Source organism: Vigna umbellata, chromosome 11, assembly GCF_029865625.1.
Source record: "Vigna umbellata cultivar VRB3 chromosome 11, Vumbellata_1.0, whole genome shotgun sequence".
Classification (NCBI taxonomy): domain Eukaryota; kingdom Viridiplantae; phylum Streptophyta; class Magnoliopsida; order Fabales; family Fabaceae; genus Vigna; species Vigna umbellata.
Genome location: NC_142175.1, coordinates 28,596,821 through 28,732,220, shown reverse-complemented (window position 1 = coordinate 28,732,220; position 135,400 = coordinate 28,596,821). Strand labels below are relative to the sequence as shown.

Sequence of the window (135,400 nt, the reverse complement as noted above, 5' to 3'; positions counted from 1 at the left end):
GAAGATGAAAGATGGCATTCCAGGAGCAAAAAAGCGTGATTTAATTATTCCCACTTTGCCCTTCAAAAAAGCTGATTACACCTCTATGCATTCAAATTTTTTAATACAAAATTCGTTGGTAATGCCACATGTGATTAATGTATACTCTGACCATGTCACGTAACCAACATTTAAATGGTCGTTAGTCCAATTTGACGGCAGGCCTTTAATTGCTTCAATTTAAAAAAAAAAAGGACCCAATTGAGAAGTCGAAAAGAAAGGGAACCTATTTGAGATTCCAGACCAAAATAGGGATCTACCAAGACATTAAACTAACAATTTTATTAGAAAGGATTAATTAGTAATTTGATAATTTTATTATTTGGATTTTTATTTATTTTATTGTCTTATATTTTTTTAAAATTAAATCAATTTAGTTTAATTCTGTCTGAATATTTGTTAATTAGAGTTAATTTGATTTTTTTCATTAAATTTCTATTAACATTATTGAAAAATGCTATTTATCAAAATTTGATTCCTCTTGTATATTAAGAGTATAAGTGTCACATATTAAAATCTTCAAAAATGAGTTAGATTTTAACATGACACTTCTAAACTATCTTAATGTCAATTTAACATAAAAAATAAAATACTTTAAGAGAAATGGAATATTTTTTAAACTAATTATTAATTTAGTTATATATTTTACTTTCAAACTAAAGAAAATTACTATAAACGTCCTACCAATTTAATAACTATTTGAAAAGTTCCCAATTTTACACTCTTTTTTTCACGAGAGAGCAGAATTAAAAATTACTAATTGAATTTTTATGAAATTTAATTTATATGATCAATATATAAACAAATTAATGAAAAATTTGTAATAAAATAAATTGAAATAAAATTAATTTAAATTTAATATATTATAATTGTGGAAAACGTATCAAACGCGAGGCTAGTGATACACGGAAAAATAAATCAATATATAAAATAAAAAACATTGAAAACTTGAGTTTGTAATTTCTTTTATTATTATGTTTTGCTTCCTTCTCCAAAGAATAAGTGTAAGATGTTGGAACTTCCATGCCCCACTGTTGAGGTCTTCTCATAGTTTACCTCGGACCAGGCAATTTATTACCTTTAATTTATCAGTAAAGACAAAAACAGTAATGGTGGAATCAAAATAATTCTGGTTTGAAAATTGCTGTTTTTTTTTCTACGGTGATTGCGACACTTATTTGACGACATCGCATGGAAGAAGACATATATATATATATATATATATATATATATATATAAAAGTTGGTTTAACTGTATTAAGTTTAAAATTTATTTTTTAATATAGTATTAGAATAATATGTTATAGTCTATTTTAATGAGATTTATGTTTATTGAAAATGTTATTTTACTTTCAACTATTATTTTAGTTCCATTTACAGTATATTTATATATACGTCGGCGGGAGAAAATGTATTACAAATCTAACCTGAAAATAAAATCAATTTAAATTCTTAATAAAAATAAAAGAAAATTAAAAATATTTGGTATCTAGTGACACCTCAAACCTAAGAAATTATACGGTTGCTGTCGACCGGTCCACTTATAAATGATTTAAAAAGGGAGAAGATGAGAACTACTTGGATAATTCCAACCAAACCAATGCATAAACTAAGCTAAATTTCAGCATATTGATGTTTTTGGAATTGAATAATCGCATTCAAAGTCAGTGACATGACTCATTAACCAATCAAAGTCATGATTTGTCAAACTGGAAATTAAATGAGTAATGGAATATATTATTTTTCTTCAACTTGTTCTACTGCAATTGTTTGCAAGATTCCTCCACGTTTTATTCACTTCAATAAATTTGAGAGATAGTGATTCTGGAGATTTGAAATGATTTAAAGATAAATTTTTTGTTGCTTATTTGAGTGGATTTGGAGGTAAGTGAGTGTGAATTTTGAAGTAAAGTTTGTGAGAATTAGTGTAGGATTTGATTGATGTGATAGATTAAAAGAATTTACTTCCAAATCCATTCTCACTTATCTCCAAATTTACTCAAATAAACAACAACAAAATTTACCTTCAAATCCTCTCAATCACTCTTCTCCAAATCTATTCAAAGTGAATAAAACCTTAAATTCAAAATATTTGTGCTTAACAACTACTAAACCTATTAGCTTCTTGCACCTTATGTTTCATAATGCAAAATGGAAGGAATCAAACAGGGGAAGGTCGATGTTAAGCTAATTGAGAATACCAACACAGCTAACAATATGAAATTATGAACCGTAATAAAATCAAATAGGTAGTATGCAAGCAAGTTGCATGCAGATAGATAACAAATAGGCTCATAAAAAATTCTTTCAAAGTCATTGAATTCAGCTTGATGAACTCAATTGCTTTTTCTTATCCTTGTAACCAACCACTACAGATAATTGAGGAAATGAAGCTGTCTTAAAAGTGGATTAGGATATATAAAATGATACAATCTTTTTCGTACACACAGTGCTTGGGATAAAGTATGGTCAGAAGCTTATGGCCATAAAATGAAGCATGATGAAATCTTCAACAGGAAGCTTAAAGATATGATCCTTTCATGCCTACATCATCTCAGCATTTTGCTACCTCTTTCAGTTGCTCCCGAGTATTTCATTGTATGTTTCTTTTACTTTCTGTACCAAATTTTCCCTGGAATTCCATTAAACAGGTTTAAAACTTCTATCCATGATTCACTGCACCAAATTGTAGGAAATTATTCAAGAATAATTATGCTCACCTGTCTGGCTTGAAAACTATGTTCTTATATACGAACCACTGCAAAAGAAAAACAGAGAAAATGAATAACAGATTTTCATGAAAATGGAATCTTCTACTACAATTTACAAGCTTTAATATGTGATTGAGAATAAGTATGAGTTTAAGTTAAATAAACATCATAAAATTAAATACTATATATAAAAAGAAAGACTTATACATTTAATACCTTAAGATTTTAGTTTAAACTAGTGTCAACGCTCATGGAGTGAAGTCATGCATACATAATTTAACCCAAGTCAATTCCCCCCCCCCCCCCCCCCTTCCCCCAATAAGTCTTAAAAATCCTATCAATATGTGTGTGCAATTGTTAAATTTATTTTTTATGTTATACTTACTTATATACTCTAGAGATTGATGGATGGTCTGAGAGCAGTCTGATAGCGCGTGGAACAATATGTCTAACAAATAACAAATCTCACTAGGACAAACTTTAACAATAGTTATGATACCAATGTTAAGAAGTAGACTTTAAACCTAACTCAACCTCACAAAACCGGCTTGTAAGGTTGATGACATATCCCTTAACCATGTAACAATATGTCCAAACACATTCTAAAAGTGTTGGAGTCATCTATGGAAAATGGGCCTAGACTCTATCTCGAGTCATCTTGGACCATCATGAAACTTCTAGTAGAGTAAGAATAATTTTGGATATTGTATTTTGGGCCAAGTAGTCCAAGATTTTTTTGGACTTTGTATTATGGATCTAGAAGTGTAAAATTTATTTTGGACCCTATATTTTGGGCCAAGTAAAATAGGGTTTTGACCACTCAAGTTAACAAAGGGTCAAGGCTCAATGTTGACCAAGGTGGGACATCCAAAACCATGTGTTGACTAAGAGGTCAACATTTTTAGCTAACTTGGTGGGCAAGGAGGGGTGGACGGTCATGCCATGTGTCCTTCTCCCTTTTGTGCGTTTTTCTAGTTAGTGGTCACATGTCACTCTAGGAATGGAGAAAATTCTCTATAGGTAGTGGTCATATGTCACTCTCTCATTGGAGAGAATTTTTCGCTACTTTTCTTCCTCCTAATGGAAAGGGTATTCTTCTTGTTCTTCAAGCTAGCCAAGGTGGATTGTTTAGATCTAGCTTCTACAATTTTGGAGACACACTTAGCCTATAAATAAAGGTGTCTTCCACTCTTGTAAATATCTTTGATTTAGAGTATTATTATGTTGTCAATTTGGAGTCATACTACTCTTATTAGGTCACCCTAGGCTAGATAAACCCAAGTGGCCTTTTCTAGCCACCTTCCTCCAAGAATTGACACAATCTCTCTTAGAGCATCACAAACACCACCTCCGTCATCCATTACACCATCCATAACACCATCAAAATTGGGAGACACTTAGCTCACCTTCCACCATTGTTCCACAAATCACTCGTCCATAACCACCTCTATGGCTTTCCTTCTAGTTTTGGCCAAATCTAACTAGGAGTTTACTATCAAAGGTGAGGTTTGTACTCACATATATACTCTAAATTAGTACTATTTTTAGTCTATGTGAGACTTCCAACATTACATTGTATTTGTTGAATCATTTAAAAATCTCATTAATGTCTTAAGGATTTTGGTTAAAATAATGTCAATATCTTATATTAGTTTAAACCTAATAAACTCTCAAAAAAAATCCCATCAATATGTATGTGCAATTGTTAAAACCCCCTCTGGTTTTTGCTATACTGTATTTGTTGAACCATTTACAAGGAGATAGTGGAAACCAAGGCATTAGAAAGGATTACGTAGCAAGAAACGACACTGAGTTAGGATTAACTTAAGTTACATAAATTTATCTGTGTTCTTTTTTCTTCCATAAGTTCATTCTCATAAGCATTAACAGTGTAACCAAACCAAACCAGAAATCTAAGTATATATCACATACCCCAGTGTAGCCAATGCCTACAATCTCAAGAATCCCAGGAATCAAGGGAAGCCTATCAATTGCCTGTTACAAGTGATACAGTTACTGCTTAGGACAGTCTCAAACACATGATCATAAAGAATTTCCATTTGTAAATACCAGGCAATGATAATCAATCAAAGAATCCAAAACAAACTTTTAGATAACCTACTGAGATCAATCCAATTGAGCCCCATAATGCAATCACACCAACCAGGGCCAGTGAACTCACTGCATACTTATCATCAACTTTGTCCCACTATATGCAACAAACATCAAGTAATTCAAATCAGAAACACAGAAAAAACTCCAGCTCAAAATACACACTAAACAAACTAAAGACTCTTACAGTTTCTTGAAGAGTCTTGACAATCTCTGGCACCTCAGTCGAGGAAGCTTCGGCCGGTGCCTCTCCTGTGGCCATTGCAATAACATTACGAGCAATCTTGCCATCTGAAAAGCAATCATCACTAAAACAAGTTCTGGTACCATCCTGAACTTAAGCTTAAAAGTTATCTACCTTGAATAAACCTTCAATAGTTAATTTCTGACACCATCTTAGAATTTGAATTCCTACTTAACTTCAAAAACTATATCATAAAATGAGGGATATCTCCAACTTATACCAACTACTGTTGCTAAATTACAAACCAAAATGTGGGATCTCTAACATACTATTCACAAGCGTGCAGTGTAGAGTGATTATAACTTACTATAAGCAGTGGTCTTCCATGAACGGTTTTGAGAGTGGAAATGGGGAAGGGGAAGGCTGACACATTGTGGAGAAAGAGGTGGTGAGTGCCTTGGAGCCTTGCCATCAAAAAGTGTGGAAGAAGAGGATACAGTGAGAGCAGAAGAGGTTGAAGCCATTGGTGTGTTTGGAATTTACTGTCCTATGAAAGACTCTTAAGTCCACGACAGAATATGGATCAAGTTCCTTTCCTTTTTCTTTGGTGTCAGAAACTGGCTTTAAGTTATTGATATGTTTCTTCTGTTTCTAATTTTTTTTCTGTCTTAATTTCACTGGCGTTTGATAATTTGCAAAATCAGTGTTGGAGTTGCAGCACAACCACTCGTTTCTTTTCTTATGGATAGTGTGTGCTGACATGGCTGCAAGATAGGCTTTTATGGTATTTCAGAGGATAGGAGGTTCCTGGTTGGGCTTTTTGAACCCAAAATGCTTTAAGATTTTCTGATTTTCTGTTTTCTGCAAGGCCAAGACCTTTTTATTTCCAATATTCAGTATAACACTCAAGTTTTTCGAATGAATCAATTAAACTGAAATAAATCATGAAATTGATATATCTATGAGTATTTATTTTACCTCAAATTATACTTTAATAAACTCTTAGAAAGAGTTACAAACTCAATGTTCATAGCACTACTTTAAAACTAATCTCGGAATCAACATTTAGTTATTAGGATCATATCAAATTTTAAAGTACAAGACCATTCTATCTAATTTTTTGAAAATATATGTAAACAAACTAATATGTTAATAATTAACTATAATATGAAATTAACAACGTTAATATACAAGCAATAATTCTTTTACAAGTAAAGTTGAGTTATTTGCTAATTTAATCATCCTAATTATTTATCTGCAATAGTTTTCATTATACAATCTTATTGTTAGTTAAAATTTGAAACTCCTTACATAGATTCCTTATGTTCTAACAAAATATAACTTGAAGGAGATGATAAATTAAAAATACCAAAGGACTTCTACTTTGAAAATAAAAACCCCTAATCATAAATATTCATCATAAGTTACAAAAAAAATCTCCCAACAATCTCAACAGTCCACCCATGCAAGTTTTTTCTTTTTTTTTTCTTTGTTAAGTTTTGAACAAAGATGTAGAACGAGAACATAGGATGAAAAAGAAAAAAAAAACAAATGTGTGCTTTTATAAGAAATGTTACTCTTTGCACCTTCTACTTCCCAATCTCACCCTCCTTTGATTTCCCTTTTTATTTTAAATTTTAATTTTCCAAGTAATTGTGGCTAAAATATAATAAAAGTTGAACTCTCACTTTCTTTTTGTGATGATATATGACAACTTCCATATTATATCATTACCCAATCTAATTATATATTATTATACAACGATTTGACAACAATATATAGTATTACATAACCCTCTTTTAATAAGAAAATATTATATATAATAAACAATTTTTTGAAATAAAATAATAATATGCATAATGATTGAGTGATTGTATAAAATATAAAAGTTGTTAATATATTACAGTCTTAATTAATTTGTTATTATTATTTTCAATTACATTGAAGTCTAGACAAGCTTAAGTAGGTTTGAAATTCTGTGTTATCTCATCACCCATATAACACATACACTTGTAACACACCATTCATTAATTTAAAGATTAAACATAATATAAATTTAATCGTTGTATTTAAATTACTGCACATTCTTAACTAAGAAAATACTCCTTAAAAGTTTTCTATTACTAATTCGTTAGCGAATATTTTAGGTATTCATTAATAAGATTTTTCAAATATTTATTAAATATTGGTTAAAATTGATTGAGACTCATAAAATTAGGTTGAAAATTCATGAGTCTTAATTAAATATTGACCAAAATAAAGAAATATATCAATAAAATAAGTTGTTAATCGTTCTAACCAAGTATAAAAATCCTTAAAGTAAAATATTTGTTGTCTTCTCCATCATTTTCACTTTTATTTAAAAAATTATTTGTATAAGAATATTTTTTGTTTATTGTCGAGATAATGCCAATATCATAATTTAATCATTAAGTGTAGACTTTTATCATATAAATGAAATGTTGATAACATAGAGAGGGATTGACATAATCAGTATTAGATCTAACACTACATAGTTTCATCAACCTTTTGCCAAACTATAGGATTAAATAAAAAGTTGCACGTTGAATCCCGAAAAGAATTAATTGAAGTTGAAATAGTACATAAATATTTTTTAATCACGATTAGTATTTCAATCTCTCGTATAAATTTTAGTTTACCTATAAACCTTCTTTTATCCTCACCTTCATTACGTATGAAAATATAACACAACAAAACAAGATGATCCTTTTTTGATGTCACCATGATTCTCCGTTGGTGATTTTTTCTACTAAAGAAGAAATAATAATATACCACATAATGATAAAAAAGATTACCCTTTTACCATCCTTTTTATAATTGAATAATAATGATTGCTTTATGTTAAATTATTTTATATTGATCAACATTATTGGACTATTTAATTTTCTCTTGTTGATTTAGATCAACGATAGAGATTATGGTCAGATGATATTAATTCTCTTGTCATTTTAGATCAACGATAAAGATCGTGATCATATGATATTAAGCACCTATTGTTGATTTTGATCAACAATTAATATTATGATCAGACAATATTAATTGTCTCTTGTCTATTTTAATCAATAATTAAGATATTAATCAGACAATATTAATTGCTTATCGATTTCGATGGACACTAAAATATTATAATAAAAAAAATGTGAAATTTTTTAAGATAAAACATTTGGACTCTCCTCTTCCTTTTCATTTTCACCTTTATTTAAAGAATTATTTTGATATAGATATTTCTTCTTTATTATCTATATTCGATACTCTTTTAATTTGTTTACTAATTGTACATTATTATCAAACAAACAAAATATTAATTCATTTGAAATTAGACTTAAAATATTATTTATATATATATATATATATGGGTTTGTTAACACGGATACGCCTATTTTTTAATTGGTACATTTTAGCAATGTGTACCGGGTTTTAGTAGACAAAAATACCCTTATATATCATGGATTCTAAGTTTTAAGGGTAAGGGTATTTTAATAATTTTCATTCTCAAAACTGGAAAAAAAATAAAATTCCAAATCCTTACTCACCTCTCTCATTCCTCTCAACACTTTCTCTTTCATCTCTCTCACTCCAATTTTTTCCTCTATCATCCGTAGTGCAGTCCCAATTCAAAAATAAAAAAATATATAAAGTGAGCAATACAAAAAAAATATTTTCTTGTCATTATATATATGAACATTTTTAGGAGTAAGAATTAAATTTGTTCTTACATATTATACAAAAACAAAGTAGTAACAACATACCTTCCAAAATATAACACACTATTATTAACTAAAATTCATCGGAAATAAATATTTTAACTGGTCTCACTCTACATTTAACTATTTACACGTTAGAATGAGTATGTAGTTTTGAAATAACAAGCGACAGAAATGAATATAACTAGGTCATCAATATTCGATGATTTCACCTAAGTTTAGAAGAAACATATATGACAGCTAACACATTTTTTTGTTGAGTGAGAAGATCTGCAGACCAAAGCAGTTGCAAGGACGAATGCAACTTCAACATCAACGAAGAGTGGCAGTAAATAATTCAAACGTTTGAAAGGTGAGAAGGACATTGCTGTTTTTACTTACATGCATGTAATCTATATACACACACACACAGGACCACGTCTCTCTCTCTCTCTCATGAGTCCCCATTGTACCACTGTGTTTTGTCTTCTGCTCAAACCTGATATCCACCATGGCATCTTTTGCTCATATATGAGCATGCAAATTAAACAGAAATCCCATCATCATTTTCTTCCTTCTCCTCCACAGACTCTCTATGATCTCATCACTCACGCTTGCCCTTCCTTACACGCCTCAACACAATACTTTCAGTACATCTTCTAACCCACCATGTTCTTCCATTCTTCCTCTTTCTCCTCAACCAAACAGTATCTCTGTTTCTACACATCATATTATGTCTGTACCAACGTCAATGTAAAAAGGAGAAACTCAATATACTGCTTCGGATACAAGTTAAGTTTAATTTATTTTAATTATTTAAATCAGTTCTTTCCGATTAACTAAACCAAGCTCTTAGTTGCAGAGCATTTCCATATTTTAAAACTCTCGAACTAAAATTTTATCGTGTATTATTAATGAGTGCACCACATTATCAAAATATTTTTGTTTGTGGGATTCATTACTGTGTAAAATTACGTGATAGTTTCTTCTAAACTGGACATTCATCACTTCTACATTTTCTGTCAGCTAACATATTGTTTCCAAGCAAACAGATGAAAAATGACAACTTTATTTTGGTTTGTTACTTTTAACTGATAAAAATAATTATTTAAAATATCAGAAGAATAATTAAAAAGTGCGGAATTTTAGTGTACCGTTTTTATTTTGTTGAATTAAAATTTATTTATTGTTATATTTTTATTATTTTATATATTAATACATTGAATTTTATTTTGATATATTTCTAATATACATACTTATTATATAATCTTTTATTTCAGGTGGCTTTGTTTAAATATGAGATATTATTTAAGAAAATTAAATTTAAGAGTAAATGATTTTTAGTCACCTATAATAGAAAAGATGGATATGAGAGAAAAAAAAAATTGAAATTTTAAATTTGAAAATAGAGTTAGAAAGATGTGAGGGAGATGATCATTCACTACTTTTATTTGAATAAAGGTACAAGGTAAAACAAAATATGTAAAGGCCAAAACCTTTTGTCCTCTAATTTTTATAAAAAAAAAATTGAATTAGATGTCAAAATTTTATTTGATTCAGTTTAATTTTTTAATTTTTTAAATAATTTAATTAGGTTATTTTCCTTATATTAACGTTATATTTATGTTAAAATTTATATATCAAATTATTTGATTTTAAAAACTTAATTATTTAAATTAATTTTATATTTTTATGAAGTGATTTGATATCTAAATTTTAATAAAATTTAACATAAAACAACTTAATTAAATCAATTTAAAAATTAAATAATTAAATTAAAATCAAGAATTTAATTAATTTTTTTATAAGAATTAACAGAAAGAAAAAAGATTTTAGCCTATATAGAATTATGTAACATATTTTAAGAAATACATTTAAAAATAAATAAATAAATATATATAAGAATTTTGTGCCTAATAATTTTAAAATAAATTTGTAGTCTGAACTTATGCATTTTGACAGACAAAGTAAAGCCTAAAACTACCTTTAATCTGAAGCATGCGTCGGCGCACAATGTTAGTGGACTGAAACCCGTGCTGAAGAAAATATTATTTAGTGTGACGTAATTAGCAATAACTTGATTATCGGAAAATCTTTTCAACTGGAAGTATGATATTAATTTCAATTTTTTAACAAAGTAACGTATACAAATACGAATAATATAATGTAAAATGTTTTTTTAACCATTTTTTTATAACGTTTATGTGATAGTTGTGATTAATCTATTTTAAATATATAAACTAATAAAATAATAACAGATAATTTATTCTAATATAATATCGTACGTAATGAATGAATATTAAATTATTGGAAATATTTATTATAAGGAAGTATTAATATATGCGCATATTGATATATTTTGTGATCCTTATTACAAGTATCTTTGTTAATATATTGGTTAGCTAGTAAAGAAAAGTTAGAATGGAAGAGATAAAAATGTAGTTATGATAGGTTCCTGAAAACCATAGTCCGATGAGTCTGAGAGAGGATCTGTGGTTCTCTGGCAATGATCTGCATACCTCACGATTCGAATCTCTGACCTCTCTCCCCCACACTCACACGTCCTAATACTCTTTATCAAACACACATCACAAACAAACACACAAAACAAAGCCTAATGAGACTTTTATCTTTTCACGTTGATGGAAGAGAGCAAGGTCAGAAAGGTTCTCTTTGGAATTTGAAGCGCCTAAGACAAGTAGCTAGATCTGGCTCTTCTTCTTCCTGCTCGTGCTCCATCGTACCAACACTGTTTACCTGAATTACCAATTTTGCATATCAATCTTAGCTTTGGAACTTATTAAGATTTTGGTGACTCTGTCAAAACACACATCAACCACAATAAGAGCCGCTGCAGATACCTTTGTGTTTCTTTTGTCAGCCTTCTCTCTCATCACTATCTATCTATGTATCCTCCTTCCTACCAAAAACAGTGGCACGCACTACCAAACTCACTAAAAACATTATACAAGTCAACATTTCAGAGACAAGTTATAGACAAATTTTTCCATCAGCCCAATCTATTCAATTATTTTAATCCCTTCCTTTCTGCTATGTGAGTTGCCACAACATGTCAACACTCCACAAAACTCATTTAGCAAGATTGTTCAGATCCTAAACCCTTTCAACCTTGTTAGAACATCTTCTTTTCAGTTTTAAGTTTTGATGATCATAAATAATCTAAATGTCTTATATATTTTAAAATGGTTAAATTATTTTAATATTTGAATATTATTTTTATAACGGCTGAAAACATTTTTCATTGCCAAGGGTCCTGTAAAGAAAAAAAAAATGTGATTATGTTTAATTGTGATGAATGATTATATATATGATGGCAAAATTTATAATAATGTTTAAAATAAATTTATTTAGATTAATGATCATATATTTAAATTTTGTCTGAGTTTTTTCATAACAAAACATTTGCAGACTCATATTATATATTTTCATATTAAGTTTCGATGACGAGATTGAAGATTCTTATTGAGGACAATTTGAAGATCAACCAAAGTCACAATTAATAAATATAGAGTTGGAAAAGTTATTTTTAGAATCGAATAATAATAATAAGTAACTAAAAATTTGGTAACAAATGTTAATGATTAATTTAGATTCTGACACAAATTAATTGTATATTTTTATCAATAATAAAATTATTTTAAATACCAATAATTTTATTTTTAAAATGATGTTTAACTTAGTTAATATAATAATTAATTATTATTTTTCTCTGAGTTAATCATTATTTAATAATTTTCTTATACAGTGTCTAAATTAATTGAATGGGTAAATTTGGTAAATTAGAAGAAAAAAAACCCCTCAGAAATTAACACAAAATAAAACTTAATTAAACAAAATAAATAAATTTAATAAGACCAAATGAGATGAAGACGAAAAGAAATTTGAAAACAAAACAGTAATTAAACCTATAGACTTTATCCAAACTCTTTCTAGAACCAATTGTCTCAACAAAGATGATATTTAACCTAGTAGGCTTAGATTTTTGTTACAAGGAAAAGAATAATTTTTAATACTTGTAATCTAAATAGCTTGAATAAGAAATCTAGTAAGTTAGAAAAATAAATAAATAAATAACCACCAAAGTTCAAATTTAACTTGTTTTTCTCAACTTAAACTTAGGTCAAGCTTAGCTAAAACAGAAGTGATTTGTGAAAGTTCAAAGTTTTAACTACTTATTAGTCTTAATTAGAAACTAATTTAGAATTGGATAATAGTAAGTAATTAAAAAATTGATAACTTATGTTAATATTAGTAATCAATTTAGATTATGACACAATTAATTATATATTTTTATTCATAATAAAGATTATTTTAAATAACAATAATTTTATTTATAAAATAATATTCAATTTAGTTAATATAATAATTAATTTTTACTTTTTTTAATTAATCATCATTCAATAATTTTCTTGTATCGTATCTAAATTAATAGAATGAGCAAATTTAATAAATTAGAAAAAAAAAACAAAGTTCAACTTAAAATGGAATTAATTGAACAAACAAATAAAATGAACCAAAGGGAATATAAAGACAAAAACAAATGACACTAAAATAATAAGTAAGCCTATAAAAATTATCTAAATTCATTCTAAAACCAATTGTTCCAACAGAGATTATTTGTAACTTGATAGGCTTGGATTTTAATTACAAGGAAAATTAGTATAAGTTAGAAAAAAAGAAAAAAAAAACACCAAAGTTTAAATTTGACTTGTTTTTCTCAACTTAAACTTACATCAATCTTAGCTAAAATAGAAGTGATTCGTGATAAAGCAAGATTAAACCAAACATGAAGTTGTACTGTGCCGAACACCTGTCTAAGTTGTCAATGGATCAAAATTAGTTTGAATTTGGTGGTTAAAGGATGGGAATAGAAATTATCCATTGTTGTTTTACAAAAAAAAAATAAAGATAAGAAGGAACGTTAACATCATCATTAATTCTTTTGTCTAGAAGAAAAATGGATTTTGATTTTATGCATTGTCCCATCTCCATCACCAACCTGTGAAGAACGTAGTCTTATACATGCATTATGCACATATATATAGTCACGTAACCAGTGTAACCAGTGCTAACAAAGCACAATAATGAAAAGAAGAAGAACAGTGTTGTGTACGAAGGTCAATAATACACAGATTCTGGTTCTGATAAAATGGTCGTAGTGCGGTCCAGGAGAGGATAACTCATTGCCATGCCTTCTGATTTTGGTCCAAACCATTAGCCATAGTTATAGGTGTTGGAGTTATCATAGCTAAACCAACACCTACCATGGGTTTTAGCTAGTTTATGTAAACCACATAATTAAGTAAAATCCAAATTAGAATCTACCAAATGATGCTCAAAAAGTACTTGGTTGAACTGCAAATCCTACTTCTGTGTGTCTTTTTTTATCCTATGTAGATAGAGATATCAAAGGATGTATATAGTAAAATGTTTCTATATCAAAATGATTGGAAGGGTAAAATTAAAATACCCAAGTTAATTAGATTTGGGCAATCCTAGTTCTTAGCTTTTTGTTTGATAGTTGAACTTGGCATTGGGAAAGTTTTTTTGTTTTCTAATTGATTTATTTCTTGTTAAAATAGTATTAAAAGAAAAGCCCGGAAAGAATGCTTTTCTCCATTGGATATAGCATGTTTAAATTAGAAAAATAAATACTTATAGAAGAATTAAAATTTTGTAGATTTTTATTTAGAAAAAGTTGGCTGCTTATTTTTAACAGCACATTAAAATAGGTCAAAGTTGTGTAAATAATATATTTAATCCTATAAGTTGAATCATACTTTCACTTTCTCATTGATAAAATTATTTAAAAAAAAGTTACTATATGAAAAAATGTGCTCTTCTTCTTGGATATCATATACATTAATCATACTAATGATAGAATGAAAATACGGAGACTAATTAGCGTGAAGTTCGAAGGATGTCTATTCTTTTCCGATAAAAAAAAGTTGCTTAGTCCAAGAACTTCTGACCATTTTTCCTTCTTCTGGGTTCATTAATGTCAAAGTTTGCGTTGCCCGAGGACATTGTGGTACATGCAGAGCAAGATTCCTATAATTTATAAATTATTCTTTGCAATAAAACATTGTCTGAACGAGTTTTTCAGAAAAGTTGTCATGTTTTATATGTAATTCTTGCCTTTGAGAACTGAGTAATGTAATGTCAATGAAATTCTTTATCTCATGGTTGATAATAGGATGGCATAAATACTTCTTTGGGCACATTTGTACACAAAATTTGCAATAGATATTTATTATCTTTAATTAATAGATATTTTAATATCCATTTATTAGTACAATAAAATTATTGGTAAATGCAGATATTTATTATTTATAAAAATTAAAGTTAAAATTTAATTAAAAGTAAAATTAATTTATATTTTATTAATTTAAATTTAATTAAAATTTAAATTTAATTTATATTATATTTTTTATATTTTTAAAATTTTATTTTAAAAAACTATAAAATATATTGTTTATTAAATATTTATAAACATCTACAAATGTTCATATTTCGATAAATAACAAATGTACTTTTACTTTTATTTCAGATCGAATAGGTCCTGTGTCGGAACCATTATCATTTCTAATTGATAATTTGATTGGAGGACATTTAATTAGGGAAGCTACTTCACCCAGAAAAAGAAAAAAAGACATTATGTCTTTCTACAAGTCTCATCACATTTCTTTTTAGTATTTATATTAAAACATTAAATAAATAAAAAATAATTTTTTTACAGAAACAATTGTATAATTACCATGACATTATTATGAAGTGTTAATGCAAGTTAGAGTAGAATAGGGGACTAGGATAGGAAGTATATATAGCCATCCTTATTAGGGATTGTCTTTTATAAAAGCAAATTCTAATGTTTAGATTTAAAGTGAACATATGCCTATGATGTTCAAGGATGGCACCAAATTTAGGTACATCATTCTTTGGTTAAAGAATTCTATCTACTATCATTTTACAATCTATTTCAAAGATCACATTCTACATTCCTATTCCTATGGCTCACAAAAAGGTAAAACATATCCAATGCCTTACAAACATAAAAAGGAATAACATTTAAGGTAAGTAAGATGATTAATAGAAAAATATGATAAGAAGATTTAAAAGTTTGCATTTTTAATCTTAACTTTCTCCTTTGTGTCAATATCACAGAAAAATTAAGGAAAAGTTGTAAAATTGTGTACATAAAACCCGTGATCATTGCCATGTTTGCTTAACGGTTGCAGAGCTCTTATCGATCCGTAATGAATTGGTAATTAATTAGATAAATATAAATAGTTTGGTTATCAAAATTTAAATATATCTATTTTTATCTAAATATGTTATATGCTAAAATTAAATAAATTTAAAATATAAAATAATTTAAATTTTAATATATAATAAATCTAAATTTCAACGTCTAATATTTTTAAATTATATTAATGTCAATTTAACTAAATAAAAAACAAAAGTTAAAAATAAAAAAAAAATACTAATTAAACATTAAGTATAAGTATCGATGATGGTATTCTGAAACTGGACCAGCCAAGAAATTTGTCTTTGTATGCGCGTGGCTTGACTTGGTGAACTCTAATATCTAAACAAGGTAATGGATTATGAAGAACAGTACAGTAGTAGAAGAAGCAAAGGTGGTAATGATGAGTGATGAATGAAGAGAAGAGAGAAAGAAAAAGTTAGTGGCCTGGGAAGGAATGATGATGGGGTTATAGTCTTTAGAGACACAAAGGAAAAGAAGAAAAAAAGAAGAAGAAAAGAAGAGAAAAAGGTAAGGAGAGAAAGACATGAACAATGGGAAAAGAGGTACACCAGTAGGCACCAGCAACCCAAGGACCAAAATTGAATAGGACTGAGGCTGGGGTTGGGCCTGAAAAGGAGAGGGTGGTTTTGTCCTTCTGACACACTTGCACATGGGGATGGCTGCTACTTTTGTTCCTCTCTCTCTCTTTCACACTGCCATTGAGAAAGACAAATGTTTCATTCTCTAATTTTATATTTTAGACACACCAACGTGGATTTTGGTTCATACCATTAACAAAGCTTCTTTACTTTAAACAAGACAACACCCTTTGGTTCATTACAGCTTACACAAGTATTTGAGCTTCAACACTTTGAAACTTATCTGATCCAAATTTAAAAAAGAATGAAACTTTCTTTCTGGGAGAGACAAATATATTATATTATAATGATAAATTGATGAGTGAGAGAGAAAAGACAGAGTTCTGTGATGTGGGGCTGTGAGATAGGGACTGCCCCTTCATCATTATGTTGACTTCACCCTACCCTTCACACACCTTCTCGTCAAACACCTTTCACCGTAGCGAATTTTCCACCACGTCACTCTCTTCTTTTTTTCTTTTCTTTTTTTCTCCTTCCCTTGCCTCCAATGATGCTAATCACCAAAAATGCTCCAACCCTGTCACACCAAAACACCTCATTTTCAAACCTGGAACTGCTCTTAACAAGGCTTCGTGCCATCCTCTGTCTCGCCTGATATGGCTCTCCCCATCTTTACTTCATTCTCAATCTCACTCTTCTCTCATTTCCATCACAATGCAAACACACTATGCCCTTCTTCTGAAACCATCAAAATACTAATGTGCTTTCTCTGTTTGCATCACAAGAAAAAAAAAAAACACAACCATGATGATGGACGTTTGGTTATTTTCCTGTCTCTAACAATTGCATTGCTGTGTTTCTGTTATATGGATAGTGTTGTTTTGATATTATGTTAACCATCATTAATTAGAACAAGGTCTGTGAAGTGGATGAAGGGGTTGTTCACAAATACGACAATAAGTTTGAATTTACGAAATTATAGATTCTGAGAATACCTTATCATCTATATATTATGAATATGTTTGAATATATATATATATATAACCTTTATTTACATATTATGAATATGTCCTTATCATCTATGTCTTAATCATAGGTAACATAAATACCATATTATTTCAATATAACTCCCAAGTGTACATTCTGTCGTTTCAAGGAGAATATCGTGATGGTCTTCAATTATAACTTCTCCAACTACTATCAGAACAAAGTTGATATTTTTTTCTTTCACTTTTCTGTGTTGTTTCTGTATGTAAACATGCTATATAAAAAGTTCAGTCTTTTATACCTGCTTGTTTATTTATATGACAAAACTAAACAAACTTATAAAAAGTTCACTCTTTTTTATCTCTCTTTGGTTGGTTGCAGTATGGTGAATGATTTATTTGGTTAGATAATGGCAAAATGGATGATGCTGGCATGAACTGGAGTAGGCCGAAAAGAAGCCATCAGAAAGTGAGCATTTATATTATGAAACATCTTTTATAGTATAAGGCTATCACGCAAAGTCAATATAAAAAGAGAAGCATCATTCCCCTCCTAGTAATTCGTAATGATGAGAACTCCAAAATTTTCAAAGTGGGTCCTTCCTTCTTCTCATGGACCCTACCCTCTATCCCCCACCACATTCCATATCCAAATTCTCAAAACATGTTAACAAGAATTCACCACAACATTATACAACAAAAGCTAACATTTTAATTAAATCAACACAAGAGAAACCGTTTGAGCAGCAAACAATAATATATATCACATGCCTTAGCCTCCCTGCAGTACCATCATCATCTATTATCTCTCTCAGCTACCACCTAACATTATACACATCATATTGATATGAAGACAAGAAATGAATGCCCTGTGTTCCCCGTTTCCCCATCTTCCTTGCAATGATTCGTCCTTTATTCCTCTGCAACCACTCCCTAAGGCTGGAGAGCTAGTGGTGTCTAGCTACCATTAATGAAGTTGAATATATGATGAACTGCTTCTGCAATGTCACTTGCTGAAAGTAGGCTACAGCCTTCTTCAATCTGCATTATTACCACACCACGCCAAAATCCATTATTTGTCACTCAAAATTAAAGAAAGGAAAAAATTCGAGTGTAGTACAGTCAAAGAATATACTAATGTTAAATGAATAGTGATTTACTAAAGGTCCGAAAATAAATTCTTCCTGTAATTATAATTATAATTGTAGACAATGTTGGAAATAGGGAAGGCAGGTTTTGCTTAGATTGCAAGTCAGAAAATAATAGTACACTGACTTGATTCCTCTTTGTAGAGTTGACCATATTTAAAAATAAAACAATTGAGGTGAAAAGACATAGTAATACCTTGAGATTGAGGGAGTAAAGGACAGAAGTCTCTGAGGAGGTGATGTTGAGGTGCAGAATGGTTAGCCTTAGGTCCTCTAAAGCAACAATGACCTTTATCAATTGCCCTGGTTTCCTTTGGCACTCAATTTTCAAGTTCACATGGGTTTGAATCAAAGTCACTTTTATATCTGCTGCCTCTGACTTGTTTTCTGCTTTCATCTCATCTCCACAGCTCACTTCCTCACTAGTTGATGACCTCATTCCATAGCCATGTGGTGATGAAGATGACGGTGTTGGAGGGAGCTTACACAACACCGAGGAAGAAGAACCACCTCCCTCTTCATTCTTTCTCATCCTTTTTTGTGCCTCAAGGGACTGAAGCAACTGCTCCAACTCCTTCACAAAATCTATTGCACCACCAATTATTGAGGCTTGGTCACCCTGCCCCATGAATAATGATCCAATACATCAGTATCAATAAAAAGGGTAAAAAACAAAGACAATATTTTTCAGCTTCCCACACTGAAAAAGGTTGGATTTTTAGCACGGATAAAGCAAGAAAAGGGACTTGTAAAGGGAAAAAACTTTGGTCAGTATGGATATTGTTTTTCAGTCTGAATTGAAATTTTACCTCAGATTTATGTTGTAAATCTTAAACATAAATTTTTATTATCTAAATTATCAAAATAAAACTCCATTCTCCTGAGTAAACAAACAAAAAATTACTTAGAGAAAATGGGGTTGACAATTGGACTCCACATATCAAAAAGTTGATTGCATACAGTGCATACCCTTTGAATATAGGAAGGAGGCATGAGGGACCTTAGAACACTGAGATGGTCATTCATTTGACGCCGCCGGTTGCGTTCAACAGCAATGTGGGTCATGCGTTGGTTCTCCACATCTTCCGTGTTCTTGCTTGGCCTTGTTCTCTTTCTCTTTCGCCTTTCCCTTGTGGTTGCTGGCTGAGATTTGGGGCATGATTGTGATACTTTGTGTGGTTCCTGGTTGCACTCATAGCTCACTTTCTCAACACAAGAAAATGAAAGTGGGTGTTGGAGCTCATTGCTTTCTGACTTCACCGGTGACTGCATCTCCAACATGTCATGTGTCACACAACTCTCTAGCTCCAATGCTGCTTGAACTTGTGCTTCCATTCTTGGAACATAGGTCATTCCCTCCCATGGTTTCGTAATGTGCTGCAGCCTCAGAAGTGTTTGAAAGTTTGGTTCTTTCAAAGGGAAAAACTGTGGGGATTCCACACTCTGAAGCATCTGAAGAAAAGGCATCTTGTCCTCTAAACTTGATATCAGAAGCTGTTCTTCCTCCTCTAGTCTCAGGGTCTCTTCGTCAACCAGAACTTGGTCCAAACAATTCACTCCCAGGGGGTCTCCAATGAACTGCAAGAGAGAGAATTTAACACACGAAGTGAGAAATAATGGCAAGAGAATGAGGTATGGGTTTTAGTTCACTCTCACACCCAAGTGAATTAAAAAGAATGAAGGAAGGAATATACGGTTCCATTAATGGTGTTGGGGTTGGGTCAGAATGGAGAAGAGAGTAAGTGTATACAGGAAAGTGAGCAATAAAAGAAGAACTAAAGAGGAATGTCAAAGAAGGGAGCAGATACATGTATTTTCAGAAAAATAGTAACACAATGGTGCATTTAATGCAAGCGTTTTGAAGAGTAAATGCAGTACTTTTCTTGTATCCAGAAATGGGGTTGGATGAAAAGAAAAAGGAAAAGGAAGAAGAAAGGAAAGGTGTGGATGGGAGAGTAAGGAAAGTAAGTAGAAATTAGAAAATAGTAGTTTTAGTTAGAAGTATAATATAGTAGTAGTAGTAGCAGTAGAGTAAGCAACACATACACAGGAATTGAGGGGTCCTTGGAGCCTCTCCATCAAAGCTGAGCAGTGATCAAAGTATATGGTCTTAAATGCTGCTGCTACCTTAGGCCTCTACGAGGGTGACCAACATTCCGTATGGTAGTGATACTAACAAAAGAATGCTAATAAATGTAATCCCTAAGGAGAAGCAGAGCGAGACCCCATATGAGTAACTAACACCCCCGCAATATATTCTGATGGCTTTGCTATAGCTTATATATATACATATATATATATATATAGATAGAGAGAGAGAGAGAATAGTAATAATAATTTAATAATAATAGAAACAATAAATAATGTGCTTTGAAGAAGTTTGAGGTCACACAACAGAAGCAGAAGTAGAAAGTAGGGGATGATATGGGAAGAGAGTTAGAGAGGGATGTGGTAAGAAATGAAAGGTGGAAACTTCTCAACTGGGGTTACAAGAGATATGCTTTGCAATGAGATGATGCATTCATTTGAAACAGTGTTGTGAGAAGTTGGTAAGTGAGTGTGTGTGAGAGAGAGTGTGTATGAGGGAAGGAGTTACTTGTCTGGTTTACAAGGTCCCAAGCATTATTGGCGGTGGCAGTTTTGTCCAGCAGCGGGGACAGGCAGTTGTGGGACTCTCTCCCACCTTTCTATGTCTTTCTTCTCTCTCTTTCTCCCTCATGACATATGAGAGAGAGAAAGTACGGCAAAGCCAGGGAGGATTTTAATAATTTAGAAAATAGAAAAAGAAGCAGCTCTGGAAAGGCCTTCTATGGATTGTGTGGTCTGCATGATGATGATGATGGATCATGTCCAATTTCCTATTCAGGCTAATATTAGTTACACATAAGAACAAAATCACATAGCATACATCATATTTTTATTATTTTCTCAATCACGCCATTTTCAATGTGTATTTCACAATTCAAACATACTCCTAATAGCTAAAAAAGTGATGGTCACATTCCAATATTATAGAGTATGACACTCGTAATATGTTGTAACTCGTTTAGTTTCAAGGTATAGCCTGAAATCTTTTCAAATAGTGTGGTTTACAGAAAAGGATTTTAAGGGTTTTCAGAAAGAATATAAAACAAGCATACCAAATATATTAATTATCAATATGACATTACTTTTTACTTTGTTTCTATCACTAAAATTTATACATTATATCTAAAAATTTGGAATGATCATCAGTGTTTGACTTCTACTTATTTGTAGAGAAAGTAAAGGAAAAAAAATTATTATATCTATTACCATTTCTCATTCAAGTCAAACTTATATGATATGTCACGAAAGACATTCTAGTATTGGACAATTGATTGTTTTGCTTTGATTGAACTCATTCATGTGAAAATACTTTCATAAATTGCACAAAATTTTTCTAAAGTTAATATCTGCAAAGCATTATATTCTTTTGCTTTAATAATGTCAAGGCTTGACCAAAGAGTTGTTGCACAAGTTTGAACCCATACGAACATCAATAACATTCTTTGTGTCTATGACAGTGAAGCTTCGGTGTTGAACCTTACTTCCTCTTGTTTCTAGTGTGATGTAGCTTTAGTTGAAGGTTATATATCGAAGCTCCACTATACTACTTGAGCTGGTGATAAAAACTGCCATATTCGACTTTTGTAATTTATAACTTTTTTTATTAATTATGCTATTGGTTGCAAATTTCTATTGTAATTGAAAACATTTTTTTAAATATTTTATTTGTATTGTTAAAATTTTTATTTTTTTATGCTGTGTTTAGTTTCCTATTTTCTCATGTTATATTATGTTGTATAACTTTTATTACATTTATTATATTAATTATTGTTATATACCATGTCTTACTGAACACTAGTTCATAAAGTTATGTTTGGTTGATGAAACAACATGAATAGCTTATTTGATAAACGTAATTACATAAATATTGTTGAACCTTTAGATAGTATAGTTTGATAGACATGATAAAAAAATAATGTAATGAATAAGTAAAGGAATAGGAAGAATAAATGAGATACAATAAGTTATATATATATATTTTGTTTTCTGATATTAGTGGATTTGCATAGAGTAATATTATTAATGGGATTCATTTGTTTATCTTTCTCTATGTTTATGATTATTTAATAAGAATGTCATTGAATGTTTTATTCAAATGGAATTCTCACTGAATTTGATTATCTAACCACTTTAAGGTTGTCAAACTAGTTTAATGAAGTATCATTGAAAAATATAAATATCATTAATGTTAATGGTGTTTAACAATGATAAAGTTAACCAAAATCATCAACAATATCCTAAGGATGAAAGCCCTATAAATAGTGATGAGGGTGTTGGGACACTAGTGCAGCGAGGGGCTTTTACCGCGGTTGATTTTCACTATACGTCGCGGTTCTTGAACCGCGGCATATTCAGCCGCGGTAGTAAGTCAGACACTTTATGCCGCGGTCATAACCGCGGTATATAGTCTGCGCAATATGCCGCGGTTGTCTAGGGAACCGCTGCCTAAATTCATTTTTTTTAAAAAAAAATTCAAAAAAAATAATTAAAAAATGCACTATATGCCGCGGTTCGCGGTTGAACCGCGGCATATAGGCCGACAAATATGCCGCGGTTAGTGTCAAAACCGCGGCCATACGTCTCGTTTTTAAAAAAAAAACGAAGCACTATATGCCGCGGTTGTGGTTAGAACCGCGACATATTCCCCTGCAGTTTTTTAAAATTGCAGGTCTGTTTTTGTGATATCCACTACCACAAAAACAGACCTGCATATAAAAACATTTACAGAAATGCAATTTCAACATAACAAACACATGTTCAAATGTATTTCAACATCAAATAAAGTAGAGAGTCTAAGAAATCAAAAGCTAATCAAATGCATTGTTTAAATCTAAATCTAAGAGCTATTGTATAATCTAACTATATACTTCGCAGCAGCGTTCCTAATGAATAGTAGGGACTTCTCAGGAACTGGTGTAGTAGTCTTGAATCTCTGCAAAAGACAATTCATTTTAATTAGTGTATATGAATTCAACATTTGTTAAAAAATCAAAATTTGTTAAAGTTAAATATTACCGTTTCCCAGCTTCTTGTGATGTGAGAACGAACAATATGGGTCATCCAATACATTACATAGTATCCACACTCATATGACCCATTTTGTCTGTTACACTACAATATATCATCACAGTTGATAATAGTTAGTGAATAACATTTGTTATAAAACAATTATAACAAAGTATGACTTTAGCATATGTCAAACCTTGAGAGAAATCCAAGCAATCTTTCTACTCTTAGCAATTGATCTCCCGTCCATCATCATACTTGCTGGAATAGAACTGTATATAAAAAAATGTTTTAGCATTCAGTTATATAACAAAGAAAGTCCAAACATTGAGGTTCTTACCAATCAATTGCTTGTCTGAGTTGTGTGGGAGGAGGCCTGTGCAATGAGCAGAACCACAAAGCATAGTTGTCTTGCACAGACATAACAAGAAGTTGCAAATACCCCAGGGAACCGCGGCATATACCCCCTGTAACTTTTCAAATTCACTGACCCAGTCAGCACCTGCAATAAATTGGCAGGGTATATGCCGCGGTTGTGCAGAGAACCGCGGCATATACTCTGTTATTTAATTTTTTATTCATACGTGGCGTCAAAGGCAAAGTTTGACTGGGGTATATGCCGCGGTTCTACTGGGAACCGCGGCATATATGTTCGTTTTATTTACAAAACTGCCACCGCGCACCATTATGCTGCGGTTTTCGTTGAACCGTGGCATAATGTGCGCTGTAAAAACCCGATTTTTTACTAGTGGGACTAGGAAACTATAAGGTCAACTTTAATGTTGCATAAAATAAAATTGTCATGATATTCAAGGAGTAGGATAAAGTTTAAATACTTTAAATTTGAATATTCGCTAAAAAATTAATAAAATTCATCAAATAGTTTATTAAATTGAATAGTAATTTGATAAATTTCAAAACATTTTAAAATAAACATAAATATGACTCTCTGTTTTTTTCAATTGTTTGTTTTAATTTGAATTTTTATGATTTAATTTATTTTTATATATTATTTTCATTCTTTTTTTCTTGGATAATTGTAGTGTACTTCTCTTTTTTGTATAAAATTCTTACTAAATTTATTTAATTTATAATTTACATCAATTATTTTCTATGTATGAAAAATTACTTTTATGCTGCTAGTATCTAGTATTACATGACTTTAAGTTAATTATTTAAAGTAGTATAATTATATCAATGTATCCAACATAAAATTAAATAATTTAAATTTCTATACTTGAGTAACACGTTTATTTAATTTGTTCTTCCAAAATATTAATTTTACTTGTACTCAATTTTATTAGAATTTTTTTCTATTTTAATTTAAAAATTATTTCAACTTAAAGTGATATTTTAAATTTTTTTACATGATACTATTTTACAAATAAAAATACTCACAAATATGAAATAATAAACTATTATCCTATTAAAAAACTAGAACAAATTTTTTTAGTCAAAACAAGTTACAAGTTTTTAAACATTTCTTTATATTTAACAAAATATGATTTTCAATATAAGTACCCTTTCATTACTTTATAAATCTTACAATTAATACATATTTTTATTTTATTTTATCGTTCATAACTTTTTTTTTCCATTTTTACTTTTCATTCTTCTTTATTTAATCTAAATAATTTTATTTCTCATTTTGTTTTTCTTTCTTTATTTGTTTTTTCTTTTTTACTATCTCACTTTTAAATTTCTAAATGAACTATTGATTTTGAGACCAAAAGACATGGTTGAGCTGAGTTGTTGAAATCAATTTATCGTACTCATGGATAGCAAAGGGAGCAAGTACAAGGTAAATTATCGTTCTTGTTCATGCTTTTCTATGTAACACTGTATCTATATTCTATATCCATTCTTCCTGCACATTATATTACAATAATCCAACCAGATTCATACTAACCTTCTGCTTATATTAAAACTATGCTAGTGCTCATAATTAGCTAAAAGACTAAGTAATTTTTTTAAATATTTTAAATAATATTCATTCACCTCATGACAGAAGAAACAACAAAGTAATCATATAATATTATTTTTTTCAAAAAAAAAAATAGATTAATTTTAAAATGTTTCTGTCAAGCCAACAAAGAGAAATTAAAATTTTATATTTGAGGAAATCGTCTGGTTTAAAAAGATATCTAATTTATTATCATTAATCCAAAAAATCCTGTAGAAGTTGACTCATGTAAGGGCCCACATCTGTGTATTTTGGTCCAAATAAATTTTGGACTGGGTCCAAGCAGCAACCAGCTTTTAGATATAGCATTCATTATGTCTGAACATGGTTTTGTTTTTTGATAGGATCATTTTTCCAAGAATGTGTTTTTATTTTTTCGTAATCATAAGATTTCAAGCATAAAAAATATAAAAAACACAACTTATTTATATCTCAACAAATGAATATTTACCAATAGTTTACAGTTTAAACTTTTAACTATTCTGCTTTTATCTGATATATATTCACAATTGAAAGTTGTTTTGGCTATAGTTAGTTAATCAATAATACAAAAATAACATTTCATAGCAAACTTGATAAGGTGGACCTAATGGTTGTGGATCGGTGTATGTGTCAAGAAAATACTTAATTTTAAGATTTTAACAAATGAGTCACGATATATAATGTATGAACATGAAATATGATACTTAAAACAATCAAATTAATGGAACAAAATAGAATAATGCTTGATTTTGTTGTGTAAAGAAACCAAATAGTGAATAATAATTGGTATAGGGAGACATGTAGGACTACCTTATCATTTATATATGATGATGCACATCTTGAAGCTATAATCAAGAATATGATTTTAAAAAAAGAAACTTAACTTACTTTTAGATTGATATAGAAGATAAAATTTATATTTATTTATTATATTATAAATTTATTTTATTTTTAATTGATATAAGATTTCCAATATATTTTTTTATGTTTCAATATACACGTTAACTTTAAAATTAAATATTTATAGATAATTTGATTTCATATAATTTAGTATGTTTAAAAAACAATAAATTGAAGTAAGATAAACTTTTTAAATAATCACAATACTAAATTTTAAATTTAACTTAATTTTACAAAATCAACTTAATGAAGTTTAAGATAAGATTATTTATATATTATAAATTTATCTTATTTTTATGAAATCTCATTTAATAATTAAGTTTATTTATTAATTAAGTTTGTAGAAGTGGAAGATGAAAGTTGAAAGATAAGATAGAAAAAGTGTGGAGGGCAGTTGATTTAGCAAGCATATGGTAGAATTGGATAACATGTTATTAACCACGTACGAATGAATGTAGGAATTGTGGAAAATGGGACAACAATAGTTGGCCTCAAATTCTACATACGTTATCTGGTGTTGTGAGTGTTAAGGATATATGAAGATCTTGCAGAAAATCTCCAACTCAGTTATATAGAGTTTCAATTTGAAAAAAAAATCTCAAATAAAGACAAAGCATGTGCATGCAAATCCAATGTCCGTCATAGATGCATGGTTCTTAGCCATTCATGCGGACACTCTTCTACAATGATTTATTGTGTATGTCGTATAAGGCGATTTTCAAATTTTTCTGCATTTCCTTCTCTACTGGTAACAGCTTCTACACTTGTACATACTAACGGAGAAGTGATAATATATTTGACGTTTTGGATTTGATCATAGCATATTTAAAATAAATTCTTTGTGACATGTTTTTAATTATTGGTTAAAATTTATTTAAAATATAAATTTATGGGATTTTGCTTATTGAATAAAAGTAAGACTTATAAATTAAAATTAAAAAAAAAAACTTGTATCAAATTAAACTAGACTTCACTGTAAACAAAAACGTAAAAATCATATTTGACGGTAAGAAAATATAAAATGTACTTATCAAACACAATTTCAGAAAAAAAATTATATAAAATAAAATCATGTATGTTAAATGTGATTTTTATAAAGTAAAAAAATGAAAAAGTTAAAATTATATTTGTGTACGACTTCTTTTAAAATAAATTTATATTCTTAAATATCATTTACCTAATTTCATATTTTTTCTACAATTTTAGTACTTTATAAATGGTGATCTAGTATTTTATATGATGAAATACTATGATGATGTTTTCTTTTTAACTCTAACTTATCTTATTGTCTCTTTGTTGTCTTGTTTGTGTTGTTTGTTTCTTTTACAAAATGATCACCTTATCGTGTGAGTAGATGAGAGATAGGTGTTGAAGCATCTCTCGTGGAGGAAGGTGATGTTGGGGAGTTTCTTCTTTGTTATCTAGTGGTTATGTTTAGCTGTTTTAGATATATTTAATATTGTGGTTATTTTCTTTTACATAACTATATTAATACTATATCTATGTTTGAGACAAATCTCTTGTGTTTTATCAATTTTCTAACGTTTTATTTTATCAGTTGTAAGCTTCTAAAATTGAGACGTTACACTAATGGTATCAAAGTAGTTGGTTCCTAGGATGATCAAAGAGTTGTAGATTTGTCGTGCCTTATCACATTTAGATTGTAGAGTTTGTGTAACTAACTGAAAGTATTAAGAATAAAAAATGTCCTGATAAGAATAACAAAGACTCACCTTCATGACTATATCAAATATAATTTTCTTCTTTTACCTATATTTTTAAAATTTTAAAATAAATTACTTTTCTTCAACTAGACTCTTAGTTTAATTAATATGAAAAAAGTTTATAATAAGAAAACAAAAGGTGTAATAAATGTAGAAAATTAGACCGAGATATAATGAACAACTCATTTAAAATTGCATTAATATATATATATATATATATATATATATATATATATATATATATATATATAATTTTGATAAAAATTATATTGAGAATAATTATGTGTGTAAAGCTTTTTACATGTGAAAATTGAATTTATCTTATACCTCTTCTTGACTAGACGGTACAAAACTAATGTAAAATGTTATACTTATACAATACAATTCTGTTGTGAAGAAGGTTATCATGTCTATAGACAATTTTTTATTATCAAAGTAAAGTCGTAAAAACACATCATTACTTTTGTGTAAGGTTAAATCTCACCTAATTAATTAACACTAATCACACTACATTGTGGCTTTTGGGTAAGGTCAAATCTCACCTAATTTAATTAACACTGATTATACTTAATCACACTGAAATCTTCATCTTCTATGGTGATTTTGGAGTTAATACTGAAATCACCATTCTTTATTACGACTTTAGTTATGAATGGTTTTATAAGATTAAGATATTGTTTAAGTTCTATTTTAATATTAAGTTGATATGCTAATTAATTGACTCGTAAATATTTATATAGGTGTATATTAATATAATTTAAAGATACAACAGAGGTATAACATAAAAAAATTACTAGAGAATTTAAATTCAAAATTTCTAACAAAAATATATTATAATGTAATTATAACTTTATATTTTTTAAAATAACTCTATTCTATTTGCTTTTTAAAAGTGGTATAAGTTTATATATATATATATATATATATATATATATATATATATATATATATATATATATATATATATATAAACAAGATACTTTATTTTGACAAGATGATGTAATGAATATTAATCAAATTTAATTTTTATTTATTTTAAAAATTTAGTGTTTTTATTTTTTATTTAAACTACTGTTGAATTGTTTTTTACAAAATTTATTATGTGTAATTTGAAAATATCATCCTACAATGATATTAGTTATTTTAGTTTCGAAATGTTAATATTTTTTAACTTGAAGTACTTAAAAAAATAAAAAGGAATGTAATAAACATTAAAAATAGTGTAATAGTTTATTATATCTGTAAAATTTAGATGATAAATATCATGTGAAAAGAATATAAATAAAATTAAAAAATAATTATGAAAGAAAATTAAATAAACTATTTTAATGTATTTTGGCAAACACTCTTTGTGTTGATAAAATTAATTTAAAAAATAGTTAAATGACTCAATAATTAATTTATTGGTTTTACCAAAATCCTACTATAAAATGTAATTAAGTTTTACATAAATAAATTTAAAAATAAAAAAAGTAATACAAATTGAGATTTAAGAACTTAAAACTTAATAGAAAAGGAAATTTATTATTGAAATTTTCAAACGAATGTTATTATTGAAATTTATGCATTGCATTTTCGATTTACAATAGATAATTATAAAGTATGAATTATGAATAAATTTATTTTTAATAGTTAACAACTTCTTTAAAAAATTATTAAAAGTAAAGATAAAATATGAATGATTGAAAGAGGTGGATTGCAAAGAAAATTAAAAGATATAGATAAACACAAATGACAGTGCTTTGAAATAATTGATAGAGAGGTTTTTTGGTTGGTTGTGAGAGTATCATAAAAAATACACCTTCAAAGAAGAGAAGAAATAAAATATTAAAAAAGGCAAAGTTTCATTCTCAAAATTATATATTTTTATTTATAATATAAAAGAATAAGTAGATTCGATGATTGAAGATAATACGAATAAATTATAAATTATAGATAACAATGATGCCAATCTTACATGAAAAAAAAATATAATTAGATTGTAAGAATTCAAATTTATGATATACTGATTTAAATACCATTAAGAATAATTTAATCAATTATAATGCAAAAAAGTTGAGAATTACATAAAAAATTGTGAACTTTCTAAAATATTTAAAGACTAAAACTTTAGAAGAAAAAAATAGAAAGATTAAAATCGTAGATTTCTTTTTTTTGAGTTGTACTAACAACTTGGTTTTAAAAGAAAAGTATTATAAAATTAATTTTAGAAATACAGAGAAAATGATTATAGATGCCTTGGCTCTGAGGGCGGGAACAGTTTGGGATGTTTTCCCTTGTCTGTACTGCTAGCTAAGCTCTCAAGATTCAGCACATGTGACTACTCTTCCAATAAATCGTACTTCTGCCAAACTAAAAATCACTTCAATTTGTAGTTTTCTTACTCGTGCCATATCTTCTATAGTAATTTTAGACCCTTTCGACAACAATCAATCATACGTGCAAAACCAAGGCACAAGCATTTGCAACATTTCATTAATTTTAACTCTTATTCAGTCAGACGTTGACTACAGAGTTTTGTCGTCGTTCACCAAGGACACCCTAAAACCTAAAACTGGGTGATTCATCAAAATACTGTGTGCGTGTTTTGAGGGAATAGAACCTATGATTCCACACACATGCTTTTTCTGCATTTTGTGTTTGGTTACGTGTACAATCGGATAGTAGCAAAGCAAAGTCGTGTGTTGAAAGAGTTTCGCTCGGCAATAAATTTAGTACCAACCAACAAAACTAAATGATACTGTAGCAGTAAAACAGACAGCTGAGAAGTTTTACAGTCTCATGTCTGTGAAGCACAACAATTGTCGGTAATACACTCCAAAACACAATAATAGTGGCTCATCTGTTTGGCACGGGACTATATACTAGCAAATAAAGTTTCAAACTACTTCACAAATTTCACATGATTTATGTAGGGAAAAAAACGATAAAGCATTTGGCAATAATATCACAAAGATATAAATAATTGACATGAAAATATGTAACACTCGTATCTTCCCTCATAGAAGAATTAGAAAGAAGAATAAAAGAAAGTATTATTCCCATAGAGAAATTTGAGTTTCATAAGCATAATTCCACAAGTCCAAGTACTAAATCCTTCCCCTCTAATCTTTCGCTATCACAAAATATTCAATAGAAGATGAAATCTAACGCTCTATCTGTATGGTTACATGACTGATGTTATAGACCCGTTTGATATAATCTATAACCTTGTCCAGCACCACGTCTGCATCTGCTTCACGTCTGATTTTAACATGACAAGCCAGTAAAACCTTTCCTACTGTAATGGCCCATATGTGCAGTTCATGAACAGCCACCACGTCTTCCATATCCAACAGCCCCCTTTCTAGCTTAGTAGCATCTATCTCACGAGGCGTGCTCTCCATCAGAACTTCCAAAATATTTCGCAGCATATTGATAGTTGTCACCAAAACTATTACTGAAAATATCAGAGTGCAAATTAAATCAACTATTTGCCACTCAGGTTTATACCATATTACCGCTCCCCCAATCATTACTCCAATACTCTGGATAGAGTCTCCAAGGACATGGAGATAAGCTCCCTGTACATTTATGTTCCTTTGCTTCTTCTTAGTTTTTGATTCATCAAGAAGAGATTGAGTAAGCTCTTGGTGATCATGATGGTGCTCATCTTTTGAATGATGATCATCGTGATGGTCTGTGTGATCATGTGTGTGATGGTGCTCATCTTTTGCATGTCTTGCATCATGATGGGTAGAAACTGTAAATCCATGACTGTGTCCATGTCCATGTCCATGTCCATGTCCATGTCTGTGACCATCATGTCCGTGTCCATGACCATGACCATGACCATGATGACCATGATCATGACCCAATAACAAAGCCATGATGATATTAACCACAAGACCAAATGCGGAAACTAAAAACATTAAGAAACCATCCACACTTTTAGGACCAGCAATGATTCTATCAATGGCTTCATATACCAGAATACCAGCAAGCAACCATATTAATTGGATAGAAACCAAGGCACCAAGAATTTCTATTCGGAAAAATCCATATGACTGGCGAGGTGTAGCTTCCCATCCAGCAGCCCACAAAGAAAATAAGGAGATGGCAAAGGCTGCAACATCAGAAAGCAAATGTGCTGCATCAGTCAGTATAGCAAGACTGTTAGCTTTGATGCCACCAACCACTTCAACAGTCATAAAAATAACACAAAGGATCACTGCTATAAGGAGCTTTCGCATAGAAGTTGATCTTTCTTCAGAATCCTTGGAGATGGATCCGGCATCTGCAAACCCACATGGTGCTTCCCCACAAATCTTTCTTCCGCCATCAGGAAAATCTCCACTGATCTCAATAACTTGTGTTTGCTGAGAGCTTTGTGCTTCCATCTACAATACAAAAGATAACATTTCTTGAGTTGGAGAAAAAACATAACTCTTCCAAGCATTAAACACAAACAAGTAAACATATCAAATATCAATAAATTTTTACAGTTCATCTGGGACAATTTGATTCCACGGGACACTACTCCAGCAGTAGAATAAGTATCTAAACAGTAAGGTTTATTGATACCACACTGAGCAGCTGCATCATCCATTATCCAATTGCACATCTATGACCTATATTAGTTGCAATGGAGTTATAAATCAATTAGAGCTCCCAATGACATTCTTTAATTTTTTCAGTAGCCCACATGATCTATGTTTCTCTGTCTATGCTTAGTTTTTAATACATATGCAAAAATTTAGTAGTCTGAGTAGAAAATCAAAGTCAAATAAGACTATTTTGAGAGAATGAAATGTAATTATTTTCAGTAAAACAGTTAGATACAATCCCATATGGGTAGAGTCAATTGAGTAAAATTGTGGCACAATTCTCCTATGGGCAGAGCCAACTGAGTAAAATTGTGGAACAACTATACCAACATAGACGCTAATAGAAAAAAAATACTAAAATAAGTATACCTCAACCAACGGTGCTTAAAGAATTGAGTAGTGCTTATATCCTCATAACACATCCTTTTTATACAAACCCTCCTAATATTTTATAGATAAAATACTAAATGAAAACAAAAATATTCAATATTTTGGAAACAAACTTTTAATATCTTCTTAAATTAGAAGAATTATTTGGAAGAATACGACCAAGGATGTAGAAAGTTTCAAAACAATACATATTTCAAATCACTATGCGGCAGGGAAAACATTATTGAAAAGTAGAAAAAAGCAACAATAAGAAACTGAAGGATAAATTTGACGCATACAGTATGAATAGGTCCCCTTTGGACTGTGAATAGAAAAAAAAATGTATATTTCTTTTGCATTGAAAAGATACCTGCGTCTCTATGTTCAATTATAGGCAATAGAAGCTAAACATCAAACCCCAGGTCAATGTAAACTGATAAGAACCTTAAGAAAAGTATCAAAAGTTAGGGGTTGTTTGAGAGATAATCAAGAGTTTATAAACCCTACAATAAAATCCCCCTCTTCAAATGGGGGCTTTGGATGGTGAACACAAGAATCTGGAAGCTCTGGAGAAGATGTCAGGGAAATGGAGACTGGAGGCACAGAAGAGAGGGATGCCTACATGCTACAGGTCAAGAAGACAGAGGAAGTTCACCATGAATACTCCCTTCGTTTCACATTGATTGTTGGTTAAAGTTTTTTAACACAGATTAAGAAGAAGAAGAACTATGGAAGAGATCAATACTTCATTGAAATGTAAGAACAAAAGAGAGTCAATTTGGAATTTTTTTACATAGCATGGAATCATTGTGGAACATAGGAAGTGCGCTTAGGTTGCTGTGTGCATTCTGTAACAGTCAGATTCTCAATCTGACTAAAACCTTTTTAACTTGAGGTGAGCAAATGAGTTCGACTGTGAAACTGTAAGGCGCAAAATGAAACTCCTACTAGAGAAAGATACATTAGGAATAGGTCAGAACATACTGCGACTAAGAATCCGTAAAATCAGAAAGCCTTATTACAATTGCAATCCCTGCTCAAATACTTATAAAATTAACAGCTTTATGATGTAACAATCCATGATTACAAATATAAGGGCATTGATGCATGGTAATAATTAGGGTGATACGATTGACTAATAAATTTAGCTAAATATATTTTATATACAGAATTTTTGCAATTCCGTGATTGAAACATGACAATCTTACTACGACTGACAATTTAAATGAACTAGCATAGCAGAAAGAGATTTAAAACCCAGGACTAAAGAATTTCACTAGAAAACAAATAATTAAATGCAAGCAACTTTTAACTTACAATAGCAACATTTTCCCATTGATTGCCAAAATGAACAAACTCAGAAAGAATGAAAACTTCAAGCTAGAGAAGCTGTAAGTCAGGCAGACGTTTCGGTGATGTTTCATTAAATGACAAGCCCCAAAAGGTTTTACATTCACACTCCGAGTAGGGACTGATCAAATAGTTTCACAAGTGCAGGAAAACGCATACGCATCAACCATAAACATCAATTCCATTTCAAATCATTATTCACAAAAATATGCAGCGCACTCGTTAACTAGGCAACAAAGTCAATGAATCACAAACATACTCCAAAAATTCAAATTAACAAGAAACATAAATCTACACCAAGCACAGCAGGGTAACCAGCAGAAGACCAAGACCTCATTGCACAATACAAAGAATATCAATACAGAAGAGGGGAGGAAAACCCAGACAGCCTTACAATTCTTGAAGCACAATTTTTTTGCAAAATAATCAAGTCAGCAAAGAGCAAGACTATTAAATGGTGGGTTTCATAAGTCAACACAATAACAGTTAACTCCGCAGCCAAGAACTGAGTATAACTACATCTGCATGGAAGTACTCAGACTCTCATGTAAACATAGATAGATAAACGATGCAAGAAAACAAAAAACATTTGATTGATTTGGTGACTGAATTTCATGTACAACTGTACTCGCATCAAGTTCTGAGACAGAATAGAACCTTCAAGAACCCGACAAAAGAAATTTGCAGCAGCAAAACAACAACGAGGGTTCACCTAAACCACATTAAAATTGAATTCCAAAATAATCCACACTGAGAGCCACCAAAACAACCCAATTAGTAATTACCACAGACCCATGCAACACAGCTTCAAATCACAGGCATTGAAACAAAACCAAAACCACAAAATAAAATTAGAAAAAAAAAATAGAGAAAGCAAGAAACAGGTATTCATTATCTAGCTAAGAAAAAAGTGAAGACTCACTAGGCTTTGGGTTTAGGGTTCTGAGTCGTGCAAATGGAAACGCGATTCTACGGAAATTTAGAAAAAATGAATAATGGAAAAGGCCATAAGAGAAAAAGAGATGCAAAAGGTTGGAGAGAAAAAGATTAGAATAAAAAGAAAAGCATGGACCCACCTTAACTAAAATGGGCACAACCTTTCTGGATCTCTCCCCCTCTTTCCTTCCTGATTCTGATTCTGAATCCTTCTTTCATGTGCAGCACTCTTTTAGTATACTTTGTTCAAAAATATCAGTGGTCATATTTTTCAGAGAGAGAACCATAACAAATATATTTTTAATATAATTATTCTAAATATCAATGAATTTATAATATATTATTTATAATTTATAAATAAATAATTACATAATTTTTTATACATACATTTATTTCTCCAATTTAATGGATATATTTGGTAAATTAAAAATTTTAACGTATGATATTAATGTTTTCAAAATAAAAATCATTATTCTTATAATTATACATTCCCAGAATTTTCATCATAAAATATAAGCAAAATGTATTTAATCCGGTCATTGATATTTTTAAAATGCTTATGCACATTTATGAATAATTAAATTAAATTATTTATTACACTACTTTTTGTTAAAACAGCTTTATTAGAATTGAGAAATATTTTTAAAAAAATATATTTTCTAAAAGAAATTGCATTATACATAATACGTCAGACATTGAATACGGAAAATATCAATTTTGTATTAACAAACTTCTCTTGAGTCATCATTTGTATTTTCTCATTCTTAGTTACACTCTAACTTCCTTCTCGGTAACTTCCACACTTATTATAATTTAATATCTTTATAATTGTTTTAGATATTATAATATTATTTATTTATAATATTATTTATTTTTAAATAAAGGAAATTTTGTTAAATTAATAGAAATGTTGTAAAAGATTTTTTAAAAATCAAAGAAAAAAAAATCAATGAAGACTCAAATCTATATTTTAATTGCTTTTTTTTAAATGTTTAATACGTGGTTACTTATAATTGATATATTGAATTATTTACATTTTTTTATTTTTCATTATTGTGTTTCCTCTTAATTTAAGCTTTTTTATATTTAATTACGTTATAAATTTTAGTAACATTAAAATAAAAGATAAATGATCGATAGGTTAAAATTATTTTGTTATTTAAATATTTTTTAGTTTTTTTATGTATGTCAAATAAATTATCAATTATAACTATTACATTTATATATTTTTTTGTTTTAAAATAAAATAAAATTATATTGCATTTAATATCATAATAAACTATAAAATTTTATACAATTTAATGATTATTAAATTATTCTTACTATCTAAAACACTAGTTAGTATGACACTTTATTATAATAAAGGTGAGTTCTGTACAATTATTTCTATACTTACATAGGTATATTTGTTTTGATTTTTTATTATAAAATATTTTTAAAAACAATTAGTTCAGTTCAAAACTAATTCTCAAGATAAGGTCGTGTAGATTTTTTTTTCTAGACTAATTACGTATTTAGCATGACTATCATCCAATTAAAATGCTTTACACTCTTGTTTTATACTTTAACTTACAGTTTATTTCCTACTCTTAATCTATTCAAACTCTAGAGTTTTAATTTAATATTTATTGAATTTTTTTTCAATATCTTTCATTAATCATTACCTATGGTACTATATAATAGTCTAGTCAATGTTTTCAGACATTCGAGCAATCAATTCTCACGCACTAGAAAACACTTTCATGTGAGAATTTTATACTTAGAAATCATTTATCTCAATTCAATTTTTCAACATTTATCTACATAAATTCATACATTTATATCATATAAATTTCATACATGAGGACATATAGCACAACCATATTTCATTTCCAATCATCAAATCAACGAACGTTCATGCAGCACAACAACATACAAATTAAATTAGATAAGCTTCTCTTATCTCGATACGTAGACGAACGCTCAAACGAATCAGAATAGAATTTCTCTCTACCACAGAGCTAACGTTCAACGATCATGTTGTTAAGTATACTGAACTATAGAAAAAACCAGAAACACTCAGACTACTACCACCCACTCAGACGACCAGAACCAAAGAGTTGCATGCAAGACGTAACCGAACGTACTAGAAAAAAGAGACTCACCAGCTCAGAATCATAAACCAATCGGTTTAAACGAAAGTCCTTGGCGTCGGGAGTGCTTCAGCGTTGCCTGAGTGGTGATTGGAGAAGAGAAAATGAGTGTTTCTTTAGAGAGAAGATGAAGGAGATGTAGTTAGAAGGAGAAGAAACTGAGATTTTTCAGAACTGGGAAGAAGGGTGCATGCAGAGAGTGTGACGTGAATTTCTAAAAATCTAGTTTTTGCTTCCCACGTCAAAACGAGTGTCCACTCATCTGCCGACACCTGCCTTCCACTATCTAATTTTCGGATCCTCTTCGCTTGACATCTAGCATCCGTTCAAAGGATTTTTGGGTGCGTTTTAAACGAGGTCTGACAAATTACGTTATAAATTTAAGTAACATTAAAATAAAAGATAAATAATTAAAAAAATGATAGGTTAAAATTATTTTGTCATTTAATTATTTTTTAGTTTTTTTATATATATCAAATAAATTATTAATTATAGTTATTATATTTATGTGTATATATATATATATATATATATATATATATATATATATATATTTGTTTTTAAATAAAATAAAATTATATTACATTTAATATCATAATTTACTGTAAAATTTTATAAAATTTAATTTTTATTAATTATTCTTACTGTCTAAAACAATGGTATATTAATTATTGACTAGTATAATATATTTTTTAGGATGTTAAAAAAAGGAAAAATATAACTACTTTTACATTTTTTTACCTATTCAACATTGTACTGTGTCTACAAAACCTTAAAGGATATGCAAATAATTGATTTTTTTAATAATTAAAATAAGTAACATTTTTGTTAATTTTCTACTTTTTATTCATTTATTTATTCAAATAGAGTATAAAATATTAGAATATTTTTCATATTTAAATCATATCGATCAGTTTGAAAATATTTAGTTCTAGATGATATTAATTTTATTTTAAAAGAGATAGATACTTCATTTTGGTTAAACTACTTAAATAATGTTATAGAATAGTATAAGATATTCTAAACTTTTAGGGTGTGTTCATTTGGGGTTGATTGGGAGAGATGATTTGGGGGAGAGTGATTGAATGGATTTGAGGGGATTTGAGGGTAATTTTTTTTGTGTTTATTTGAGTGGATTTAGAGGTGATTGAGAGTAGATTTAGAGGTAAAGTTTGTGAAAATTAGTGTAGGATTTGATTGATGTGCCAGTTTTAAAAAATTTGTTTAATTGGTAGAAATTATAGATTACCAAAATGACCCTAGGTATTAAGGTGATATAAAATGATATTTGTTTGGTTTAATGTCTCGGTAGGTCCCTATTTTTGGCGTGAATCTCAAATAGGTCCTTTTTCTTTTCGGCGTCTCAATTGGGTCCTTTTTTGTGTAAAATTGCAGCAATTAGGGGTCTGCCGTCAAATTCAACAAACGGCCGTTTAAATTTGGCCTACGTGGTATGGTGAGTGTATTCATTATCTGACGTGGCATAGTTTGAGCTTAATACGTGGCAGAACCAAGAGTGACGTGGCATGTTGAGACCTTCTGTGGTTCATCTTCTTCTCCTTCTCCCCCTCTCTCTGCAATACCCCGCTTCTCTGAATCCCTTTTTGTTAATCATCTGTCTTTCAAACTAAGATTTTTGGGTTTGTCTTTTAACCCACCAAGAAACGAGATCCAGGTTTTCAGATCACTATCATCATGCTCTTTACTGTTTCTGCTTCATCATGCTAGATGCTACTTCTCCTGCCCATAAACTCTTCTTCTAACAAAAGGGGTGGTGGGGTTTTCACTTTTCATCATTAAAAGTATAAATTACTATCCAAAAGCTACTGTTGAGTGCAAAAGTTTAAATTATGCTTCAAAGGTTTCGATTTTTCACTCATTAACTTGTTTCCCCTTTTGGATTATTTTAATTCAATTTAGGTTATGTATAGTGATGAGTTTTTGTATTTTCAACATCATCATCGTTGGTTCAATCTTGTAGCAGAGGTAGCATTATATATTCAGCTCGGCATCACTACTGCTTTCTTGAACCTAAACCTCAAAGGAGATGAGTAGCTGACTCAGTTGTGAAGAGACCAGAAACAGGCACATTTGAATTTGAGTTATAAATTTTACAATGTATTCAAACCAAGCGTTTTCTTCAGGGCCCTATGTAGATATGTTGTCTGGGAATCCTCTTTTACCCCATAACTACAGTGAAACTGTTGGAGGACAAAATGAGTTGAAGTTCATGACATCCATGAGGGGCGGGTTCCCAGAGGAAAGCAGAGGAGCCACTCCAGTGGGGTTTTGGACCGCTGCCAGAACCACCGGGTGTCACGGATCTCGGCGGCGGTAGATATTAAGATTCCGGCGAAGATGGTGACGGAGGTGAGGGACATGGAGAGGCTGTGAAGTGCCGCAAGGGGGCCGATGGGGATGGGACGGTGGCGGCGGAAAAGAACAAGCGAGAGGTGGAGCAAGAGTGAGAGGATGAGGTAGGTGGCGATGGAATAGAAGAGGAAGGACCACGTGGCGCCCCATGATTGGGCATGGCTCCACCGGAACCCCACGATGGAGGGGTGCTCCGAGAGATAGTAGATTAGTGGCGGTGGCGCCTTGGGCATCGTGAAGAGTGCTTTCACATTTCGTCTTTCTGTCTGGTTGGAACTTGGAAAAGGCTGAACTCTAAAACTGAAGAGTGAAAAATCAATTCAAGTGTAGGGACTTGGTGGACATTAAAATGTGATGGAAAGTGGGGTGTTGCAGAGAGAGGGGGAGAAGGAGAAGAAGATGAACCACAGAAGGCCTCAACATGCCACGTATTAAGCTCAAACTATGCCACGTCAGATAATGAATACACTCACCATACCACGTAGGCCAAATTTAAACGGCCGTTTGTTGAATTTGACGGCAGACCCCTAATTGCTGCAATTTTACACAAAAAAGGACCCAATTGAGACGCCGAAAAGAAAAAGGACCTATTTGAGATTCACGCCAAAAATAGGGACCTACCGAGACATTAAACCTATTTGTTTATGTTATATTTATTTGTAAAAATGTTTATTAAGAGTAAAAAATTACAAATAATTATTAAAAATAATTTATAAAAATTAATTAAATTATAATTTAGTAAAATGAATTTTTTTTAAAATGTAATATAAAACATGCATTAACACTGGTTCTGGAAAAATGCCTTACACATCTCACTGGACGATGCCAAAATGCTTTGCAATGTCCATTTTTTATTATGAAAATGTTACAAATATAAATTATACTAAATTTAAAAAAATAACTTTATTTACTAATTGATTTATATATATATATATATATATATATATATTAATTTAATAAATTTCATCACTGTTATATACGTACTTTCACTGAGCGTGGCCTCTTCAAACAAACAAACAAATTTTGGAAAAAGTAAAAGTAAAAGGTTTGCGATTCCATGCTGAGGGCACATCAGACTTTTGCGTTGCGATCCCTCCAAATCGCGTCTTCGTAGCGGGTGACCAAAAAGCGGTAAATCCCGCAATTCACTTTAATTCCTTCCGCGCAATTGTGTCCAAGCGAACACAACTTTCTCTTGTAATCGTCACTCGCTGTTATGCGTGAACAGAGAATCACCTCCAAGTGAATATACACTTAAGGTGCATGTAATGTGAATGATTTCAGGATTATCAATTAAATAAAGATATAGGTGGGAAAAAATGAAAAGAATAGAGAATTCGGATAGTAATAATAATAATAATAATAATAATAATAATAATAATAATTATTATTATTATTATTATTATTATTATTATTATTATTATTATTATTATTATTATTATTATTATTATTGCTTAATATGGGGTGGATGGTTTGATTATCAAATAAAACTAGGTATATTAAATTAAGTAATTAAATTTATTTAATTAGAAATATAATGTGGGTATTCTTTCTCTAGAGGTACACAATACATGCATTTTTCTCTAAATATTTCATTTTACTTACTTTTGTATATTTTAAAAAGTAAATAATGTGTCCATTAACAAGGGAAAAATGTTTTGTGTTCTTATTTAACAAGAAATTGCTATATATGATAAATTTATTAAATTGAATATAATTTTATGTTTAAAATTTATATTTTTAAAATATACAAAAGTTAAACTCAATTTTAAATATATTTATTATTTACTTATAAATAGCTGAAATAAATATCGTCTACTTTTAAACCCTACCTTCAATAAATGCATTTTATGGAATATCCAAACAATATCAGAGTGACAGGAGACACATAAATTGTTTTAACAAATATTAATTTTAGTCAACCTTGTTTGACTCAAAAGTATAATTGATGTGGAATAAACATTTCCACCTAAAAAAATTCAACTATATGCAAGCAAAAAATCAACACCACATGCAATGCATATTTTATAATAAAAAGTATATTTAAAACTTTAAACATTTTATCCTTGGAATTATTGGCATAAATTTTAAAAACTAAATTCTTTTTTTAGTGACCTGTATTATTTGTTTGTTTTATGATTTTGATTTATTGTAAAAAAATACGACTTAGTATTAATTATAAAATTATAAATAAATTTAATAAATTTATTAATTAAATTATTAATTTTTTAAAATGTAGATTTTAAATGTAATTTAATTTTATAAAATTAGTTTAAAAGATAATGTTATATATATATATATATATATATATATATATATATATATATATATATATATGGCATGAAATTAAATATAATTTGTTAATAATATGATAAAGTTTAATAAATAATAGACATATATATGTTAAATGTAAAACTAAGTAAATAGTAATTCTTTAATAATAAAACTTAATAAACTATAAATTTTATTAAAATAAATTTTCTTATAATATTTCAAAAAATAAACTTTAATATCAATTCAGCACTACAAAATTCACATATAAAACGACACTGAGACTCGTAAATTCACCTTATAATTTATACAATCACCAACAATTTTATTCACTCTATAATTATGTGTAAGTTATATATATTCTTGTTCAATTCACTTAAATCATCCTATTGAAACAATTAAAGTTTTTAATATATATAACATTTATATATTTATCATTTCAGGAGCTGATGTTTGAATATGACGGGAAAAGACATGTTTTTTGGTACGATAATAAAATATCGTGTTTCTTCTATTGGACTACTGTCACTGCAGACACAGTTATTGCCACTGCAGATAATGTCTAAAAAATATCTTTACTAAGTTAATTATTGTGCTTAAAGATGTTTGCATTGGATGATGATTTAGGAAATTCTATTGATAAAGAGTGTGTTGATATTTACTAAGGAGTGTATTTTTACAGACTTAAATAAACTGAGAATAATATCATATATTTCAGATTTATTGAATGTATTAACACTTTTCTCATTTGATATGCTCCCATTCAAGTTGTTTCTTTTTATTTTTAATGTGACCTTTGTTGCCATTATTTTTTATTCATAGTAAACATATACATATTTATGAATTAGGTGAAGATAAAAAAAGCAATAATTAATGTTAGTTATCTTACACTTTTAAATAAATAGATAAAAAAGATTTTAAGAAATATATTTAAAATAAAATAAGAAAACGCGTATTGGTCTTTATGTCATTTTATTAAATCTTGTGGCAGAAGTATATTCGGATAGATATTCATTGTTTATTTTAGCAATTTTTGACGAATAATATTTGTTCCACAGGATAACCAGTATTTATGGGATGGAGACCTTAAAAGAAAAAAATAATATTAGCAAAAGTGTTTGCGTTTTTATCATATTTAGATATTTTTATAAAATTGAATATATTTTATCAACTTTAAATATTTTAGTTTTATATATCAGGTAGATATTATCTTTAAAAAATACTTCTCCATCTCAATTTGAGATTATGTATGTAGAAGAAATATTTTTTTTACCAACATAAGTTAACTGAGTATGATAATTAATTATTATTTATATTTATTAGAATCCCTTATTTATTTTTATATAATGTATTTTGTGTTAAATTCTATGAAAAGATGTAAGATTTGTATTTAGTCTTCATAGATAAATTTAATTATTTGTTTTTAGTTTATTTTGTAAAAAATTGAAAGATTGGAGAAGAATAAAAAGTTTTTGTTAAAAGTTGCTAGCCTAACCATAAGCATCGCTAACCTAGCCAGTAGAGCAACTCTAGCCCAGCTAGAAAGTCTTGTGACCCATCTAGCAAAGCTTCTTTAGCCCATCGAAAGGATTTTGTGGCCTAGCAAATAGAGCACCTTTACCCGAGTGAGAGGTATTTTTTGCCCAGCAAGAACGCACTTTTTGGAGAGGGTTTTCAAGTAGCGAGAGTGGAAACATGTAGGAACATCCTCTTCTACCTCCTTGGGTCTCCTTCTTCTTCTATCTTCCGTTTTTGTAAGTTTTGAGGCTCCTCATGAAAATAGAGAGCCAAACCCATCTTGTTTGGGGTAGATGCAACTATTGAACTCTTTTGTACCTTATAAATGCATTGATTATATATATGTATCTTCATTTAAATGTTAATTTCTTGTTTTTACTCTTAATGTTTGCGGGAATAGGGACGTTTATCGCTCGATTTGAGGTTTCATTAGGTTTTGGGAAAATCTAGTGAATCCTAGGCTTGAAACAAGAGATCTAATGAGGACTTGTGTCTAGGGATGGAACATGACCCATTAGTTGTCTAAAACCCTAGGTCTTAATGTGGATTCGCTTGTTGAGTGATCAAGGGATTGATGCTTAGTAAGAAAACCTAGGCTCTCTCACCTAAGGGATTAGGGTTTGAGTGCTTTAGAAGGTTGCATTAGTATTTGATGGAGATGAGATGATTCCGTGTGTGTAAGAGAGTGAAACCGATGAAATCTACTCCTAACATTGTCATCTCATATCATTTCTACCCTTTTTCCACTCCTAAGTGTCTCCAATTACCAAAGTCCACCATTCTTTGTAAATCTTTATTTACTTGCATATAATGTAAATTGATTAACTATTCGTTAGTCTAGATGAGTTACTAATCGTATAATTAACTAGTATTACACGAGTCTCTTGAAAAAATGATACTTGATCTTACCATAGTTTTATTACTTGAACGATTTGGTACGCTTGCCAATGAGTCTAACACTTGCAACAACTTCTTGGCTTCTAGCGGTCAACCTCCTTTCTTTTCCTAATTTCCTCTTCTTTTGAGATACTAGCCTAACTTTGCTGAAAATTACACCCTATATTAGGCTATGGTTAAGACCTGACTTATAACTTTTTCTCCTTCCTCGTCTATTGTTACCCCAATCTTTAGCTCCAATTCCTCACGTAAGGGGAACATCCTAGTTTCCCCAACAAGTTCCATTCGTGCATCATTACCTACCATTGGGTTGAGGTCTTCTCTTTTTATGGCTAGGCCAATTGTGCTTGCTTTCTCAACATTGTTGGCATTGAGTTATGGAATAGGGAGCTACAAACTTGCTATGTAGCATTCCCATGTTTTCTTTTGGTCTTTGTGGATGATGATGATGTCTCCTAATGATGACGAGAACATCAAGGCTAGGTGGAGAGTGGACACCACCACGTCGAGTAGGTTGAGGGATGATCGCCCTTGTAGGATGTTGTAAGACATGTTGGCATCTATGACTAGGTATCAAATAGGTATGGTCTTTGTTTGAATCCCTTCCCCAAATGTTGTATGCAAGTCGATATATCCCTTGATACTCACCTTTTCTCTAAAACAACCATATGTCAACTCATCATACAAGGTCCTCATTTCTTTTGGAAACTCCAACTTCTTATAAGTTTTTTAGTAGAGGATATCCATTGAATTGCCCTGGTCTACTAGGACTTTCTTGGTGGTGAAGTTTTCAATCTTCACCATAATGAGCATTGGGTCATCTTAGTTCAGATCCACTCATTGAAAGTTGGCATTTGGGAAGCTTGTCTTGATTTTTTTATGGTTAAAAATAAATTTTAGGGTTTGTAAAGTTTATTTGATTGATGCATATGTTTGATTTGTTGTGAAATTGAGATGATAGTATGAAAATTGGGTGGATAATTTTCTACATGTTAAGTTTGAATGAATTGTGTTTGCTTGTTTGTAAATCTAAATGGTAGAAGGGGATGTGAGAATTGAGGCTTTGCACAATTGGGTTCTATTTTTACTTTCAAAAACTTTATTTCCAACCAGAACTAGAAACTTTAAGAGTGTGAAAATTTACTAACTGAAGCCAATTGTGCATTACTCATAAAAATTACAGTCACTGAATATTTGAGGTGATGCTAAGCGGGGGGTACAGGGTGTTGGCCTTGAGAGCCAAAGTTAAAGAGCTTCCATTAATCAATCCATTATGTGTGTAGTATGACCATTGGGCACTACTTTCATAGTGAGTTGTAGGGGTCGTAGTGTTGGGCACCCTTTGATAACGTTGGATGTTACTTTCATAATGAGCTCCAAGGGCCTCACCACTCGACATAGGTGGAATGTCATTGGGTGATCACTTGATAGTGAGTCTGGCAATAGACGCCCTCTCCATACTGCTAAAAGCCATTTTTTTGTATTGTTGTGTGTTTTCGTTGTATTTCATGAAGTTTTACTAGTTGTTCTTAAACATTGATATATATGGTGATTATTACATGAAGTTGGGATGATTAGGTATAGTTGTTCCTAAGGGAGAATTCTACCACATCATGTTAGTTGTAGGGTGTATGGGTGATAAGTGCAGATGTGAGATTATTCTACCTTGATTAGTAATTTGAGTCAAATAGAAGATAATTTCTAGATATGAGAATTGAAGAAAGTTCATATATAAAGTAATGATGTTAATCACACTTAGTAAAAGTATTGAATTTAACCTATCTAGCTTAGTAGATTGGGGAAGTTACACAGTAATTTAGCTATAGCTCTTGAAAGGCAATAGTAATTTAGCATAAGTGAAAAATCCCATAAAACTAACCAATATATTGGCCCTCTGAAAGCCGAGTCTTTTTTGGATGATAACATATGTTGTATCAAGTAAATCTTGGTGAAGTGTTGGATATCTTGTATTTATAGACGATATTATTGAAAATCAAGTTATATGAATATTCTCTTTTATTTAAAACTTTATAAGTTTTAAATCAGACCTAGCTTACTCTGGTTCTTGTTTGTGTTGGTAATTTCTTTTACTATGACTGTGGTTTCCATTAGAGTAGAAGAGAATGTATGATTTATGGAATATTGATGTTGGTATCTTTGTGGGAATGCTAAAGTATAAAGTTAGTTTAGCTTTTTGCACATTTATAGTAATGATGTTATCTATTAGTCGCTTCATAATACCTGGTTTTGGAATACTTTACTTTATCAATTTCTTCAAAGTAAATGGAAGATTGTACCTAATGTTATGAAGTGTTAAGTTGTATGAATTCATGCCATGATATCATCTTTTGAAATTCCTATTGATAGTCATCTTTGAACTATTATTTTTGGATGTTACATTTTGATATTAGAACATGATATGGGAATCTATAGGTAGGAAAATGTTAGATTTTTCTTATGCATAATGAGAAGTAGTTGTTTTGTTGACAAGGGAATATTGTGTAGCTAACTTGTCTTAATTGTGACCACTGACCATAAAGTTATGGCATGTAGGTGTGTGACCCCTCCACCTTCTCCTTCTTATGATATGCCTAGTTTGGAAAGACCAACAGTGGTAATGGTTGAAGCTTTACAACAATAAAGTGTTTTGAAAGCTCAACAACATCAGGTTACCCTACAACAGATGGAGGTTGCAAGGCTATTAGTTGAGGCTTCTCAACAACAACACTTGGCTACAATCCAAGTCATTGATGAATACAATAAAATAATATTTGATAAAGAATATATAGACATTTTTCATAATATTTGTATTAAGCATATTCTTTAAAAACCTAAAACTTAAATAATATAAGTGCCTTAAGAATTAATTCTTGACTTCATAAAATCATGATAAGTTTAAGATATCTAATATATGAAATTTATGTGTTAGATATTTATTAAGACCACCTATGATTTTAATCACTTGTGAAGTTACGAAATATCTATTCATAAATTTATGTACTTAATATATGAGTTCAAACAATGACTCATATTATTCTAAATTTTCGACCTTAATTATATTTCATACATGTCTAAACTTTAATAGCCTTTTTTGTTTCCAGATTGGCTTATTTTTCTCAATTAGGTAATTTCTTCTAAAAGTGTGTCAAATTGGTCTTTGCTTGGTAAATTTTGTATCAACAAAGTTTCTTCCGTTAAATAAAACCAAACGGAGTTAAGGGATTGATGATCTGGAACAATGTAGTGGTAACGTGTCAATTTGAAGTTGTATCCGTGGTGACGTGTCAGTGAATTAGAGGCTGACGTAATTTCTCATCCAAAAACCCATCTTCCTCATCCTCTTCCAATTTCTTCCTCTCAACCCTCCTCTTCACCATCACCAACAATGCCACCATCACCACCCCCAAAACCACAATCGACCCAATAACAACCCCACTCAAAACCTTCCAATCAAACACCTTCCTCCCAGATCCCCCGCTCGGAACCCTAACATGCAAAACCCCACTCTCACCATCGATAGTTAAATTCTGAAAATCCGAAAGCGAACCACAAAATTTCTTGCATAACCCACTATGCTTTTCGAAACTCAACCCAACGCACCCATAATCACCTAAGCACTCGCGCTCGCAAAAGCTTCTAGATTTCCCCTTAACCAGACTCACAATCCCAAATCCAAACCTCATAGCTTCAAGATCTTCAAATCCATCATCCCCACCACACCCGGCGTCCACATGGTGACAACCTTGATAGTAATCATCAGAACCCCACCCATGACCATCCAAAGGCTCAAACCCACTCACACACTCACAGATGTTGGATGCTTCCCCAATGACCCCTATAGAATCCTCGAACCTGGCATAGAGTCTCCGACTTGAATCAAAACATCTGCCAAGACCCCGATTGACTGTTCCACGAGTACTGTTTGACCTGCCTGAAGGGCTCAGTACTGTTTGACCTGCCTGAAGGGCTCCAGGTGGAACATCGTTGGCGGTCAAAAGCTCGTCTCGATGGCGCGTTCGGAGAAACTAAAGACCGCGACGGGGGAGAACAACACGACAAAGTGAAAGGCATAGAGGTAGGAGAGCCACGTGCCCGAGGGGGAATCGAAGGTCTGCCATGAAACGACGCCGTCAAAAGTGAGGAGGACGAGGTTTCCGGAATCTAGAAGCTTGAGGGTGAGGTTGGTGGTGGCAGCGACGACGATGGATGTCTAGAGAATGGTGTTGAAGTGGGGTTAACTGACTGGTTGGGGTGAGTTCAAGGGATGAAGCAGCTTGGGAGGGGAAGGGATGGAGGCGATTGACGACCCAGATGGTGTTGGGGCTGGGCAAAGAGGTGCGGCAGATGGCGAGGTAGAATTTCGACGGGCTTGGGCTTGGGAAGAAATTGAAGAAGCCAAGTTGGAAAGTGTTGTTGAGGTTTTGAATAATAACGTTGCCTTGGAGAATGATGGTGGCGGAGAGGAGGAAGTGTGGAGAATGAGAATGAAGAGAAGAAAAAAGAGGAACATTGGATGAAGTTTTAATTGACACCCAATCTTACGTCAGCCTCTAATTCACTGACACGTCACCACACATACAACTTCAAATTGACACGTTATCACTGCATTGTGCTAGATCATCAATCTCTTAACTCCGTTTGGTTCTATTTAACGGAAGAGACTTTTGTTGACGCAAAATTTACTAAGTAAAGATCAATTTAACACACTTTTAGAAGGAAGGACATAATTGAGAAAAATAAGCAAATCTGAGAACGAAAAAGGTTATTAAGCCTTATTCTAAATTTTCGACCTTAATTATATTTCATACATGTCTAAACGTTCCATAACCATAAAATTTATAAGTAGATTGTAATAATTCACAATTCATTCAAGTATTATAAGCCAATCATGAAGTTTCAAGTCAAAAGATGTTGCTTGAGTGACATATTCTCGCTTGAGCTAGAATCAATTGGAAAACAAAATTGATTTTTTGTTGTGCTTTTACTAAAAATAAATCTTGCTTGAACAAACAATACTTCATTTGAGCAAAAATAAGAATGAAAGCAACTAAGTTTTCTACTAAGTTTTCTACTAAGTTTTCTTCCTTATTTTTGTTTGAGTAAATAATTTTGATTGAGAAAAACATGAAAAAAAAAACCATTAATACAATATATTTAAAACTTACCAAATTTTAACCAAACATATTTTGTTAATTGCAAAATTCTCAGCAAGTCTTGACCACCACCTTTCCCAATTACTTCCAATTTCAACCATTACAACTCAAACATGATCATCCAATCTCAATATACATTTATATTTACTTTGAATTTTCAAATCATAAAATAGTTTTATTTAGAAAAACGAGGTTTATACATACATACATATATATATATATATACATATATATATATATATATATATATATATATATATATATATATATATATATATATATATATATATATAAATCATACATCAATTTTGACCATGTTAACTTGCAATAGTTTTATTTAGAAAAACTAGGTTTATACATATAGTTTAGTTTCCACAATTCAAACTAAATCATACATCAATTTTGACTATGTTAACATACAAAATCTTCCATTATAACATTTATTTTTAATTTGTATTCAAAACATCAAAATTCCATCGAATTCCATAATAATTAATCTACTCAAATTTCACAATTAACTAAAGAATACACTTCAATTCAACAAAATACCAAAACTTTAAACTAAAGTACTCTAGCAGTTCAAATTTCATATGCAACCTTAAAACATTTTCCGCTAACACTTCATGCCAAATTCAAAATCATAATACTTGATATATTTTTATTATGAGAAAGATAGTCACAATTTAAATTGTGGACTGGTAGAGAGAGATCTAATATATTTTTATTATGAGAAGATAGTAACAAGACTTTAAATTGTGGACTCCTAGAGAGATCTAAAGGTTGCAATAATTCATCGTCATAAAATAAAACCTAGAAGACGAAAGAAAAACCATTATTTTATGATGAAAAATATCTAAAAATTGTGTTTGAAGATTACATGTGGGTAATTAATTTACTGTAAAGCATAATTTTACATTAGATCTCACTTAAACCTTTCCTCATAATATTAAATGAGATTTTGATATAATTAAAATGATCAAGTCGCAAAAATATTTTTGGAATAGAGGAAGTGATTGTAACACGAATATAAAAAAGACATTTGTCAACTATTTTCAACAACAATGGGAACCATTGCCAGAAGAGATCAATGAGTTTTTAAAATTTAGACGAACTATATGATAATGATACTTTTTGTACTGTGCTTATTACATATAAATAATTTCAATCTATCTCAATTATGTTGTAAGATTCTTTAGTTAAACAAACAAATTTTCACACTAAATTTTATAGAGGTATAAAGACAAATTTATTATCGATATTTTAAAAACTGGGCTAATAATTAAACAGATAAAAACATCAATTCACATTTTATTGGCTAAATCAGAGTTAACCATAGTCAACCAAGCAGTAGCAAAATTTATATTTTTGAATATTATAAAACGATTTAAGAAATACAACAATATAAAAATTATAAATTAATAACGAATAAATTTGATTTTTCCAAGATAATTATTAATAATAACGGACAAAATAATGTATACTTTTATGTAATTCTTAAATATTTGTTTTTATCTATCTTAATTAATAATATCTATCCAAACTCATTTTCGTCAATAACTTATTATTAATTTTAGATCAATTCTTGCAGGTTTTTTTTAGAAGAAATGACCTTTTGAAGTTCACGGACTAACCATTAAATTTTAGTTGTTTTTACCAAAGTGTTGTGTTATGTGATCAATAATACCCTGATAAAAAAAACTCGACCCAGTTTCTTCTTTTCTTACTAAACAAGTTCATTCTTAATCTCTTTCCTGTTTCAACAAGTAAAGACAAAAGTTGATAAAAAATACTATGTAGTATATGTTCTTCTGGCTTTACAAAAGCAATAAGCACTTTATTTAAGATAAGGACAAGACATTTTTTGATAACAAGATAGAGACAAAACATGACAACTAGCTACTTCTGTAGTATGAAATCTCACTCGTCCAAACTTTGATTGTGCCCAAAAAACCAGGTCATGCACAAATCCGTAATATTTATGATTCTATTTCATAAATCTTTCTACATCCACAACATAAACATTCTGCAATCAAAAGAATTCAAACAATCAAATTTCTACTTTCTATTACATAGTACATATCACTCAAACACAAAATTAAAGTCCCCAAATACAGAATCCAAGTTGTATACCTAATTTCTAGTTTTTGACAGAAAAATTAAAATCACTAAGATACATGCATGCACACATTGTACTTTATTAATCAGACATATAGTAGCCTTCCAGCATGTTTTCAAACATGTTATAGAAATAGAAGAATCGCGTCAAAGATGTGAAAAACCGGGTCTGAAATGTGAAACAGAACATAGTATTCATGTGTTCACGTCGCAAACTGGAGATCCAAGGAGAGGAACCTGACCCATAATACCTTTCTTCAGACCCATCAACACATCACACTTCACATATAATCCATAGTGTGCTGAGTTTATGTCACCAGCTTTCCACCTCAACCTTCCATACAACACAAGTTTCACACCCACCACCCCATAACTCTCGTCCATCACCAATCCATTCGTGACCTCCTCCGACGCCGGCACCGGCACGCCTCCGATCTCCGGCGACAGCGACACGGCGCTGTGCTTATCCAGGAAGAGCGGTGGAAGCATGACATGTGGCGTGATGGGTTGGTTTCGGTAGGAAACGTAGGCCGAGAGCCTGTCGAAGTAAATGGAGACACGCCTGTTAGGGTTTCTTATTACGACGTTGAATTGCATGGAGATGGATATGAGTGGCGGCGTTGTGGCGTTGAGGCCGTAGACAGCGGCGCTGGCCACCGTGAAACGCGGCTTGGAAGGGTGGTAGGCGAGCCAGAGGATGAGGAGTATGATGCCAAGTAAGAGGAGGAAAACGGTGATGCAAATGCAGTGTTGACGTTTGGGTGCATTGGGTCTGAAGCGTGAAGGTGTAGCTTTGTCCATGTTGTGGACTTGATGGTGAGGAACTTTGCCAGGGAAACGGTAGTGTGTGTAATGGGTAGGGTTAGGATTATGGTTAGGGTTATTAGGGATATGGTTAGGGTTAGGGATATGGTTGTGGTCTTCTTGATGCTGTATATGCATTTCTGCCATGTGAGGAGTCTTTGATATGCAGTTAAAGAGGTTGTGTTTGTGAGTGTTAGGTGTATCATATATGAAGATGGTTCTGTAGAAGTGGCAGCTACAAATGGTGGAGGTTGTGGAAATAGTGAAGAAGTTAAAAGGTGAAAGGAAATCCATATGAGACGGAATAGCAGGGAAACTTGGAATCAAAGCATGAGGGTGTGTTTCTCTCTTTTAGTTTTTTTAGATCATATCAATGGCTGATTATTGATCTCACTTGATGCTGTGTTTTACTTTTCTTTCTTCTTTTTTGTTTCCTGTTTTATGCCTTGCTTTGTCTTTATCCAACTTTGTTTCTTTATTTGCTTTTACCAACGTAACGTGAATAAGATACACCTAAGTTAACATGACACTCGTTTACATCTTTGTTTTAAAAAAATGTTAGATGTAGCTGCATAGAAATAGGTGCATATTTGATATTCAGAAAAACTAAAATATATTGTGTGGCACAATTAATAATCTCCTATAATTTAGAAGTTAAGATAAAACAATTTTTCCTATTTTATTTTTTAAAAATAATTTTGGTTCCATATGTCTAATAAAGATTCAATAATTTTTCTTGATTTACTTTTGACTTATGGTTCCTATGTTTTTTTTAAAGAACTCAATCTGTAGAATTAATTAGACTTAAATGTTTATTTTGTCCTCATGTTAAGAGGTGAATTTCTGTTTAGTATTCGGTTTTAAAAATGCTTTTATTTTATCCCAAAGTAGTATAAATTGTATCAATTAGATCCCTCCCGTGACGAATCTGCACTTTTTCTTCTCTCTCCTCTGTATTTTTTGCAATGTTCCAGCTTTTTATGTTCTTCTTCCTCACTTTTTCTTCTCTCTCCTCTACATTTTCTGCACTAATATATTGGATTGTAGTATTAGACTTCTTTTTCCATGGATGTGGCGGGTAAAACTCATTTACACAGATAATTCAAACCAAATTTTAAAAACCCACATTCATTTTTTAGCTTAAAAACATGCAAACTGACAACCACAAGGCTTGCGGGTTACATGGGTAGTCCGCGAGCCTTTGCCCAAATACCCAGTTCTAACCTAAAAAGCATCTAAAGTTTCTGTAATAAAATTTAAAGGTCATCCTAGAATAGCAATAGCTTAAAATAAAATTGACAATAATATTCTATAACGATTAAAGTATGTGAATTTGATTTTACATATGCACAACTATAATGAATAGTTGTGCAACACAACAGTCAAATTAATATATGAGATTGACTATATCATGTTGACTTGATGACGAACTACTTAAAAGAAGAAACAACACATAATAAAAATTACACCAATATTGTAGGAAAAATAAACCTTTTTACAGACTATAATTTATTTCTTCTCCAAATGTGTTCTTTTTTATTCTTTGAAAGACATCACATTCTCAAAAACTTCTCTATGACCAATATACTATCCTTTCACTATGTTAAATTACAAAATTATCTCTACTTGTATTCCACACATCACTCCCTATAGTGAGCCTCTTACCTAGAGACATCTTCCCTTCGAAAACTCTATTAAGGCTATAAAAATTGTAACTAGAATCATTAACCATAAGCACTCTTTTTACCCTCGGCAGAGCCAAATTATCTACCCATGGGGAAAGAAAAAGCAAATGATTGTATTATACATGTGAAGAAAACTAGCGCACCTGAGCAAAGGAAAACATCACCAGGTATAAGAGGTTAATATGAATGCATTGATCCAGTCCAAAAAAGCGATGAAATACTCAGTATACCACATTAATCCTGCAAATATAAAACCATCAAGTGCTTAGTAAATGTGTCAACTGAGGAGGTTCAATGATGCAACAACCACAGTAAGGTAGGTGCTACAGTGTTTAGTATGTGAACATTCATATATACGATGAGATATGCTTGCAAACCAAGGCAAAAAATTGTTTTTGGAGAAACAATGGTTGACCTTCCCTGGACTATTTTTTTTTTGGTACATAGCAAATATATTATTTATATATAATTGGGAAGTCCGGTCTAGAAAAAGGGGGGAGACGAATTTTCATCTGAAAGTTATCTTAGATCATATGTGACTATTTACAAGAGAAGAATACGTTCATAATTGGTGTCTAGAAGTACCTACAAAGACGATGGCTTAAACCTTGTACTCATGGAGATGCATCCACTTTATCGAAGACCATTTATTTTCTTTAATTACTGGATAACCACTTGGGAGCAATGATAAAATTTAAATTAATTTACTAGTCATTGCCTTCAAGGAACCAAAAGAAATTGTGAGAATAGAACACTGTGTCGTGTGGCTTTTAATTTCCACAAGTGGCAAGAAAAAATTATGGAATGAGATGGCAAGAATATTCTCAACATATGGTTCATACATAACATATTCATTATAATTTTCTCAGAGGCCTGAAATAGAGCAAGCACGCAAAAGAATAAACGCAGCAACAAATGCATACACCAAGCAGAGCCTAAATGTAGAAAAATGGCTCATAATTGAATGTGTAAAATATGGATAAATTGAACTTAACGCGCTATAGTAACAATCTGTATTTACAGCTCATTTGGTGACAATTATGAAGAGTTTCTAACCATGTAAACTAGATGGATCTAATGAGGCATCAGGCCTCATGCTCCAAAATAGCAGAGTGTCTCCCCTTTTTGGTTTCACGGACAGACCCTTTCTTGCACATTGGGATAAATCATTCCACCATGGCACAGAGCTAAAATTTGCAGTTGCTACAAGAAATACAGTCTCACCACCTTCTTCAACATCTGAACTGCAGATTAAGCAAAGAAAAAACAAAGTGAAATATCATGTTTCAATCTAAAATCCATTAGAAACCACAGGCAAGAACATAATTTGTAAAGACAATGACAACTTACAGGTACATAAGGACTGTAGCAATACGTTGGCCTCCATTCCTAGTGTTGAACTCATCAAGGAAGTAATCATAGTGAGGCTCGTATTTTTTCCCTACTTCGTAATGAAGAATTTGAAGTCCTTCTCCATTTTCTGAATATGATAAATTTAAGCAATAGTAAATGAGAAAAAATAAATAGTCAAATCAGGCCCACGGATTAGAAATGTTATTAACAAACATAAAATGTTTTGACAAATACACATGCATAATGTATTAATACACAGTGGTCCTTAGTCCAGCAAGGCATATGTTCATCGGACTCCTGTGTCCAAACCCTGCTAGGACCTCCTGTGTTTCCATTTGCCCCATGACTTCCCAAGTCATGATCTCTGATTATAACAAAAATAAACGTACTGAGACAACATTATCATGACATTCAAAAATACTCTGGTTATGATCTCCATCCCCGTATATACAGAACAATTTCCTTTTTGCACAATATTATTATGCTTTTCCACAACAACCATCAAAGGCATTAAATAAATTCTTCAAAAGAAGAAATATCCTCCTAATCTTAACTCCCATTCTGAATGGGGAAGAGTAGCAACTATACAGGAAGTGGTCCTTTCAGGGCCTCCATGGGCCCATGCGGTTGGTGGAGCTGCTCTTGCGGGAGCCAAAAAAGCGGGTGGAGGCGGACTCACGGGAAGGGCTTTGGACGTAGTATACGGGTCGGCGAGGAGAGCGGGGCAGTGAGGACTGGGAGAGGCTGCTAACCTCGGAGTCTGTCTTGGTCAGTATTGGCACGTTGTCATTGGGTTTCATGTTTCTCTCTCTTGTTTGTGTTGAATTTGATGTGAGGAAGAAGAGAGAGAAAAAAAGCTGGAACATTGCAGGAAATGCAGAGGAGAGAGAAGAAAAAGTAAACGGAAGGAATTTAATTGATACAATTTATACTACTTTGAGATAAAATAGAAGCATTTTTAAAATCGGGTACTAACAGAAATTCACCCCTTAACATGGGGACGAAGTAAGCATTTAAGCCTATTAATTAACTTTAAAGATGACTAAAAAAATTACATATTATCAACAAGTGTTATTTACTGGCAATATCAAAAATTTGTTAATAAATTGTGTTTATTTATAGACAAATATTCATTGGTAAAATGTTTATCGATGGAGGTAGAAATTTCACTAGTGAAAGAAAGACTTTTTATACTAATTAAAAAGATTTTTTATACCGGTTTCAAAACCAATATAGATACAAACAGTATAAAAAAACTTTTAGAATTAGTATAGAAAGTACCACTTTTTATGCCAGTTAAATTCACAACTTGTACAAAAAGTATTTCACACATTTATATCCTCTCTATATTTTTTTTCATCTATCTCCCGTCACTCATGTCCAAGCATAAGTGTTTGAATTAGTAAGATGATTTCGAACATGAGTTCTAACAGTTCAAATTCACACATAATTAACTTAACATGCACAAAAGGGAAAAATAGTTGTAAATAATTTTGAGTTTCTTCCCCAACTATAGAGAATAAAAAATATATCCAAACACAACAAATAATTATTCATTGACTCATCCTTCTCTCCTCGTATTATTTCTCTTCCTCTTTCTCCACCTCCTTCTCTAACCCTGACAATCACTCTTACTGATATCCTACACCTACACACCACTCATGATCATCAATGTCAACGCACACGTTACCAGCAAGCTTTTGCATCACCGTAGAGTCATTGTCGTGCCGTCCTCCTCCTCCACTTCATCCTTTTCTCACTCATCTTCCCTTAATACACATTTCGTTTGGGTGAGAAATTTGTCTTTTAAATTGTAACATGTTTACTGATGAAATGAGATTGACAATAATTATGATGATAATGTATCAATGAAAATATTTATCAATAATAATAGTTATAATGTACCAAAAGATTTTACAGATTGATTTCATGTCTACGTAAGAACTCTAAATTAAAATGTGAAATCCAACAGAAAAATCTATTAGATAAATTTGAGTTCACCAATAAATTTATTGTCATCAATAATATTTTTTCAATAATTAAAAAAATTATTTTAATGGAATTGCCATATGTTAATACAATCAATCCTCCTTTTATGCATTTATTATTCAATTTTAAAAACAAAAATGAAAGAAATAATTGATTTAACAAAAACGATCACATTGAGTTTTCTTTAAAACAAAAATATATAAGAATCTCATCAAGAAAATAGTCCGAGAAAAAACATTAAATCCTCTCACAAATATAGAAACTAAAAGCATATTAAACCAAACAAAATTAATATAACTTCAAATTGAAAGAAAAAAAAAACAATACTGCTAACTTAACATTTTAATGAAAAATCATATATAAGAATATTTTTTAAATATTAATCAAACTTGATATTGAAAAATGATCATAATTTTTAATTGAAAATAAAAACATTTAATTAAATTGAGAATAAATTAAACAAATAATAATTTTATACTAAAAGTATAAAATTCGTAGTCATGTGACAATTATTTTATAAAAGAAATGAAGTGTTTATGCATTTTGAAGGTTCAATCATTAATGCATGAAAAGAACAACTTAAACGTGGATCGAAGGAGATTTGCATGCATCTGGACAGGGTTGCATTTATTCACTTATTCTCTTGTGATCCCAAATCACAGACACCTCAACAAGAAATAATTGATCAATAGTTATTGACATTTAAAAGACAGAATGATTTAATGCAGAAAGGACAAATGAATTTAATGCATTATACAAAATAAAACCAGTTATCCCATTGGAAGTGTCAAATTTGGGTCAATGATATGAATTAAACAAATAAATGATAATGAACAAGTTCAACATTATATACCTTAGAAAGTAGAGTAAATCAGTCAAATTATTGGTAAAGTATTTAGTCACAAATTATTAATTTACAAATTGTGGTTTATTAAATTGAAAAATAAAAAAAAATTTCAGCTTTAAGTTAGATTTTATTAATCAAATAAATTAAATTTTAATTTTAAAAATTTGACATTAAAGATTGACATAACTTGTTTATATATTATATATTTAATTATTTTTTAATATAGTGTTATTTAGGTTTTATTTAGATGCTAACACACTTGATTTACAAATTATATATGTTGTATTATAATTCGTATATATTGAGTTGCACTTATATAAACAGTAACTTCTTTTCTAATATATGAATAATTTTTTCTGAGAATTTATACATATATTTTATTAGGAGATATTAATATTTAAATAATTAAAGATACTATATTTTTAAACTTGAAAAACAATTTAATTAAGAAAGTTTTCATAAAAATAAAGTTAATTAAGTTACAAAGTCAAGCTTAATATTTTTTTAATATATCAAACTCAAGTTTGTAATTATGATTGATGGAAAGAAGTTATTTTACAAGCAGACAACTCTCAACAAATTGACTCGATCTGATTTGTTTGCAACCTTAAATTAGAGAATAACCAATGCAAGATAGCATTGAAAACATGTATTAATTACCATAAACTCATCTTAACTAGGTAATGTTGAATTCAATTCAAATATTAAACGCAAAAGCTGTGTTGAATAATTTGTTGTGTCAGCAGATAAGTTTTAAGAATCTTAATTAATTAATTTACTCAAATGCTAGAATTGAAATATTGAATTATTAAATTATCAAATTGAAACCAAATAAAATTCAGTTTAATATACGTAAACTAGGCTGTAGGAGAGATACTTAGTTAAGACTTAAATATTATTTTTGTTATTATTTTCGTGATTTTATTTAATGTGAGATTTATTTTGTTGATTGGTTTTTATTCTGGTTAATTATATTTAATTTAGTCATTTTTTATTATTTTATCTAAATTGTTAAAAGAGGGTATGCCATGTTTCCGTTTGTGATTTTTTTAAGTTTTATTTATTTTTTTTTTCTTAATTTAAAAAAATTGTCCACCTATCAAATCAATCATGTGCTATGCGAATATCTTAGGGTCACATGTCAAGTGTTAGTGTCATGTATTAAGTCAATATCAATGCCAATGTTATGTGTCGAAGTCTTATATTCAATTTAGTTTCAATTTTCCTTAATTTTGTCCCAATTTTTGTTAATTTTGTTCAATTCAGTTCCAATTTTGTTCCTCTTTAAACTAAGACCAACTTTAATTTTTATTAAAATTCACGTTTCTATTAAATATTTCTTTTATTATTTTTAAACCAACACTATCTGTATTATTGGTGTAACATCCCAAAAATATAACAAATATATATTATGGTAGTCCACAATTCTGATATAGGAGAACAGTTAGGAGTCAAACTTGTAGCTAAAGTCTTAATAATTACAGTCATCCCAAAAATGACTATAATTTAAAACTTTAAACACCCGTAAGAGTATTTCAAGATAGTATAACTTAACTAAGAAATCCTAAACAAACTAAGTTGCAGCATCATCACCATCCAGGGCCTGCTCCAGGGGTACCTCATCCACCTCTGCTCACATCCAAGTGGATGATCATTGCAACAGAAACACGACACAATAACAGACAAACACAAGAAGAAGGGTGAGCTAGATATACAAAAATCATGTTATACAATCACACACAACATGCATAGTTCACTCAAAACATGGTAAATGACATTACAAGACTTGTTGCGTTATAAACCGACTCGTCCGGACTAGAATGATTGTCGAGCTATGGCGGGTTATGCACTCGTAGTGGCCTCTACTGCTTTGCAAAGTCGTTGCCAATGGGTTCCACCCTACCACACTCATGAGGTTAGTCCGTTCCACGCCCTGGAGCATACTGGAAGCCTCCAAGACTAGGACCTCCTACTACTCCTCACCACATGGATCAATCATCTCTGCTTGAGAATGAAAGACCATTGGAGCGTCAGGAAAACCCCCAAGACTGAGCTACCATGCAAATCATTCTAAACATTCAGGGCACCACCATGAATCTTCTCCTTGAAGATCATGGAATTACATCCAATAACATAGGGCACCACCATGTGACCTCCCTTTGAGATCCATGGAATTACGTCCATAACATAGGGCACCACTATGTGACCTCCCTTTGAGATCCATGGAATTACGTCCATCAACCATACTGTTACACTTACGCCAATCACAACTTTGTTTCATACATACTTCCAAACTATAATTCACACACAATACAACATACCCTCAATCATGTTGCAAAATCAAGTCACCCAAATCAGTTATATAGACATACATACATCCTGGCAGTCAAACAACATCAAACAGCTCAAACAGATGAGGAAAAATGTGAAACTCACTAAACCAGGTCGCACAGCGCACCAGGGTGCAAGACAAGACAGCAAAAATTCGCACAGCGCACCACCCTTAATGCGTTGGGCGAATTTTCCTGACAAGAGGACAACTAAAATTCGTATAGCGCACCAAGTTTGTGCACTATGCTAAACTAAAATTCTAATACCCATTATCAGTCACTAAACCCTCGCATAGCGTCCCTAATTCGCTATTCGAACTAATTTGGCTAATTTTCCAGGTTAGCAACAGTCGCAAAGCGACTACATTCGCTACGCGACTTATAACACAGAGAGCAACCCTCTGTTATAATTCGCATCGCGCACAGAGTCGCTATGCGAATGCCCTGGCAGAGAGCACCTCGCCAGGGTGACTCGCTGAGCGAAAGGCTTCGCTCTACGAATGTGCAAAATCTGCACAATGAAATTCTGCAGATTTGCACAACTCTACCACTCCAAACTCATTCTAACCATTTTGGTGAACTTCTAACACCCCCAACTCGAAGTATATATTGAATTAAACATGCCTAACTGATTATAACCCTTCCTAACATCTTTTTAAAGTGTTTATGCATTGATTTATACTTGAAAACTGAAAATCTCTCAACCTAGGGGCTCAAATATAATTCTACCACCTTGAGTCTGATTTTGACCATTTTAGGGGTCTAATTAGGTCCCAATTGACTTGCCTAAACCACCTAAACTGACCAGAATGATCTGTAATGCCCCATTCTCAATTTGACCACCTTAGTTTCTCTAATAAGACCCTAAACACCCTAATTCACTTAAGTGTTGTTCTAATCACCTATTTAGAAGACTTCACTTCATCTAGCCATTCAATATCAGTCTCAAACCTTATCCATACCAATTCATACGTACAATTCCACAGATTCACTATTAGACAAGCATTTGAGCAATCGAGTTCACATACAACATTTTCAATTCCAGTACAAACAACACCCATACATAACAATCCATACATACGTTATTTCCCCACATCAAACAACAATTTATCTCATGCACACCCTAATCTACAGAACAGAAAGCAAGATCTAGCTCCCCTTACCTTGAAGTTGAGCAGCACAACCCACTAGAACGCTCTAACAGTACCTCACAGCAATAACCTAAACAGTGCCCTACAACCACCAAAAATGTGATGGAAATCGCTCTTAGAGCTGGGATGGACAGAGAAAACAAAAGGACAAGCTACCAGCTGCATGCAACCAGTAGAGTGGCATGCCCTAGGTTCCAAAAACAGTGGAGGAGACGGGAAAACGACTTACCAGTCGGAATGAAGAAATGTTCGGTAGAAATGGAGCTCTCTACGTCGCGGATGCTTGGGCAACACAAAAATCAAATTCCTACGGTTCTTTGAGCTGGAAATCTAGAGAGAAGACAGAGAGAGTTTAGGGCATGAGAGTTTTAGAGAGAAGGAGAAATGAAGTTCAGGGGAAGAAAATGGGTTCTGAAGAGCCCCTCCTAAGGTCAAGTTGGCCTTAGTTTGATGGGTCTGGCTGCCCCACATAAGGCCCAAAGGCCCTTTTATAAATTTACAGGCCCTTACAATTGGAATATAATTATTAGATTTATGTTTGATATTTTTTTATATGTAAAAAATAGGGTTATAGTTGGTTTAAAAATAATGAAAAAATTTCTTTTGATTTTAAAAACAATAAATAATTTTCCTTTTAATTTTAAAAATAAATTATAATTTTCCTTCTACTATTAGAAATAAATTAGAATTTTCCTTCTAATTCTAAAAAATGAAGAATTTTCCTTCTAATTTTAAAAATAATGAATAATTTTCCTTTTAATTTTAAAAATAATGAAGAAATTTCCTTCTAATTTTAAAAATAATGAAGAATTTTTCTTCTAATTTAAAAAATAATTAAAAATATTCTTTTCAATATTAAAAATAATGAAAAAGAATTCATCTAATTTAAAAATAATAAATAATTTTCCTTCTAAAATTTAAAATTGAGACTAAATTAAACAAAACAAATGAAATTTGGGAGTAAATTGAACAAACATAATGAAAACTTTGACTTAATTGAATACAGTACACTGACACATGACATTGATACTAACTTGACATGTAGTATTGACATTTTCATGTGACATAATGTTGACTTGAATCATGGACAACTTTTTTTAAATTAAGAAAAAATCTAAAAAACAAAATATGAACTAACACATGACACGCAATGAGACCAAATTGAACATAATTTACAAAAATGAAAATAATTTACAAAAATAGGAATCATAATGAATATCCAAAAATAATGAGTTTCACATTAAAGAGAGTGGACCAGGATCAAAAGAATATTTAAACTTTTAGTTAACATTAATAACATTAGTATGGACACGATACTTTAACATCACAACAAATACACTCATTTAAAATTCTAAAATAATAACATTTTAATTATATTTATATTAATTTTAATTTAAAAGTATAATATATTATTATATTATTAAAAGAGTGTTAAATGGATGTATTTTTAAGTGTGAAACTAACCCTTTCTATTTATTTATGTTATACATCATTGTCATTACATTAAGATTTTATTAAAAAAAATGTAAAAAAATCACATAAAATTATCTCGTGCAAAGTAAAAAATAATACTTTTTATGAAAAAAAGTTAATAATTTTAAAATTATTTCATACTTTAAGCTCTATATACTAGGAAAAAAAAGGCATTTCTCAACATATTAAAAATTTTGTTATTAGTTCGTACTTTCACATTTCAAAAAATATCTTTAATTTTTATAAGTTTTTGTTTTGGAAGATTTAGTGTTAACTTTCTTTAGTCTATATTTATTAAGTTTCCTTGTAATCTAAGTCGGATCCTCTTCAGTATTAAAATATTCTCTCTCACCAAACATATTAGTCCATTTAAAAGTTATTTTTAATTTATCTACAAAACAAGTCTCCTTACATATCAAATATTATGAGTTGTCGTTATAAATTGAATCTCTAATTGTTATAAACCCTGCAAATAAGAGTGTCAAAATGGGTAGTGATCCAAGGACCAACTCACGAAACAAGATGGACCGGGTTAGAACGGGTTGAGTTGATTCACTTTGTCATCTATGAAATATTCATAATGGAAGTGATATCCTCCAAAGAAGACATACAAACCAAGAAATCAAATTTACTTGCACACCACAATCTAAATTTTTCTTAAGAAAATTTTCATTTTTCACTGTACAAATATTATCATGATTACCTTTCATTAGTTCAGGTTCAAAACCAATTAAGGATTTTAATTTTTTTTTTAAATGATAATTTTATCACTCTTTAACTATTTAATAACAGTAATAAACACGGTAATAAATTGTATACCTCAAATACTTCCTCATTTATTTAATCTTTATCGCCGATAAAAAAAACAGTAATAAAAATAAACGCTTAATTTTAACTAAAAAAGGTTAAATTGCCATGGCTCGGGTAGGCATGTCTCTTGTGAAAAACTTCACTAAAAAACATTTATGGAGAACCTAGTTTACGCGAATTGTTATTTTTAGAAGATGGACCAGATGAATTAAAAAAAAAACTAAAAAATTCAGTACTACCGAACGCTCCTTAATTTATTTTACAGAAAGAAGCAAAATGTTAAGAGTGATATAGTAATAGAACTGCCAATGATGAAGAAAGAATAGCCAATTTTTTTTTTCTTTTGGATCAGCAATAAAATAGCCGAAGAAGGTGATGTGGCTCGATCTGAACCCTTTCGGAAATGTATGGACAAAATTAATTGTGAAGCTTCTGCATGATGTGCCGATTATTGCTAACGTGTCTTCATTACTATTTTGAGTTTGGAGTTTGGATGATTGCGTCTTGCAGTCCCACATCATCCTAGACATTATGGTGTCCCACAAGTGCACATTATTGATGCTTTTCCTGTACAAGTCCATGTGCTGGTTTCATCAAGGACCACTCTTCAATGTCAATGTATCCACAGCCGCAGTCAATCGTCCACCATGTAGCCACTATGAAACTGCTTTCTTTGTCTTTATTAACATTCGGCATTTCAGATAAACTGCGTTCCAATCTCTTCATTAGAGACGAGGAAAGAAAACTGTAGAACATGAACATGAACATGCGAGGGAACCATACAGTATTCAAGCCATAATTCATATACTCACCCAGGTTACCACCACCTTCCAAGTGGCACGGAGACTTACAGGTATGCAATCTTACCTTGGCACTTATTGCTATGTATCGAGTAAACAGAGAATTAATGTCAGTAATGGTTGCAAACTGAAATAGATAGGGCAACTGCATGATGTGAGTTTAAAACCATGCTCAACAATCGATTGCAAAGAACGATCCTTCAACTGTAAAACCAGAGATTCTCGAGGGATTTTTTTTTTTTTTCAAACTGAAACCTACAAACTATGTAACTACAGACCCATACAAGTATTTAACCAAGAAATCATATACACAGGGTAAAACCAAATCGATCCCGCTAAATATTACAAAATCCTAATTTTGCAAGCGGCAGTACAAATATAAATTCAGAAGGAAACACCATAGAATAAATGACCCTGCCCTTTAGTTATCTCCCTACTGGCCTACTCTTACTTTGTCTAATGCTTCACGATAAACAGATTCCACCAACACACAGAAACCAAACCAACCTACAGCTAATCCTTGTTGACGCAATCGGTGTTACAGTCAGCAGTAGTTTAATACTACAGGTAGCCTAAGTAAATTAAAAAACAAATTTCATGAATCACCACCGGCATCAGCAACTGGACGATCATTGTGTACTTGGCGAACAAACTGCCCTTTGACCCGAGGACGCTGCTCTGCCAGCCTTTTCCGGCTTTGATATCGAACCTTTACAACAAATTAAGAGTTCTTATTAATAAGATCATCAGCAGAAGATGGTATAGGAGTTTCCAACCTAACTCTAGTCATAGATTTATCTTTACCATATATACTTTTAAAGTAAACTAGCATTTTACTAACAATAACAATGCTGGTTGTAATACCTTTTTCTCGAAGCATCGCTCTTTCCGCTTCAGTCGAAACTTGGTTAGAGCTGCTTCTCTTTGACTAGTGTGATGAGATTCTGTGCCTCGAGACCCATCATAATTATGACAAACACTATCGCTGAAAACTTCTGGGTTGTTCTTGGATACTATAGCTGAAGTAGCATGCCCATCATTTCCACTGTCCATGCTTCCATACGCACTACTGTTGACATGATATGAAGCATCATGGCATAAACTATTACCAGCACTCTGATCAGCAGCAGGAGAATCACGCCTTGCCTGATCCAAATCAGTGTCTTCCTTTACATTTTGATTAAGACATGTAGCATCATTGGAATATTCATGATATTGGTCAGAGTTGTGACTTTCAGGATTGGACTGGGAGGAGGTACTTGTGGGAAAGGGAGAACTCTCGTTCTGGCAGACTGGTTTCGGACTCCACACAGGGTGAGTACCAGATGTTGCGTAGAACACTGAAGTGAAAACATTACCATGTCCCTTGGACTTAAGATCGGAAACAACCCCTGAAACAGGTAACATTCCACATTGACTGTTTGATAATTTTGGCTTAACTTGTCCATACTGATCAATGACCGTACCGATCATATTCTCCAGGTTTTTATTTGAGCCACCATACTGACAACAATTTCCAGAAGTAGTTCGAGACAATTTATGGGATTCGTGAGAATCCCAACTGGGGTTGTTTACTTCGGCGGATGTAATTGATGGTGTTCGAAAAAGAGGGTGCACCAATTTACTATTACTATACCTGCATATAGAAATTGTCACCCACCGTCAGAAAATGAGCAATCGCAAAGAATTATTGCAAGTTGATTTTCTGAAAGGATCACTAGGAAACATAATTTAGAATGAAAGATTGGATATTGATTTCACATCATCCAAGTGAAAGCTTAAACATGGCCTTTAATTTTGGGTGCTGGGGGTTGGGGTAACCATAAGGGTGCAGAAGTTTATTGATTAACAAAGAGGGGCCAACCTGTTTAGTTTAACAAAGTGATTATTTGATCTATAAACTCGAAAATGAAGAATCCAATTTATTTTAACAAGCCTCATTGAAGAATTCCTCTTAATGCAGATGACGGTGCACAAAAGCACGCACATTTGTGTGGTCTCTTCAGTATTTAAGGTTTTAGAAGCATAAGGCTCTAAGTTTTACCATGAATTGGATCCTTCCATGAGATTATAATAGATCATAGGCTCTCAAAATTATGTTTCACTCCAAATCACCATTTGTTCAGCTGTCACCACAATGTTAATTTATAACAGCATAAATCAAACTGACAAAAAGACATAAAAGAACATGAGAGAAACAATATAACAAAACTCGACAAAGAACTTCCTTCCACTGGTCAAAATTAGTTTCTTACAAGAAAGATTTTACGGTATTGTAGATGTCATTTAAAGAACCAAAAAAGTCACAACAAAACACAGAACTCACCAAGAAAACGCAGAGGTGTTTGAATGGTTCAATCTTTGAGATTCCTCAGTTGCTTCGCTTGCTTGTTTACATGAACTTCCAGGAAAATCACTTCTTAAAGAAAGTTCCAATTGCGTAACACCATAAAACATGGTTGTATTACCACCATTAAGACTACAGTTTTCATCAGGGTGCTTTGGAAGATTTCCAAATGTTGCAATCAAGTCAATAGCTCCTTTAATAGGTTTCACCCCTTCATCACTGCATCCATGCAACTCAGAACTAATATTAGAATCTCCTATGCCTAAATCAGATTTTAAGATTTCAACCTCAATTTCAGTATCAGCACAGCCATGGTCTTGTTCTAGCCTTAAATCTGCCGATTCAAAAGTTTTGTCGCACCCTGCAGTGTCTGATACAATTATAATTGAATTATCTGCATTAAATGTTTTAACAGATAGCACAACAGTCAATACATTAAAACAAGACAAAAAAACACATTCATATCGAAGTGTAGAATAAAATTAGTATACCTCTTGTTTCATTATCCATCTTAGTTGATTCACTTTCAAATCTGGTAAACTTTTCATACTTCAAATCAATTTTCTGCTGTTTAGACCTTTTCAGCTGGGGCACATCCTGCATGGTTTCCACGTATGTACTATAAACATCCAAAATTGGCAATGTACAAGTGCTCTAGACAAGAGTTTGCAAAACTTACTGTTTCTATGTGAAATTTCAGAAGCAAAACTAATCTAGAAAGGATATTTTCTTCAAGTGAAGTGGTTTTGTAAATGCACTGTGCAATAAAATTTAGGTTGCATGTCTTTATATGTCACTCAATCCATGCAGAGTGAAAAATGTAGAAAGAATTTCAGATATAAAATATAATTAAATTAAAAGTCAATCACTTCACACTCAACAAACCAAACTCCAAGAAAATTGACTCTGAGAATCACAATAAAAGACAAATTTCGCAAAATTGAGGCAGTGAAACTTACTTGAGCCTCACTTAATCTCTCACTGTATTCGTTGTTTTCCTTAGAGGAGGCAACGGAACCACTAGATTTATTGCTTGCAGAATTGTCTTCGGAGGCAGTTTCAAGATTTTTTGGTGAAAATGTTGTAATTGGAGCAGTAGTGCTACTCTGAATAAATAGCATACGGCAGAGAGAGGAAAGAAATAAAAAGAACAAGTAAATATATGTAAATGGGCAAGCCATTATAAAAGAAGAAAATAATACAAAAAATCTCTATAAAAAGATTGAAAAATATGACGTACAGCGTGCCTTCTCCATACATGTTGCCACAAGTTCCCTAGTTCATTCCTCCGAATAGGTTTTATAAGAAAATCAGCAGCCCCTTTTAGCATGCATTTCAACACCATGCTTACAGAATCATGAGAAGACATCACTGCACAGCGATGAAAATAAACCTGAGCTCATTAGCCATTTCTATCTAACATTGAGACTAAAAATACAAATACAAAGTAACAAGTTTACATACTTATGACAGGAATGTTTTTACAAATTTCATGTTCCATGATTAAAGAAAGAAGGGCAAATCCAGATATTGCTGGCAGATCCACTTCAGTTATTATGAGATCTAGCTCGGACGCGTTCTTCTTCAACAACTCCCATGCCTTTAATCCGTCTGGAACCGCAATAACTACATGGAAAAGAAAACTATCATGAAGTAGTAAAGCCTGAAAATTATAATGTCAAGCTGAAATTCGATCATCCATAATGTTTTCCATTATGAGTTTGTTGAAATAATAAATTGTTTGATATTCCAACCAAATATATATACATACATACATACACACACATATAATAAACGGTTACCAGACTTTCCTTCCCGAAATACAATGCAAATAAATACATCATTTGAAACGAAAGAGGCTGAAATTAAAACAATTGGATTATTCACTTTTTGTTCAAAGGATGGAGACAAAATGGGTATCAAGAATATATAACATCTTACACTACACCCCTTGATAAACAAAGATTATTGAAATATTACCAAATATACTTCTACTAAAACCAAAATTACAGTGGGAGTCAAGATTTTAAATTGCGGGTTAGAGTTGCAGTTTCATCGTGTTAATTGCTATGCTTCTACTGTTACGATCATCGATGCTCGTGAACTTGCACAGGGTTGCCGCCTGTTTTTAAAAACCTTGGTAAATTAATCAGGTTTATTGAGTTTTAAACACTCTAAACATAGCGACAAATAAGCCTATGTATGAATGAAAACAGAGATTCTCATTTTCATAAACTCAGGTCATAATTCATCATAACTGCAAAAACTTTATAAAATTTATCACAAAAAAAAAATAGCAACACATTGACCAACGTATCCATGACGTTACCCGAATCGAACAGGTGGAAAATTAAATAGAATTATTCTCTGGATATCACCGCTGTTATACACTTAACCTAATTACATAGACCATAATCAAAACGATAGAACAAAAGCAAAATTTTAGCAAACTAACGGCAACTAGTTAAATAATACAATGCCGCAAACATTATCCAAAAGAAAACGACATAAACAGCGAAATCGATAACAGGTTCTTCCGAATTAAGAAGAAGAAGAAGCAACCTGTGTAACTGCATTTGCGAAGAAGCGCAGCGATTATTTGTCGAGTGGAATGATCAGCTTCTACAAGCAGGACTCTGAGCACCATCCGCGGCAGAAACCTCTCCCACTGAACCCCCTCTGCAGAGCGATCGCCATTGTTGCCCGTCCCGTGCTCTTGCATCGTACTACTCAACTCAGCCATTCTCGAACAAAAGCATGCTTCATTCCACGACCAAACAGAAAACCCCAAATCAGTTACGACGAGGAAGACGAAGAAGAAGAAAACAGAGTAAATGAAATTGACCTCATCACCGTCGTCGTCTTCAGGAGCAACAATAACAACAATAATATAATAATAAATAACTAAATTTGAAAGAGAAAAATGATTTGTTTTGTTTGGAACAAACCCTTCTTCTTCTTCTTCTTCTTCTTTAGTTGCTTCCGATTCTGATTCACTGGTGACCAGCTTTCGCCCACAACCGCGAAAATCGTCAAAAATATCTTCCCACCAAAATCTCCATCCCTCTCACTGGATCATCAAAAGGTGGATAGCTACTCCCATGATGACGTGGCGCAGTTTCCGCCATCCATTATTTTAATATGCAACGCTTGAGGTGATCTTCCGCCATACGTGGGGTCCACCCAATGGACACTTGTCGTCCTTATATCTTCTCTCAGAGCCGATATTTTTCTGTACAGTAATATCTGGTTTTATTTTACAATGCTTTGATCTCGTGGTCTACAGACTGACACGTGGAGTCACCCAGATTTAATCTATTTGTTTTTTCATTCCTTTCTTTTGGTTGTGAGTCCAGTCACTTTAATACGTTATCCATATTCCTTCTTTTTTTTTCATATTAGTAAATATCGAAAATTTTAATATCAAGACGTCATGAAAAATGTGTAAAGAATTATAATATTATTTTTCAACTTATAACCTTAATGTAATGAATTAGTTAAATTTTGTTATGTGACGTTTAGTTTTTATTTTTATTTATTTAATATAAGACTTTTAATTTATATTTAAATTTTTAAATTATATTTGAGTTTTTTAATACACTTTCATTAATCTTAAACGTTGTGGGTTTACCAAAACATTAAAATAAACTTTGTTCTAATATCATTATGGTATTTTAGGTGAAAATAAGAAAATTTGGGACATGTAAGCTAAAAGACAATTCATATAAAAGGCTTTAAGACAATATGTGGGTTGGATCCAATGATTAATATTAGGCCAAAAGTTATAATTAATAGTCAAAACACTTAAACTCATAACAATCCAAATATTATGATTGGGTCCATTTGTCCTATGTCATGCAATAATATTCCTTTCAATAATTATCCTATTGGAAATAGAATTCTTGGATTTGATACCCATTGATAGGAGTAAAACAAAAGAAATATGTGAGATGAAAATAAATAACACAAAGTTTTTCATAGTTTTACACAATACATATATCTAAGTTCATGACTATACTAGGAAGTACTTTATGTTGATGTATCTAAAAGCTTTACAATATGTTACTTATATAACAACAGAGAGAACAATATTCCTCTATATGACATTATGAGAGACTAAAACCAAATTCCACAATATTCGTAATTCTTTTAGATAGAGTTTGACTTATACTATCGCTTAGTGTAATATTTTCATCATCGATTATCCTTGAAAGTTACTTGTCTCACTATAAAGCCTAAACTTATTAGTTGTGACAATCTTGGTTAACATATTAGTTGAATTTTGTGATTTAGATCGTTAACAAAGGCAATTTCAGAACTTATCAAATCTTTGACAAAATTATACTTTGGTTATATATGCTTTTGTTTATAATAAGGGATTGAATTTTAACAAAACATATAACACTCCCAATGTCACTAAATAAAAGGCAATCATTTTCTTCATTTCCTAATTCTCAAGATATTTCTTAGTATCACATATGTGAAATCAAGAGTTGCTCAAAATTCATAACTCATTAAACTTCTTACACCACTGTCTTGGTGTTTGTTTCAAGTCATACAAACTTTTATGAAACTTGCAAACAAGATTCTTCTTGTTTTGTACGTCAAATTCTAATTGTGTCATAAAGATGTCTTCCTTCATATCCTCGTGTAGGAATGTACTTTTAACATCTCTGACTACTTACGATGAAGAGTTTTTGCAACTACAATACTTAATTTAAGTTTGATGGTAGTCATCTTTCATATAAGTATTGGCATGATCTGGGTGAAAATTTGTTCTGATTAAGGGAGTATAACCAATGTGAAAGAGACTCACATTTAAGTGACAATTTAATGAGTTAAGTTTGAGTTAGAGTCACACAATGGGTAAAAATATATGCAAGAGAAACATGTAAAAGAAAAAGCACCCACAAATTTATTGGTTAAGGTTTTGAGTTGAAGATGATGTAATAATATTTTACATGGGTTTCTTATGGCACATTAGTGTCAAATATCCATGGTGTATCCCTGCTAAAAATATCCAATAATTGATATTTGAGTTAATGTCACAAATTTAATTCTTGGTAAGACAATTGTTGAAAACCACATCAATTATACCATGGTGCACATACTAGAGGTCAACCACAACCAAAGAGTTTAATTTATCGTGGAACAATTGATCAAAGAGAGATTGTTGTAGTAACACGTACCAATTGGCTCCGAAGACCTACTACCACAACCTTCATTTTTTTTCTTACAATGAAATGCATTATCTACAAACATGACATAACAACTTTAATTTCTCATTCTCCTTTTTCAGCATTCAAGCTTTCTCTTGTAGACTTCACTAATTCAAAAGAAATTTGGTTGGATCTCAACGTCTTAAGTCGCTTTGGGAGTAAACTTTATGGATGTCAAAGATAGGATTTTTAGAAAGATTAACCCCAATTGATTTTTCTTTCTTTCATCTCTACCATCTTTGGCTTGGTTAAATATCAATCATGTTAGGAATTCAAGGTGAGTTAAAAGTCTGACATTGGATAAAAAGGAGTAAGATGAACAATATATAAGTAGAATGTCTCATAAACCTGTTCCTTAATATTTTGATTTGAAACTGACATCATAATCTCTTATGTGGGTTTTTTCATGTCCCATTAATGCTAAATCTCCAGATGGTCTCCCAATGGTATTAAAACCAATGGTTGCTTGAGAGAGAGGTGTTTCAATGTGGAGAGACTCATACTTGAGGGGGAGAACCTTAAGTTTTTAGTCAAAAATGATATCTTAATCTCTCGTATAGACTTGTTTATGTCTCATTGGCGTTAAGATTTTATGGTACTCGATAAAAAAAGAAAATCTTTAAATAAGATAATAACTAACGTTGTTTTCAAAACACATAATAGTATTTGTCTAAGTTTCACACTTAATCAAATTCATATGCAATAATATAAGTTATCTAATAACAATGTAAATTTGTAAGATTAGCATTATATTATTAATATATTATTAAAGCTATCTGTGAAACAAAAGTATTGTTTTTGTAAAAAAGAACACGTGAAAAGAATGGATTTTTAGATTTTATTTGATCTTTTTATGCTAATTCCCTTTCTTCAAAAGTGATATTTCTATTATTTTATTATTTATTTAAATACTTTAATATTCAAAATAGTTGATAAAACTTTATTGATATTGTTTGAAAAGTGATTATGTGTTAATGACTCTAGGAAAACCTTTTTAAGGATTCATTGACTACACCACTCAACAAGGATTTTCTCACCATAACAATACTTTTATGCTCGAATAAAGAACTAGTTGGTGGAGAAGATCTGAAGGCTAAAGAAGAAATATTGAAACTTCCTCAACAAGATTAACTCCCATAAAGAATTATCTTTCAAGAACACACATGATCACGCCAATTAGTGAAAATTTGTTAAACAATGATGAAATCAAACATTGACCCAACCCTAACCTTATCCTCAACCCCAACATTAATTTAAATCATGTAATTCACAAGAAGGAAACAACTTCCAGGAATTCCATAAAGAAGAGAACACCAAAATGCTACCAGACTCGTCCGAGTGAAAGTTAAGTCAAAAGATTGATTAACACCAAATAGAAAACATGTGGTGGTGAAGAATTTGAGTAATTGTTTATCTTGATACTGAGAGAGTTGATGGAGGTGATAAAAAGTGGAACAGTTGGGAAGAAAGGATTTTCATTTAATTTAAACTTTATATCTTTCATGAATTTAAGTTATGGTATCAGAAAATTGAAGGATGAGAAATGAAAAAGACCATGAAAGAGGTGAAGGAAGTTGAAGAAATAAAGACAAAAGAAATAAGTAAAATAAAATGAAAGATTGAAGAAAGCGAATGTCATTTATAGGTGACTACCTTCTAAACCGTGTTAATACATTGAAAGAGATTATATTAATTTTTTATAAATAAAATGAGATATGAATTAGGAATAAAAAGTTAAGAGATTACATTGAATAAATATCTCAAATAGAAAAAAAAAACCATTAAGTCTTGTTAAAAAACCTTTGCAACCATTTATTCATAATAATTCAATTATAAATTTATCTAACAATTCAATAAATATATAGAAAGTATATTTTATAAAAGAACAAGTTAACAATAAAAAACAAAAATTGATATAATGCTCCATCGATAATTGAGTTGGATATATATATATATATATATATATATATATATATATATATATATATATATGTTATTATTTAAATTAAACTAAGAGAAAGTGTTTTTGTCAATTCAAATAAAGGTTACTCAATTAGTGTATATACTAATAACATATATATATATATATATATATATATATATATATTTTTTTTTTTTTTTTTCGGATTTTACTTTCTCTTATTTGTTTTATTTTCATCCAATATTTCTCAATATCATGTGTTGCTATCGTGAGCTCTCTGTAAACTAGAAACTATAAAATAAAACGTCTTCAATGGTCCAGAAAACACTTTTTCTGTGTTACATGCCACTTTTCATGAAGGCTACCCACAATATAGTTTTGGGATTAGTTTCAAGATTAAAAACAGTCCCATTTCTAAACACACTAACACATGCTACTGTGACCTATAGTAAGGCACCTGTTCGTGATGTACTAGCTTTACTCTGCGTGGAGTTTATTCATGTTCTACATCACAATGCTCTGCAATATGTGTACTAGCAATGGTAGCAGTATTTCATCCCATCGCTAAATTCAAAGACAAATTTGACTCAACAACAATACCTTCATATTACTCATTGCAATTTAAATACAAGAGAAATAGAATAGAATGAACGCATATTTTTTCTGAACTGCCGCAGTGACAGGGTCACCTCTTCTTGACCGACCATTTTCTAGTGTAGAAGCCTCGCAAATGTGCCTCAGCTATACACACTAGAAATCTTCCTCCATGAGTAAAACCAAAATTGCTCCCATTGTTATGCAGACACTTAAGCTTCAGTTAAAGGCTCTGTCCTCTCAACACCCTCTTTAACTATTAGTGTTCGGCCATAAAATTCCTGCAAGAAAGATCAAACTAAGCAACAAACAGTAACAAATGAAACAAAAATCATAAAGTGGTCAAAGCAGATTTTACTGTTCCATTGAGAGACATTGCTGCATCACGTTCCGCCTCTAATTGAAAGGAGAGAAAGGCATAGGCTCGACTTTTCCCTTGTTTAAAATCAAGCAATACTCTGGCACCAACTATATTTCCAAATCTGCTAAAGTGATCTCTCAGCTGTTCAGGTCTCATTGTCTTAGGAAGATTGCCAACATACAGCTTATGAGAAGATTCATAGTATAAGATCCTCTTGGTGGAAGAGTTCGCTTTATTAAAACCCCTCCTTCTAGAATTCACCTCAATTGAAAATCTAACCCTCATTTCGCGCCCATCAACATCCTTCAGTCCAAAACAGAAAAAAAGAAACTAAATCAAACACCTAGACATGCATAATGATTCTAACACGAGCAAAGGAGAGAGAGTTTCACAACTGATCCATCCAATGTAGCAACTGCATTTCTTGCTGAGTATACAGATCCCAGTGTCACGTAACCACAACCCTTACTTTCATTAGTCTCATCATTTCGGCAAACCTGAAATAAACCAAGTACAACACGATAAAGATAAGACCTAATGTTGATTCCAAACTCTCAGTCATAACACTCACCTATCATTTCTGAATTGTTGAGTCAGAATTCAGATTATAATGATAATGACCAGAAATTTTGCTTTATAAACAGTTTTCAAATTGGCCTAGCAAAATTTGACAACTAAAATCTTGTAACCTATTACATGAGCACAGATACTTCTTCCTTATGTTACATTTGTCAGACACTCCTAATTAGGAGTTTAATTGCAGAATTATATTTTGCTAACTAGCTTTATTCACAATTTATAAATGCCACCTTATTTTTGCAAAAAACTATAAAAGAACATTTAAGTTTGAATGAGGAATGAAAGTGACATTTTTGAATTATTTTCCTTTGGATAATACATAAACTAAAATTAAAAACAAAAATACCAGACATGTTTTTCTTGAATAAATTGGACGAGCTAATTCATAATGAAAAAACAAAATTAAAAAACAGAAACAGTAATTAAAGAAAAAAAAGAGGAAGAGAAGCTAAGAGCGTAACCTCAACCGATAGAATGGTCCCATATGGCCTGAACAAGTCAAGCAAGTATGCTGCATCACAGCTTCTGGGGAGGTTGCACACGTACACTTCACACGATTTTCCAAGCCTTTCGTTATCTTCTTCATCCACTAAACCATCACCTTTTTGAGGGTAAACAGATTCTTCTCCATTAATCCGTTCTTCAACCACCTCCCTAGTTTTCCTCTGCGGAGTGAAAGAAGAAGATGATGAAGGTTCTGGAGATGTGCGGGAACGCCGTGGAAGCCCGAAATGTAAAACGAATCGTTTCACTTGGGGTTTGTACAGTTTGAAGGGTAGCACATAAGAAGAAGAAGGTGGTGTAAAGAAAGTGTGAAAAAGGGTGTGTGGCATTTTATGTTTTGTTTTGCTTTTATCCACCCAAAGAGAAAGTGTGAGAAGTGCAGTAGATAGAACAGAGGATAACAAATTAAGCTTGCGCCTAAGTTATAACACTATCTCAAAAACCTAAGTAAAATGTACAGAATGAAAACTAAAATCTAATTAGAAAATTGTTTTAATTGACAAAATTGTTTTTCAGTGATAATTCATGAATATTTCTTTTTAGTATTTTTTAATTAAAAGATTAAATTTTATTTTCGTTTAAATATGTTTGTGATTTTTTTATCATTTTGGTTTCTAATTCTTTGGCACAGTGGATAGGTTTCATCAGACATGTAGTATCAGGTAGCGTCTCCAGTAACATAATTTCTGTCATGTTAATACTTAAAAACAAAAGTTTAATATCGAAAATTAAAATGATGAAATTTTATATTATAAATACTAAAATTATAACAATAAATATTATACAAATTACCAATGTATTCAATATATATAATATTTATGACTTTTTATGATATCTTTGTAATATTGTAACATTTATGCAAAAATTATTATTTTTAAATAATTTATAAACTTTTTATTTTACACCTAATTTTGTGCTGATTGAAAAGGTTAAAAATTTCAATTTAGTTAAATTAGTTTAATACTTTGATTTCATAAATTAAAAGAATTATAACTTCTAAACTTTTTGTGAATCATAATAGTTGCGAGTTGTGTTCAAATTTAACCAAAATAGTTTTAAAATAACAATATTAAATAAGATTATGTTTGTGAAAAAAGCATAAGAAATTAAATTATGGATTTCAAGAAAAACACTTTGCACTCAATAAATAAATAAAAAAGTATTGTATGTAAAACAATTTATAATAAATATATAAAAAATTACATAAATGGTAACCTTTATATTATTTAAAATCGCATAAACGATAAGTTTTTATTAGTAAAAGTATAAAAACATTATACAAACCTTACATGGCCATTAAACTAAAAATCTTCCATAAAAATCTCTTGCAAATAGTACAAGTAAATTTAGACAACAATCATTATAGACCTTTAATCACATATTTGGAGTGAAACTGACAACAATTTAACATTGATTAATAAAAATGCTTTCACTAATTTATAAGGAAAAAAAATCGTATTTTTCGAAAAGATTCACAACAGAAACAACACTCATTCACTCAGTCACTAGAAGAAGCGTTGATCCTATCTATATTATAGTTCTATGGAATTTCACCAGTAAATTGATAAAAAGCAAGAGCAAAGAGAAACAACAAAAAGTTTTATTATACAATGAAGATCTATAATGAAGATTGTCATCATTCTTGACATTAGTTCAACAAACAATGATAAATGTAAGACACATAAAGCCAAGTTTCCAACCTAAAGAACAAATCCTGTTTATATTAGACATTGTGTAGCATTTCATCACTAATTAAGCATGTGAAAAGAACACTGATACAAAACTGAAAGTTGAAAGAAAGAAAGAAAAGATTAGACTTGAGCAGTGCCTTCAGTGAATTTTGGATCCTCACATCTATACCTTCCATCTGGTCCAATTCCAAAGCCTTTTGGATCAGCAAACACATTCTCCAGAAGCTGACTACGGGGTGGAAGAGGGCTGTTGTCTGCAAACTCAACTGCATCATCAAGAATCTCATCGATTTTCTTCTCTATGGCCTTCAATTCTTGCTCACTGGCTAAATTGTTCTCAAAAAGGTATTGTTTCAGTGCAGTGATGGGGTCCCTACCAGCATAGTGTTCCTTCTCAGCTGCCAGAGCACAAGAATTTATGATTAGTAACTATTATGACTTATGAGCAAGATACACAAACAAAAGACTTTATCAAAGCTTACTCAAACTCATCAAGAAATAAAAATGTATTCACCTAACTACTTGCGGTGGGTTACTACGCATATGTAAGTAGAAAACATAGTTATTATTTATGAGAACATCTTAAAAGGATACCCATTTACCATGCTAGAATAACTAAGCCTAAAACCATCATATTTCAGTGTAATTTGAATGACATTAAGGTAGAAAATAGACAGCAAAAACAACTGAAGCCAAACTATCAGACGACAACTTCATCTGTTAGAGGACCAGATTGTTGTCATCTAACAGATTGAGGTGCCGTCCGACAGGATGTTATAGTCTGATGAAGTTCGTCAATCAGAATATGCATACCCTTACACGAATTGGTTCAATATTCACACAAGTATTTTTCTTTAAATCAAGACCATTTTAATAATTCTGTGTAAACTCAGTCAGGTTAATAACACTTCTTCTCTATTCTACTACCATTGGCTTTAAATCTGTTAGTTTTTCTTTCAATTATAATATGTACCTAAGAAATAGAAATGTATTGTGTGAGCCAAGCTTAAACAAATTTGAAAATGCTATTCCAAATGTGAGAAAAATAACTAAAGTTTGACAAATTGGTTGTTTAGGCCATATTTCTCTTCACTGAGTATGATACCTCTTCACACTGTTAACAAAATTTAGAATGCATGACCTCCTCCATCAATTAATATCACTCATCTAAGACCAAGTTAAGCAAACTATATGGCAAAGTAAATTTGTAATGATTATACAAAGTGCACTGAAGATAAATACCACATGAAGTGCAAAGGAACATCAACATACACACTTCAAAATTAAGAACTACGAAGAGAAGAAATTATCCAAGTAAATGCTCACCAGGGTCACGAAGCTCATCAGGGTCAGCCAATGAATGTCCTCTAAATCTATAGGTTTCACATTCCACTAGGGTTGGTCCCTCTCCCCTTCTAGCCCTTTCAATTGCCTCCTTTGCCACCTCTCTGACCTTCAAAACATCCATCCCATCAACATGAATCCCTGGCATTCCAAACGCTGGTCCTTTCTTCCATATCTGAGGATCTGAAGTTGCTCTGAGATGTGACATTCCAATAGCCCACAAATTATTCTCCACCACAAACACAATTGGCAATTTCCACAGAGCTGCCATGTTCAGGCATTCATAGAATTGGCCATTGTTACAAGTCCCATCTCCGAAAAAAGCCAATGTCACCTGATCAGCATCTGCCTCATTCAACACCTCCTTTCTGTATTTGCTCGAAAATGCAGCCCCAGTGGCCACTGGAATTCCTTCACCAATGAATGCAAAACCGCCAAGCATGTTGTGCTCTTTTGAGAACATATGCATTGAACCGCCCTGGCCTCGGCAGCATCCTGTTGCCTTTCCAAACAGTTCACTCATTACGGCTCGAGAGGAGACCCCCTTACTCAATGCATGAACATGATCTCTGTAGGTGCTCACTACATAATCCTCCTTCTTCAGAAGCTTGATGAACCCAGTTGACACAGCCTCTTGGCCATTGTACAAGTGAACAAAACCAAACATTTTGCCCCTATAATACATCTCAGCACATTTGTCCTCGAAGAACCTCCCTAGTATCATGTCTTCATACAGCTCCAACCCTTCCTCTTTAGTAATAAGCTGCACTCACAAATCCAGACAAAAGCAATAATCTCAAAACACTAACTCCCAAACAAAAAATTTCCGAACTTACATATTTTAGCAGTAGCACAACACCAACAATTTTCATTCATCTGAACTTCTGAAGCCAGTTAGACAATTAATACACAACTAAAACCCACATAAAATAGGACAAAACTTAACCGCATCGCGATTCCATAGATGATTTTTTTGGTTGCTTTTCAATCATATTTTCACGTAGCTAATTCACGTAACAAAAGTTTCCATTAAAGGTAAAAGAACACGGACTACTTTATTAATTGAGGTGAAACTCCAATTCTCATTGAAGAACAATACCAAGTACACTTGTAGAAATGCATCTAAGTTTTTGTGCCGTAAAATATAAATATATAACCACAGTCTGTCGAACCACACATCTGAAAACAGCAACCCAATTGATAAATTAATAACAAGAAACATTGGCATTTGAATCAAGCAGCTCATAAGCAAACCGGATCCAATTCCAGTGAACTCAATTGAATGAAAAAATTGAGATTTCCAACCCAAACGAACTGTTAAGTAACAAAGTATTGTAAAAAGAATAAACAGCAACCCAAATAATAACTTATATGAAAAAAAATTAACATTTGAATCAGCCAGCTCAAAAATTAAACTGGGTCCAACTCGAATGAGCTAAATTGAGTAAAAAACGGAACTTTTTTTATTTTCACCAAACCCATGTCAGAGAACCAATACCCATCCACGAAAGCAGGAATTTTTCAATGAAGAAAGAAGGAGAAAGGGTCACCAGATTGGAGGTTTGCTGGAGAAGAACATCAGCAACAGGGGTAGAAGCACGAGCCTGAGCACGAGGTTTGGCAAGAGCAGTGAAGCGAAGAAGCTTGCGAGTGGATCCAAGAAAAGAGGAAGAAGGGTTGGTTTTGGAGTGATCGAAGGAGAAAGAGAGAGGCTTGTCATTGGATCTGGGGGTGGTGGAATTGAGAGGAAGAGGAGAGGGTGCGAACTTGGTTGCAGTGAAAGACATTTTGGTCTCCCTGCAACAAAACGCCAAATGGAATCAGTGTGACAAATTGAGGCGAAAAAGAAGCAAAAAAGTGGGCTTTATTATAGAAGAGAAGAGAAGTAGGAGAAACAAGGAAGTAAGTAACAGGGGCGGAGGTAACGAGGGAGTGAGACTTGGAGATAACCGTCTTTAAGGTTGGGTTGAGTGACACTTTCTTTATGTCTATGTATGTTGTTGTCTACTCTAATTGCAAACAAACATTAATGAATACCACAAAATCCAACCAACTTTTCCTACATTCACAAATTTAAGCTTCCTTTTTTTAATGAGTTTTATGGTCATCTTGAACAAGATGTTTGGTTGTGAAGATGGGAGGGATGTGAGGAAAAAACTAAAATGGCACATGGGTCGGAGAACAAAAGAACAAAACTTTAAAAATTGTAGTTATTTTTTATATTTTTAAGTCACTTTTTCTCTAGACCTTTTCATCCAAACATCTTCAATTGTTCTTATATTTGTCATTGATTTTTACCTAATTATTTCTTCTCATTTACACAGTTAAAAAAATAATCCTACAAAATAAAAGTTGTTGTAATGTAAACTAAAAGAAACAAATTTACACCATAAATAAAACGTGTTAAGAAGTATTCAAGAAATTTATAGGTTATTTATCTCTTACCCCACACTAAATATTGTTTAAATCCTTTTATTTAAATTGAAAACAATCATATATATATATATATATATATATATATATATATATATATATATATATATAATCACTCTTTTGTAAGACAAATTTATTCTCCAATAAATATATTACTATTATGAAAAAAAGAATGCGTATGGATAAATTAAACAAGAAAAAATAATGTTAAGTTGAGAGCATCCATAAATTTGTATTTTTCTAAAAACGAAAAATTAAAATAGTAATATCTATTAAAAACTTAACTTACAAAAAAGTTTGGTCCAAGGGAGATTTCACGTAAGAATCGTGGATTCTAATAATTATGATGTCTAAGAATAGTTAAATATGTTTGACTTATTTAAATTCTTTTTAGAAATATTTATACAATTATTTTTTTGGAATTAACAAGTATATGATATTTTCATTAGAAATATTAATTATTTGTTATAAAAAATAAAGTAATATAGTATATTTTTATCGTAATGAAACATTTATTTTCAATTCAAAATTTATATGTTTGAACTTGTAACATGTTTTAATAGTATAAAACAGGATGTAATCCTATAACTAGGAAACCAACAAATGATGGGTTATTTTTGGGGTGCATTTAAAATATAAAACATACACGAAATCACTTCTCTTCTAGAAGAAAGCAAATAATTTCTGTGTCAAAAAAAAAAAGTACAATAGAGGTTTCATATTCAATATTAATATAATTAAGTTATAAAATAAAAAATAGAAGATAAATTTCAATCTATAAATTTAATTTTGAAATGTTACATAAGATATAAAAAGGTTACATTATATATAAATTTAAGGATTAATTATGTTTTTACTTAATTTACTTTTAGTCAAAAATAATTTTTTTAAAATTTTGGATTAATTTAGTCTTCCTTTTAAAACAATATAAATTTAGTATTTTTAACCAAATGTTATTAAATTTATTTAATATTTCAAACATTTTCTTAATTAATATTAAAATAAAAATATATTAAATAGTATAAATAATTCAAATACTAAAAGTATTTGAAATTTTAGATAAATCAAACAAAATTTAGTTAAAAACTAAATCTACGTACTTTTAAAATTGAAAGATTAATTGAAAAAAAATATTTTTAATTTTTACTAAAACTTAAGAAAAAAATATATATTTAACTTTAAATTTAATTATTAAAATACTATTTAAAGTGTATTATAATCATATCAGTTAAAATTTGTGTGTCAGATATTACATTAGTATTATTTTCATTAAAGTTTATTTAGATAATATTATTTGATAAATTGTTGTTTTTTAGTATTATTTATTTTAAATTCTGTAAATTTTTTAGTTTTTTTAAAACATATAAATTAAGAATTTCTTTTTCGATATATTTAATAATAATTTTAAATAACTTAGGAGGTGAGACAATGTGTAACTTAAATAAACATTCCTCTATTCGGTGAAAAAAATACAAACAATACTTCAAATATAAAAATATTAAAATAATAATATGAATAAAGTAGAATATATATATATATATATATATATATATATATATATATGAAATTGTAAATTTTATTTAACAAGTTAGTTTATAAAATTCTGTTAAATATAAATTTATTACGATATAGTTAATTTTTCTCAAATAGATATAAATATCTCGAAACTGACCATAATAAATTATTTATAGTCGTGTAAAGTGATTTTCTTTATGACTTTTGCTTTAATATATAATTAAGAATGGTATAATAAGATTTACATTTTAATAATATTTTATTTATATTTAACTTTTAAAATAACTTTTATTGTTATGATCTAAAAGTTTATTTCAGACTCATTGATATCATATTACCATTAGTGATACCCTAGGAGCTAACATGGAAATCTTATGGTAATAATCGAAAAGGTTTTGCATTATTTATTATTATTATTATTATTTATTATTTTAATTGAAATGATTGTTGAAATGGATGAACGTTGAGTAGGAGAGAGAATATTGGAAATGGTAGTGAATAATAGTTACAAGAAAGTATGAAGACATTGAATGAAAATGTGAACCTTATTTATATGGCCACGTGGCAAAGCATTTATGAAAATAGTCCAAAGTCTTTTTCATCATCTTCACAATACTTATCCATACGTATATTTTTTTTTCTTCCTTTTCTTTTCTATAGAAATGGATTTTTAGGATTGATTTTCTTTACTTCAGCAGTTACTAATATTAAAATAAGATGACATGCAATGTTTTAGTTTGTTATTGTTATCTGTTTATAGTATAAAGCAAATATCCGTAAAAAGATGTTATCTCTTGACAATTTTTATTAGGGTTAAATATGTTTTTAGTTCCTAAACTATTGGCCGTTTCTGATTTTCGTCCCTCATATAATTTGGTCCTCATTATTTTCGAAACGTTCGTTGGTCCTCATTTAGCAACAAATGAGGATTAAAATCAAAATTCCGAGGACTAAAACGAACGTTTCGAAAATAATGAGGACCAAATTGTACCTTAATTTGAAAGAAGGACGAAAACCAAAAACGGCCAATAGTTTAGGTACTAAAAACATATTTAACCCTTTTTATTACGAATTTGAATGCTAAGTGTTTTGGTGAAAATGTATTTTAAATATCTTAAACCAAAATTTAAATATGATTGTAAGTTTTTTCCTATTTAAATTAGTAATGTTTCATAATTTTCAACTTCGATTATGATTTTTCTTTGAGATTTTATAAATTTAAAGAATATATTATTTCGATAAAAATTCTGTAAGTAAAATTTAATCACTTTTATTGTTTTGTAATTTGAGATCAATAAGAAAACTTTTAGAATTTTGAAGAAAGGACTAGATTTGACTTAAATAATTGAAGAATTATAAAAAATAAGAAATATTAATTAGAGTGTGTAACATCCTAAAAATACAGTAGTAAACCATATGATAGAAATAATTACAATTAGTAATATATCAGTTCAGTCTTACACTAATCAACGCAAGTTCATGGTCAAACGGCCTTACATAAAGGTTTTCATTTAAACCGTACACGATAAGGGAAAACATGACCGAACGGTTTACAAAAGATACTACCGAACGGTCAGATAAAATCAAAAGAGGAGGTGACCGAACAATCACCTCACAATAAAACTACCATCTACTAACCGAACGTTCCTACTGCTCGGTCTTCACTTCCACTTCTATCAAATTTTCTTCTTCCAGCGCATCTTCCAACAGCGTGTCTCCTTTTGCTCACATCCACATGGATAATCATTGCAATGACAAGGACGGACGTACAAAACCAGACAACACAGGAAAAACACAGGGTAAGCTTATGTAATTTAATTCATGCATATCGTACATTTCACAAAATCATTCAAACAAAATAAATCAGAGTTCGTTTACACAAGCCTAATATACTAGACTGACTGTCCGGACTGTATGAAATCTGTGTAGCTACGACGTTCGTGCACCCGGGTGGTGTAGTAACTGAAATACTCTCATCAGCTGCCACCCGAGGTTAGTCTAATCTGTCCAAAGTACCCCTAAGGACTAGGACCTACTGTCGTTCCCACACATGACCTACCCCCCTCTACATGAGGACGAATACTCACGGAACATCAGGATGAATCGACAGCTTAGCATTACCACGGTCATACTTTACAAATTCCAATATTCATACATGAGTCGTTCCTCCCCGGAACGCTCGTTCAAAATTCACAACCTTTCATCCATTTCATATACTCTTCATCTTTTATTATCCATCATTTTAATTTCATCTTTATCATCAATTCTAAGAACATCAATTTACGATCGTTCAATCCTCACTCAGAACGAGGATGAATACTAGGAACGAGATTGAGAAGTATCCCATTCCAAAATAGGATAAGACCGAGAGGTTTACTGCTAGACGTAGGAATAAACCAAATACAATTATATAATATATGACGAACGTTTCTTGCAACATGAATCAGTTAAATGAACTGACTCTCGTGACTCAAACCAATACTTATAATAATTCATATAAAGAACCCAATGCCAGTCAATGACCGAACACGGTAAAAGGAAATTCTACTGAAGTTGGACGGACGTTATTTCATTATGATTGATAAATTATAAAAGAGTATAAGCGATGGGTATAAGACCGAGCACCACTCATTTCGAGAGCTTGATGTGAGACCGAGTGCTACTAAAATTTATAATAGAAAGATTTATAAATGAGATATTGTCGGAATTGTGTTTAAGAATAACTACTATATACAAATACATATATTTACAAGGTTTAAGTTTATCACCGAATACTCAGATGCAACTACGCTTGACCGAACGCTCAAGTACAGTACTATCACAAGAAGACGCTCGTCCTCGACTAGAATTCTTTCCAAATGAAAGAATTCAATTCCAAACAATTTTAATAGGAACACCGAACGGTCAAGGACCGTTCAATGACGAACGTAAACTATCATAGGGAAATTCATATCCAGAAATTCATTTATCTTCAACTCATTTCTCAATACATAATATCATAACTATATAAAATACATATCAAATCAATTTGCATACTTCATACGATCCATATCATACCAATAAATCATTTTCCACATAAACAATCATATCAGTATCCTACTTCATATACCTTCAACCACTCAGCAACATGCATTCATTATCAACAAACGTATAAACAACATACAATTAAATTAGATAAGCTTCCCTTACCTCTAGTGTGAACGAACGTCCTACAGACCAAAACTCAGTTCGCGGAAATACGATTTCTTCTACCCTCAACACTCAACCAACTCTTCAAACTAAAACAAGTTACAGAAAACCAAGATTGGTTCAGACAAGATGACTGCATGCAACCAGAGCTTGGTTTGCATGTTCACAAGAACGAACAGCTAGGGACGAGAAACTTACCGGTTTCAGAATCCGGAACTGTTCGGCTTAAATCGAAGCTTGGGACGCCGGAAGTGCTCCTACGGTGCCTGAACGGTGATCGGAAAAGAGAAAGGGTGAGTCTTGGTAGAGAGAAGGGAAAGTTTCTAGAGAGAAGAAGGAGAATTTGAAAAGATTAGAGTTTGGAGGAGAAGATGCATGTAGAGAGTGGGACGTGATTTTTCTAAAAACTCAGTTTTGCTTAAGACGAACGTCCGCTCATCTGCTAACACCTGCATCCCACTATCTGATTTCTGATCCTCCTTGCTTGACACCTAGCGTCCGTTCAGAGGGGTTTTGAGTGCGTTTTTAATGATTCTGACAGGAGGGGTTTTGGGTGCGTTTTTACGAAGTCTGACAGAGTGAATTAGTCATAAAGTATTGCACAAAAAGTTATTGCAATGAAAAAGAAATTGAATGATCAAATAATAAAATAATCTGAAAATAAATTAATAAGATAACTAGATCTAAGTTCATAAAGTATAAAGTATAGTAAAGTGAAAATAATTAAAAGGAAAGTAAAGTGTATAACGATTTGAAAACATTAACACAAATTAAAAAAGAAGAATATATATATATATATATATATATATATATATATATATATATATATATATATATATATTATATGGTTTCATTAATTATTGTAGTATTACAAAAATTAACTATATTTGTGAAATATATTTTTCATTGAATATAATTTTGAATGTTTTATTTTATCATATAATTATTTAGTATTACATGAGTCTTTTTAAGAATGATACTTGATCCTACAATTTCATATTACTTGAACGATTTGGTACATTTGTCGATATGACAACTAATAATTACACATGAATCTTATTCATTAAAAGATATTCAACCAATAGAATATCCACTCATGCATCTCAAAGGAGTCATATTATGTACGTCCTACTAGAGATAAACATCTGATCCAATCTAATATATGAATTTACAAGCGAACTCATGAATCATAAAATTATGACAAGTTCATCACAACCTAAATCACACATCTACATGTGTCATAGTATATGAGAACACTCCCTGAATTTCTTACCACTTGATATCTTAACATACGTGACTTAAACCATCAATAAAGCTAAGAGATCTTTGTTGAAATAAGAGTAAGTTCATCATAATCCAAGCCGCATATTTACACATGTCATAGTATGTGGTAACTCCTACCCAAATTTCTTACTGGTTGATATCTCAATATATGTGACTTAAACCATCAACGAAGCTAAGAGATCTATATTACAACATATGTGAGAGTACCTAATTAATAACTAAAATAAGGATTTGAATATCATCGAGACGAATAATCTCGAATTTTTACAAATTTCATCAATCTTTACGAGCATTGTAGTACAATATAACTCTTTCAAAAATATCATATTTCAAGAATAATTTTAAAAGTATTTTAATAATACAATTTCTAAATAATTTCAATGATTAATCTAAATCATGATTTTCTCAAATATCATTCTTTACTTATTTCAAATAAATTTCAGTCTCTTAACTTAAAGTGTGCATATTTAAACTTATATCAATTTCATAAAAGTATATAAAGAAACATAGATAAATTTATTCTAGTTAGTTAAATCATATTCAAAACTCAATTTACAAAAAATTCCATAATTAACATATATAATCTAGTAGTGAGATCAACGTATCAATAAGAATATTAAATTCAAAACATATGAAACAATAATTTATTATACAAAATACAACATTCAAGTTTATACATTAAAATTTCTTCTTAACCAACCACAACCCCTACATATCAAATAAAAAATCTAATTTCCAACTCACATGCACATATAGGTTATCTATCTAATGATTTTATATAAAAAAAGTTTAAATAATTTTCCTTACATGAGATATTTAACTTCAAAATAATTTTCAAAATTGAGTAATAAAATTGTTCCAAAATTTAGGAACATAGAACAATGTTCAAACATAATAAAATTTTAGTATGTAATTAAACAAGTTAGGAAAATGACTTCTTTCAAGTGATTCTAGTGTGTTTAATGGCAAAATATATGGAAATAGAGAAAAAAAATTCTTTTTCAAATATACATTTGATGTGTTGGATTAAGAGGAGAAGAAATTAAATGCATATAAAAATGAATCATTCAAATTTATTATCTAAAATTTTTAAGTTGAAAATACTTAATTAATAAAAAAATATTAAAAAAAATAGATATAGATAAATTTTAATCAATGTATAGTAATAATTTATAAAAGTAATGTTTTGACAAATTAATTAAGGGATTTAATATAATGGTCACATCGATACATTCTAAAAATTAAGAGAAACTTTATTAATTTTTTATTATTAAAGGGAGTAAATTGAAAAATAATGAATGGATAAAAAAGGTAATTAAGTATATAATATTACAATTACATGAATACTAAGAAATATCTTCAAAAAATAGTAAATAAACTTTGCATATACATATATAATAAGTATAAATTATATACGGTAATTGTATGATATTTACTATAATCGAAGAGAGAAAGAAGCATGGAAATGCTTCAAATTGTGAATCAATTTTCTAGTTATAAATCTAAGAAATGACATATTTCTATCAAATTTAAATGGGTAGATAGCTCAGTGGAAAGCATTTGACTGCAGATCAAGAGGTCACCTGGTTGGGCCCTTAATTGTGTTTTACTCCCAAAACAGGAAACTTTATTTATATAGTTAAGTCCCACTTTGATATCACAAATGGGTCCATAGCTCAGTGGTAGAGCATTTGACTGCAGATCAAGAGGTCACCGGTTCGAACCCGGTTGGGCCCTTTTCTTTTTTAATTATGTTTTACCCCCCAAAAGTGAATTTTATGTGCACAAATTATTTAAGCAAGCCCCACTTTCAATCATAAATTCGGCCATTAATTGACCCCATCATATATCCTGCAAGAAAGAATTACGCAACTGGAGCATTTATGCCATTTTTTGCAAATAAAACTCCAATAACTATGAATTTATAAAAGCAAAATACAAATTCGTCAAAATATGACGTCTTTATTTTTATATTCTGTACGTTTTCTTTCATTTTACCCCACTTCTACTGATCAGCTGTTTCCCTAAGTATAACAATACTTGAACTAGTTACAATTCCTAATTACGAGTTGCTCATAATTTTGCCCCATTATATACTACAATTTCTGTGAAGAAAAGTATATACATCTCGGTACTTCCAAGAAAATATTACGCAATTGAGCATTTTAGGACATTTAGTTTAGTCAAGTGAAACTAAGGTTAAAATAACAATCATCGCCGATGCCACTCTCATCCCAACAATATGAAAACTACATGGTGCGGCAAAGAAAATGAACGATGCTTGTTTGAGAAGAGAGAGCAAGAAGACAAAGCAACCCAGCGGAAAAAAAAATGAAAAGGGAAGAGAAAAGAGGAGGATGTTTGCTCATGGTAGGATTAGAATATCTCAAACTCACTAAAATGGCTTTTCTATTTTACACGTACATACAGAAATTTGTGTATGATAACAAACAGATAGAACAGCTAGTAAAATGTACGGGGAGAATAAAATATAAAAGAATAACAATGGGTTGAGCTAGATGAAGATATCTATTGTTAGTCTGTACAGTTGTTAGTGCTTGATCTCTCTTTGTCTACAATGTTCCCTGTTTTCAAAAAAGTTAGTCACCGCTTATTTGTCTTCTCCTTGCCTGCAGACAAGTTTCCCTAGTGTCAGAATTAGGCATTACCAAAGAGAAACCATAATTTTCTTTCTTAAATAACATTACTCACCAAATATACTTGATTTTAAAGGAAACCGGATTGATGAACCCTTAACTCTTAGCTCCCGGTTTTGCTTGTTTCTACTTTGTTTCTCAATAGCAGAAGAATTATTGCTACTTTCGCCTGTCAGAAAGTTTGCAACTTTATTTACCTTTTCATGGTACACAGCAGGCGGGGCAAGCTTCAACTGAGCCAAGTTTTCTATTTGCATAAATCTCTGATTTTTCTGCAGGTTGCTCAAGATCTCAAACTGCAGAAAAAAATTCAATATAAATGTGTTGGAAGTTGTACAATATTGATGTGATTATACAAATATTTGATTACATTTACCCGTGATATCTGTTGCTGCCCATACATATTCTCTGTCAAATCACTGTCATGAGAATGGATGGTACTTCCATGGGGGTACTGGCGCCTTGATGAGAATTTGTTGACCAAGCCATTAGTTGCAATGATTGATTTGTTTCGGGACTGCTGGGATTTCTTGCCAGGCATGCATAGAGGGCATCCCGACGAAGATCCTCTGCTTGATGCCTCAATTTCCGAAACTTCACATTGGACATGAATTGCATGGCCACAGTTGAAAATCCGAATTCCAGAGCTACCAGAGTTCTTTGTAAGAAGGCAATTACAAATACAGCACACGAGACTCCTGGGGGCATATCCATGAGAGGCCCCTTTCTTGAGTAAACTCATTGTATAGAACGAGTCATCTTCTATCAACGATTTGGCAGCATCCTAAGTGCAGAAGTAGCAACATGAGAACAGAGACAGAACAATACACAAAAGCCCTTATGGATGAAGAGAAAATTTAAATTATCTTTCGCTGTCTAGAAAGAAGAAACGGTAATTTGTCAAACAATTTTATATTCTATACCGAAGTTATATTTAAATGTCTACTTAAAAAAGTTCATTTTGTTCTCAGAAATGTCACTAGTTAACACACAATACATCAAAGTAAACAATTTAGCATAGCGAATGAGATAAACAAAATGCACCAAGCAACTATTTGTCACTTGGTGGCATGCTTCAGACCCTTGCATGATAAAACTGATGTACTGGAGCAAGTTTAGGACCATATTTTATCTCCAAAAGAATTGATAACAAATACAAAAAGATTATAGAGTAAGAACTTAGCTTGAATGAATTTTGTCATGTTTCTTACAGCACTTTTTGACAAGACTATTTAAAACTTCAATAGATCAAATTTCATTGGAAACTATGAAGAATACTACACTTCATAAATCTTGACTAGTGAAACTAAAAATATAAACAGAAAAAGAAGTAACCTTACCAGAATTCTTCTTTCAAAGCCATATGTTCCCAGCATTCCCAATATTGTAAGTTTAAAATCACCAAATTCTTGACTACCATTATCAGACAGAAGCTTAGACATGATTGTTGGAAGGTGAACAAAACCAATCATTCCCTCTACAATCTCTTTAATGAACTGTGATAGCAATTTTCTCAAGATATGACCATTCCGGGACTTTGAAATTTTCCAGCTGCTTTTATAGGCGTCCTTGTCCTGTTGTGAATCTGCTGATCCAGCTAACATTCCAAAATGATTTTTACTTTCATATGCTCCTTTAACATTTGAATCGATCAATGGGTCACAAAACCTGAATTTCAATCAAAGGAAAATGGTAATTAATATAGAAGTTTTCCAAATGTCAGGAATAAAATAGAAAATCACTGTTGTACTCTTCTTTACATGGGTTAAACCATGAGGTATGCTCGTTTGGGTATACAATCATCTTAGAGATTGAGTTTGATTTTAACTCAACCCTACAAAACAAACTTGTAAAGTAAGAGTTTCTCTCTACTTATATACTATATTTTAGTCATCTCCAACACATATCCCTCCACCGAAAACTCTCAAGCAAGAAAATTGAAAAACTAGACGTCGACATTTCAGACTTTAATTGAAAACCTAATTCAATTTTACAAAATTAACTTATAAATTGCGGTTGCTCTCTATTTATAAACTAAATTTTAAACCTAACTCCAAACAATGTGGAATATCTAACAAGGGCTATGGTCTAAAATGCAATAAAGGAGGTTGATTTAAAAAAAATGTTCTTTGTTTGCTCAACCATATTTATACAAAAGTAATATCATGATTTTTTTTTTTTTGTGTGGGTGGGGGGAACCTCAAGTAAGAACAAGTGAAAGGAAGGAAATTAAATTGATATTAAACTCACGAATCAAGTAATTTAAACCAATGCGCTTCTGACTCCTCAGGATTCAGACGAGGGGTGTTCCTCTGACACAGACCAATACAGGCACGCAATAGATCTTGGATGTCACTTCCCTATTAGATTAGTAACCACTAAAAGTATTAGGTCACCAAATAGATAAAAAACATACAAGCACACAAACCAAAGCATACTTCCATCTTTGGAGATTTATTAAAATGCTATAATATCAGGAATAGATAAACAAACCTCCTTTGTTCTTAAAACAGTGTCGAATACTTCCACATGTGAAGAACCAACTCTGCTACGGTTTAAAACTACAGCTTCCACAGCAGCATCAAGCTTAACGAATTTATCATTAAGATCAGAAAGTGTAATTGAAAGAGCTTTACCAACATCACCAACCCTTTCTAATAAGAACGCAGTTGCATCTATAATGCCATATTCTTGACAGAGACGTAAACAATGTTCAACTCGATAGCTATCAAACATTTCCAGAAACTTGAGAACTGAACTACCTTCGTACTGGCATAATAACTGCAAAATTAGATAATGAGAAGAATTAAAACTTAGTTCTTGCTGCAATTCCAACAATGAATTCCCTCAATACAGAAAACAATTTAAAACCAATGTAAAATGATAAATGCTATGTAAATAAATCAAAAGAAAAGAAAAGATGACAGTATGTCCAACCCCATGAGACATGAAGTTTTAAGAGATAGAAAGAAGTGACCACTAACCACACAATTTGATGCATCCCAAAAAGAACAAAGAACACATAAAAAACACTCTGCCTAAACAGTTAGTTCTAGATGGCAAAAAGAACAAAATTAAAAAATCAAGTTAGTCCAGACATGCAAAGGCATTGGTATAAAAGCTCACCTTAAGGTAAAGCTCAATAAGATCATCAGGCACGTGAATAGGTTTTTCCCGCATGAACTTGGGGAAATTGGATATATTCTCTAAGTAATCTCTAACTCCTTCAGAGTGATCCTTAACCTGCCTTCCATTAAGAGGATTCATAGTGTCATCCTTGCTCAAATTAGACAAATCTAGGGTGCCAAATAAGTGAAACTCAATGAGCGTCTTTAAATAAAGAAAAAGACTTCTTGGATGAGAGTGAAGTTCAGTTATGATATGGAAACTTTCTTCGCTAAAATGACTGATAACCACATGGAATGCACCCTCCCTACAAGAAATCAGATAGAGTAATTGTAAATTAAGATGATTGGTTACATAACTTGAATACAGAAATCATAATTGCCCATAACCTTTCAAAAGAATCCAACTAATTATAGGGTAAATCTAATAAGGAGGGTTACCTGCTTAGTTCAACCAATTCAGGAATTCGCAATATGACTGCTGACCGAAATGCTACATGCTCATTGTCAGTCAACTGTGATAATGTTTTATTAATAAAGGAAAAGGTATGAATAGGCTCGTCTACATCATTCATATAACTATCCAGTGCAGCCACATATTCATGTCTGAAACTATGGATCAATCCACAAACCTAAAAAAAGTGGGTAAAATTACTCAATCAGATAAAAAGTCCATACTTGGTATCACTGTGCTTCTGAAGACAGTATTGCCAAAATGAACAAGATGCATACCTGATGATATTTGGCTCTTTCACATAGATCTAGCACAAATGAAGGATCCCAGTCTGACTTAGGAAGTACTTCCAACAGTGCTAGCACTTGCTTCTCTCTGTTTTTTGGAGTTGAGCAATAAACAGAAATATCGGTAGAGGAGTGACTATCAGATGTCAAATATTCCAATATTTGACACAGTACACCCTTTGAAATTTTAGCTCTTTGGGTAGCAACATAATATGCAATGAACTCAAATAGATAACCTATGTCCTTCGAAGACCACTCTTTTATCAACCCATCTTCACCACTACTAAAGGTTGTATCTGTCTGAACAATATTCGTATCAATTATTTGAATGAGTGCATCAACTGTGTTCTGAACCAAAGCATTTTGAGTTTCAGTAGCTTTATCTTCTTTTTTTGCTTCCTCTATAGGTTTATTGGCTGAATCTGGTGAAGATGAGCAGGCATTTGGAATTTCATCTTCAATAAAAGCACATCTGAGGACATCTAAGGTAGCTTCAGTGTCTAACTTTAAAAGAAGATAAAGATTCGGGTGGGGTCCTCTGGACTCAGAATCTGAAATGGTGTGAGATTTCGAAGTACAGGAGTCCTTTAACAAAAACTCCACAAGTTCTCTTCTAAGAGAAGGTAAGCGTGTGGGAGGAATAGTTCCACGGCCTACAATCATATGCAACAATTGAATCATTATCTTGTAGTATTATTGGAATATTTTCAAACTAGAAAAAAAGGAAAAAATAAAAAGATTATAAAGTACAAGGAAGAATATTACCTGGTGGAAAGGGAAGACCTGTAAAGCAGTACTTGAGATAAACCAGCATTCTATACCTGTTAAAAGGAGAGACAGAAGGGAAAAAAAATACATATTTAGTCACTTTTAATGTGTTCAGAAAAAACTGAATTTTCTCTGGCGTAGGTGAATTGTATATTAGCTTCAGTGTTTCAGCTTCTATTGTAAGCAGTAGGTTAGTCTTTGTCATCCATAGTTAGTTATGCCAGCTAAAGTTAGTTATCCTAGCTGTCACTTCTTAGAAAGTTAGTTTTAAATTTTATTCAACCTTCCAAAACCAACTTTGAAGGTTGGGTTTGCACTCTTTATATAATATAAATTGGTCATATCTTTAAACAAGCCTTTTCCTCTCCTCTTCAGAAGCAAGCCATGCAGCTTGAATATGATTCGCATTGATTCCTTCAACACCTGACATAACAGTTGTTGGTTGCAATTGTGTGTTACAAATCAATGAAAACTAAAATGGAATCAACAAGTATAGGGCCCGACTTGTAACACAGCTTTATAAAAATTATGGTTGTCCTCCCCCTTGCCATCACTCACAAATAGCACATAAAGGAAGTTGATGATAACAATACATTTCTTAATGGTTTCTCCGAAGATGTCTACATGGCTCACTCCCTAGGTTTTGAACATGTAGATAAAACCCTTGTTTGCAAGCTGCAAAAGGCGTGGTCTTAACAGGCCCCTAGGGCCTGCCATGATAAGTTGACCAACACTTACTACGATTTGGCTTTGTTAGAAGCAATTGTGAACCTTCTCTTCTAATTCTCATTAAGGATGCCTGTTGTCTTTATACGTTGATGATAGCATCCAATACATGTTCAAGTGTCCACACTTTTAAAGCATGTATATCCAATATATCTATACGAAAAACATAAGTATATATAATATATAAACATAAAAACCTTGTCCCTTTATACACAAAAGAGGGAAATTGTTCTCTTTATGAATTATTTTTAAAATGTAATGAGATTAATAGTGTTATTCCAAAATGAAAATTGTTGAATATAGTGAAAATTATATATGGGATTAATCTCTCTTGTGTTAAATACACACATAGGGTTCTCTATTTATAATAGAAGAAATATGGGCTAAGCCCAAAATACAAATAAGAAATAATAACAAACTATCTAAAAGATAAAAGATAAAAGATATAATATATCTAACACTCCCCCTCAAGCTATGCATACAAATCGTATGTACAAAAGCTTGTTACTAATATAATCCATAACGACTTAGTGAAAATATCTACTTCTACACTCGAGTGACACCAAATTGCTAATGATTTGCAAGACGACATAAAAGACGAAATACCAACCCAAAGAAATAACAAAACACAAAACTACGCTTCCCAATCCACGATCCTCTTACGCACGCTCTGTCACACAACCACGATCAACTGATACCATGTTAGAAATGGACTTTAAGCCTAACTCAACCCCACAAAACCAGCTTGAAAAAAAACTCTAAGCTGCTGACAGAACTCAACCTCATACTGTACATTAGCTCAAGTGTTTCAGCTTCTACGGTAAGCCATAGATTATTCCAGCTGTAGTTAGTTATCTATTGTGTCATTTCAATTACAGACAGTTACAAAAGCTGCTTGTAATCTCTTTACTAAGAATAGCTCAGCCATCTGTTGAGAGATTCCTAAAATCATTAACTTAAAAACTTTCTTCTCTTTCAATTCTCAGTTTCTCTAAATTCTTCGTAGTGTATAAACTGCCACCTGTTTTCTTGTACACATTATACAGACTGCCACGGACAATTTGTAGTCAATTCAATTTTTTATTAAAATTAACGTCTAAAAATTGTCTATAAAGGCTTCATGCAAGATCAGAACTGGAGCTAAATAAGGTCAATGGACATACAGGTTGTACATAGCTAGTCTGTGTAATTATTAGGTACTGGTGAATAATGGTATTTTTTACTTTTCTTTTCTCTTTACCTTTTCCACGGGAAGTTAAAATAATGGAAGTATGTTAGAACTAGGAACGCTTTAGAGAGATTCCCATTATTTATTAGGTTACTAGCACTGCCACCATCTCCGTTTGTTCTCTTACTATAACTACACTGCTCATATAGGCATTCTTCAGAGACTTGGCATATTTTTAAACTTGAGAAGACAAACAAAATCCACAAATTTTACAAATCCATATTAGCTTTCGCCATGAGTTGGAATTCACAAATAATACATGGATATGGAGAAAGAAAAATAGGATAGTGGAATAATAAGGAGAAAGAAAACATACCCAAGTGCAGTAGCACTTTCCTTTTGGCTATTTTGTAAGACAGCAAACAGCTCCTCCAGAGGAGCCCTAAAATCGTCTAATCCTTTATTGAAGACATAAACCAGGGCACTATAAAGTCCATGCTCCCGGCATAACCTGACGACCTAAATAAAGTATCAAATTAACCATTTGACAGTTGTGCCAACAATAAAAATTAAAGGCAAGAAAAAATGTATCAGAAGATCAAACAAGAACCTGATTAAAATCCAAGGATGATATATCCATATGAAGTACACATTGCTCAACCCGCTGTAACCACCCTTTGGTACTATAATACTCAACCAATTCTTGCATGATCTAGACAAAAGTGGGAAAAAACATAAAAATGAAAAAGATATTATTAGAAGTAACAATCAAGAATATAAATTTGAAAGTCAAAAAGATAATATTGATAATGTATTATCACACTATGTTAAACAAAGCTTAACATAATCCAATACCTCAGGAGGTAGAGATCCAAGCATGTCTTTCAAAATATATGGCTCCAGAAGCTCCAAAAATGTTTCTGGAAAGAATTATGAAGTATTTGTACTGTTATCCATTTGAAGTTGAAAAAGACTAAATTAATGATGTAAGAGCGTTTACACAAACTATTCATTTTTCCTGGATCAAGTAATCTCAATAAATCAATTGTGAAAAATAGAATTAGCACAATATCCATTCAACCATGCAACCATTAATCAAAGAAAAGTAAGAGAATTAAACTGTTGATGACAATGTAATAATTTTAAATGAATATTTAGTTAATTTTCTTTTCATGATTCTTTTAAGGTCTCTGTTTACTGCTGAATGTTTGGCATTTGGGAAGTGAAGGGCCAATAAGAGCATAAGATCAATGTTGCAAAGAAGAGAATGTATTAGCTATGATAACGATTAAATGTATCAAAGAGAAAGTAAGAGTAACACAGGTTGAACCATTGAGAATATATGTAGAATTGCATCTAATATGGTTTGGCCAAGTAAGAAAAAGATAAATAGAAGCCCCAAATAAGAACGTTAACCAGATAGAGCAAGGATGGACTAAGTGCTAGAGGTATTGATAAATATAATACTTTTATAATGGTTGTACTTTGAGGATATGGTTTTCAACAAAATATTTTATGTCAAGTGGTATCGAATATTTTACTGAGATATCATTAATTAACTCACAAAGATACACTAGTTGCCAGAGGAAGAATATTATACAAAAAAATAAATACTTTCTGTGCTTACTTGTTTTAAAATACAGAGCATTTATTTCAATCATGGAGAGAGGAAATTTAGAACATCCAAATATTAGAAGATGTTTCATGGTTACTCTTTTGTTTTGGTTTGTAAAGAATGAACTTCTATCAACATTAAATTACAAATTTACAATGAATTAGTTTTTTGTCTTTTCTCTCTGCTGCACCCCTTCCTTAAGAGGAATCCCTTGTCAATTTAAAAAATCATTGAGTTATGAAATTAAAATAAATTGTTAACCAAGAGAAATAATTGAAGATGGTGCTGAAAAGGATCAAAACAAGAAGTGAAATGAAAAGAGACGCTCTCTTAATAATAAACTACTACAAAATGCTAAGACAACATGTTACCTCGTTGTTGAACACCCACGAACTTGGAGAAAATTTCATCAAAAAGAATGTCCATCCGTTTGATATGACAACAAAATTCAACAGCAACCCCACCAACACGGTTGTATTGCTCCTTTATCTCACAATGTACTGAATTGCTTCTACTATTTGAATTATTGGATGGGTCCACTTTACCTATTTGGTTGCAGAATGCCACTGAAATGTAGGAGAACACTTCATCAACATATGATGTAAGCAACTCCACCAAGAAGGGCATTATGGCCTCATGTACGGCATCCAAGGTTCTAGGAAGATCAATAACACAATGAGCATGGCCATCATAAAGAGTCATTGCCATGTTCAAGGCACCCATCCAGTCACCTGCTTTCCGCAAAACAGAAATACGCTCTTTCCAAGGTAGAAGACGAGAAATGAGAAGATGTGTTGGACCAAGTACATAAACAGAAGCTCCTCTTACAGCAACAGAGTTATGATAAGCTTTCTCAGGATTTCCGAATACATTGATGAAGTGAGTATGATAAGAGACTAGATCATCTCCTCCAATACCATCTATGGCAATACTTGTTTGGTGAATCACAGTTCCATCCTTGGAAAATAAATACAGTTGTCCACTTGAAGTTTGAACTTCCAGCATCTGAGCAAGAAAATATCTTTTTAACTACCCTTATAGCAAACAAGCAACGAAATACAACAGGAAGTGTAAAAGGATAAAAGTCGTACACACCCACACAAAAAAAAAAGTGGCCATACATCTAGCTAATCCAGGGACAAAAGATTATATAATACCTGATCATCCAACCACGCTAGACCTATAGCCGCACCTTCGAGAGACCAATTTCCATATACTTTTAGTTCTGATTTCACTAACTTTGCAACCAGAACCTTACGTTCCCAAGCAATTGCAAGCAATGAAACTCTTTCACTAGCTTCTGCAGACATATTTTCTACAAGAGCAAGAAATATTTAGAAATAAGTCAACATCAATTATAATTTGTGATAAAATGAATCGGTACCAGTAGAACTATGTGTTTGTGTCATGTATTTCCATGCAGTATACGGCATAGACCCCTCCCGAACCCCATCTGGCCTAGAGAGTTGAGCATAGACTTGCAATGTAGGGCTCAGCCGTACCTATAACAAAGAAGTCTCAACAAAGCTGAATGAAAAATTATGGCACAAAGGCACATTGGAACCAGCAACCAGCACAAACATCAGATTTCCATACCACCAATGCAGTTTGATGAGTTACAAATACAACCACACCTTCTTCCAACAAAGAAGAGGATTCGTTGAAGAGTTTCCAACCTGCATCTCCGCCAACAACACCCATCATGCTGCTTATACTGCTGGCTGGGGTTGAGGTGTTTCCCTGAGAAAAAGGCGAAGCACTTCCGCTGAAGTCATCGAAAAGGAGTGGTGAAGCTGAAAGCACCAAGCCTGTACTTTGTCCATCAAGAAGACACTACAAGATTAACCCAAGTTCAACAAAGGACAAATGTGAGATGCTTGGATATTAAATTAACCCATAGGTCCCCTTTATACCATAACGCTAGACTCAGCCCATTGCACATTAATGAAAAATGTTATATACCTGAGTTTTGATGGAGAATCTACTAAACAAAGGAACAACCGAGATAATGTGCAAGAGAACCAGACCCTTACAATCACCAGTAACTGCTTTAAATTGACGAGTATTCTGAGGATCTTGACCTAGAAATAAGGTATGTACTACTGGTGCTGTATGCTCACCACTAATAACTTTTGCTACAACCCCTTTCTGTACATCCCACAGGATAAGATGACCATCACCATAACCAGCTAAAAGAAGGTCTCCTTGTTGATTGAAAGACATAGATGTCACTGGAGCACGCAACCGATCACCTTGCATAGCAAGCATCAACATCTAACAAGAAAACAGCATATATTGATAAATGATGTTAGAGCTGATAACAAAACTCAGTCACATAAATGCTTGAAATTATAAGTGTCGGCATTACTGTTTTGTGCGTTGTCTAGTAAGCATTTAAAGAGTGTCTTAATACTAATCCATTAATAATGTGTGCATGTGTGTTGGGGAGGCAGGTTTTTTCTTGTGAGGTAGTTTAATCCCTTATTTTTATAAAAATCAAAAACAAAAAAGTTGTTTGCATTTTCATATTTTTTTTCTCGTTCCTCAGATATTTCAAGCCAATCTGATAAAATATGCTTTTACTGTGAAATCTAAAAGAAAAACTTATCAAGTTAAAAGATAGCATTAAACATAATATTACTATTTAAAAGTCATATTAGTTGGTACTCCTGACAGGCCTTAACTGCAGCCTCATTGGTCTGCCTTCATTGTAGCCTCCAGCACCTTATAATCATATTACTAGGAATGAGGGGATATGTTTTGTCCTACATTGCCTTAGCGACATGACCTAACTAATGCTTATAAGGCTCCTCACCTTGTAAGTTTGTTTGGAGCTGAATTAAGCCTAAGTCTAAATTTGAAGATCAATCAAGATCTATCATAAATCCATCGTTGGGTAACTTGCATTGTCCACACTCCCAGCCCGTAGCCATCGGCACGAGGGGTTGTGTTGGAAAGCCACCTCAATTGCATCCTCTTTGGTTTGCCTATTGCTGCCTCTTTCATTGTACCAGGCAGTGTTATCAATCATAGATGGCAGAAAATGGCGGAAAGCAATAATTCACTACACCATATAATAGATAGGGTTGCAGGTAAATAGCAAAAGGCACATAGCCGTTGAAATATGACATATATGTTTGTTAAATATAAGTTATATGCAAGTAGCACAAAAATTGGCACAATATTAACGCAAAAGTTCAATTGGCTTAAGACTCGCTAAAAATGACAAGAGAATGTAGGTTGCATGACGCAACTGACACCAACAACGACCACAGAAGCGGACAGAATCAAGACTGCAAATCCATGAATTTTATAGTGGCTATTTAACAACACTGGTAAAAGGTGTGAAGGTGTAATTAGTCTCACTGATTCTGTGAACTTAAATTAAGCACTAAACCCAAATTTTAAGAATTGCATTATTTTTATTGTTTAATATATCAGACTAGGTATAGGTTTGTGGGCAAGGATGTAAATTAAATTTCCATAATTCATTAAGCATTGAACTTGAGCTAGATCAAAAGAGTTTGATTGAATCGGAAGCAACCTTTCCATCAGAACTATCAGCATGATGAATGGAATATTTACTGGGAAAGACAACAATGAGCCCTTTTGACATTCCTACTGCAATATAATTAGCATGAACTGCCACGGCTCGGGCAGAACCTTGCTCACGCCTGAATGTTTGGGACGAAATCGCCCTGGTGACTGCATTATCAGCATCAACATCAAAGTATCCCAACGTCGTGGACCCTCTTCGAACGCCCTCGAGTCTCATTGGCTGGGCAGCAGCACCCTCTTCCAAATGCAAACCAGTTGAAGCTCGCTTTTTCTCCAATTTTTCAGCCAATTCAAGTGGTTTCATTGAAAATTCTCGTTTCTTCTCTGCTCTCTTAGAAGCCCTTCTGCTTTCCAATTCTTCAAGCCTCTCTTCCACTAGCTCTGAAACATCACCCAATGAACTACCATCGTCACTACCGCCACCACTCAGCTCATTTTTAACATGATCCACAGAGCTTTCACCATTATCCACCGTTTCTTCTGTTTCCACAGCTGAATCCATAGCTGTGATTCTCTTTTCAGAACCATCATTCCCATCCAAGTCACGATCATTATTATCTTCATCAAACGTTGAAGAATTCATATCCTTCCCATGGTAACCGTCAACCTCATCTAAATTCCTATTCTCCTCACTCACTATAGAAGAATCATTATAATTGCCATTTCCATCATCATCGCCATCCCTACTGTCATTATCAGTATCAATATGCACCTGATTGTCAGCGGCACTACCAGCCTTCAAATCAATGGCAATATCTGCATCACTCTCAACACGCTCGCCGTTAACAGAAGCACTTTCACTAGACTGAGTCTCGATTCTCTGCGGCACAGGATCGTATTTCTCACTAAGCTCGCCCAATTCGCCTTTAGAAGAAACATCGGAATAATCGTCGCTAGCGGCAGCGGTCGAACTCAACTCAGTGCTGATCGCAGCCGCAGATTTCCTCCTGGAAATGATCGCCGCCGCGTGCGGCGTAGGAACGGATCGAGACGCCGCAGCAGCAGCCGCGAGGGCGGCGCCCGGCTTCGCATTGGACCGCACGCCCTGTAGTAGAGAAGAGAACGGACGCGAAACGCGTGTGCGGTCGGAGAATTCGGCTGGTTTGAGCCGAGAAATTGAATCGAGTGCGGGTTGGAGTGGTTTTGGTTGAAGAGTGGGGTTTTGAGGATGGGAATTGGTGAGTGGAGAGAGAGAGTGAGAGGGAGAGGAAGGGGGAGAGCTTGAGGAAGAAGAAGTGTCACAGTCATTGAGAATTTCATCGATGGTGCGGTGGGGAGCATCGTCGTCGGCGTCGGAGGAAGAAGCGGAGGAGGAGGCAGAGTTAAGGAGTGAACGGACGTCGGGCTCCATGGTGTGTGCCCAACGACGATACGCACAAGTCTTTTGTTCTTTTATTATTTTAACTCAAATATTCAATTTAACAAAGAAAACAAAAAAAGTCATATAGTTTTAGCTTTAAACTTTTTTAAATAGTATTTATTAAAAAATAATAGTTACATGATTTATCCTTAACTTTTCATTATCCTATCATACAATTTTTTTATATACTTTATTAATTTATCAATTCATTATATCTTTAGTAAGACATATTAAAAAATAATATATATAATGATAGCATTTTCTACTTATCATAACAAAACATAATTGTTTTGGACCTGTATCTTTAATTTTTTGTAACATTAGAACAACTTTTTATTTTTATTAATTTATTATATTTTTAATAAAATAATAACATCACAAAAAATAATAAAACAGGATATCATTCCACCTATCATAACAAAACATCATTGTTTTGGAAGTGTATCTTAATCTTTTATAACATTACACAATAATAATAAGAACTAAAGCACCACCATGAGGCACCTAGCTATCAGCATATGCATAATCTCTGCACCTTCCCACCTTCTCTGCAGTGCATTGTATCCTTCTCTGACACTTTTAATTTGTTTATTGTACATATTATGCTTATTTAATTGGACAAATATTTTTTTCTTTAATTCGTTTGAGAAAATTAATTTAATTTCTAATTTTTATTTATTTCATTCTTTTACTTTTAAAAAAAATTGTTAAAATAATATATCTCACGTTCGTGATATTTTAGTTTTTTGTTTTTTATAAAAAAATTATAATTCAAGTCATTGTAATGTTACATAAGAATATTTAGATTCATATGTCAAGTTTTCATACAATATCAGTATCCGTTGGTAATTTTTTGTTTAGTACCCGGTCTTAAAAATGTAGGCATTTGGTATCTATGTTTTGAAATTTGTATCAATTCAATCCTATCCAGTTAACGGTGTTATAATTGATGCGAGAAATTAAGGACGTCGCATCAATTATAACACCGTTAACTGGATAGGATTGAATTGATACAAATTTCAAAACATAGGTACCAAATGCCTACATTTTTAAGACCGGGTACTAAACAGAAAATTACCTCCTAACATGGGGACTAAGTAGGTAATTAAGCCTTAAAAAATCATTGAATTATGAAATTAAAATAAATTATTAACCAAAAGAAATAATTGAAGCCGGTGCTGGAAAGATCAAAAACAAGAAGTGAAATGAAGAGAGACGCTCTCTTACGTAAGACAAGGGATTACCTCGCTGTTGAATACTCACAAACTTCGAGAAAAATTCATTAATTAATAAATTATTAAATTAATTTAATAACAAGAATAATTTAAAGACTCTTTTCCAAACTTAGGCTGCACAAACACAAAACACTCTAGAATCAGGTTTCTCAATTTCATTCTCATGTTTACTTTTTCTATCCGTGGTTTTAATTTAGTTTTTTTTATATAAAAGTAAATAAATTTGGTGGCAAAATTAATGGAACATAAATTTTTTTAAAAAACTACAAGTGGAAGATGACGACATTAAATGAAAATTCATACACTTTTCACACGACTTTTGTGAATTGAATTGGTGAGTACATGTTTAACTTAAAAGTTGTTAAGGAGAAACGCCATTTTCATAGAATGTAATAGATTACATTTTATTGGAGTCCTTGGAGCTGACGAGTTATTATAAGTTGTAAAAAGATAAATGACTTCTAATTTCTTTAATAATGTAATCAATTATAGTATACTTGCAATCTATTGTTGTGGGAATTTTTTCCTTTGATGTGCAACTCTAAAAAGTTATAATTACAATTTAATATAGAGTGTCCTTATTAGAGTGGACACATTCCATAATTCACGAAAATCCTAATTAATTAAATGATTATGTTATTAATGATAACTTTTTAAGAGAAAAAGATGTAAAATAATAATAAAAAACAATTACATGTTTAAGAAAAAAATTCTTTTAATAATCAATCATATACAATCTATTATACACAAACTATAATTGATTACATTTAATATTATGAAAATTAGAAGTAAGTTAAGTCAGACATGACTTTCAATTAAAATTAAAAGTTGATAATCCCCCAACAACTTCCATAAAATGTAATTAATTACAATTGTAATCAATTACATTTCATGGACACTGTGTTCTTTCTTGACAACTTTTAAGTTGAGCATGGTGCTCTGACTAATTGATTCACAAAAGTCGTGTGAGGGGATGTACAAATTCTTCATTTAATGTCATCCTCTCCCAACATGACTTGTCTATCTTTTAAAATTTTCTCATTTATACAATTTTACCACTAGATTTGCCTACTTTTTGTAAACAAAAAATATGTATATTTATAAAAATGACCATTTTCAAAAGAATGAAATGAAAAGTAAGGTAAGGTGTAGTCTTTGAATAAATAAGTTATTTTATTTAAATGAATAATGATTCTTAATAATTTTTTAGAAATAAAGTGAGTAAACGTGTAATGAAAAGAATGGTGAGTGAGAGAGAAAAGAAACAACATGTTGAGTGATGGTAGTTTGTGGTGTGACACATACATAACAATGAATGAGTCAGACATGTACACAAGCTGCCACATAGTGAAGGAGAAGACCTATAATGAATTTTGTCATGATGGATAAAGAGCACACACCGATGAGAGTGTTACTGTTGGTGTTGTTGATTATGGTGTGATATCGTGTCTATAATGGTAATACAAATGATGAAGCACAAAAGATGAAACCATCCTTGTGGGAGTGGTAAAGACTAAGAAGAGCTTATTCTGCTTAGTCAGAATTATTTTTTCCTACTGGTTGGTACGACACGCTTAAACACCTTTGTAATCACACATGTTGTTTCCTCCAAATATAGAGTAAGAATGTGTTAGGTTTGTTATAAACTTAAGTGTGTTAGCAGTTGTGGATAGTTAACTGTTGTAGGTAGCTAATGTACTAATCGTTGGAGTCTAGGAAGTTAATAAGTTAGTTGTTTATAGATGTTTTTGTCTATTTTGAGCACAATAGTCATGAAAATGTAAGTCTATAAATTGTATTGTTGAATACATGAATGAAACAACAATAAGAGATGGATAAAAAAAATCACAATAAAGAGAGGTTAATTGTCTACAAAGTAGTAGTATCAAGAGCCAATTAGCTAGAGTGTTTAAATGAGAAAAAGAGAGCTAGAGAGAGCTTGAGTGTTTGAGTGAATGAGATGGTTATTGGAGTTGCTGCAAAGCAATCAAACATTCCATCATGTATACTGAGTAGTTTGTAGTATAACAAGTGTCATATCCATAAGGATTTGGTAAAAAACATAATGTTCTAACTAGTTAGATTGTGAATGAAACAGTAAAAGGATTGCATATAGTATAAAACATAAATATATGTGAAAATGGAGTCACTTGGCAGTGAAAATACGTTGTAAAACAATTTGGAGTTGAAAATGATTAACTTTCAAATGGTAAAAACATATGTTGAAGCTCGACTACACCACTTTGTCCCTCTCTTATAATGGGTCAGTTATTAGTCATGGAGATGCCATTAATCATGTTATGAGAGTTCTATTTGAATGTAACTTTAGGTTCATTCTTAGTACCTAGAGCCTAAGATGGACAAAGTACCCCTTAGAGGAAGGACCGAGGTGTGTTAGGAAGATGGACAAAGAACATCTCATAAATAATCTCAACACAACAACCACCTATGTAGGTACAACACCAATACAAATTAAGATCATATGGAGGTAATTAAACAAGGTTATGAAACCCTAAGAAGGTATAAACCTATATACCTTAGACCCAATAGACAAAACCCATAAAGGTACTATAGATAGTCATTGTTCACGAGGTATATAGGCATAATCATTTTCATTGCTATGTTTCCATTTGTAACATATGTTTATCTTGAACATCAGAATGTTTTATAAGTATCCCCTCCACTTCAGACACTCCAGTCACGTTCAAAGATGACATTGTGGCCTATAAAAGTAAAAGATATATCAACTTGAGGAGTGCTCCTACTGACTCTTTTATTTAGGACACCTAAGTTATAACGGAATGAGACATAAAGGAGTTACCTAATAAAGAATAGCTCAACCTGAAACATGTAAGTGGATACATGTAATTGCGGATACACTAGTGCAGAACGGGCTATAGACGTCCGTTCTGTGGGTCTTTTGACGTCCGACCTCCAACGGACGTCTATGTGGGTGACGTCTATGTAGACGTCCGTTGTGTCAGGCCGGACGTCTATATAGACGTCCGTTGTGTTAGGCCGGACGTCTATATAGACGTCCGCTGTGTCAGGCGGACGTCTATATAGACGTCCGCTGTGAACCTCTCGGACGTCTATACACTACTGCAGAAAGGGCTTTATTAGACGGGTTATTTAGGGTTATTTACGGGTTATTTAGGGTTATTTACGGGTTATTTAGGATTACAGGGTTTGGACGTTTGTTTGTGCACTGCAACACGTCTGAAGAGCAGATTCGAAATGAAAATGGAGGGAGATGGAGGAGTAAATGACCTAAAACGTAGGCCAAAAACGCCGCCCAAGAACACGCTACAAACTGCACAAAAATACACAGAAAACGACTTTTAATCGGTTCAAATGAAAGATATTTCATCACTGAACAATTTAATCGGAATAAAAGTAAGATTAAATGGTCCAAAACAGATAAAAACCAACCTGGAAATGCAAGGCGCAGAGGGAACTCTCACGGGTTCGCATAACTCCTCGCGGGTTCGCGTTTTGGTTAGTAAGTCTTTATTTTAAACGTCTTTTGAACGTCCGTCCTGAAGGGGGACGGACGTTTAATATATATAGACGTCCGTCCCCCTCCAGGACGGACGTTCAAGAGGCTGACAGAGTAGTTGAACCTGTCAACCCCTTGAACGTCCGTTAGAGGGGTCGGACGTCTACTGTATTATAGACGTCCGGCCCCGTCTAGGACGGACGTCTCCACACTCAATTATTTACATTTATGCCACCGGTCAATTATTTACGTTGGGGTTTTGGTGGACGGACGTCTATGAGGTGACGTTAAAGATCAATTTTGCACTAGTGATACATCTTAATCCAACAAGAACAAGTGTGCTATTTAAATTTTTTTTAGAAAATAAGACAAAAGAGAAGGCTTGAGTGGATTATGGAAGAAGGAAATAAAAGTTTTAGAAAATAGCTTGAAGGAAGCAGCAAAATTAGCACCTAAAACCGTAATCAATGCCAATAACTTATCTTAATCTCATGCTGAAACCAAAACACACCACGAACTTTGATCTCATTTATTTTCTGTTGGTACTGTCTTATAAATATTTGTAACCACTCTTTCATGTTATTTATGATACTACTGATTAGATGAATATAGTATCATAATTGTATCCCGCATAAAACTTAAAAAGTACGATGCATAGATGTGAGCTTCACACTTATGTGTTAATTAGCAGATTAATTAATATAAGAGAAATCATAAATTTTTAATGATTTTTTTACTTAAAATTAAATGGGAGAAAGAAAAGAGTTATACTTTAAAAATGGAAAACTGAAAATAGATTTTATTGGCGAACAAAAAATAATGAACAATCAGGAGATGGATGAATTGAGAATGGAAACTTAAGTCCTCATGATAATGGCTCTGAGTGATATATGACATGGACTAAGTTAACACAGAACTTGATACACTGACTTGGAGAAAATGTAACACAATAAGACTTTTAAAACCAATAAGGTAAATAATAGAAATATCTACTAACTAGTTAAGGCTACCTGAATCATTTCATGATCGAATCAAAACTTTTGATACAAGTTCAACAAAAAGAAAAATCTTGATGATGAGTACAGTATGCTAGCCATGCATGTGTGTAACTAATATGGAATATAAATTATATATATATATATATATATATATATATATATATATATATATATTAAATATAATAATGATGATGCATATAATTTTTTATTTTTGAAAGAAAGTTAAAGGTAAAAATAAATAATATTGCATATCAATACATTTTTAAATTTGTATCGATAGGTACATGCCTACCGACTGGTCAACCATATAAAAAAGTGATCTTGGGAAAATCACAATCTGGTAAACCGAATGATCGAGATGTTCAAACTTATGGTTATTCGGTCTAAACTTTTTATTCACATATTAACAAAGTAAAAACATATTTAGATAATATTGGGCCGCAATTGGACCAACTCTATTAAGCTTATATAAAAAATAGAAGTTAAACTCTCTTTTTTAAGGTTTAATGTCTCGTTAAAGTGTCTATTTTTTTCCAGAATCTCAAATAAGTCTCCTTCTTTTTCGGCATCTCAATTGGGTCCTTATTTTTGAAAAATTGAATCAAACAAAGGTCTGCTTTCAAATTGATCAAACGCCTTTAAGGAGGGTGTTACGTGACATTCTGACAGTGTATTTTTAATTTATGTGGCATTAAAAATGTGAATCAATTGTATTTTTTTAATTTTTGAATTAAAAAAGGAAGTGTACAGAGTGGAAATATAATTTAAATAAGGGCAAAGTTGGGAAATCAAATTAAATTAAGTGCTGAAAGCCCTATTCTCCTCTACAATTGCGAAAATGAAATCAAATTGGGAGAAGTTGAGTTTTAGGGCTCCTGGGAATATATATTTAGGATGGAGGAATCGCAACTCCTAATGTCGTTATCACCCGTTACCTTGAACATAAATGGTATAATGTTCAGTACTTTAAGATTGAATCTGGTGGAAAAGTAAAAGCTAATTAAAAGTTGTTTCCATAAATAAACTCTGAAAGGTGAAAATAATCAGAAATTGATTTATAAATTTTCTGGAATTTGTGATTAATTGGTCGAAAAGACAGATAATTTGAACAGAAAGACGATGAAGCAGTGACATAGGAGGTAAAAGAAAAAGAAGCAACATGTACAAAAAGAAACTTGTTGAGCAGGAGAGTGAGAGAAAGAATGGAATTAGAAAAAAAAACTAAGTTATTTAAATCCTTACTTTACAATAACTTCCAAACCACTGTGACTCACCTATCTACACTAAAGTCTGCAACCTGACTCGACAAAACAATTGCAACAGTTAAAAGTTTGATTGCAGTGGCTGCTCAATACGCGAAAAAAAAAACAAAAAAAACAAACCTAAATACAAAAGCACAGAAAGCCTAATCCAATATTCAACAAAGAGAACGGTGGTAACTGATTAATTTGTTCATGACTTAGAAAGGGAAGAGGAAGAAGGTGAAGATAGATCCGTTGGGAGGGTGTTGTGTAATAAGAAGAAGAAGCGAGATGAGGAAATGTCGATCGAGAAGTTACCCCTTTCTCTACAACAACGATTTTGTTTTCTCCCACGAACCCTAAGACTCACTTTCCCTAATTTCAATTTCAAAAAAGAAAGGGCTGATGCACTTATTTTAATTTCTTTTGCCCACTTTGACCTTGTTTAAATTTTATTTCCCTTATGTGCACTCCATTTTTTAATTCAAAAATGAAAAAAAAATACACTTCCTTTTTAATGTCACCTAACGTAACATCCTCCTTAAGAACGTTTTTTTGATAAGAAACCTATTTGAGATTTTGGACGAAAATAGAAACCTAACGAGATATTAAACTTTTTTAAAGAAGATTTCTCTTTGAATTTCATTAATGAAAATAAAATATATTTAGAGGAAAAGTCTCTACTAAAGATATTTATTAATTTTTTTAAATAAAAATAGGTTATAAACAAAAGTAATGAAGTTAAATACTTCAAATATATAGTCTGACGGAAGAAAACATTTTGTCATATAAGATGTATGTATATATTGTTTCTTAGCTATTTTTGTTTCTATTATTTTTGCGACCACAATTTCTCTCTTTCACAACTCGTGTTCAAGCTTAGCTTTGCCCTCCACCGTCGAAGAGAAAAATAGAATCACTTTCCATGTACATCCTCCCAAAAACAAATTAAATATAAATGGAGTTATTCTAAATTTACTATTCATCGTTGCACACTTTTTTTTTCTGCACATGATGCACTGACGGACACAAAATCTCAAACCACAAACTGGAAAATGACAACGAACATGATGAGTTAGCGACTTGACCCGTGAAATCATTAACAAAAAGAAAAAAAGGGTTCTCTAAAATGTTATTAATTATCAAATCCCACGAAAAGGATGCTTATTTATTTAAGACTTCATTGTCCATACGAGGCATATTCGAATTATACAATGCATCATGGCCCCCACAAAATTTCTGAAATCTCAAAAACTCTGTAAGCCTCTAATATCATTTGAGGTGTCCAAGCCATGCAGGAACACAGAATCAATCTATGGTTGCCACGTGGAATCTACTACACTACAAATGTTGCATTCCCAGTGCAATGTTTTGAAGCAATTCAATAATTCACTGATAATGTTTCATTTTAATGCTTTGTCCTTCTGATTAACCTTGCATCTTGGTCATTCAAACTCCAGCAAACCTCTTCAGTCAGGTTTCTTCATTGCCTGGTTAGTTGGTTCCTTTTCTCACTTTCTTCCCTCTTTTCAGTGGTCCTGGTTTGATGTGCCATTTTTTCAAGTGTCAATTGTTCTTAATAATTCAAGACAGTTTTTTTTTTGTTTTTTTTTTTATTTTAAAAAAACATGGTTTCCCTTTTCATTGCAATGATGCCGCCATCTTGAATATATGAAAAAGCTCAGAGCTTTGGACTCATAACACTGAATAGAAATGTGTTGCTTCAAGATGATTTCAGTTGAGGAAGTAAGAAACTTTTTTGTTCAGAGTAGGTACCAAAAATGGCAACTTTGACTGCTTCGAGTAACTTGATCTCTGGAAGTTCTCATGCCCAACATGGACCAACCGCATCATATGAGTCTAAAGCAGTGGCAATGAGATTGAAATCTCTAAAGCACACCAATACTCATAATGGACTGAGAATTTTGAACCCGGTGGATGAGCTACTTAACCGGACCCCAATCAAAACCAGCTCAGTACAAGCTAAGAGGAAGGGACTTCAAGGCAAGAATGTCAAGCCTAAAGGTGTAATCATATGTGGCATGAATTTGATTTTTGTTGGAACGGAGGTGGGTCCATGGAGCAAAACTGGTGGGTTAGGAGATGTTCTTGGAGGTCTTCCACCAGCATTAGCAGTAAGCTTAATGTTATTGTTTTATTGATTGAGATATTTGAAGTTCTTGAGAGCAAGATTCCCTCTAATTAGTCCTTCTCTAGGGTTATGGACATCGAGTTATGACTATCGCGCCTCGTTATGACCAATACAAAGATGCCTGGGATACAAGTGTTGTGGTTGAGGTATGTTCTTGACTTTTCAATTTTGTGCTGATAGAAGAGGTTTTCACCCAATTGGGATCTGCTGATTGCAGCTGAAAGTAGGGGATAGAACTGAAAAGGTTCGCTACTTCCATTGCTATAAGAGGGGAGTTGATCGTGTCTTTGTGGATCACCCTTTGTTTCTTGCAAAGGTTGGAATATTTCTTAATTTTTCTGTCATACTGTTTTGCTATCAGATACTTATTACTGACTGAACTTCCAGGTCTGGGGGAAAACCGGAACAAAACTTTATGGACCAACTACAGGAGATGATTATGATGACAACCAACTACGTTTTAGTCTATTTTGCCAGGTTCTATATCGCATCCTTTCGATATTTTCAGTTTCTATAATCTTTTCGGTAGAAAACTTTTACTTCCAACCAGAAAAGATTATAATAAAACTAGTATTTTTTCCTCAGATACACGTTTTAACTTGGGAGGAGGTTTCACTATTCTACTAGCTTCACAGATTGTTAGACATCATGTTATTTTTATGGCGGTGTGGCACATTTTAATAGAATATAAAAAATGTATGTAGTTTGCCACTGGAAATATTCTCTTTGCAACATGTTTATAAGTATTAATATGAAATTCTGAGTGCAAGAAGCTACTTGCAGAGTTGCGTGAGTTATGTGATGGATGAAGCAGCAATATGTGCTCTTTATAATAACTGATCTACATCTAATTTTTACTTTCCTTATTTTTTCTCTTTGAATTGATCTCCAGGCAGCTTTGGAAGCACCAAGAGTTCTCAATCTCAATTCCAGTAAATATTTCTCTGGACCATATGGTATGGACTAAGTTCATAGATGAAGTTCTTCAAAGCTCACAACAACAGAGAATATTTTGTGCATGATGTTTAAATTTTTCTTTTGCAGGTGAAGATGTAATTTTCATTGCCAACGATTGGCACAGCGCCCTTATCCCCTGCTACTTGAAATCTATGTACCAGTCAGTAGGCATCTATAAGAATGCTCGAGTAGGTCTAAATCACACTGGCTTGTTATTCTATGCATGATCAACTTACAAGCTCTTCAAATTTTCTTTTTGGTTGTTGCTATTACCAGGTTGTTCTATGTATCCACAACATTGCTTACCAAGGAAGATTTGCATTCGCAGACTATGCACTTCTAAACCTCCCTGACCAATTTAAAAGCTCCTTTGACTTTATTGATGGGTATGTTGCTCATAAGTTGCGAATTGTAACCATTGCAGACAGCTAAAAATTTTAACCACTTTATGTTGTTCTAATATTGCAGGCATCTTAAACCAGTGGTTGGAAGGAAAATCAATTGGATGAAAGCTGGAATTATAGAATCATGGTTTGTGATAACTGTTAGTCCAAACTATGCTATAGAACTATTGTCAAGTCCAGACAAAGGTGTGGAACTGGACAACATCCTTCGCAAAATTGAAGAACGTTTCATTGGAATTGTGAATGGCATGGATGTTCAGGAGTGGAATCCATCCACTGACAAGTATATAGCCGTCAAATACGATGCTTCAACAGTAGGAACTTCTTTTAAGAGTTAAAGTATCTCTAAATGTGTCATGGCTCATAATAGAAACGAATAAATAACGAATTCCCCTTCTTAGGTTTCGGAAGCAAAGGCTCTTTTGAAAGAAGCCCTTCAAGCAGAAGTTGGTTTGCCAGTGGACAGAAATATTCCTCTCATTGGTTTCATTGGTAGGCTTGAGGAGCAAAAAGGTTCCGATATTCTTGCAGAAGCCATTCCCCAATTTATCAAGGAGAATGTTCAGCTGGTAGCCCTAGTAAGTATAAAATGAAAAAGAAAGGAAGTAAACAGTTTTTTAACCCTTCAAACAAAAGAAAAGAAACAAGAAATCTCATTCAAGGATGTTTTTGTTGATGTTTTAGGGAACAGGAAAAAAACAAATGGAAAAACAGCTTCAGGAACTTGAAATAGCATACCCTGACAAGGCCAGAGGAGTGGCAAAATTCAATGTTCCCCTGGCCCACATGATAATTGCTGGTGCTGATTTTATATTGGTTCCTAGCAGATTTGAGCCTTGTGGTCTCATTCAGTTACAAGCTATGCGCTATGGAACAGTATAATCCCTGCTTTGACAATCCTTCATATCTAGTGTAACATTTCCCAGCCTTTACATTTTTCTTCAACTTTTATTCTTCACTGTGCTAGGTACCTATTGTTGCCTCAACCGGTGGATTAGTTGACACTGTCAAAGAAGGCTTCACTGGATTTCAGATGGGTTCCTTCAATGTTGAGGTAATATCTTCCATCGGTTCATAATCTCCAAGTGTGCCATTAGAACATGAACTTCTAAGCACTAACCATTATTCTATTTTTCAATATCTAGTGTGAAGCTGTGGATGCTGCTGATGTAGATGCTATAGCAAAGACTGTCAAAAGGGCCCTTGCAGTCTACGGAACTCCAGCTTTCACAGAAATGATCAAGAATTGCATGGCTCAAGATCTTTCATGGAAGGTGAGTGAGAGCAGAACTACCTGAGTGTTACATTTTATAGATTAAGTTTAATGATCAACTGTAGACCAGTTTTACAAACTTATCATACTATATATCTCTCTTTAATCTTGGTAAATTTGTTTTGGAAATAGGGACCTGCTAAGAAGTGGGAGGAAGTGCTGCTAAGCTTGGGAGTTCCTGGCAGTGAACCTGGAACTGATGATGGAGAAGAAATTGCTCCACAGGCAAAGGAAAATGTGGCAACTCCATAATAAGACCATATATGTGCAGGAAGCCTTTTTAGTGAGTCTCATGAAGTTCCCTAAGCCATTTGTTTCTTATGGTTCTATCCTACTTCCATTTTTTTTGTTTTCTTCAAAATATATCATAGAAATTAATGTACATGGACTCCGTGATTACACTGTTCGGATCAGTGTTTTCAACGTATTTATAAGAGTATTTCTTCAAGATTAGCATGCATAAATTAAAGCGTTTCTTAGCAAGCTATATATGATACTGGCTAACTTCTACTGCTTAACTACTGTATTTTGGCTTCAACAGGTGTGTTTATTTTTGTAAAATGTAATTTTACAGCATAAAAATGTCATGGCCATTATAATATTTTACAATAAATGTTGGTTGTTAAAGACACGTTTAATTGAAAATAAACTAACATTTTACACTATAAACTAATTTGTTAATTTTTTAACGTAAATTATTTTATGTTAAGCTCAAGTTTAATAAAATGAACTGTAAAAAAATGAAAACATTATACAAATAAATACTAAATAGTTTAATTTACAAGGGGTCCAAGTAGTTAACATTTTTTTAATAATTAATATAATTCTAAAAGAAGTAATTATTTCCTTCAAATAGTATCACCAAATGGCACATTCAGAAAAATAGCTGTATGACTTCACCAGTTGTCGCATAATTCTTTTTAAGAGAAATTTTATACTTTCTCTTAAAAGGGTTGGAGCATGGAAATGTTTTTTTCTGTATCTTATATATCTTTTATTGCTGATAAAATAAAACCTTATGAGCCATTTGCCATTTCATACAAACAAGGTGTCATTATTGTAAGCTACTTAGAAAAAATAATCTATTAGGAAGAGTACATTCAATAGTGAGAACATAAAGGAAGGATTAATTTGGTCAATTAGTGGACAAACTTAATATAATGTACATCATTAATTCATTCCTTGAACGAACCCTTTCGTTTTTGGGTTGTTGGATTACTTCTCTTGGTACATACTTGTATCTTTGCCTCTTCTGTAATCATGCTTTCAAGACATCATTTGATTATTTATGCGAAGATTCAGCTGAAGAATCTTGTTCAGAAGTTATTTCACTGGTTTGTGAAGCATCTGCACATGTTCTTAGTGTCTCTCTTTTTGTTGTTGCAGTTCTGGTAACTGTTACATGATTTTTCCTTTTAATGCAATCTTGCTTAAATTTGATAACTGAAGAAACAATATCAGTAACATAATATATATAGATATATATATATATATATTTTACCTGCACTAATAGTTGGCCTTTCCATTGACGAAGGAAATCTAAGGATACCAGGTGAGTCATAGTGCCTAGGAATAACTGGAGAATGCATCATTTGGGGATAATGGAATCCAAAACCTTGAGCTTCGATATTGTGTGCATACTGAGAAAAAAAAGGGTAAGTGTTATGGACCAATCTTATAGGTTCAGATGGTCCAATGTAGGGGTAGTAAGTTGAGAACTGTTGCTCTCCAAGTACTCCATAACAGTTCTACAAAATTGTGCAGACAAAAGTATGCCAAAGTTATTGAAGACACATGTGCATAATCAATCATTCAGAAATAATTATTGGTACGAGTTATACGTGTGAAACATTTATTGCACAAACACCTACCATCATCGGGTACATCATGTCATGTGAAGGTTGAATATATCTGCTAAAGTGGCAAAGAAGCAAAATCAAAAGAATGTAGAAATAAAAGCGATAAAATAGAGCTTCAAAATAGCAAAATGACCAAAAGTTCTACCCAAAAGTTGAATTAGGAATTGTGTATTGTCCATTGTTTTCATGGAAAAATGCAGAGAAAGGATCATGATAAACAGGTGAAGCCAATAAACCAGGTGCTTCTCTAAACCAGCCTGCACCCACCATGTGAAGTTATTTCTGAATTCTTCTTCTTATTTTGAGCATAAACAACTTGTGATGTTTAACACATAATTCATAACTAAATAGTAAAAGATTGAAAGGAAAAGTTAAAGGAAAATGGACAGATTGAGACCATGTTGTGGAGCCTGTCTGCGATTCTTGTTTGCACCAATAGATGCAATGTTGCAATTTGTCTTCCGTCCATCAATTATTGGATATGGGTTTTGAACTGCTTTCATTGCTACCTCAGGATCCTTGAATGTGATCTATGAAGAAAAAGCAAAACAAAACCACTCATAGTTTAAAAAACCACCTAGAAATTGAAATGGAGAAGAAACGAGACATGAGAATGAAAAGGGGAAAATAGGGCTTACAAAACCATAACCCTTGGATCTTCCAGTGTTCTTATCTGTGATAACAACAGCCTCTAAAATCTCTCCAAACTGCTCAAAATACCTTCTCACTGTGTCCCTTTGAGTTTCCCAAGCTAAACCTCCAACAAAGATTTTGGTAGAAGTTGTATCAATGTGTTCACTTGAATTGATGTTACCACCATCCATCTGGAATTGCTTTATGGAGATACTCTGTGTATTTCTAAATGATATACAACCTCAAATTTCCAAATAGGATGACAAATGTTCGAATGAAGATGACGTCAAATGAATTATCAATGAAAAGTTGAAAGCATTCATACACTTTTCATGCATAGATTATATTTGTAATAAGGTCACAACCACCATTTTACATCCAATAACAGAGCTTCTGGGTATTCATAACTTATTCTTACCTTCTAAGGGAAAGGAAACAAAAATCTGATAATAAAATATAATCATTGCAACACAAGTTATATAGAAGATTGAACATAATATTGAAACAAATAAGAAAAACAACCTTTTTTTACTGTTTCAAAGCTTTTCATGTGCTGTTTCATTCATAAAAAATGTATCATTTTGGGAGCACAGAACCTCTGCTTCGTTGTATTCAACTCCCTCATGTGTGTGCCTTATCGACATGATACGATAATTTCCACATCAAATCATATTTTTTATAATAAATAACTGATTTTAATATTGCTTCTCTCTCTTTATATTTTCTTTCTACTCAATTCTATCTAAAAAAAAGATAACAAAAATTCGAAACTAAAATTAAATTCTAGATTCTAATTTGGCTCTTAATTTATTTTTATCTGTTAATACCTGAACCCAACTAACCACTCTCCCCCACTCTTCATTATTTGCCATCTATCATTTAAGAAAATAAAAATTATTAACATTAAAAGATAACAACACCCCATTCTACAAAAAAAATATCATTTGCAATATATTTATACATAGATACATACATATATATAAATTTATAATTTGACCTAGGAATAAAATCCATCATGTTGTACTGGAGTTTCAAACGTTACATAATTAATACAACAAGCAACAATGTGTATAAAAAAGCAAAGATAGTCACAATCATTTACATTTTTTGTTTCGCACTTAATCATACTCAAAAGATTTAGTGGGTAAGACCCACACAAATTTTAAAATTCAATTATGTTTAACGTTTATTAAATGAACAAAAAAGTTATAATTATTTATTTTTCTTTTCTTTTCTTTAATTTATTTCTTCACCATCTCTCACATACCAAACACAACATACGACTTAATGGGCAAGAGTTGAAGTTACAAAACTCCGATTTATCAAGTGCGTTATTCTATTTAAATTAGCTTCTTCAACCCATTGGGTTAATAACTTTTTCATTTTAATTTTGATAGAAAATTTGTTGATGCTTCTTCACTTGGTGTTTATCCCTATATTTGTTCACATTTTTTTTCTGTATTCTCCTATTTTTTAAAAATTTTAAAACTATATTTTGCATTTCAAAAAAATCTTATACACCAATTCTTTTCTTTAATAAATTTCAAAATGTGTTGAAAAAAAATTCTTCACTTGGTGTTTATCCCTATATTCGTTTCTCTAATGTGTATTGTGTATTGCTGTCTGATTTATCTTTTGTAATTACAATTTGTGTTTTGTGAAAAGAAAATTCGGTAGTAAAATCTAACAGGTAAAATATTATAAATTTTTTTAAAAATAATAAAAAAAAGTTTCAAGATTTTCATAACCCTTTACGTGTAAAAAAAAAATACTATAAACGAGTTGCGGTCTTTTAATTTATTTTAACCCTATATCGGAGTTACTAATTATTTCAGTCCATTTAAAAGTAATTTCAAATCCCAAAAAAATAAAATAATATAAAACATATGTTTTTAAAGTTTAAACTACATTAATAAAGTTACTTTTAATTTTTACGTATAATAATTTGATATATAAAATATAACATATTGCTATATGTTTTAAATCATAATATTATTTTTTTAAAATAACGAATTATTTTAATAGTAGTAGAACCAAATCGAATTCATTTAATTTGCTATCGCTGATATATCTGTTTGGATTTTTTTTTGGGCTCTGGACAGAAGATTTTAGGCCCAATACTATTACAAAACCTAGGGTATTTCTTCCTGCACCTCCAATATTACTAACTACACTCCATATTAATAAAACAAAGATTAAAATATTCGCCCTCACCATATCCCATCACCTCTGTCACCATAGCTGCAGATGAAAAAGGAAAGAGAGAATGTGTTTGTGAAAAAAAAAACTCATTTTAAAAAGTTCATTTCTAAATACATTTTATGTGTTTCAATAACCTTGTTTCAGAAAATTTATGAACACAGTTGAGGAGTAACTTTTTATTTACCAGATTTTTTTATATATTTTGTGAAAAATAAATATTAAAAAAAATTGTGAGAAATAACTTTGTCATAATTTTTTATAATTGGATTTTGCAAAGTTCCACGTAGCAGAAAATGTCTCGAAATGTGAAAATCTGTAAATATATTTTTAATAAATATTAAACCTTATATATTTGATAGTGTAAAACAACTTTACATTGTCAATTAAATAGAAATTATGATTGTTATCATTTTTTTTGAAGATAATTGTTATAAAATTTAATAAACTTATCATGCATGCTTATGTGTTTATAAATGTGAATCTTTACTATAGGTTGATATCTATTACATTTCATCAGTTATTTAGAAATCTATCTAATAACGTATCCTATAACAATAACCAACGCTATCTGTTTCATATTTTTAAATGTTTAAGGGGTTTAAAAGGACATACAATAAAAGAATATATTCAATAAAAGTAATAAATAGTATTGTATTTGACTAAAATGTTTCTCATTGAAGAAATTAATCCTGGATGCCTGTATAACCAGAAGTCAGATATTAATTAAGGATATATTTGAGAAAAATGAATTACTTTAAAGTTCTAAAAAATCAAATTGTTTTTGGATAAAAGAAAAACAGTGCTAAAATATATAAACCACACTGTATCTAATACTTTACAAAGGAAATACTTTCCTCATAGCATATCAGTAAATAAAAAAAAACTTGATTTAATACTTGGTTTTTGTTTTCCTCAATTTTATTTAAAGTGATCATGGACTTTTTCAGATATTCAAATAATTTTAATTTTTGTTTAATTTAGTTATTTTGTATCACGATATCTAAATTGTTATCAACACACGTTAGCAATTACTAAATAAGATGTATTTTTTTGACATATGTGGCAACTGTCCAATGAGATATGTGATATAACCCACAAACATCTACAATCACAAAATAGCCACCACACATAAGATGGAATCTCAAACATACTTTTGTATCGTTTATGTACCTGTATTTGATGGACAAAACTATCAAATGTGGGTTGTCAAAATGGAAGCATATCTAGATGCTAATGATGTATGGGAAGCAGTAGAAAAGTTACAAAGAAAGGAGGCTTAAAAAATCCTACGGTTGCTCAAATGAAAAGTCACAAAGAAAGGAGGCTTCAAAAATCCAAAGCCAAATCAATTTTGTTCACGGCTGTATCTCCAGTCATTTTCATCAGAATAATGACAATGAAAATGACACATAAAATCTGGAAGTTTTTGAAGGAAGAGCACGAAGGCAGTGAGAGAATCAAAGGAATGCAAGTTTTGAATCTGGTTCGAAAACTTGAGATGCATAAGATGAAAGATTCGAAAACAATTAAAGATTATGTGGACAAGCTTCTCGACATTGCAAAAAAAGTACATCTTCTAGGCACTGAGATTCTTGATTCTCGAATTGTTCAAACAATACTTGTAACAATTCCAAAAAGATATGAAGCCACATTTACTTCCTTAGAGAACTCAAAAGATCTTTCTACTATTACCTTGGTAGAACTTTTGACCGCACTTCAGGCTCCAAAACAAAGAAGACTCGTGAGAGAAGAAGGTCATATTGAAAGGGCTTTGGCAACTAAATTTTTGAAAAAAAAGGGCAAGTCAGGAAGTTTCAACTACAAAAATGATAGCAAATCCTCTTATATTTTTCCATCATGTCCTTTTTGTAAGAAAAACAATAATCCATAAATGAAGTATTGGTGGAGGCCAGATGCGAAATGCCATAAATGTGGACAATTAAGGCATGTGGAAAAAATTTGCAAGTCATAAAAAACATAAGAGAATGTACAAGTTTCTGTTGAAGAAGATGAAGAAGAAGAACTTTTTGTTGTTTCTTGCTTTGCTACTGCAAGATCAACAGAAAGTTGGCTAATTGATAGTGGTTGCACGAACCATATGACTTATGACCAAGAATTATTCAAAGATCTTGATGCAACCTACAACACAAAAGTTAGAATTGGAAACGGGGCAAAAATAGTAGTGAATGGCAAATGGACCATCGCGATTGAAGGTTGCACATGTTTGAAATTAATTACTGATGTTCTATATGTTCCTGAAATTGACCAAAACTTGTTGAGTGTTGGCCAACTTCTAGAGAAAGACTATAAAGTTCTATTTGAAGATAAAACCTGCATGATTAAAGATTAAGATAATAAAGAATTATTCAGAATTCAAATGAAAGGCAAGAGTTTTGCCTTGAATTTGATTGATAAATAGTTGTTTGCTATGCACAAGGTTGAAGACAATATGCACATACAAGGGTTTCTTGAATTGGAAGAGAAATCACCCGTATGCGCAACTTTGCAATATGGAAAACAAACAAGGTTGCCTTTTCCAAAAGACAAATCTTGAAGACCAACAAACAAACTACAGTTAGTACATACAGATGTTAGAGGACTTAAAAAAACCCCATCTCTGAATGGCATGAAAGTAGAGCTAGTGAGTGTTAAAGTTGGTGAAAGTAAAAATGAACCAGAAAAATTAGAGGAAGAAGAGTAGCCTAAGACAACTCTTCCCGAAGCAGAAGTTGAAAATGCGGAAAAACTAAAAGAACAACTACAAGTAAATGAGAAAGTTGTGGAAGATTGTAAGGACGTGAAGAGTAAGCAAGAAATTGTGATCGAGACTTCCAAAAGTGAAGGAACTTTAGATTATATGGTCAAGGATGAAAAAACTTAGTGTATGCTAATTTTGAGTCAAGGAGTTGGAATTTTTTGACTCAAACGACATGTGGTTGAAAGAGTCAAATCAGTTACATAAAAATATATTCCTATCCTATTTTTTAGGAGAATTTTATGCATTATTTAATTAATTAGCTTAGTAGATATTTCTCAAAGTCGGTTACAAATCCTGTAGCATAAATATTTACTGCTTATGCTCAATAAAATATATCAGTTTCCCTTTCATTCTTTTGTCTCTTATACTTTAAAACCTAATAGAGTTTGTGATTTTTAGGTTATGGTTTGTTTGATTTTGCCGGTTACAAATCTTGGGTTTGGGTTTTCAAATATAGGTTGCTCGTGGTTGTTTGATGAAGATGAACATGCTCACGATGATGACTGCTTGTTGGTTTGCAAAGTTGAAGGATATTATAGTGTTGGGTTCTGATGACTAACGACTTTCACGATTGTCTGATAACATGGTAGTTGTTCTGATGGTGGCTAGAGTTTTGGGTGGTTAGAGGTTGAAGACGATGATGTGACCACTTTTAATTACCAGGTTTCCACATTACTCTCATTTAAGTTGCCACAAATATGAAAAACTTAGACCTTATTCAGTAATGACTGACATAAACACTATGTGATTTACACAATTACATAAATTGAGACTACGTAGAAAAATAATGGACAATTTTGAACAAAATTGACATAATTAAAAAAAAAGTAAAAAAATTGAAATTAAACATTAAACATAAAATTTAATGATATAGTAAATAAAGATTACGCTCATACCTCATACGTAAATATAAATTTAAACTTCATTATCAATATAAATATGAATAGATAATCCACAAACATTCTTTTACAAGGGTTTATTATTTACTTTGATACTTGTTCTTGAAAACAAATTCTTGAGACTCAAGTTAAAAACAACACAAACTAGCAAACAGCCATTTTTAGCATTCACAACAATTGAAACCGTTACAAAAAGTTAGCCCATATGGTGAGGTAATTATGTTCTGAATTCAATGATAACAGGAAAATTAAAGTTCCTTCAATTCTCCATCATATTAAAGCCGTTATTGAGTGTCATTATAGGAAACTTTAGATTAATAAGGAATAATGTGTTGTATATAATCTCACACTTTGAATATTTGACCATTAAAAAAAAACAAAAAGCTTGCTAATAATTAATTAATTAGTTTGTGAGAACTTTAACGACATGACCAAAAGCCATATAAATTAGACCTTTTCGCATAAAGTGTGTTGGAGTTGTGGTATCTGTAACATTTTCGTCATTTATTGAAAAGTTGGTCCAAAGTTGTGAACATAAATCAAATGATCGACCTCAGACGTGTAGTCCTATAGAGGTAAAGAATAAAGGTATTATTATATGATTCTAAGGGTTGTTTTAATCTAGCGTACTTCATCATTATAACCCAAGTTTCAAATCGTAATCAAGTATCACCGAAAGTTGTAGGGGTGTCACAACGCTAAATGGGAAAAACAAGGAAAAGATCCTGTAAAATATGGTTATGTTTATGTTGTAAATTAACTTCAAGCTTAGTATAATCGATTGGCCATGAAAATTTTAAGCCGAAAAACTTGAGTGAGAAAAATAAAATTTATATAGTGAATTTGTAGAAATCGATAGTTTTTTTTTTAAAATTAAAACCTTAATATAATAGATTCATTGATTTTAATTATTTTTATTTTTATCCAGTAGAGATTTAAATTTCTACTGTTAGAAGTCCCAGATCGATTAGAGATAATGTCAATTCAAAGTTTATAAGTGGGTGCAAACCTCACCTTACAAGCTGGTTTTGTGGGATTGAGTTAGACTTAAAGTGCACTTCTAACCCCTACTTACACTAGTAAAAAAAGCGGATTTTGTCGCCCCATATACGCTTCGGTTATTGAGAAACCGAAGCGTACAAGGTTATATGCCTCGGTTCCCATTCAACCCGAGGTTTAAAAGCTATATTGCTTCGGTTAACACAAAACCGGTGCCTATACACCTCTGCTGCACAGGCTGAAAAATCTGACACGTAATTACTGCCTCGGTTTGCTACGAAACCGGTGCCTAAACCCTTCCTATTGCTTCGTTTGGAATGAGACCGAAGCCTATACACCTCTGCTGGTCACTCTATTGACTCGGTTAAGGGTAGAACCGAGGCCTATTACCCGGTCAAATCACTCACCTAACCCGCTTTTTCATTTCCTCTGACACTCTCATCATCTCACTCTCATCTCCCCTCTCGTTCCCTCGTCCCACTCTCATCTGCCCTCTCGCCCTCTGCCTCTGCCCTCTCGCCCTCTCGCCCTCTCGCCCTCTCGCCCTCTCGCCTTTTCGCCCTCTCGCCCTCTGCCCTCTGCCCTCTGCCCTGTCGCCCTCTGCCCTCTGCCCTCTGCCCTGTCGCCCTCTCGCCCTGTCGCCCTCTCGCCCTCTCGCCCTCTCGCCCTCTCGCCCTCTGCCCTCTGCCCTCTGCCCTGTCGCCGTCTGCCATCTCGCCCTCTCGCCCTCTCGCCCTCTGCCCTCTGCCCTCTGCCCTCTCGCCGTCTGCCATCTCGCCCTCTTCCCTCTCGCCGCAAGCCGCCGTTCAACCCTTGCCGCAAGCCGCCGTTCAACCTCTCGCCGCAAGCCGCTGCCGTTCCACAGTGCTCGAGAGAGGGATCTCCTCATCGCAAGCCTTTCATCGTCACGGTAAGCCTTCTACACTCACAAAATCATCTCCGTTAGGGTTTCTTCTCCTTTTCACCATTTCCCTTCGATTCCACCGATTAAAAGCTTGTTTTCACCGTTAGAAACTTTTTCCACCGATTAAACTTTGATTTACACCGATCAATCGGTCCATAATAAGTTTCCTTTTTCTTCTAGGGTTTCTAGGGCGGAAGAGGGCTTTAAGGGCGGCGACGGCGGCAGTGGATGGAGGTTTGCGAGCAGTGGCAAGGCTGTTGTTGTTGTTAGGGTCGAGGAGGACGAGGCGTTTGCAGAGGCATGCGGCAGTGGAAGAAATTTGGCTTCTCTGGCTTTCTGTTTCATCTGAGTTTCTTTGTTTCATATGAGTTTCTTCTGTTGTTGTAATATTGCTTCTGAGTATATAATTTTGCTGCTTCTGTAGAGAGAATTTTGACATTGGATGTTGTAGTATTGTGTCTTGGAATATTGCTGTTTCATCTGAGTATGTAATATTGTTATTTTATCTGAGAATGTAATATTGTTGTTTCTTCTGAGTATATGTAATTTGTTGATTCATCTCTGAGTTTCATATCTGAGTTTCATCTCTCGCTTTCATCTCTGGCTTTCTGTTTCATTTTTAACGTTTTTCGGGTTCTGGAGTTTGAAATTAGAATCAGAAAAAAAAAATCCTACTACCTCGGTTTAGGTTCTAACCGAGGCCGTAGAGACAGACAACATAACTCGGTTTGGAACCGAGGCAAAAAGGCTACCACTTTTTGCCTCGCCTGAATATGCCTCGGTTCAAAAATCGATGCCTATGAGTGAAATTAACCGGTGCCGTATCCTCTTCCTGTACTAGTGTTAGATTTTTAACAAATCTTTTAAAGATAAATACTTTTTATATTAATACACTTCCAGTACCAAGTTCATGGATTTCATCTTATATGTTATATATGATTTTTTATTCACATTCTCGTTAGTCATCAAAATAAACTTTCAACTCTAATACTACTATGTATCTTTAAAATGAAATTAACTAAGAATAAATAATAATAATATAAAACTTGAGTCAAAATCACATAAGAATCAGCTTTACTTTACTTTAAAATCTTAAGATAATATGATGTAAATTTTTTCATATTTATCAAATTAAAACTTAAATTCACTAGAATGAAATTTAAACTCAGTTAAATTTCAAACAAAGCAATCATCTGTGCTTGGAATTCCATGGAAGTGATGGTATTACAATGGCCAAGTATACAGTAATGCCTATTTGGTGAGACAATGCCAAGTCGAGTTTGGTCGCCAAGAGTCTGATTTTGACTCCCCAAAATCAATGTTGTTAACCTTTCTTTATCAATCGTAATCCCTTATCCTACCCACCATATCCTTTACCACACGAGACTTTTTCCTGTACATTATAAAAATATTTTAAATCACACATTTTCCTTCATTTTTTTTATTTCAAGTAGATAAAATAATCACAAATAGTAATGTTTTGTTTTCTATAAATATATTAATTAATCCCACGAGTTAGCCTCTCTTCTTCCATCGTGAAAATGATCCCTATAATAGAAACTCATGTAACAAAAAAAAATCTCAGACTTGCAATAATAATATTATAAGGAGTCTCTTCTTGGATAGAGTTAGATATATTAAGCCTAAGCCCAAATGGTGTGCAAATAGAAAAGGCCCAGTGGGCGGCCCATGTCACTGCTGAAGGTGTAATATTCAGACAAACTGTGCAGACGTGTCATAATCATCTCCCACGCGAATGAATAGAGAGAGAACGGAGCATCTCCAGAAGCTTCTCTCTGTGGTCGAAGCAAATCAACAATGGCGCAGTGAAAGTGGCCTTTGGAGGCCTCGGATGGAGACGCCAGAGAAGAGAAAAGAGAAGGGCTCAAGGAGACAAGTAAGTAAAACGTGAACTTTATTTCTTCTAATTTGTTTCTTACAATTGCAAAATGTATCTCTCTTTTTCTCTACCGTAAAACACAAAGCAGAACTCTATTTATAGAGTTCTGATCTAACAGAAAACAGAAACAATAATGAAAGCAATAAATCCCTAAACTAAAACCATTGAACAGAGACCAAAAAGGGTTTTGGTCCATTCTGTAGTGATGAAACTACAGATTTCTTAATAGCCTCCCCTCAAACTGGATGGTGTATGGTTTCCAATCCAAGTTTGGGAACAATAGATCTGTATTTGACGCGGTGAGGAAACTTCGTGAAGATGTCTGCAAGCTGCTCGTCGGATCGCACTGGAAGAAGAGTGAGAAGACCTTCCTGAAGCTTTTCACGAACAACATGGCAGTCAAGCTCAATGTGCTTGGTGCGTTCGTGAAAGCTCTGATTGTGAGCTATGTGTCTCGCAGATTTATTGTCACAATATAGAGCAGGAGTCCCTGATTTCTTGATTTGAAAGTCACGTAGCAAATAGCAGAGCCACTGTATTTCACATACAGTGGCTGCTAATGCTCTGTATTCTGCCTCTGTAGACGATCGGGAAACGGTCTTCTGCTTTTTAGACTTCCATGAAACAAGAGATGATCCTAGGAAAATACAGAATCCCGTTGTGGATCTTCTAGTTTTGGGACAAGTGGCCCAATCAGAGTCACTAAAAGCTTTGAGCTGCATAGGAGAGTTAGATGAGAAAAACAATCCTTCAGATGGCTTGGTTTTAATGTACCTCAATATGTGTTGGATGGCACGGTAGTGGTGATCAGTGGGCGACTGCATAAATTGGCTGAGTAGGTTGACAGAGAAACATAGATCAGGTCTAGTGTTGGTGAGATAGAGGAGTTTTCCTATTAGTCTTCTATATGGTCCTGGATCTTCCAAATAGCTGTCCTCCTTGTATAATGAGGTTGTATCACTGAGGAAAGGAGTAGAGGATGGCTTGCACCCTAACATCCCTGTCTCTTCTAGTATGTCCAAAGCATATTTTCTTTGGCACAAATGAATGCCTTTCTTTGACCTGGCAACTTCCAAACCCAGAAAATATTTGAGCTCACCAAGGTTCTTTATTCGAAACTCTTTGTGTAAGAGTTCTTTCATGCAGTTAATTTCTGCCATAGAGTTCCCTGTCAAAACAATATCATCTACATATACAAGTAGGGCAGTAAAACTGGTAGGTGTTGTTCTAATGAACAAAGAATGGTCAGATTTGGATTGTACATAATCAACTTTCATTAAGAAAGATGACAGTTTTTCAAACCACTGTCTACTGGCCTACTTCAAGCCATATAAAGACTTTCTCAGTCTACAAACCTGTCCTTTACCGTGAGTCATCAAACCTGGAGGAAGCTCCATGTATACCTCTTCATTGAGGTCTCCATGTAGGAAAGCATTGTCAACATCAAGTTGGTGCAGGAACCAGTTGTTTGAAGCTGCTAGGGCAATGAGCAATCTTACTGTGGTTAGTTTGGCAACAGGGGAAAAGGTATCAAGATAGTCTATCCCTTCCTGTTGTGTGTAGCCTTTTGCTACAAGTCTAGCTTTGAACCTCTCAATGCTTCCATCAGCTTTGTATTTTGTTTTATACACCCATTTGCAGCCTATGGCAATCTTCCCTGGAGGGAGTTGAGTGAGGACCCACGTATCATTATCCTGTAGGGCTTTAATTTCTCTCTGCATTGCTTCTACCCATTCATTCATACCTCTTGCCTCACTGTAGGATTTAGGTTCCTTGCTAGCAGTGACAGCCATGGTATACTTTGTGTGTTTCCCTGAAAGGTTATCACAGCATAGTAGGTTGGATATCGGATAAGGTGTTTTGAGATTATTTTTCAGAGATAGGGATTGATTGACCTGATGGACATAATCCTTAAGATAGTCAGGAGCTTTTCTGGGTCTGTTTGACCTTCTTTGCAGCTGGGCATTTTGATTGCCTCCTGCACTGTCACTGTTATCCTCACTAATAGTGAGCTGCTTTGCATTTTCTCGTCCAGAATTATCAGGCTCGACATGTATGTCAGTGTCCTGGTGATAGTGATCCCTTGGGAGATCATTAAGTGTGCTGGTGTTATCCCTTCCAGTGGGTGAATCAGTACTCTTGTCTTGCAGATTCGTATAAGGGAAAACATTCTCATGGAAAACCACATTTCTACTTATAAAAAGCTCTTTGGAGTTGATGTCAAGAACAATGTATCCCTTGATACCAGGTTTATGGCCTAGAAAGATAGCCTTTCTAGCTCTTGGGTCAAGTTTGTTTCTGTTCTGTTCAAGAGTAGAGACAAAGCACAAGCATCCAAAGATTTTGAGATTTAAGTAGGAAGGGGGCAAGTTATAAAGAAGTTCATAGGGAGTTTTGTTGTTCAGAATGGGAGTGGGTAACCTATTTATAATGTAGACAGCGTGACTGACAGCATATGACCAGTAGGAATTAGGTATATTAGATTGAAAAAGGAGGCCACGGGTAACATTTAATATGTGTTGATGTTTCCTCTCAACAACAGAGTTTTGTTCAGGGGTCTCAACACAACTCTTTTGATGATTAATACCATGCAGCTTATAGAAATCAACACAATTAAATTCTGGGCCGTTATCAGATCTAATGGTTTTAATTCCCTTGTTGAACTGAGTTTTAATCTTGATTACAAAATCCTGAAGCAAACCCCTAGTTTGGCCTTTATTATTCATTAAAAAAATCCATGTGTGCCTACTATAGTCATCAACTATGGTGAGGAAATACCTATGGCCGTGAATAGAAGCAGTACCAAAAGGGCCCCATATATCACAGTGAACAATATCAAAACAGTTTGCAGTAACAGTAGTACTTTGCAGAAAAGGTAACTTTCATTGTTTTGCATAATGACAAGTGTCACAAACAGTATTAGCACCCAATTTGACATAAGGAAAAACATCACATATCTGTTTTAGAACTTTGTCCCCTGGGTGACCCAGTCTACAGTGCCACAGTTTTACATTAGTACTATTAAACGAAAAAGCAGTCTTGGTTGTACATTTATGATCAGGTTTAGAGATGTCTTGCAGATAATAGAGCCCTCCCCAACAACTAGCATATCCAATCATCCTCAATGTATGGTTCTCCTTTATCTGGCAAGTCTTGGATGAAAAAGTTAGACTACAATTCAAGTCTTTAATAAGACTTTGAACTGAGATTAAATTGAAATGAAATTCAGGAATATATAGAACATTGTAAATGACAAGATCCTTAGATAATTGTATGGTACCAGCATGTTTAGCAGTTAAGACAGTGTTATTAGGTAATCTAACAGATATGGGTTTAATTTTGTAGAAAGTAATAAAATTCATTTTGTCATGTGTCACGTGGTCAGTGGCACCAGTATCAATAATCCATGAGGTATTACCTTGTTTATCTGCACTGTCAGCCCTCTGAATTTGATTAATCTTGTGGGCTGGCTCGTCATCTCTGTCTATCAGTTTAAGCAACCTCTGCATCTGTTCTGCAGTGAGTGAGTTAAAAATGTTGTGGTTATTGTTGGGCTGTGTTCTCTGATTTCCATCTGGTTCAGTGGTGCTCTGGCAAGCATTGGCTGAGCTCCACTCATTCTTTTTGTCTTGACTGCCCTCTGCTTTCTTGTACCAAGGTGGGTACCCATGTTTAGAGTAGCATTCATCAACTGTATGGTTCATCTTGTTGCAGTAGGAGCATTGTTTGCCATGGTTAGGATTTCTACCTCTTCCTCTTCCTTGACCACGCTGTCCTGGTCCCCTTCCTTGCCCTTTCCACTGGTTGTTTCTGTCAGCAGTGTTAATCAGGACCTTAGCATCAGTTGTCCCATGTTTCTCTTGTCTTTCCTGTTGCATGATAAGTGAGAAGACTCGGTTGATGTTTGGAAGGGGGTCCATTAGTAGAATTTGCGTTCTAACAGTGTTGTAAGAGTCATTCAATCCTTTTAGAAAGCATATTACATGTTCCATTTCTCTGTATTTCAAGAAAACCTTTGAAAGAGCACAGCTGCATGGAATCTTGCATGTGCAAATGGGTATTGGTCTTAGGGACTCTAGTTCTTCCCACAGAATCTTCAAATCTGTAAAGAATTGATTGACTCCCCTTTCCCCTTGTTTAATGGAGTGTATATCTTGAAGGAGGTCTGAAATCTTGAAATGATCACCTTTAGAAAACCTTTCTTTCAATTCATCCCATAGTTCTTTAGCTTCTTCCACATATATGACACTCTCGGCAATTTGTGGAGAAAGAGTCTTGGTTATCCAAGATAATATCATCATGTTGCACCTTTCCCATGCATCATACAAGATGTCAGTTTTCTGGGGTTTCTTTATGGACCCATCAATAAATTTCACTTTGTTCTTGGAAAGCAGTGCTCTTCTCATGCTTCTGCTCCAAGATGAGTAGTTGTTTTCGCTCAAAACTTGTGTGATGAGGGTGAGTCCAGGATTCTCACCCGGGTGTAGATAGTAAGGGCTGGATGGGTTGTTAAACTCAACCTGTTCCATGAGGCTTAAGGCTGTGCAGATCAGTCCAAGAATCAGTCAAGAAAGACAGTAGGCGGAGCGGAAGCAGAGCAGGCACTAGACCTGCTCTGATACCATATTAAGCCTAAGCCCAAATGGTGTGCAAATAGAAAAGGCCCAGTAGGCGGCCCATGTCACTGCTGAAGGTGTAATATTCAGACAAACTGTGCAGACGTGTCATAATCATCTCCCACGCGAATGAATAGAGAGAGAACGGAGCATCTCCAGAAGCTTCTCTCTGTGGTCGAAGCAAATCAACAATGGCGCAGTGAAAGTGGCCTTTGGAGGCCTCGGATGGAGACGCCAGAGAAGAGAAAAGAGAAGGGCTCAAGGAGACAAGTAAGTAAAACGTGAACTTTATTTCTTCTAATTTGTTTCTTACAATTGCAAAATGTATCTCTCTTTTTCTCTACCGTAAAACACAAAGCAGAACTCTATTTATAGAGTTCTGATCTAACAGAAAACAGAAACAATAATGAAAGCAATAAATCCCTAAACTAAAACCATTGAACAGAGACCAAAAAGGGTTTTGGTCCATTCTGTAGTGATGAAACTACAGATTTCTTAATAAGATATGTGATCGACTTAATTTATTTTTAAAGATAAAATCAACCCTTGATAAAATTAATCATTTTACTTAAGAAGTGTTAAATTTCCATTTTAATATTAAATCCGTTACACCAATCACTTATAGTTTTTGGTCCGTCGGTGAAAAATGGGTCCCCTTTCGTAAAGCAAAGGTGAAATGAAGAAATAACAATTCCATGAATGAAAATGAATCCCTATTGATTACATTTTTTACATATTCATAAACTTTTAGAGCACCACCCACTCTTCTTTTCATGGCAGCTGGTCAAAAGTGGGTCCCCTTTCTATAAAGCAAACGTAAGCTTGATATGAACCACAAAAGGAATGCACCCATTGACCACAATCACCATTTCTGATCATAAAAAGTATAAAGTACAAGACCAAATATATTTAGGCTTAACTTCTAATGAGGTAAAATTTTCCAACTTTTAAAATACTAAATTGTGTTGAGGAATAAATTTAATATCATGCAAAACTAATATTGTTTTTTATGTGTATGTGAAAAATATATAGCGTAATAAATGAAAAAAAATAGAAATATTAAAAGAGTAAGGGTAAGTGAATCTTTTTGTTTGTAGATATATTTTTATATAAGTTTTAGTAGTGTACTGTATGGATCTTGTTGGTAGATATATTTTTATATAAGTTTTAGTAGATCAACCGGTCTATGCCCACCGGTCAAGAAATCAATTTCAAGGAAAAATCACAATTACATATATCGAATGAAGGACTAAACTTTATGGCCATTCCATCTAAATACCTCATTTGTTGATTAACAAAGTAAAAACATGGTTAGATGATATTTGAGCTGTAATTGGACTAATCCTAATCAAAAGTCCACTTCGGAACCTATAAATACATAGGTAAGATAAAAAGATAAATGATTACATTTATTAAACATTTAAGACTTAATTGTAATAATCAATTCCTAATTGAAAACTAACTTAAGCGTTCAAGTGTCTTTAACAGGTATTCACTCTTCGGATTTGGACTCTACATAAGGATAATCGACAAGCTAGAAGAAAGAGAGAAGTGAAGCTGAGAGAAGAAATAAAATCAATTTGTGAAAAAGTAGTTCTCAACCCTACATACTCCAACAGATAATTTCATTGTTGGTTATTAATAAGATAAAAAATAGGAGAATGAACAAAATGCAGAAAATAACTGAACACATAAGAAGTATAAGAGAAACATATTTATCCATAGTTGGTGGAGTTTGAAATGAATTGTAAAAAAGGTGTTATGAACCAATACAAATGCACAGAAGGATGTTATTAAAGAATTACAACGAACACGGTAAAATGCTTTTAGACTCAATTAAATATAGATGAACTCACATATGCAAAAGGATCTCAAAGACATAACAAAAATAGCTAATTTCTATCTAAGTAAATAAGAATGTGGCTTTACATAAATAAGAGCATGTTCCCACATCCGGTTTGTTCATTAAGTATTACATTTGAGATCTTGAAATTTGGAGTTTTGTCACAATTTTTTATTCTTAGTAGATGTTTTAGAAATTTAAGAAAGTAGATATATATATTTAATTCTTCGTTAATTTCGATTTTTAAACTATTGAAACTATTCAACATACTGAAAGTGATTTGAAAGAGAAAGGAACTTTGGAATCACTTTCTTATTCCTATAATTAAAGACTAAGAGAGTTCATCTTTAGAATCTTATTTTAGTTTTATATATATGGTGTGAATTTTCCAATTAATAAGTATTGTATGTTTTAGAATTTAAACTTCTGTTACAATTGACAATTAAAATTAAGGTGAAAAAGCAGTATTTTAACTGTAGTATCTTTGTCTGCATTATTGTTTTTACAATACTGGTTAACATATATTTATAAATTGTTCTTGTAAGCTGGATAGTAGTATAGATAATCGATTTTTATTGATATATATATATATATATATATATATATATATATATAATCATTAATGTATGGATGAAGATGTTACTGTTGCCGGTGAAGATTATTATGGGGTTCTGTAAATCATCAAGACCTATATTTTGAAATTTTAGCTAAGAAATTGGTTGAGTTTTAAAAATATGCAAAGAAATCAAGTTTCTCTTTTGAAAAACATTAATACACCTGAAAGTTAGGTATTCATCAATCTCATAAATCTTCCACTTATAATATATTGATTATATCAATGCTTAAAAAACCCAAGTAAAACAAAACCCGTGGTATGTATTTTTTTTTTCAATATTGCATATTTAATTTTGTTATCATTTCTCAATTATTTTATTTGGTTTCTAACAAATCAATAATTTTAAACATAAACAA

At 32.2% G+C, this 135,400-nt stretch overlaps 11 protein-coding genes, 1 long non-coding RNA gene, 1 other non-coding gene and 2 pseudogenes across 22 annotated transcripts; 2 read left to right on the top strand and 13 right to left on the bottom strand.

The window, feature by feature from the left end:
- Positions 1–2,274: 2,274 nt before the first annotated feature.
- On the bottom strand, positions 2,275–5,704 carry LOC148191427 (protein CURVATURE THYLAKOID 1B, chloroplastic-like). 2 transcript variants are annotated; one of them, XM_088102384.1, is made up of 6 exons: positions 5,413–5,704; positions 5,049–5,113; positions 4,872–4,958; positions 4,682–4,744; positions 2,759–2,796; positions 2,275–2,670 (listed from the first exon to the last, which is right to left on the bottom strand). In XM_088102384.1, the coding sequence occupies exons 1-6, from the start codon at positions 5,567–5,569 to the stop codon at positions 2,613–2,615; spliced, it is 468 nt and encodes a 155-aa protein (XP_087958510.1). In that variant the 5' UTR covers positions 5,570–5,704; the 3' UTR covers positions 2,275–2,612. The 2 variants fall into 2 exon arrangements, with proteins under 2 accessions (XP_087958510.1, XP_087958509.1); XM_088102383.1 differs by having other exon boundaries at positions 5,049–5,152; positions 5,413–5,700.
- A 12,589-nt stretch (positions 5,705–18,293) lies between these two features.
- Positions 18,294–21,501, bottom strand: LOC148191426 (transcription factor bHLH67-like). Of its 3 annotated transcripts, none has more exons than XM_088101159.1 (4): positions 21,349–21,501; positions 19,722–20,330; positions 18,949–19,371; positions 18,294–18,645 (listed from the first exon to the last, which is right to left on the bottom strand). In XM_088101159.1, exons 2-4 carry the CDS (start codon positions 20,217–20,219, stop codon positions 18,562–18,564), a joined length of 1,005 nt encoding a protein of 334 aa, XP_087957285.1. In that variant the 5' UTR covers positions 20,220–20,330; positions 21,349–21,501; the 3' UTR covers positions 18,294–18,561. The 3 variants fall into 3 exon arrangements, with proteins under 3 accessions (XP_087957285.1, XP_087957284.1, XP_087957286.1); XM_088101158.1 differs by lacking the exon at positions 21,349–21,501 and adding an exon at positions 20,799–21,323; XM_088101160.1 differs by lacking the exon at positions 21,349–21,501 and adding an exon at positions 20,447–20,717.
- A 2,095-nt stretch (positions 21,502–23,596) lies between these two features.
- Positions 23,597–24,109, bottom strand: LOC148191425 (uncharacterized). Its single transcript, XR_015782944.1, has 3 exons — positions 24,043–24,109; positions 23,856–23,951; positions 23,597–23,772 (listed from the first exon to the last, which is right to left on the bottom strand). It is a non-coding gene; the product is annotated as an uncharacterized LOC148191425 (long non-coding RNA).
- Positions 24,110–31,425: 7,316 nt separating this feature from the next.
- Positions 31,426–35,930, bottom strand: LOC148191424 (metal tolerance protein 1-like). 4 transcript variants are annotated; one of them, XM_088102207.1, is made up of 3 exons: positions 35,797–35,905; positions 32,898–33,025; positions 31,426–32,794 (listed from the first exon to the last, which is right to left on the bottom strand). In XM_088102207.1, exon 3 carries the CDS (start codon positions 32,792–32,794, stop codon positions 31,562–31,564), a length of 1,233 nt encoding a protein of 410 aa, XP_087958333.1. In that variant the 5' UTR covers positions 32,898–33,025; positions 35,797–35,905; the 3' UTR covers positions 31,426–31,561. The 4 variants fall into 4 exon arrangements, with proteins under 4 accessions (XP_087958333.1, XP_087958331.1, XP_087958332.1 ...); XM_088102205.1 differs by lacking the exon at positions 32,898–33,025 and adding an exon at positions 35,643–35,689 and having other exon boundaries at positions 35,797–35,898; XM_088102206.1 differs by lacking the exon at positions 35,797–35,905 and adding an exon at positions 35,643–35,744.
- A 4,086-nt stretch (positions 35,931–40,016) lies between these two features.
- LOC124841218 (fatty acid elongase 3-like pseudogene) lies at positions 40,017–40,394 on the bottom strand (annotated as a pseudogene).
- Positions 40,395–48,131: 7,737 nt separating this feature from the next.
- Positions 48,132–50,432, bottom strand: LOC148191423 (G-type lectin S-receptor-like serine/threonine-protein kinase SD2-2; annotated as a pseudogene).
- A 1,526-nt stretch (positions 50,433–51,958) lies between these two features.
- Positions 51,959–53,300, bottom strand: LOC124841217 (NDR1/HIN1-like protein 12). Its single transcript, XM_047317456.2, has one exon. The coding sequence runs from the start codon at positions 53,211–53,213 to the stop codon at positions 52,311–52,313; it is 903 nt and encodes a 300-aa protein (XP_047173412.1). The 5' UTR covers positions 53,214–53,300; the 3' UTR covers positions 51,959–52,310.
- Positions 53,301–55,205: 1,905 nt separating this feature from the next.
- On the bottom strand, positions 55,206–65,508 carry LOC124841212 (putative prolyl 4-hydroxylase 10). Its single transcript, XM_088101386.1, has 5 exons — positions 65,159–65,508; positions 62,504–62,556; positions 55,955–56,084; positions 55,661–55,848; positions 55,206–55,279 (listed from the first exon to the last, which is right to left on the bottom strand). Exons 1-5 carry the CDS (start codon positions 65,506–65,508, stop codon positions 55,206–55,208), a joined length of 795 nt encoding a protein of 264 aa, XP_087957512.1.
- A 165-nt stretch (positions 65,509–65,673) lies between these two features.
- LOC148191422 (two-component response regulator-like APRR9) lies at positions 65,674–70,809 on the bottom strand. 3 transcript variants are annotated; one of them, XM_088101800.1, is made up of 9 exons: positions 70,653–70,809; positions 70,267–70,464; positions 69,169–69,330; positions 68,945–69,075; positions 68,664–68,810; positions 68,196–68,301; positions 67,684–68,098; positions 66,222–66,993; positions 65,674–66,066 (listed from the first exon to the last, which is right to left on the bottom strand). In XM_088101800.1, the coding sequence occupies exons 2-9, from the start codon at positions 70,445–70,447 to the stop codon at positions 65,953–65,955; spliced, it is 2,028 nt and encodes a 675-aa protein (XP_087957926.1). In that variant the 5' UTR covers positions 70,448–70,464; positions 70,653–70,809; the 3' UTR covers positions 65,674–65,952. The 3 variants fall into 3 exon arrangements, with proteins under 3 accessions (XP_087957926.1, XP_087957925.1, XP_087957927.1); XM_088101799.1 differs by having other exon boundaries at positions 70,550–70,707; XM_088101801.1 differs by having other exon boundaries at positions 67,684–68,074; positions 70,550–70,707.
- Positions 70,810–75,118: 4,309 nt separating this feature from the next.
- LOC124841207 (28 kDa ribonucleoprotein, chloroplastic-like) lies at positions 75,119–77,307 on the bottom strand. The gene is made up of 4 exons (XM_088101539.1): positions 76,840–77,307; positions 76,192–76,296; positions 75,797–76,102; positions 75,119–75,719 (listed from the first exon to the last, which is right to left on the bottom strand). The coding sequence occupies exons 1-4, from the start codon at positions 77,209–77,211 to the stop codon at positions 75,651–75,653; spliced, it is 852 nt and encodes a 283-aa protein (XP_087957665.1). The 5' UTR covers positions 77,212–77,307; the 3' UTR covers positions 75,119–75,650.
- Positions 77,308–78,466: 1,159 nt separating this feature from the next.
- LOC148191421 (pyruvate dehydrogenase E1 component subunit alpha-3, chloroplastic-like) lies at positions 78,467–81,861 on the bottom strand. The gene is made up of 3 exons (XM_088102343.1): positions 81,468–81,861; positions 79,900–80,680; positions 78,467–78,971 (listed from the first exon to the last, which is right to left on the bottom strand). The coding sequence occupies exons 1-3, from the start codon at positions 81,702–81,704 to the stop codon at positions 78,694–78,696; spliced, it is 1,296 nt and encodes a 431-aa protein (XP_087958469.1). The 5' UTR covers positions 81,705–81,861; the 3' UTR covers positions 78,467–78,693.
- An 8,142-nt stretch (positions 81,862–90,003) lies between these two features.
- On the top strand, positions 90,004–90,075 carry TRNAC-GCA (transfer RNA cysteine (anticodon GCA)). Its single transcript has one exon. It is a non-coding gene; the product is annotated as a tRNA-Cys (tRNA).
- A 639-nt stretch (positions 90,076–90,714) lies between these two features.
- Positions 90,715–104,084, bottom strand: LOC124841214 (uncharacterized). The gene is made up of 19 exons (XM_088101815.1): positions 102,683–104,084; positions 101,101–101,412; positions 100,735–100,971; positions 100,523–100,640; positions 100,296–100,453; positions 99,510–100,143; positions 98,379–98,443; positions 98,134–98,235; positions 97,900–98,042; positions 95,627–95,682; positions 94,853–95,514; positions 94,562–94,752; positions 94,122–94,428; positions 93,489–93,776; positions 93,246–93,355; positions 92,336–92,663; positions 91,372–91,779; positions 91,051–91,291; positions 90,715–90,968 (listed from the first exon to the last, which is right to left on the bottom strand). The coding sequence occupies exons 1-19, from the start codon at positions 104,045–104,047 to the stop codon at positions 90,943–90,945; spliced, it is 5,751 nt and encodes a 1,916-aa protein (XP_087957941.1). The 5' UTR covers positions 104,048–104,084; the 3' UTR covers positions 90,715–90,942.
- An 8,280-nt stretch (positions 104,085–112,364) lies between these two features.
- LOC148191419 (granule-bound starch synthase 1, chloroplastic/amyloplastic-like) lies at positions 112,365–116,268 on the top strand. 2 transcript variants are annotated; one of them, XM_088102136.1, is made up of 14 exons: positions 112,365–112,522; positions 112,797–113,164; positions 113,247–113,327; positions 113,399–113,497; positions 113,569–113,658; positions 114,074–114,137; positions 114,226–114,326; positions 114,415–114,524; positions 114,607–114,856; positions 114,944–115,120; positions 115,227–115,418; positions 115,510–115,596; positions 115,688–115,816; positions 115,948–116,268. In XM_088102136.1, exons 2-14 carry the CDS (start codon positions 112,811–112,813, stop codon positions 116,065–116,067), a joined length of 1,854 nt encoding a protein of 617 aa, XP_087958262.1. In that variant the 5' UTR covers positions 112,365–112,522; positions 112,797–112,810; the 3' UTR covers positions 116,068–116,268. The 2 variants fall into 2 exon arrangements, with proteins under 2 accessions (XP_087958262.1, XP_087958263.1); XM_088102137.1 differs by having other exon boundaries at positions 112,367–112,522; positions 112,802–113,164.
- A 560-nt stretch (positions 116,269–116,828) lies between these two features.
- LOC148191418 (putative RNA-binding protein ARP1) lies at positions 116,829–118,663 on the bottom strand. The gene is made up of 6 exons (XM_088102566.1): positions 118,313–118,663; positions 118,072–118,204; positions 117,820–117,931; positions 117,687–117,729; positions 117,317–117,563; positions 116,829–117,210 (listed from the first exon to the last, which is right to left on the bottom strand). The coding sequence occupies exons 1-6, from the start codon at positions 118,496–118,498 to the stop codon at positions 117,098–117,100; spliced, it is 834 nt and encodes a 277-aa protein (XP_087958692.1). The 5' UTR covers positions 118,499–118,663; the 3' UTR covers positions 116,829–117,097.
- Positions 118,664–135,400: the final 16,737 nt, after the last annotated feature.

Coding starts and splice junctions, on each gene's coding strand:
- LOC148191426 (XM_088101158.1), bottom strand. CDS start 20,831: ATGGAGAGGCTCCAAGGACCCCTCAATTCCTGT. Junction 20,331..20,798: donor AAGGACCCCTCAATTCCTGT/GTATGTGTTGCT, acceptor TCTCTCTTGCAG/TTCATTGGAGACCCCCTGGG. Junction 19,372..19,721: donor CTCCTTCCTATATTCAAAGG/GTATGCACTGTA, acceptor TTCATGGGGCAG/GGTGACCAAGCCTCAATAAT.
- LOC124841214 (XM_088101815.1), bottom strand. CDS start 104,047: ATGGAGCCCGACGTCCGTTCACTCCTTAACTCTGCCTCCTCCTCCGCT. Junction 100,641..100,734: donor CTCATCAAACTGCATTGGTG/GTATGGAAATCT, acceptor TCTTTGTTATAG/GTACGGCTGAGCCCTACATT. Junction 91,292..91,371: donor GGCAGCAACAGATATCACGG/GTAAATGTAATC, acceptor TTTTTTCTGCAG/TTTGAGATCTTGAGCAACCT.
- LOC148191427 (XM_088102383.1), bottom strand. CDS start 5,569: ATGGCTTCAACCTCTTCTGCTCTCACTGTATCCTCTTCTTCCACACTT. Junction 5,153..5,412: donor ATGGAAGACCACTGCTTATA/GTAAGTTATAAT, acceptor ATTGCTTTTCAG/ATGGCAAGATTGCTCGTAAT. Junction 4,959..5,048: donor TCAAGACTCTTCAAGAAACT/GTAAGAGTCTTT, acceptor TGTTGCATATAG/TGGGACAAAGTTGATGATAA.
- LOC148191421 (XM_088102343.1), bottom strand. CDS start 81,704: ATGTCTTTCACTGCAACCAAGTTCGCACCCTCTCCTCTTCCTCTCAAT. Junction 80,681..81,467: donor TCCAGCAAACCTCCAATCTG/GTGACCCTTTCT, acceptor TTGTGAGTGCAG/CTTATTACTAAAGAGGAAGG. Junction 78,972..79,899: donor TGATGAGCTTCGTGACCCTG/GTGAGCATTTAC, acceptor GTGCTCTGGCAG/CTGAGAAGGAACACTATGCT.
- LOC124841212 (XM_088101386.1), bottom strand. CDS start 65,508: ATGCAGTTGCCCTATCTATTTCAGTTTGCAACCATTACTGACATTAAT. Junction 62,557..65,158: donor TACATTGACATTGAAGAGTG/GTCCTTGATGAA, acceptor GTGTTGCCCAAG/CATCCGCGACGTAGAGAGCT. Junction 55,280..55,660: donor AGATCCATCTAGTTTACATG/GTTAGAAACTCT, acceptor CATTGCTCCCAA/GTGGTTATCCAGTAATTAAA.
- LOC148191422 (XM_088101800.1), bottom strand. CDS start 70,447: ATGGCTGAGTTGAGTAGTACGATGCAAGAGCACGGGACGGGCAACAAT. Junction 69,331..70,266: donor TCGCAAATGCAGTTACACAG/GTTGCTTCTTCT, acceptor TTTTCCATGTAG/TTATTGCGGTTCCAGACGGA. Junction 68,099..68,195: donor GATGGATAATGAAACAAGAG/GTATACTAATTT, acceptor CATTTAATGCAG/ATAATTCAATTATAATTGTA.
- LOC124841207 (XM_088101539.1), bottom strand. CDS start 77,211: ATGCCACACACCCTTTTTCACACTTTCTTTACACCACCTTCTTCTTCT. Junction 76,297..76,839: donor GGACCATTCTATCGGTTGAG/GTTACGCTCTTA, acceptor GGTTTATTTCAG/GTTTGCCGAAATGATGAGAC. Junction 76,103..76,191: donor CTACATTGGATGGATCAGTT/GTGAAACTCTCT, acceptor TTTGGACTGAAG/GATGTTGATGGGCGCGAAAT.
- LOC124841217 (XM_047317456.2), bottom strand. CDS start 53,213: ATGGATTTCCTTTCACCTTTTAACTTCTTCACTATTTCCACAACCTCC.
- LOC148191424 (XM_088102204.1), bottom strand. CDS start 32,794: ATGGAAGCACAAAGCTCTCAGCAAACACAAGTTATTGAGATCAGTGGA.
- LOC148191419 (XM_088102136.1), top strand. CDS start 112,811: ATGGCAACTTTGACTGCTTCGAGTAACTTGATCTCTGGAAGTTCTCAT. Junction 113,328..113,398: donor ATACAAGTGTTGTGGTTGAG/GTATGTTCTTGA, acceptor TGCTGATTGCAG/CTGAAAGTAGGGGATAGAAC. Junction 115,121..115,226: donor ATGTTCAGCTGGTAGCCCTA/GTAAGTATAAAA, acceptor TTGATGTTTTAG/GGAACAGGAAAAAAACAAAT.
- LOC148191418 (XM_088102566.1), bottom strand. CDS start 118,498: ATGGATGGTGGTAACATCAATTCAAGTGAACACATTGATACAACTTCT. Junction 118,205..118,312: donor GATCCAAGGGTTATGGTTTT/GTAAGCCCTATT, acceptor TTTTCTTCATAG/ATCACATTCAAGGATCCTGA. Junction 117,564..117,686: donor ACATGATGTACCCGATGATG/GTAGGTGTTTGT, acceptor ACAATTTTGTAG/AACTGTTATGGAGTACTTGG.